Here is a 141579-nt window from a genome sequence, read left to right as displayed (position 1 = left end):
TAACTGCAACATCCCCGAGGGAGCGAGGGAGCGAGGGAGCGAGGGAAGGAGGGAAGGAGGAGCAGCGCGGAGAGGAAACTCTCTTTTTCCTAAGTTTGTGATTGAGATGTTACTTTAACAACTTGACCTGATGACATTAGGAGTTTTAATCTGTAGGATGGTGCAGATGAATAACTGTAAATAAAGAATTCCTCCAATTGTACCAATATCTCCCAGATACGGATGATACCAATTAGCACTACTGACGTCCTTTGGAGACGAGTCTGTGCTGCAGTGATCGGGAGATGGATTATTACTAAAGAGATCACAGTCACACACCTGCTCGTCAGTCTCAGCTGTCAATCATGACGTTTAAACCTGTTCTGACATCATCAAATAACGAATTAAAACCAAACTGATCAGAAACACTTTTCAGGTTCTTGTGTTTCTGCAACTTTCATCTAAAACTGTAAATCTGAGATTCTGGTCTTTTATTCAAACGCTGTGTTTATCTCTAAAACTATTTCCTGTTTTTGAGACAGAACACGGACGCGTGTTGAACATTCGGCCGTCGTCTGTTCTCAGGAAACCTTCCTCTCCTCTCATCTCATCGGAGACTTTACGCAGCCGGTCACATTTTCTCAACGAGGAAAAAAGAGAAACAATAAACCGAAGCGAGAAACGTTACTGCGTCGTTATTGGCTGAACTTTGTGGATCTGGATGAAAGCGACGATGACCGGGATGAAGAGCGAACAGGAGCCCTCCGTCCACTTGCGTCAGCGATACCTCAGGAGAGCCCCCCCCACCCCACCCCACTCTTTCAGTTACAAGCTCTGCAAGTGAAGCGTGACGGGACCAGAGACTCTTCAAACATATGGACTCTTTTAGGAGTCGTCCAAGCCGTTACACGCGCTTTGCTTTTCTCATCAGCCGAGTCAATTTGTAGGAAGTGACTGGCTTTGTCGTTCTCCCCGGCCCAGTATTATTCTTTGCCTTTTTCCAAACAATACCGCAACGTATCCTGATGTAATGTAAAAATGTCTCAAATTGGGCCATTAAAGTGCAGTAACCTCGGCCGAGGAGCCCTGTGTCACTGAGGGTGACGCTCGCGGCCGATCCCCAGCGGTCGCGGTGAGGCAACGTGGACGGCTCCACTTCAAATGGAGCCATCAGCACGGGAAGGAGCCTTTTTATGATTCCCTTTGAAAAATTGATTCCAATTTATAAGAGGTCCAGCAAGGGTGTCATACGCAGTTCCCCCTCTTAATACTAAATCTTTCAGGCAGAAGCTTTTAAAACTTCAAATGCAGCGAGATCTGCTTACACGTGTCATGCTATAGCCCCTTCAGCCCCTTCCTGTCCCGAACCTGTGTTTCATGGGTGTGAGGCGTTTTTTTCCAGTGAGAGAAGAGAGGAGCAGCTCCCAGTAAAACACTGGTGTCTGGGTTTCCCATCAATCAGGCCGACACACAGCTCAGGTGCCTCCCAGTCCTCCGAGGGTTTCCTTATTGTCACGTTTGGTTCTTTACAGCAGGTTCTGACTTCGATACACAGATATTATGTTAAGTTTGGACTTCAGGGTAAAACCTGAAATCACGGGAATGTGCTTAATGTGCAGTGATTCGTACGAGAAATAGAAAGAAAACAGATACGATCAATTAAAATAGACTTTATTTATTAATCCTGAAGGAAATTCTTGCTCCAATATTACAATTTAAATAAAACTAGAGTGACAGTAGAGGTCAAACCTCCGCCAAAGGTCAACAGTCCCTTAAATTCAATCCATCTGCACCAAATTTGCACAAACTCACAGATCTCAGTCCCGAACAAATGGACAAAGGATAAAACATTGGAAACTCTTCTCTATACCTGGATCCGCTGCTTAATCTGCACCCACTTTAAATTCATTTCTCTTTCTTGTCCGGTTCCCACATCATAGAACTCTGCTCTGTAGTTTTTACATAATCCTGCTGACGGAGGAGAAAACACAACCTCCTGGAGTCAGTTGTTGCAGGAGAATAAGAAACGTGTGTTCTCATTGTGTTAATTAATTAAACACAGCGACTGCTGAGAATAAATCTGAGGAGACAATTGCTTCAAACTGATGCACGTGTTCCCAGATGTCTCAGCCCCCCCGACCCCCAGATGTTGCTCCGATCTGGAGAAAGTGAAATATATATTAAGATTAAGTTCTGGGACTTTTTAAAACGGTCTAAACCCAACGGTGCTGTTCTGGGTGACCACAGTACAACATGAGCTACTGGAGAACAACATTAATACCATCACAGCTCATCGCTAATCCCGATAAATCTTTGTGGTTCCACATCGTCTTTAGTGCACTGATGGGGATTTCGCCGGTGGTGGTCGGATCAGATTCTTTTCTCTTTCTCATCGTATATGAAGCCTGCAGCTGTTGAGGCTGTGCAGCCGAGTCGGGACTCACCTGTGCTTCAGCAGCAATGAGGTGACGCTTGTGGAGGAGAAATCAGAGCTCAGCCTCTCAAACACTAAAACTGCTCCTGTGGAGCCGCGATGCCAAAATTATGTTCAACATTTCCAGTCTCATGTAACTTTGGAAACAGGGAAAGTATTAAATAAACACGACAGGTGCAGATGATAAGAAATAAGCCTGCGCTGAAAATACAAGTCAAAGAACTCGAGTAATTCAAGTAGTGAAAATGTTTGATTCTAAACTTCTGCATCGAAACGTTTCATCGTAGAGATTCTACATAATTCTGATTCTGACGTATTCAGATAGTTGTTTGAAAAGTAGATTTAGATTTAAAGGCATCATGACAAATTGTAAAAGCAACAAACAATACAAAAGATAAGTATTTAGAAAGAAGTAAAAAAGAGGTAAAAAACACATTAACATGAATCAATTAGAAAAACCATGGTAACAGTCCAGTGTGAGAAATTGTTTAAATATTTGATTTAATGTAAACATGTGACAAACAGGAAAGAGTTCATCATTGTCTTACAGGAACAGGAAGTTCCAGCAGGCCTGACGTTCTCCGGGAGTCGGTTCCATATGTGGAAAATAAAAAGTGAGCACTGCTTCTTTATGTTTAGTTTGGACTCAGACAGCTGACTTTGTCATTGTGGTAAAGTGGCTGTTAAACGTCTGAGTCCATGACTACACCGAGATCTCTGGCTCTGTTTGTGGTTTTTAACTTCACAGATCTCAGCGCTGACTTTTCTTCTTTGTCTCCAAAAACAATGACTTCAGTTTTATCTTCTTTTTTTCACCAAAGTAAATTCGGACTCATCCAGTTTTGGATTCGTTCAACTCACTTGTTCAGAGTTTGTATGAGATTCTAGTTCCCTGGAGGTGTGGATATATAAACTTGTGTCATCTGCATAACTGTGATAACATATTTAGTTGTTTTTAATTATCTGAGCCAGTGGGAACATGAAGAGGCCCCAGGACGGATCCTTGGGGAACTCCACTTGTTACTATCGTCTGCTTGAATGTGTATTTACCTACAGACAGGAAGTCGTCTCTGTCCTTCCCTGTTAACCGTAATTATGAAAGACAAACTGTTGAAATGTTGATACAAACTCAAGAAGCAAATCAAGTCAGGTGTTAATATTTCTGGTGTTAATTTCTAAAATCAGTTTATAAAATGTACCTTAAGTTCCTGGTGGGTTCACAATTAAAAGTGTGCAACTGGGACTCAGACCTGGTTTAGTGATCTGATGACAAGTGAACGGCCCCGACCCAACATGCACTGGGGGGTAAATCACGCAGATGCTTGTAGAACACAACATCAACACTGACTGTGCCACTGTTTTAAAATCAGTAAAATCCTATTTGATAACTCTCCCACACACAAACACGTTGTCAACACATCTGTATCGTCAATGGGCTAAAATATCAGAAATGACATTCATGTGTATTTGCATATGAGAGCGAGGAAACGAGATCCGATCACAAGAAACACAAATGTATTTTAACAGCAGGTGTGAACCGGGACCGAGTCTCAGGTCAGACTCTGAAATGAACTTTTCCTCAGCAGCAAAAGCAAAGTTGCAGCTCAAACACTTTTCTGAATCAATCTACGTGACGATGAGTTATTGAGCAAATCAACACATGGTCACCTGGAAATTCAAATCACACTTCTCAGCACACCATGAGGACGAACGGGGGGGGGGCTCACATGTGGACTGGGAGCAGCGGTGGAGACTCTAACTGTCGACACGTCGCTCTCAGGCCCAGAGGAAGTGGATATTTTTCCTGCCTGGGTTTGTTCTGCCGCTCGGGTCCTTGGTTCTTTACACATTTACACATCACTCGTGACGGAGGACCAGCAGAGCAGAGCGGCGGCTTTCAGGAAGACGCTAACCGAGAAGGTTTAGGACTTTGGGAAGTTGTTCCACATGCAAACCACAAGAGTCATTAGTATCACAGATATATACTGTTACATCACTGAGTATAATACGTTCCCCTGGATCGGAGCGATAATCCCCCGCTGGGAAATGTGGCTTGGCTGGTGTGTGTTTTTTTTTTTTCGTTCTGTCAGAGTCGGGGCGTAAATCTCTTCTTCCAGCATTGTAACGTGTGCAGGTTTGGTCGGGCTCTATAAGGCGAGCAGCTGAGTAGCACATGTGAAAAGACCTCCTGCCGTCCTCCAAGGAGCCTCTTGATAGATTCCCTACAGGTGGAGCCGTTTACCTCAAACGCACAACTGCTCTCCGTACGGTGTTTTATAGCGAGCGCACATTAACTTGCTGTTCACCTTCACCACTGTTCTTGTTCAACCGTACTTTGGGGAAACAAAGCTTGTGAGTCTTTCTCCTCGTCGGGGGTTTCTTCTCTCGTTCACTAGGATCATGACTGATTGGTTGAAGGTGTCACAACCTTTGTGTTCCCGCAGGTGAGAGGATTTCAAGGCTCAGTGACTCGTAATAACGAGTTCTGCAGTTTAAATCCACGGACAGGAAACTGAAGATCCTGTTTCGGTGTTAATATTCGGCAGCGTGGTGATTATTTAATGCGGCGGTGAGATGGTGCGTCTGTGGAAGTCAGGAGCTCACGTCTCTTTTCTTTATCAGCTGTTTTGTGTGAATTTCCATCAGAATGTGAAGTTAGATATTTAAGATCCACTGCTGCTTGTACTTTATTTGAGTATTTACTCTACTTTGAGATAAATATTTAACTTTACTACATTTATGTCTCCGCTGCAGCTACTTTGCAAAATAAGATTTTACACGAATGTTAAAAACAAAAGCAAAGAATATAAATAAGTTTATGAGTTCGGGTTGATTTTGAATTAATATTAAAGTGCTGCACACATGTTTAAAAGCTCCCGACCACAGACTGTGAATAAACACATCTTCACTTCCTCCCGCTATCAATGACGTCATTTGGAGCTGAGTCTGTGGCGAGCAGGGGGGTGGAGCCACGGTGTCAAGTCCAACCAATCGTGAGTCAGTGTCCGCTGTCAATCATGACGTCTCAGCCCCTTTTTACATTAATTAACTAATTAAAACCAAATTCATCAGAAACCTCAACACTTGAACGAGTGATACCAACGACCTGAAATGACAAAAAACCATCTTCGGTGTATCTGACATGTACTTTGGCTTTTTTGCATCGTCCATGTCCAATCCGCTAACATGGAGGAGGCGGAACAAAAGGAGAAAAACATGTGGACCAGGCTAAAAGAAACGTCCACGTCTCTTTTATGAATCGTTCACTGATGGTCCTGATGTTGTTCTTTGACCTTTTCTCTGAGTAAAGAAGTCGAAGACAATTCCCCAGATTATGAACAACACATTTCTTAATGAAACAAGCCACTCAGACGGTTTCTCTCCCCTCTTCATGTACAGTAAGGTCTCACCTGGACCCACACATGTGACATGTGTGATTTGTATTGGACAGTATGGAATAACCCCCACCCCCTGAAACAGAAGGAGAGCTGTGTGACGGCTGCGTTCAAAGGCCGCTGGGCTGTCGTCCCCTCAGATAGACTTTCAGGTGATGTATAGGATGAGTCCAGTGTCTCAGCTCTAGCTTCAGTGGTCGTATCCCCCTGAGTCTCGCAGGTTCCATAAAACACTTTCATGTAGCTCGCTCACGGGAAAGAAAAAAGAGAGTCCTGTAAAAATGTAAAGCTGGAGTCAAACGCCGGGGTTTTATTTTTCATCCGCAGGCTTCGGATTTCATTTTTCAACCTTGAGTCCGACTTTGCTTTGTTGCTCCTTCTGGGACAAACTTGAGGACAAGAATTCCTAATGTAGGAGTTTGGAGTAAGTATCCAGGAGATCTGCTCTGCGGCTGGATGACATTTCATTTCCCTGTTGTTTCTCTTTGTGTGACACACTTTTTAACAGTTTGAAGTTTGTGGCAGGAGAAGCAACGGGTTGGTCGCAAAAGGGGAAGTTGTTATGCCCCCCCAGCAACAGACAATGGCCAAGGATGATGTTTTCTGGTTGTACGCGGTCTTGTGAACACGATGTCTCAACAACGGCTTGAGGGGAATGTTTTACATTTGTTTCAAAGGTTAATTTGGATCAAAGTCAAAAGTCAAGGTCGTTGTGATCTCACCAAAGACATGTTTTGACTCGTGAACACGATATCTCGAGAACGCCTTTAGCAAATTTGGTACAAATGTTCACTTGGACCCAAAGATGAACTGAAATTGTCCTTATAGACTTTATTTCTTCTAATTTTGACCAGATTTCAATTTGAATCAAGGATGAACTGAACATGTTCCAGTAACCGTGACCTCAGAAGAGACTGTGGAATATATGTATGCAAATTCCACTGGTTGGTGGAGACACACAATCACAAAGCCGTAATTCTAGTTCTGTATTTTAATATTTGGCACAAGTACCTTTAACATTACTTTACAGGTGACATGATAGAACCTGGCACCCTGAAGCCACAAGGCCACACCCTTTACTGTGTCAATACAGATTATTTATGACCTTTACAACAGTTTCATACCCACAAAGTTCATGTTTATGTGCGAGATAGAGATCATGAGAAGAAACAACGTCCTTATCTCTGCCCTGGTGCTCGTAGAAAGTTTTGGGGTAAGCATATTCTTATTTCTTATTCAGGTGTCAGATAAAGCAACAGCTCAACAGAAAGAGAGACAAATAGACCAATCAGGGCGAGAGGATTCCGGCATCGCAGCGGCGACAGAGAAAAACACTGTGCTACATAAAATCCACGAGAGGCGGCGTCAACAGCCACTTCACGCAGATAAGAAATGGAAACCAGTTTCTTCACAGTGTATTGTCGAGGAAACAAAATGTGTTGATGTGAAAACAGGGAGAATAGCACAGGCCGTGTTGACTAAACAGGGACAAAGTGTCACAGTGGCAACAGCTTCTGTCAGAGCAACTCCAAGGTTAAAGCCTCGCCCTGCAGCTTCAGCAGGTTCCCACTCTTCCCCGGCTGCTGACGTGGAAACAGGGAGAAGCTGCTGAATCTGTGCTGATCGGACCGATGGTGTTGGGAAACACGAGGATAGAAGAAGGAAGACGGAGCGACTGATACACTTTACTTGAAGATGGTTTCTGTGATTTCCAGTGGTTCCTATCACATTGCTGTTTGTTCAAGTTTTCATATTTCTGCTAAGTTTGCTTTTAATCAGTTATTAGATGAGACATCATGATTGACAGCTGAGGCTGTGTGTGACCTGAATCTGGATCCAAATGACGTCACGAGTGCACGATGCATCCAGCAAACAACTGGACGCCTGGACATGCAGGCGCACTTGACCTCTGTTGTCATGGTAACAACATGAAACCCAGGGTTAAGGCCGTGGTCACGTTTTGGTTTCAAGTGTTTTGTCTCCTTTCGTCCACCTTGACCTCCTTCTTTGTCCCGTTATACACGTCGTTACCGGACTTCCTCCTTTGACCCCCGTGATATTTACCGCGTTAAAACCTGGTGAGCAAGAACCAGAAGAAGTCCTGTCCTGTGATCTGATGCTCGTGTTTGTGTCTCCGTTGTTTGTGTTGTTATTTTTTGATTTAAAAGACATTAAAAAAGAACTGCAGCGTTAATATCAGTTCACACATGAGCGTCATCAGCTGCTCCAGATGAGTCGACTTTGATGGACCAGTAAAAGTGTCCCGCTCCGTCCATGCAGACACAGGAAGTTACAGTCTGGGCTTTGACTGCCGGTTTGAGGACAGACTATTAAATCCATCTTTCCCAGTGGAAATACACGCGGCACAGACAGCTGCCGCGCGACGAGACGTGTCTGTGCTCAAGGTGCCGTCTCCGGCGCTGGACACAGACCTGATGGAATCTCTGCACAGGAAGCAGAGCTCGGAGGATTCCCACTGTCGCTGGGTCCTCGACCGCAGACGACACTCTGAAAGTACACGGCGAAACTTAACACTCTAAAATGACAACAATCAAAACAAAGTTAATATTAATGACCCATATTCAGGAGAAGTGTCTCTGGAGCTCGACCCCTCAACCAGAGATGAGATGTTTCCAACCAGCAGGACGATGTTAAATACTCATTTGCCAGATTCTCATCCACCAGTTCATCAGCTGGAGGAACCATCTCCACCTGATCACTCACCTCTCGTCATTAGAATAATAAGAACTCGTCCGTATCATCACTTAAGATCATTTGCACGTGAACAGAGAAAGGAAATAAATCATCTGAACGTCTAACTGTGTCACGGGGAAGTTTTCTCACGTATCATCACAGAAACACAGTCAAACATTTACATATTGTAAATAGTGTCTTTTGTGTTTTTTGTTTTTAACTACAACAGATCCACAGTGAAGAGGTTCTGTTTGCCCGGGGGGGAGTACATCAGCACATTTGAATAAACTCATATAGGCCTATGCAAATCAGAGCTTTTAAGTGTTAACCTTGGCACTGGTGCTGTTTGCTGTGGTTAGCGTGAGCCAGGTGTGTCAGCAGAGTTACAGCTGCTCCACCTGCACTGACCCCCCGCACGCCTCCGAGTCCACGGCGCCACGGCCGCAGCTCGTCCTCACGTCCCCGTCCACGCCGTGAGCGACAGGAGAGGGGGACGGCGGCAGAGTCAACAACCCGGACAGAAACAACATCTGTGCGCAGCCGGAGTGACGGCACTCTGCAGACCGGCGTCTTCTTTGGGTGACAATGCAACACAAAGCGTTTTTCCATAGCATTTACATGAATGTTTAGACTGGCAAATCCTCGGCAGGAGCTGAGCAGGTGGAGAAGACGCTTGTCAGAGTTACCAAATAAGAGCGTCTTCGTTCAAAGGTGTTGAAATACAAATGAACTCAAAGGAAAGAAACTCTAATGAGAGCGTTATCGTGTGAGTTATGAGATTTAAAGATTGGATTAGACGCCAAACGATGGTCGAGGGTCACGTTTGTGTTTCTCCGAAGGTCCACGTCTTCAAACTCTGGCTGCTCAAGGATTTACAACCATTTGCATTAACTTGCAAATGTCTCCATCATCTGATCTGGAAGTGGCTGAATTTGACTTTGTGCTTCATCCTCTCGTGAATGTTTCAAAATGACTCCGGGGGAAACAAACTTTCGAAGCAGCTTCAATTTGCATACGGACGTCAGAGCGATTTGTCTTTAAAGAAACTGAACGAAGTGAGAACAGAAGCGGTGGAAAGAGGAAACACATCTCTTTGTCTTGTTTCAGATCCCAGTGGGGAAGGTTCACCGTTGTTTAATGCTCCCAACGTCAGTTTGTGTCACAAAAGAAGCGTCAGTGTTTCCTCACCCGAGCTGGAGGCGACTGGAACAACACAAACAGGAGCAGCAGGTGTCAGACATGTTTGTTCTCAACCCTCAGGAGGCAACTGAACGCAGCACAATGGACAGACTGTGTTGAGTGAATGTGTAAACACGGCAGATTAGAGGGGCAGTTACAGAAACACGGGATTCTAATCGATTACGATTCTAATCATCTTCACTGACGACATTGTGTTTTCAGGATCATGCGAAAAAAAGGACTGAACTTGTTTTCTTCAAACATTAAACTTTGGGACGGATTCGGACAAAAGGTGCAGATCCAGGGATTGTTTGACATATTCAAGGGACTGATATCCGAGGAACGACTGGGCCTTGGTGGAGGGGAACTCTCAGTGTTGGTTCATTTTGATGTGTATTGGTTTGTTTGGTCTGAGTCTGGGAAGAAACAAGCGGATCCGTACATTTCACAGGGTATTTTTCAAACATTTTCATCAGGTTTTCCAGGAATTATGAGCTAGAGGAGCCGAGAAATAGAGGAAACTGTGAATCGCTGTGTGACAACATGCGTCTCCCAACTCCAGCCCTTCACCAGTAAAGGTTTTTAAACATAAATACAAAAAAGAACTAACATAAAGGACATGACGTATAAATTCTGCTGAGGAAAGATCAGTGGTTTTTTTTACAGCTCATCCACACTCATCCCTATAAGCTCTGGAATCTCCTCGTCTTTCCGAGTTGGTGCGTTTGCATTGGTCCAGTTTCGTGTCTGAAACGTCATGAACACGCCCCCTCGCTCGCTCGCTGTGAATCCTTCACACGTGTTTCGCTCCCACATGGCTTCACTCAGACGTTTCACCAGGGGACTGACTCAAACACTTCTCACATTCGAACCCTCTGGAAAACATTCAGGAAAAGATACAGACTTCGGTTCGGTGCAGGTCTGACAAAAAAAAAAACTGTCTTCCTGATTCCTCATTTTTTGAAGCCTGCAAAAAAAAAATGTGGGAACCAGTTCTCTAGACATTCATGCAAATTTACATCAATTGCCTTCATTTGCATGAGGCGGCCTTTGAAAATGTCGCCGTCAGTTTCCAACTTACAAAACGTTTTACAGCAAACTGTCAACTTTCAATATGCTCTCAAAGAAAAACATGGGTCACTGAGAGTTTAACATCTAAATGTGTGTGAATGTGTGAGTGTGTTTTCACGATATTCCCAGACCCCTTCAGCCACCAGCCCATCGGCCCCCATCGGCCCCCATCGGCCCCCATCGGCCCCCATCGGCCCCCGGGCCTGTCAGCCCAGACTACATGGTAATTAAGTGGGAGCTCCTTGTCACAAAGCTGCAGTGCAACACATTTCTTACTGGATTACAAGGTGCTGGGAAGGAATGCAGCGACCGACCAGCCTGCTGCTGCTGCTGCTGCTGCTGCTGCTGCTGCTGGTAGAGACAGAAACAAGTCGGGTGAGAGTGAACACAGAGCCCCCCACCCGGCCCTTCACGCCCGCTGGTCGGCAATGCAAAATACAACATGTGCCATTTACTTCTAGAGTCAAAATAAGCCGGCGTGTTATTTCTCTCCTGTGAACGAGCGTGTTGGGGGTTTGTGGCTCTTAATAGATTCTTAATGTGCAGAGGATTGTAGCGTATCAGACGGGCCGGGAGTCAGTGGCGTGACAACGGCAACAGGGGGACGGATGGCTTGGTCCCACACCTGGAGGAGGGTGTGTGTGCGTGTGTGTGTGTGTGTGTGTGTGTGTGTGTGTGTGTGTGTGTGTGTGTGTGTGTGTGTGTGGAGATGACTCAGGCAGTGATAAAGCAATAAACCGAGCACAGTCACTGGCAGGGCAGCTAAATGTGATATGGGCAGGAGAAGAATGGAGCTGTTGTATCACACAACTGTTCCAACCAGACGGAGGCTACGTGCACTCTGATGGGTTTTCAAAACTTAGACGATCTTCATGCATCTGTTAGTTTCTGTTTCAGAAATAAAATACGTCCTGACAAACCTGAAATCCTCTCTGATGTGATCATCCACGTTCAAGTAAGTGAAAGCAACAGTGAGAAGTGAGGATTTCTTTGTAATGAGGATGAGGAGGAGCTGCGTGAAGCTGCTTTCACACCTGCTCTGAACTCTGGGTAATCTCCTGACATGTTCCTGAGGAGCTGGATGTGAGGATGTAAACGTCCGAGTCAGAAGCTGCGGACGTGGAACTGGGAGACGAGGAAGACGAGAATCTCAACTTGGAAAATGTTCGGACACAAATCGGACGAGTCTGAATCTAAGTCTTCAAACTTAATCGTGTCGAGAAGAAGACGTGAAACTAAACATTTCACTGCAGCAGCGTCTCCTGTGCACGTACGACAACAAAGCTACGAATCTTCAATTAGTTGTTAATGTGATCAAATGTAAAAACAATTGACTGTGATGGTTCGTGAATTGTTAAATAAACTTATAACTGTTAATAAAGTGACTTTTAACATCAGCACATGACAAACTGTGAGTGACCTCTGTTCTGTTGTCTGGAAACCAGAGCTGCTGAAAGACAAATTCCCAGGCCGTGTGTGTGTGTGTGTGTGTGTGTGTGTGTGTGGGGGTGTGTGTGTGTGTGTGTGTGTGTGTGTGTGTGTGTGTGTGTGTGTGTGTGTGTGTGTGTGTGTGTGTGTGTGGTTGCTTTTCCGAGCATCGCAGCATGAAGGAAAGTCACTGAAAGTCTCTAAATGTCAAACGACACCTGTGGACCCCAAACAAAATGCTACTGTGAGAACTAATACTGATGATCAAAGGTGTGTGTGTGTGTGTGTTTTGTGTGTGTTTGTGTGTGTGGGTGTGGGTGTGTGTGTGTGTGTGTGTGTGTCTCTGCTGACATGTAAAATCTCACACATGAGACTGTCAGGATTTCAGCAGATACTTATCAGTGGCAGTTAGTGCAGACAAACACTGTTACCTTCTGCTCAGCAGCCAACTGCTGTTAGAGCACACACACACACACACACACACACACACACACACACACACACACACACACACACACACACACACACACACACACACACACACACACACATTCTCCCACACAAAGACACACACACACATTGTTAAGTCATAGACAAAACAACGTCTTCATTGTGCTCAGGATTTGATACTTTGGGGCAATAAATGTTTACGGCTGAGGGGAAATTTGCCAAAAACAACATATGGACGTGTGCGCGACATTTATTATGATTAAACTTCATCTAATTCAACACTGTGTCATAGTTTCTACTGTTTCCATCATAACGATATGATGTTTACACCGAGCTCAAACTCAGGACTTTCACAGCTGCGTCTCTTCATGAAACCCACGTGTTTTTATACTTATTTCACCGCAGAATTCAGCCTGGAAACTTCTGGATGTTTACACGGATTTAGAATAAAATGTTCAGCTACTTTAATCAGTGTTTGGCGACACATCAGCAGGAATCTGGTCCGTGGGTTAGAAGAGGACGATAATATTCTGTTGAAGTTGCCAGTTCAAAGGATATTTAGTCTCAAACAGCATCACAGGACGTTGAGGTTTTTCTTTTTATCACCTCTGACTAACCAAAGTGAGTCCAGTGACCTCACACACACGTCTTCCTCTTTCTCTACATTCTATAAAAAGTCTGTATCCCCAGTTAATTGGCAGTAAATTTTAAAACATTGATCTTGATAAGTTCATTTTATTTCACATTAAACATGGAACAGAAATGGAAAAAGTTGAAAGGAGAAAAAACCCTCAGAGCCATAATGTGTGAGCGGTCCTCACACAGATAGTAAGACACACGCTCACACACTCTCAAAGTGAAGTCCTCCCTCTGTGGTGACACAACATGTCATCATCAGACACACAAAGTAAGGACAGGACTCATTGAGACGTCCTCACGTCCCCGGGCTTCACGTGGGGGGACAGAGCTCCGGTCACAGACTGAAGTGGTTCGGCTGCAGCTTCACGTCCACGACACGATGCAGCAACAAGAGATCTGTGACTTTTCTTTAACCCTGTTCATTATTCCACGGATCAGTGTTCTGCAGCTCATGTGAAACCCGTGTTTGGAGCATGTCTTTCAGCGAGGACATGCACACACACACACACACACACACACACACACACACACACACACACACAGACACACACACACACAGATGGGCGTCTGTGACTGTAAAGGAACGAGTGGAGAGAGACGATCACAGATTAATGTGACGTCTCATGTTTCAAACCTTGTAAAACTCTGTTGGTTCACGTTCACACTCAGTTTATGTGTTTTGTGTTTGTGTGATTTTTTATTTTTGTGTTATATCATAAAAAATAGTGACAAAAACTTTCACTGTCATTTATAGTTAAAGATAAACTGAGCCTCAAATTAACATGAAATGATTTAGATTTAAAAGTTGAGTTTTGACGTCAAATATTAAGCAAAGAACAAATATTTGAGTTGTTCTGTTTAATAACGATTTTAGACTTTTGTGCACAAGTTGTGAATATTCTCTTGTCAGTTATAACTCAAGTGATAACTAGCACTTTTAAAATGTTTATTTTACCATGCACAAAATTTGTCAAACTTCAAAAATAAATAAGTTAAAGGTATATTACAAATTCCACTATAAGAGGGCTACAACAAAAAGTAACTTAAATGATTTTTTTTAAGTACGTCAAACTTTAAAAGTTGTAAATAAGGAAACTGTTTTCAAAACCTTTGTGATGTGTCGAGACTCAGAGTTTTTATCAGACTCACTTCTGACCCAAACACAAACCTGCTCACAGTTAAACGTGAAAATGAAATACAAGACTTTTTATGGAAAGAGTTGGGTCTTATAAAGTTTATTGACATGAGGAAAACATCGGTATAATGTTTAAATACTCTACACAATAAAGTTATTAAACATGCACATGTAAAATATAATATACTGTACATAAATATTTCCCGCTCGTGTGTTTTCCGACGCAGTGTCTGCAGGTTTCGGTTTGAGAGGAACCTGCTGGTTCTAGTGCAAGAGAAGACACTGGAGTGAAGTCAGTGGAATGCTCGGCTCATGGCAGGTGTGGGTCGTTTCAGTATGGCTTCCACCGAGAAGGACAACGACTCGCTGGACGCCATCTTGGTTCCCACAGGCTTGGACAGAAAGTCTTTGGCGTAGCGGTCTGTGATTTTAACAGCCTGAGCGTCCTTGGCCGATCCCTCCCTGAACTTGCGGGCGGCCTCCTCTAAGAGCTCTTTGCAGTACGGAGGCCTGAGCTCCGGCCCAACGCCGCCGCCGCCGCCGCCGCCACCACCGCCGCTTTTTTCATTCAGCGAGTGCTGGATGAGGGAGTGAAAGGAGTTGAGTTTCATGGACAGCTTAGCACTGTCCTTGCTCAGCTTGTTCAAGACGTGCATGGAGTTCTGGGGCTGAGAGTTGTTGGGGAAGGATTGTCCAAAGCTCCTCTTAGGGGGGGAGAAGGCCGAGCACTCCCTCTGCCCTCCGTGGGCCACGCCGGGAGCTTTGGGATCCGGTTGCGGAGGATTTGATGAGTCCTGCAGCGCAGCCGCTCGGGATCCTTCCAGTTTAGCGGCGAGAGCGGCCGCAGCTTCCTGCTCGGGCAGCTGGCTCTCAGCCGGCATGGCCTTGGGCTCCCACACGGCCCCTGGCTTCATGTTCTGCACCGCTGTGGCGTTGAACAGACACTGCTGGTAGAGCAGGGCGTCCCCCAGGTTGGACGCACTGCGGGGCCACATCATGAAGCTGCCTCGTGACGGCTGCAGCGGGTAGTGGCGGTAGGTGGTGGCCACGCTGACGTTGGAGGAGATGAGCTCGACGTTGGCGGAGCCGCTGGGGTACTGCATGGACAGATCCAGGCAGTTGGGCCCCATGAAGTTGCACAACTCTTTGGGCTGCGGCTCCAGCTGAGCTGCCGGCGAGTAGGCCGTCTTGTAGGAGTTGTACTCGGCGGCGTGGTGGACCATGCTGTTGGGAAAGATGAGCGAGGCCGCCTGGCTGTTCTCCATCAGCTCTCGCTCTTTGTACTCCCGCTCCAGCATGATGGTCTCCAGCTCCTTGTCGGCGAAGGCCCTCCTCTTCCTCATGCGGTCGCTCAGGGGTGGGGGCAGAGCGGAGTTGGCAGCCAGGAACGGATCCGTCTGCACCGGACGATACCCTGTCATCAAAAGAGTCAACATTTACTGCACGGTTCACGAGTTCGATTAGAGTCGATGTTGAATCAAGCAGAAACGTTACCAGATAAAAACATGCAGCACAGAATCAAAGTGAAACAAGTCTTACAGATGTTAGAGGGAGAAAAGAAATCCGAGACAAGACAGGAGGGAAAAGTGGGATTTAGTTAAACGGAGTTAAACGGACGAGACGGAGACAGAACCAAGGGAAGCAGGAGAGGGTCAGAAAGAAGACGAGTGTCTCGCCGTCTGATTGGCTGTTACCTTCCAGGATGCTTTTGGCGAGCATGGTGGACGGTCGGATGTGACGCTGATATATCGTCCTCCTCTCGGTTGGAAGCTGTTTCCCAGATATGCCTTTTTTATCCTGAGAAAAATAAAAAAATTGTTGTAAATACTAGCCGATATGTCACAATAACATTTGAAAATAAGGGAAATTACTAAGAAAATCAACAGTTACACAATGAGAACAAAACAATAGGTTGTAATAAAAGGTAAAATTCAATCACACTGACACAACAGACACACAACAGACACACAACAGACACACAACAGACAAACTTCCAGCTGCATCGTCTTTAAAATACCTTTTTTTAACCAATACCATAAAACACATAATAAAAAATGGATCAGTTTATTTAGTTGTTTATGATTAAAGACTTTTGTTTTTGTATGTGAGGTGAGGAGAGAGACAGGGTTCAGAAGTTAAATTTGTATTTATATTTTCATTAAGCATTTATATTGATTTTTTATAAATACACTGATGAATGATTCCTCACTGTGAACAACTGAGCATTCAGTAAAATAAATAAACTTTTACTGAACCTTAAACTCAATCTGACCAAAGTTAAACTGAACTTAAACCTTCACAATGTGGAAGCTGAAGTTTGGTAGAAAAACAAATCAGTATTTTTCTCTGTGGAAAACCAAAGTGACAAAGATCGTCTCACTGTTAAACTGCAGAATTCATATCTCTGCTCATATAACAGAGCAGATTATTCTACGTGTTAGATTTGACATGGTACAGGCGAAGCTGCAGTAAAGTTCAGTTAAAGACGAGTGGAACATGTATGAAGATATTTACACAGCTACAGACACACACGAGAGAGAGAGTGTGACACAATGAGCCAACAACACACAAACACAGCCTGTAATCTAGTGATGCAGACGATGTAATTCAAGATGAGTTTAACATAAATTTACTTTATGTTTTAAACATGTTTGATTTGATTTTATCAGGAGTTAAATAAAGCAACTGGACACAAGATAGAACTGAATAATAAAACGTATGAGAAGTGAAACCCGGCTTCTGAAGAACACTGAATACTTTAAATCAATTAAATTTAGTTTGTATATTTTCACAAATCACAGTCAGCCTCAGATAGAACTTCACACGGAGCCACGTCCTCTGTACTTGTTTGATTTTAATGAATTTAGAAGTTTTGTGTGTTTTCGCTTTAATAAAGTTTAGTTTTCTTTGAATTGTGTCTGAGTTGTTTTTAAAGCTTGAATCTCTACAAGCTGCTTTTTAAATAAAATTAACTTGAGTTGAAGCTGAAGAAGCTGAATCACTTCACGAGTTGTCGTTTAATTTAAATGTTCATAATATTCAAGCTGCACACACAACTTCTCAGTTTTTATTTAATTTGATTTAAACTTATTGCTGCCTTATTTGTTGGTTTTATACATGTCTCATATTCCCTTCAGTCATTTTATATATAATGTTGTTTTTAATTTAAACTTATTGTTGTTTTTGTTGGTTTGATATTTTTATATATTCCTCATAATTTAGCTGTACATCCCTTCAGTATTATAATGCACATTGTGCATATTATAACACACACTATATATATATATTAGAACACAAATTATATATATTATGAGACATATTAAGTGTACATTGAGTGTATTATAACATTATGTGTATTATAACATGATATATATTATAACATGAAGAGTATTACAACGCATTATAAATATATATTAAAACACCTATTAAGTTTACATTAAGTGTATTATAAAATATAGAGCATTATAACACGAAGTGTATTAAAACACAGTATATATATATATTTAAACACATATTAAGTGTACATTAAGAGTATTATAACATAAGTATTATAACATGACGAGTATTATAACACATTATATATATTATAACACACTGTATATATATATAAACACACATTAAGTGTACATTAAGAGTATTATAACATGAAGAGTATTAAAACACATTATATTTATATTAAAACACACATTAAGGTAAGTGTACATTAAGAGTATTATAACATTATATATATTAAAACACAGTATATATATATATATAGAGTGGTACCTCGGTGGCCTGCTGCCTGCGGAGCGCCACCTGCGCCGCCATGACGCGCTGCCGCTCCACCACCAGCAGACAGTTCGCGCACTGACAGTCTCTCCAGCGGCAGAAGCGCTTGTGGCCCTTGAGGCAGGAGACCACCCCGTGGTTCCGGCAGCGGGCGCACTTCGGGGTCCGGCTCAGCTTCCTCTGCTCCCCCGGGCCCGGGCCGCCGGGCCCCGGCTTGTCGTCGCTCTTGCCTTCGTCCGCGTCGTCCTCCGAGGCGCCGGGGCCGAGCGGCGCGGAGCCGGAGCCGGGACCGGGATCGGGTCCGGGACCGGGTCCGGGGCTGTAGGAGTCCGCCGGGTCGTCGCTCTCCGTCTCCAGACTCTCCACGTCGATCTCAAACTCACACCCGGGGCTGTCCGACATGTCTGCCCGAGTCCTGCGGCCTGTCCGAGCGCCGAGATCCTGTCTGGAGACAAACTGGAGTTAGGATCTGATATTGAAATCTGACAAACTTATAATAAACTTATAAACCAGCCAAACTTCTGATGAACTTCTGATAAACGTATAAACTTAAGACAAACTCATGATAAACTTGTAATAAACTTATCATAAACTTATAATAAACTTGTGAACAGTATTCCCTCCAAACTAACTCACTCCACCTTCAGGGACTGAAACTAAAAAACATTTGTAAATACAGTTTTTCTATCTTCTGTATATTCTCTGTATATTCTCTTATTTCTCATATTTCTCTGCATCTTGCTGAGAGAGAAGTTTCTTATTATCTCATTTTACTTGATGACAACAAAGATCTTTGAATCTTGAAACATGACAATGAAGATAATTAGCCCCATGTTCCTGCTTGTTGATATTCCACATGGATCAAATAAGAATAAACACAGATTATTAAACAGCTTTTTACAATTAACTCTAAGAAACCAAACTAACAGTTCCATAGTTTTTTGCTCCTGAAGACAAACTTACATTTTCTTGCACAAAATCAAAACACTGCAATAAGCAAAGAGATGCAAGTATAAGTCTTATTGAGCATAAATTATATTAACGTGCAAAAAGTGTTTAAAAGTGCAGAGTAAAAAATAAAGTTAAAGATGTATGACTTCTGAAAGTGGCTGAACTAGAAATAAAAAAGAAAAATAGGTCATAATAGAAAAATGCTTCAGTCCAATAATGTGTCTGTCACAACACGTGCACTCGTGCACATTTAATTTAAGTGGCTCCTTCACGCAGAGTTTTCGAGTTTTAGAAGTTTTAGAAGTTTTAGAAGTTTGTAACTTTGTGTTCTCTGATCTGTGGAATAAAGGAAACAAAGAGCTGAGTTTACCTCCAGAGGCTGATTCACGGATCTGGTCCAGGGTTGATCAACAATGTGCAGACAGACACACACACAGACACACACAGACACACACTGACACACACTGAGGGTCCAGGCTGGTTAATTGAAGCAGTTAATTGAGCCCTCTCTCTCTCTCTCTCTCGGTCTCTCTCTCTCTCTGAACTTCTCTCCCTCTTCACCTCGCTCCTATGAACCGCTGCAGTCTGAGCTCTCTCCTCTGATTGGCTGCAGCTCAACACTCACCCACCAATAGGACTGCGAGCAGTTACCCGGGGGAGGAGGAGGAGGAGGAGGAGGGGGTTCAGCTAGTAACGACGAAGAGTAGTGTGATTACTTTTCCTGAGTAACGATCCCCATCATAATAAATAACTTTTATATGTTAACAGCTGTTTTTAGATAGTTGTCTGCTGCACATTTCATACAGACAACAACTGGACAATCGCACAACTACACAACCTATGTGTAACATCGCACACTTTAAAAACAGAGTTGAATATATATACATAATTATTATTTCTACTTTTATCGTATGTAGTATTTTTATTTGTATTCATGTTTTTAAAACTGCATGTTCCCTTTGCATTGATGTGTAGATTGTTAAGTTCTTCACAAGGAGGATCAGGGAAGGTTTAACTTAACTTAACTTAACTTAACTTAACTTAACTTAACTTAACTTAACCTAACTTGTCTTATCCATAGAGCTCTTTACAGCACATGACCACAGCTAGTTGTCCATAAACAGTTCAGTTTCACAGTTGAACTGACGCACAGCAACAGACTCAATAGTCCCTTTGTCTGTTTTCCACAGACACAGAGGACGGAGCTGTGGATGTGTTTTTAAGTTGTCACTGTTATTGTAATGATGGAACAAGCTGGCACATGACTTTCCTTTGGGATTAATAAGGTCTATTGTATAATACTGTATTTTATTAAAATGGTGCATGGTGTTTATTGCAGTTAAAAACAACAAGTGTGTGTCTGGTGAGAAACTCTAATCTCAGATGTCATCTGTGAAAGGTCTGATCCTCCATCTTGAGAAGAACGACTCCACGGACGGATGTAGTTCATGTTCTGGTGGTTTATCTTTAAATAACTTTATTAAATTGCTTCTGTTTTGCATGTGTCACGTTATAAAAACGTTGTATTATTGCATCACAGACATTATCTTTATTATTTATGAGTTGTTTTTAACTTAGAGTCAAAAATGTATATGTGTATGTTGTCATTTAGGTAAATTGTCTTTTTTAATCTCGTTTTAATCTCTTAATTTCCCCCTTAAATCAAATTAAATCTGTTTGAAAGGACTCAGATTGCAGATTACAACACAACAGATGATGTTTAAAGTATTTTTTAAATGTAGTCCCATAAAAGAGAAGCAGACACTTCCAGGGCTCTGGTGTAAGATCCTGTGATGTGTATATTTATCTGTATCTCTGTGGTGAAGCAGGTTCTAATGAGCCTCTGTCAGACGGTGTGTTTACTGAGCCGTCAGTGACCCGGCAGATGGGAAGGTGATAAATGTGTCATGCAGGTTGATACAGTCCGTCGTCCTGGCACAAGAAGCTCAGGAGGATAACACTGTTTTCACAACAATCACACCTCCAACTAAAAAACACAATGTCAGCTTGTCCTGCACCAAACAACCAGAGCCTCACCTGAGATACACCCACAGCCTCTAACACCGCACATCACCAGCTGTGGACAATTATCACTGTAACACTATAATCCCAAATAATAAAAATAATCATCTTTACCCGTAAAAAAACCCCAAACTTTAAGACTATATTTCCAAACCATGATCTCGACCTTGATACTGACCTATGATACACTTTATAGACCAAACGTTACCTCGTCCCTTAGTGCTCAACACAATCTTATATCTTAACTCAAACATTTCAGCATAACTCCAATAACAATGTGTCCAGACTGAAGACATCTCTTGAATAAACACTTTAACCAAACAGTTTATGTTCAACTTTAACTTTGACACGAATCTTCTTCCTTTCTCCCTCAGTGTTTGTGCTTTAAATGTCTTTTTCTTGCTTCCTCCTCCTACGTGAAGACGTCCGTCTCCAAACAGACGCAGCAGAGGGAGCAGATCCAGGTCTGTGTTCTGTGGGTGGGACCCGAGGTGGAAAGAGGAATGTCCACCTTCCTCTTGACGTCCGGCCCTTTGTTCGCAGCGTATTGAGAGAAAAGCCTTCGACTCAGAGGAGTGAAAAAGAGACATTGCAGCGACCAACTGACTTTCATGGGAACCGACGACGACACAATACAGTCGCTGCTGAAAGACGCCTGTTGGACTCGAGGCTTTTGTCTCACGTGTTTACTTGTGATGTGAAATGAATGAACACGTTTGAAGAAGGACATGAATCTCTGTCATGGACGTGGTGAACACGGTCCTTCTGGTTTTACATCTTTAAAACTGGATGATGGCAAAACAAATGACAAATCTTAAGTGGTTAGTCAATCATCTATTAGCTATTTTTTAATATCCAGTTGATTACCTAAAAGTAATAATGTAATATTTGTATTTTATGTCTTATTTTAAAGGATTCAGGTTATTTTAATTGTAAACTTATGACTTTTTGTCTTTTCCAGTATCATAATAATCAGATTTAAAACTTGAGACTTTTAAAAATCTTCTGGAACTGGTTTGTTTTCTGGATTTTTATGGAATCTGTGTATAAGTGTGTTTATTCATAAAGCTTTTATTCATCTGTCATTATGTCTGTACTCTTGAATGGGCGCAGTCTGTTAGCACAGTTAGCTAACACAGATGTTTTAACCCTGATCTTCTACCTCTAACTGAATTAAACTCATTTAAAGTACATTTATAAACAAATTCCATGTTTTACTTGATGGTATTTTTCTTTGTGTAACTTTATATTTCTGAAACAATCATCTATAGAAATGTGCTTTTACGACAGGATGGTTTTATTTTAATACAGATAATATTATCACTTGTACAGTTTATTGTATTGTTTGTGTTTAACACTTTATATTTCAGCTCCTTATGAGCAGAAACACTGCACCAGTACTTTTATTTGTGCAGTTTTATATTGTTCCCCATCGTGTTAGAAACCGATTTGAAGGCTCCGCCCTCGTGTCTGTGATCTTCTTCTTCTTCTGTTACAAGGAGAGAAGCATCATGAGGGGAGTCGTCCCTGGTGTTGTTCTCCAGATGTGGCTCCTCCATGTGCTGGAGGTGAAGACGTTGGACCTGCAGGTGCAGCTTTATTTGCCACTTGGTCTTAATTTATCACAGAGGTTACGACCGCCCCCCCCACACCGGGCGGCCGCTTCCACGCCAGGAATGCTTTGATGTGGTGAGCGAGGCTGGATGGTCGGACAGGACGATCCGCACGGAGCTCGACCCTCCAGGTGAAATGTGTTGTCTGTGTCCGCTGCCTCATTATGGAGCAGCAGTGTGTGTGTGTGTGGGGGTGGGGGGGGGTCTGGAGGTGCTTGAGTGGATTTCCAGGAGTCGTTTAGGACGTTTCAGGGAGTCCTGAAGGAATTCCACACATAACAGGGGTGTGACGGAGGATCTCAGGGAATCTGACGGAGGTTCAAGAGGACTCTGAGAGGGTTGTGGTGCTGGAGGAGGTTCCTCTTCTCTTTGAAGGGAATCCATTCATTCCTGAAGAAGTTCTAGGTCGTGTTGGTTCTGGAAATCCTGGAGAAGTTAGATGCTTAAACTGATTTAAGGGATAAGGGAGGTCTCAAGGAGTTCCTCAAGGTGATTCCAGGGATCCTGGTCTCCCTCTCTCCACTGCTCCCCATTGTTCTCCACTGGTCGAGGGAGATGATGTCCACATTGACTCTGGTTCTGTTTCTTTCTCTCCATAGTCACCAGAGTGCTGCTCATTGTGGGTCTCCACCTTGTTATGTTAGGATTTGATCCTTCAGATTGAATTGAATACCTTTTATTTTGATACCTTGCTTCGATAAGTGCTATACAAATAAAGTTATTATTATCCTGAGTTGTCTCGGATGTTGTTAGTTGTTGGAGTCGTCACAGGAGGTTTTGGTTTGCAGGAGGTCCATGGATCTTCGAGGAGTTTCCTGGATCCTTGAGGAGGTTCTGGATCCTCTGGGTTCCTGAATGGATTCATCTCGTTCTCAGGTCTTTGAATTCTTGGAGTTCCAGGGTTATTAACTGGTTTGGTGATATTGTAGGAGTTGATACTTGAAGAGATCTCGGACATTATGATGCAAACATAAACTAAGAAGTTCTTTATTTCCTTTACACAAAATATTGTGCATTTTTAATACTCAAGGGCATCAGATGAGTGGGATAAAGTAGGAAAGGTCAAAGTTATTCTTAAAAACAAAGCATTTTAGATTGGATGGTGACCTTGTGGTATTTTTGAATCACCATAGGAGCTGTTATAAGATTCTTTCTTGTTTATTTGTATCTAAACTGCAGTATTATCTCTTTAACGTGATGTGTAGGATGTTGTCTGGAACACACAACACAATACTCTGAATACACAGTTTAAGCTACAACACGTCTTAGCGGCTGCTCCCCGGAGAAAGACACAGACCCTGGATGACACTTTCTCACACGCTGTCCAGTTTACTTTTGCTGCTGATTGAAACAACAGCATCTTGTTGGAAGTGTCCCGCTGTGCCGGCCGTAAAGTGTAACAGGAGCCGTGTGTAGACACAGGAGCAGTGTGGGATCACTGGGGACCCTGTTATGTTAATTAGCCTCTGATGGACCGACAACACATGCTGCTGAAGACAAAACCAGGCGGGACGACATTTGTCTCTGTCTGAAGGGTCTGACACCTCGACCCCTGACGGCTAATGTGCAACAAACAGGAGGACGTGTCCCTCAGCTGTGGATCGGACGCAGGCCTCACGCGGATCTGCATGTGGAGGACATCTAACTGTTTGGATTCTATCACATCATCTTCACCTTTGATGGATAATGATCCAGATCAATAAGATTATTACATTTCACATGGAGAAACAAGCTAAACTCTGATTACTCCTGGAATAATCTTATATTCATATTTTATTTAAGTCGTACTTACTTTTCTTTAAATGCAAACAACTGTTGCAGCTGTGCACACGTGTCTCTTGTTCACAGTTTGTCATCTCTTGTATTTAGTCTCGTTTATTCGCTTATTCATTGTTCTATTGTCTTTAGTACTTTACTGTGTATTCTAGTACTTTATTGTGCTTTATTTACTCAGTTTTTAGTACATTTCATGATTATTACATTCAATTTTGAGTTATTTTAATTCTTCGTATGTGTTTGTATTGCTTCTTCATTTCCCAATTTGGGATCAATAAAGTACATCTATCAGTCTATCTATCTATCTATCTCTCTATCTCTCTATCTATCTATCTCTCTATCTATCTATCTATCTATCTCTCTATCTATCTATCTCTCTATCTATCTATCTATCTCTATCTATCTATCTATCTATCCATATATCTGTCTATCTATATCGTAATAAGAAATAATATGAACTTAATGTCTGATATTTAGTTTGCACCTTGTTACTTGTATGCTTAGTACAGCTGTATCTGAGATAAATAAATATAAAATTATTTCTCTTCACTCATCTATAAAGAATATCTAAAGGTTTTAAAGTCTTTAAAAAGCACTAAATTTAAATAGATTGATTTAAAATGTCTTGATCTTCATTTACAAAAGGTCGTAAATATATAATATTTTTCTTGCTGGGCTGTCAGGAGACGTCATCCACCTCTGGACTGAAGTGGAACCTGCTGCAGCAGCTGTTCGATCGTGTCTCAGGACGTAGAAAACAGCTTCACGTGATTCAGTCATTCAATGATTATTGTTTTTAACTTGTTAATCTCTTCTAATGATCTGGGTTCAGGTTGATTCATATAAGGAATCTGTGTTTTTACAGCTGGGAAGAGACATGTCAATTAATTCATGTTCTCAATTGTAATTAAATTAAATTATATTTGATTTTAAGACTTTTAAAAATGTCTTTAATCAAAGATAATGGTATTTTTGCAAACCCTGTGTGCATCAAAATCATATTCCCTCAATTAAAAATTCTCATCACTTTCATATAATTTGCTTTAATTTAAATCAGCAGCTCAGGTGATCCTTCTTCATGTTCCAGCAGCTTCGTGTGTTTTGTATGAAATGATAAAAGGCTGATGTTCACCCTGTTGGCCACTAGGTGTCAGACTAAAGCAGCTAAAACAACATCACACTTTCTTTTAAACACCAAAAGAAAAGGTTTCAGTCTCGGGGTGTTTTACTTATTATTTTTTCAAGATGTTAATTAAAATATAACTGAGATCCTGGGACTGGAAGAGGGAGAGATGATAATTTAGATTTTTCCAAATTAATGAATAAATTGTTTGAAGGGACGTGATCCGATTTATCATATTGTTGAAAGGAACAAAAATCAGTGAAGACGAATTTAACTCTGAATTTAAAATATCCCTCAGAGGATGATTCTACTTTATAACTGACTCACGATTCAAAGATGATGAATATTGTCCTTTATTACTTTTGAGGAGTGAATCCACTGAGCTGAGCTGAAACCCTGGAGATGGTTTGAATCCCTGCGCCGCTAGAGGGCAGCATCGGAAAGGTTTGAGTGGAAGGACTGAAGCTGCAGGTAACTAAGTACATTTACTTCCTGTTACACTGACTCTGAAAATACTCTGAAAATACTTTAACATCTATTAAACTGTATTTACTTTGCAAATTCATAATAATAATAAAAACAATAGCAAACTATATATGAATTATATTTATGAGTTTAAAAGTACCCAGAGGTTTATTAAGTAATTTAAATTAGCTGCACGTTTACCAGTCACACATGAATGCATTGATATATATATATTCTGTTAAAACATATCTGTAGTTTTAACTAATAGAACGTGTCTCTTCTTTTGTTAAATATTTAAAAAGCATAAAATTTAACATTTATAAACTGTATCTATATTTATTGTTTATAAGCAGAATATACATATTAAATAACTTGGCTACAACTCACTATAATTACATCTGTTTATTAATTAATTTGTCAACATGAGTGGTTGTTGCTGTCAAACACATAATAACTGACAAATAAAATAAAACTGATTAAATAACAGGATATAAAGATGATTGTTGACGAATACATTAGATATTAAAATGTGCTTATGTCTACAGAAACAATATTAATGCTATAAACCATTTAACATAATAAATGTTTAGTGCTTTGAAAAGCTTAACGAGTGAAGTGAAATCAGACTAAACAATCACATCTGACTTGTCTCTGTTGTGTTTAATATTCCTGCAGCAGCTTCACTCTCACTCCAGATGTTCTGACCTTTATATTTTAAATAAAAAGTCATATTTAATGTGTAAATGTGGACGATGCGGATGTATTTGTTCTATTTGCTGTGGATTGAGATTTACCTGAATGAACGTGGAGTCCGGAGCAGTGACGACAGGGTTCGGATCCGTTCGGACACCTCGGGTTTATTTGGCTTATCTCAACATGCACTGACGATCTTTACATCTTTACGTCACAGTAACAAACATGCTGACAGGAAACACGTGGCGGGGTTTTCAAAATAATGGTTCGATCACAGTGTTTTTTTACATTCATCCAAATTTTTGGTCGAGTCCAGCTCATAGACTGGTCCAGAGGATGAGGGGGGTGATGTGACGTCAGGGGGTTAAAGAGGGTGATTGTTCACACACACACACACACACACACGCACGCACGCACTCAGACACGCACACACTAATACATTTTGGTTCTCCCCTGCTGCTTCAGTCCATCCTCAGAGTCTCCTTCAGGTGGAGGAGCTGAGGATGCGGGAGTCCGCGGAGTCAGACCGCTCCTCGTACTCCTCCTCGGGGGAGTAGAGGCCTGCTTTGGGCCCCAGCGTGCAGCTCTCCTCCTGGATGCTGATGCGCGGCTCCTCGGGGGCCCTGGACGGGAGGATGGGGGCGCTGCGGAACACGGGGCCCCCGGGTCCTGCGGGGGCTGCGGGGGAGAAGGGGGACACGTACTGCGCGGCCGAGCGGAGCTGGTACTGCTGCTGCAGGGCCATGGTATTCCACAGGGTCACGTCGTTGTGCACGAACGGACCCGCCTGGCTGCGCGTCAGAGAGTTGCGCAGCATGAGCGGGTAGCGCGTGGGCTGCGGGAAGGACGGGTGCTGCAGGGGCACACCCAGCGGGCCCGCGGGCACCACACCCGAGGGGTCGGTCGTGAACCGCAGGGACTCGGGCACGCGGAACGCGGAGCCCACCGACCACTTGGCGGAGGAGGACACCGGGTGGTACGAGCCCAGCGCGTGCTCGAACAGGTGTCCGTTTGAGGGCAGCACCAGGTGCTCGTCAGCGTGCGTGTGCGCGTCCGGACTCCGGCTGGACAGCAGCACCTCGATGGCCCCCACCAGGTCCCCCCCGCAGCCCCGGAGGATGAGCTCCAGCACCGGGGGCTTGTGAGCCGGGAAGATCTTCTTGAGGACGTCCAGCGGGGGCCGGTTGGCCCGGAGGCTGAAGGGCAGGTTGATGGAGCCCGCGAGGCCCTCGATCAGGACGCTCTGCTCCGCGGGGCCCACCGGGTACTTGTGGGGGGGGCTCTCGGTCTTGGCCTCCTTCTCGGCGCCGGCCTTGGGGAGGCTGTAGCGGCTCTCCTCCGGCTGGGTGGGGGTCTCCGGAGGCTCCGGGGTGTAGCAGGAGTTTGGTTTGGAGGCCTCCGGGGAGCTGAGCGGCTCCTGCTCCTTCTCACTGGAGGAGTTCTCTCCTCCTGACGCATCATCAGCTCCGTCCTCCGTCTCTGCAGGAAACACAACACGTGTCAGCAGAGAAACACAAAACTGAGGAAACTAACCTTTCTCCAGTGAAACCAAAGAAAACCTGCTGTAAACTTAATGTAAACCTGCTGTAAACTCTCCTGCAGGAGGAAACTTGTTGTCTCCTCCTCCTCAGATCTCCTTCTCCTCCTCTGAACACAAACTCACTGTCCCATGTGAAGTTGACCCCCTGACTGAAGTAGTGTGATTACATCGGATTGAATGTGTTTGCATCATTTAACACTGATGTGAGTCAGCTGATCTGTTCATGAGTCCAAACAATAGAAAAACACTTTGTGCTACAGAGGAGAAATGTTTATTAATCCAATTCACAGTTATTCGATTTATTAATTTAATTATCAGGTAATTTTGTAACGAAAAATCATCTCTTTACACCAATGAGTGTTGAGCATTACACGTTTTTTAGCCTACTGGTTTAAAATTACACAAATTAATTTATCAAGACAATTAAATCCACGAGTTGTTATTGTGGATTATTGTATATAGTTATATGTATTTATATTATATTTATTATCATGGCCTTGCAGGGGAAAAAAATGAAATATACAAATACAGGGTCATATTCGATAAATACAAAAAGAAAAATAGAACCATGACTAATAATGACCAAACACACTTATTAGTTAATTTCAAATATTAAACTAAGGAATGTTCATCCCTGCAAAAGCCTTCAAATGAATTGGAAAAAAATAAAATCATAAAGTATTTAATCAGGGGGTTTGTTTCTTTTTACATTTGCAATTAAAAATAATTGAAACTTAATTTTTTCCTTCAGATATAAAACAAATTACAATATAATTCTGTATAATTTTATTATTATTAAAATGATAATAAAAGTCTATAAGGATTGTTACTATTTTTTCATTTGCAAAAGTAAAAGTAAACTATTTGAACAATATTTTCTTTTGACATAAAATAAAATGATTCAAATAATATAATATAATAATAAATATTCTTTGGAGGTTTGTGTATTTTTTACGAATCCAAATGAAAAAAGAAATTCCACAAATATCTTATAAAACGTCACAGAACACGAATCATATTTCATCTTTAACACAGTAGAATAATTTATTCCATCATGTTCTGTGATTTCTTTGAAGAAATGATAAATGTTTAGGCTTAATATTTAGTATTTATTAAATCATCTCTTTTTAAACTTAGTTTTGTCCAAACGTGTGAAGTTATTTTATCTCTTAGAGATTTCAGATAATAAAGATCTGAACTGAGTGTTTAAATCTTATTATTCACTTTTAGGAAAATGTCTTTACTTATTGAAATACACACAAAAAATGTAAGAAACAAATGACATCATCTGAAGACATTTAAACATTTAAACATCTTGAAATCAAACCAGAAACTGTTTATAAAGATTAAATTAACAACCACAAATCGTTGGCTCTTTTTTTTTTTACATTTATAATATATCTTCGTTAAAATGTTTTTTAACAACAAATATTTTGGAAAGTTTTATGTTTAAACAAATGTTTAAAACTGTTGGAATCATTTTTAAATTAATAAATTATCTGTATCATTGTTTTTCTGTCTAACAAACAAATATAGCTCTGGACAGAACGTCTCATTTTATTATAACTTTCATTCTCAACTGTGAATAAACACATTTGATAAAGAACATTATTAAACACTTGGATCTTCCTCCTCCACCCTCCTCCTCCTCCTCCTCCTGTACCTGTCTGCGCTGCGGCCTGCACCGGCTCCGAGCTGCTCCACCTCAGCTCCAGCTCGTCGGAGCTCTGCGGGGTGCCCTGGCTCCCCTCGCCGGCCCCGGGCAGCCCGATGCCGGGCAGCACCCTGAGGGACTCCGGGATGAGGCTCTCCAGGCTCTCGTTGGCCTGCTGCCGGCGCAGCGCCACCTGCGCCGCCATGACGCGCTGGCGCTCGATGATGAGGATGCACTTCTCGCAGGTGCAGTCCTTGAAGCGGCAGTAGCGCTTGTGGCCCTTGAGCCAGGACAGGACCCCGTGGTTCCGGCACCGGGCGCACTTGGGGGTCCTCTGCAGCGGGGCCCGGGGCTGGGACACCGGAGCCCCCATGTACAGGTACGGAGAGCCGTATCCATTCATCCTGTCGGCGGGTTCTCCCGGACGCACAAGTGCATGTGCGCAGAGGCGAGGCGGGGACGGGAGTGTTGTTGTCACGCACACGCAGCTGAGGAGGAGACGTGTCGGCTGGAGGATCCACCTTTTCCTCCTCGGACTGATTCGCATCAGCCTGACACGCACTTATGGAGACGAGTAACCAAACGCTGCTACCCGCACGCTCCCGAAACACGTCCACGTGAGGACGAAGAGGAGACACAGAAGCTGCTGAGCATCAGATCCACACCCACTTTCCTCTGAGGTCCAACATCAGATCCACACCCACTTTCCTCTGAGGTCCAACATCAGATCCACACCCACTTTCCTCTGAGGTCCAACATCAGATCCACACCCACTTTCCTCTGAGGTTCAACATCAGATCAACTTCCTCTGAGGTTTAAAATCAAACTACTTCCTCTGAGGTTTAAAACCAGATCCACTTCCTCTGGGGTTTAAAACCAGATCCACTTCCTCTGAGGTTTAAAACCAGATCCACTTCCTCTGAGGTTTAACATCACAAATACTTCCTCTGAGGTTTAAAATCAGATCCACTTCCTCTGAGGTTTAACATCAAACTACTTCCTCTGAGGTTTAAAACCAGATCCACTTCCTCTGAGGATTAAAACCAGATCAACTTCCCCTGAGGTTTAAAATCAAACTACTTCCTCTGAGGTTTAAAACCAGATCTACTTCCTCTGAGGTTTAACATCAAACTACTTCCTCTGAGGTTTAAAACCAGATCCACTTCCTCTGAGGTTTAACATCAGATCAACTTCCTCTGAGGTTTAACATCAAACTACTTCCTCTGGGGTTTAAAACCAGATCCACTTCCTCTGAGGTTTAAAACCAGATTAACTTCCTCTGAGGTTTAAAACCAGATTAACTTCCTCTGAGGTTTAACATCAGACAACTTCCTCTGAGTTAAAATCAGATCCACTTCTCTGAGGTTTAAATCAGACCCACTTCCTCTGGGTTCAACATCAAACTACTCTCAAGATCACTTCGAGGATTAAACCATTACTTCCTCTGGGGTTTAACATCAGATCCACACTCAGCTTAATCTGAGTTATAGACATACAATTCGTAATTTCAACAATTAACATGCAACAAAATGTAAAATTAAAATAGAACAAACTGCATAAATACATTTAAATGTCCTCAGATGTCAACTGAAGGAAACTGAAACTCTCCACATGCAAACAGCAGGTTCCTGCAGATGAACCGTTTAAATATCTATATAGTTTAAAAGTAGTTTAAAACACAAACTGCAGGAGTTTGAGGACATAAATGACTGAACTGTAAGTCCATTAATATCAATATATCAACATCTGAAGTCAATGTCCAACTGGCTCCATAAAGAATGTGACTTAAAATATATATTTTATCAATAAAAAGGTGACAGTTAAACTAAGAATTAAACTTTTTCATAGCTTCATAAATACTGAAAGATGTTAAGTCCTAAATCAACTTAACAGCTTTGTAATTTTATCACTTAAAACATATAAATCCACTATATGGTTCAGTATTTATATGGAATAGAAGACGAACAATGAAAACAAGTTAAAAGCAGGTTGAAGATCAAACGTAGAGCAGAAATAAAACAGGTTTAAGAGGATAAGAAGGAGGAAATGTGTTTAAAGAGAGTAAAGGATGAATATTAGGGAAGAGAATATGATTTAAAGTAAGAAGGAGAATATATTTAAAAGAGGAGCAGAAGGAGGAATATGTGGATTTAAAAGAGGATAAGAAGGAGGAATATGTGGATTTAAAAGAGGATAAGAAGGAGGAATATGGATTTAAAGAGGAAGAAGGAATGGTAAAAAGGAGAATATGTGGATTTAAAGAGGATAAGAAGGAGGAATATGTGGATTTAAAAGAGGATAAGAAGGAGGAATATGTGGATTTAAAAGAGGATAAGAAGGAGGAATATGTGGATTTAAAAGAGGATAAGAAGGAGGAATATGTGGATTTAAAAAGAGGATAAGAAGGAGGAATATGTGGATTTAAAAGAGGAGCAGCTGACAGATTTGAGTTTGACTGATTTGATAAAGTGAGGAAGTTTGTTTCCTCTCTGCAGGTTCACAGGATTTCATCACACTGCTGCTGCTGCTGCTGCTGCTTTTACACACTTGTACATAACTTCCATGATTAGCTCTCTACATGTGTAAAGGCCCTTTGGGAACTATGTCAGGATGCTGATACGTCCCTTCTGCTCCACTAATAGAGGGCATTGAAACATAACACCGGACAAAGCCGGGGCCCATTTCTGACCGTAAAAAAGGTTTATTCAAGCAAATAATGGGATCCGAGGCAGCGCGGCTTGTGCAGAGAATAAGAGGCCGGTAAACTTCCCCACATGGAGCCGCTCTCCAGGGCTGTTAAGCTTTTAATTGGAAAATAGCAGAGGAAATTTCAAGGTGACTAGAGAGGCTCTGCAGTTTGTGCCGGCCGAGTAGATTTGTGAGAGTGGGAGGCAGCGGCTGAACGCGTAATAAATTTATTCATGTTGTTCGTTGATAAAGAGTCAAACACAAACCGGAATAAAAGTTTATACTGCGGCTGCAGGGTAAACGGCACGAGGCCTGATGGTTTGATTCTGACACCAGCTAAATGTCCTCAGCTCACATCTGCATCTCACAACACCAGCACTTAATATGTTCTTCATCAGATACAGGGATTCTGTGATGAGGAGGACAATTCACCTGCATCACGTTTTAACCTGTGAGAAAAAAGAATAAGATTCTAGATAATAAAACGTGATAACATGTATAAACATTCTTATAAATTCTTATCTTATTTTGGCACTTTAAAATTAACCATTATTAACATGAATGTCCCTCATCCTGAGCTAACATTTGTTTATTTGCACTCTGAGCATATAAATAAAAGAAGACATCATTATTTTTATCATTATTTGTTCATAAAATGTAACCTGTGGTGACACTGACTGAAAAGTGAGTTTGTTTTTCAACTCATCATCTGGGGACCATGAGTAGCTGCATTGTTTTAATGTATATTTTCACATAATAATTAGTGGAAATTCAGAAAACAGAAAAACAGCTGAAGTGGAAAAGCTCAAGATTCGATTTGCAAATGAAACTTGTCTAATATAATAACTAGAAGAATAAAGTTTAAAGTCCACTGAAGAGATTAAAACATAAAATGTGTGAATGAACCGACTACAGGCAAATAGTCTCCAGAGATTATTTTCCTTTCAAATTGATAAAACTGCAGTAATATAATAATAATAACAATAATAATATTCCACTTTCTTCCTCTGCAGTGGTTTTAATGACACTAGACAGGATGAGTTAGTCACTATATTTCTGTAAATTTGAAGATTTGAACTGAACTTGACTAATGTTCATCACAGTTCATCCCATAGTTTACTTGAGATGTTCACAGAAGTTAATCTCCTGGTGGTTGCAAATGGAAAAGGTCAAGTTATTATCAAATCAGATTCATCCTCTGGGACCATGAATATTAGTGCAAAGCTTCGTGAATCTGAGATTTTAGTTTGAAGGACACAGTCACTTCTTCAGTGAACCTTGGCTCTCTGGGATGTTTCCAGAGGGAACTCCTGCAGCAGGCCTGCGTCCAGGGGGAGGAGCTGACCTCTGCTGCGCGGGGTTATTATTATCTGCCGCTGATTGGGGGGCGTGGCCGCCACACACAAGCGCTGTCACAGAAACGCTGATTTAGGTCTCCCCGGGGAGGCGGGGCCCCGAGCTGCTCCAGAGGAATTATCCAGACGTGTGGATCAGTGCGACGTTTGTAGAAACACAACATCGCTCAGACGTCCACCGTCACGCACCAGGGCCCAGAGGTCTGTGCTGGCTGCTGGGCTACTGGTCACTTACGTTATGTGGTCATTGTGTGTCCCTCTGTGGTTAGTTTGTATATGTGGTCATTGTGTGTCCCTCTGTGGTTAGTTTGTATATGTGGTTATTTTGTGTCCCTTTGTGGAAACTGTGTGTGTATAATTGTGTTTGTATAAAATGAAACCTTTAAGTAAATAAGCTTTTGTTCTTTAACTGATTTAACAGACTCTGGTTTTCCACATGAAAGTTTTTGTTTCCTCTTCTGCATCCAAACATATTATGATCAATAATTAAACGATTTAGTGCGACTGTCTAAGTCGTAGACTGCAAATAAAGATGGACGACATGACAGCTCACGGAAAAGTAAAGCCAAAACATCTCGGTTGCCTCCTGGTGGCCGGCTGCAGTATTGTCATAAATCTGCCTCCTCCATGTTAGCAGATCGGACTTCAATATAATCAAAGTAGAGGTTAAATAAATGTTTCTCGAAGATGGTTTCTGTCATTTTAGAAAGTTGAAGTTAGTTATTTGAGCAGATAAAAACGCGGAGTAATGTCATGATTGGCAGCTGAGACCGACCTGTGATTGGTCGAGAGCGCGTATTGTGGCTCCACATGACGTCAAAATGACAAGATGGCAGCGCCCGATAGAGGAAGTGGAGACGAGTCATCCATCTTTTTATACAGTCTATGATCTGAGAGTATAATGCGGACGCTTCTTTGAAAAAGTCCAATGCAATTTATTTTTTATTAATTTCAATTTCCATTTCTCAACTTGTAAATATAATCTGAACTCATATTCTCGGGGGAACTTGTGGGGCGGAGCTCCCGGATCCCACCGAGCCGGTGTAAAGACGAACCATGGGTAACATCCTCAGATTAGCTGTGGATGCACTTGGTTTAGTCTCGTCTATTTCAGACGGTTTATTGGTGCTTGGCTCTCGGGGCTGGACGTTTACGACCAGAGCTCCGAGCCCGTCCTTCAAACTGTTCTGTCATCGCACAACACCGGGCTGCAGACACACACGGGGACAGACTATCAACTGCAGACACACACAGGGACAGACTATCAACTGCAGACACACACAGAGAGACAGACTATCAACTGAAAACACACACAGGGACAGACTATCAACTGCAGACACACACAGGGACAGACTATCAGCTGCAACTACACACACAGAGACAGACTATCAACTGCAATACACACACAGGGACAGACTATCAACTGCAAACACACACAGAGACAGACTATCAACTGCAGACACACACAGGGACAGACTATCAGCTGCAAACACACACAGAGACAGACTATCAACTGCAGACACACACAGGGACAGACTATCAACTGCAGACACACACAGGGACAGACTATCAACTGCAGACACACACAGGGACAGACTATCAACTGCAACTACACACACAGAGACAGACTATCAACTGCAAACACACACAGGGACAGACTATCAACTGCAAACACACACAGGGACAGACTATCAACTACAGACACACACAGGGACAGACTATCAACTGAAGACACACACAGGGACAGACTATCAACTGCAAACACATACAGGGACAGACTATCAACTGCAGACACATACAGGGACAGACTATCAACTGCAGACACACACAGGGACAGACTAACAGCTGCAAACACACTTTATAACACTATATAACTTCTTAAATTCATTTAATTACCACCAGTTACCAATTGAAATATGTTTGGGGGGTTGGTAAACATTTATTTTTTGTTGTAGTTGTCTTTTATATAAAAATAAAAATAAATAAAGATCTTTTAAATGCTGAACAACCAAAAAACTAACAAATTAGTCTCAATAACAAAATATCAGATGATCTTGAGTCTCGGTGCAGGAAGTTGGTTCCATTACTGTGGAGGAGAAAATCATTTTAAAGAATGAAATAATTAGATTCTGTTTGTTAATTGTTCTGTTCATAAATGTAAATATTTAATGGTTAAGCCTCAATAATACATAATAAGGAATCCACCTCTTCAAAACTCCCTCTGCCTTTTTGTTTGTCCTCGTCTCTGTTTTGAACGCACGCCGTCGCAGTGAGCTACTCCTTCAAAGTTTGCACTTCTAGTCTTAAGTTTCCACCTCTGAGCTCCCGGCGTCCTCCTCCAGACTTTCTGTCTGTATCGAGCCGCCATCACTCCAGCGGGAGGTGTCACGGAGGGATCCGAGCAGATTTTATCTATTATGGGAGGGCGTGATTCATAGAGGCAGAGGCAGCTCAAGGAAAACCAATCCTGTGACACTTTCTCCCCTGCGCGGTGGGGCAGCAGCTACAGAAGGACAAGGCAGCGGCGGCGGGTCGCCCCTGACAACCGTGATAAAATGGCCTTCCTTAACTAAACTCGTAAAGCACGGGGCAATAAAACTCAATCTTCTGTAAAATCCAATTAAGTCATTATCTGACTGATTGTATCTTTAATTGAAAACAGAAGTGACAGTAAATTTCTGTGATATATCAGGATCAATCGATACTGCTGCACAATCTGGTCTCAAGAGGTGATTTATAATGTCAAAGCCTTATAGGTAACTCCACATTCTTCTCTCTAAAACCACTGGTGGATGAAATTAAGAGTAAGTGCGTTTCATAAAAAAACAAGATGGTCACGTTATTGATTACAACAGATGGGGCAGAATCCAATGAATGTTCCCACGGCGCAGCAGAAAGAAAATACAAGTAATTTTCTTACTCTGTTTTTATATTGTTGTTCCCGGCATCACATTTACACTCCATCACTTAGAGCGACTTTATTCCCCTAAAACTTGTAGCGACATAAACTCACAGGCTCCAAATTACTTTTGTTGCTGTCTCATTCAAACACAAACACTTTCGAAGCCTGCAACTGGGAACGAGTCTCCATAAAACACATGAACACATAAACACTATTCATTACACAGCTTCACAGTGGCAGAAAAAGTTGTCGAGTTGTTTTTTTTAATAAACATTTTAAACACCACAACTCAAAAGTGGCCAAGACGAGATTACTTTCACCTTCTGAGTTTGTTTTCGGGTTATTGCTGTTTATATTGAAAACAAGTCTGTGTCTCGCTTTACTGAAGTCATTCTCAGACACGAGAATATACGAACATTTGGGTCCAGGCATTTTTTGGGACTTTGTTTTTTTACATATGAAGAAGCAGCAGGAGATGGTCCAGGAAATATCGTATTTCTGTTTACGGCACATTGACACCGGCCTCGTCCCTGATCACTCAAATCTCGTCATCTTTCACGATGATTTCACAAAAATATCCAGACTTCAGTGAAGATCTGAAAGCAGCAAAAGACATCTATCGACTAATACAACTTTTCCCGTCCACTAACATGGAGGAGGCAGGGTGTATGACTGCAGCTAGCCACCAGGGGGGGGCGATCAAAAGGATTTAGCTTCAGGTTCTGGAGCTGTCATGTCGTCCATCCAGTCTATGTCTGCAACATGCAATTATTTTTGTTATGAACTCATTAGTCTTCAAATTTCCAAAACCAAATTGACCGAAACCCCAAAATATTTAATTTCCTCTTATTTAAGATAACGACAAATTATCAGATTCTTACATTTGAGAAGCTGAAAACAACAAGTACTTGATAGATAAACTTATAATTATAAGGATTAAATGAGTTGTGTTGTATGAACCGTGTTAATAACTGAACTCTTTGGACCGAAGGGGTTAAATATACAATAGAGATGCAAATTGTCTGGAATAGATGAAGAGGCCGGATCAGCGTCATAAATAAGCAGCCGCTGCTCATCACACGCCAACACGACGCAGGGGAACATGATTCATGTGGAACCCGCCTGTTAGACTGTCTTCCTCCCTGCGAAGCCGCGGGTCGCACTCGTCCTACAGGACAGTCTCTGACGGAGGATCTGTCCCCGAGGTTCTCTGAGCTTTGATTCAGATTCAGAGAAATGTTATCATCTGGATGAGAAACACTCGAACAGACGTGATAAGAACTACGGAAAGAGAGAGGAATCATCTCAACATGTATTTAATGTGTATTTTGACTTTTTAGTTTGGTTCCATGTCCCGTCTGCTAACATGGAAGAGGGGGGTTTTATGACCTATACTGCAGCCGGCCACCAGAGGGCGATATACATGCTCTGGCTTCACTTTTGGAGATCAACTCATGGCGTCCATCTTTATTTACAGACTATGAATCCAACCAACACAGATATTTTGTTTACGATGAAATAAAACAGAGAAAAGCAGCAAATACTCACAATTAAAAAAATGACTAAAACAATTGATTGATTATCAAAATAGTCAATTTATTTATTTATTTGTCAACTGATTGTTGCAACTCATACAACATGTGTCCACTTTTAACATTTAACTTACAAAGCACCAAATCAGTGGTAACCGAGAACGACTGGACCACAGCTGAAGGATAATAGTAATATAGTAATACACAAGTTACTGTATTGTCAAAATTCATTTCTCAAAAACATCCGTCTCAGCAAACACCACGTTCGTCGTCTGATTGTCAAAAACAGTCCAATAATATCTGACTTATGAAACAAATCATTAACTAATGGAAACACTTTGGAAACTACAGTTAATGTAAACTACGAAAGGATTTTAATATTGCATCACTTTCTATATTGAATGATAAAAATCACTTAAGAACTTTAACAGGACAGAAAAACCAGTAAACGACCAGTCAGACGTATTTACTCTACATTTAGTCAACTTTTATAAATTGTCGTAACAAAGTATTCGTCCAAACGGCCTGATTCTGAAGAGATGGCTGTTCTTTGTGAACAATTACAAATATCTCAACACCACCCACATGTACGTGAGTGGTGAGGTCAAAGCATCGGTCCGGTAAGTGCAGTACAGACGTGTTTCTATCGGCTCCGAGCGGCAGCGATGGAACAGAACAACCTGGTGAACTTGCTAATTTGGCGACACAGTGAAGTGAGAGAGCTTCAGCTTTTAGTTTGTGACACTGAACATGATGCAACATGGGAAAAAAAACAGTCACTCTCCGCTACAGGTGATGGGAATCAATCGCTTTTTTATAGCAGGTTTACCCACTTTTAAAAAACCTGTGTATTGCCACTAATTTAGGTGTAAACGTGATATTAGTCAGCCAGGAGAGTTTTGGGAGTTCCCTCATTTGCTGTTGCCTTTTCAAAATAAAATTGGTGGCACAGTCTCCTTATTTCTTCAGAAAAGCACCCAACCACAAGTTTAGTGTTTGTTTGTGTTTTTACAAACCGTAGTGACTTTTCATTGTCAGTTCTGCCCTGTAAGCGAGGCTGTGACTTCTCTCACACATGCACTGAAACCCAGAGCTTCAATCAGCTGAGCGGGACGTTGGACAGATTTCATCCCATCAGCTCCTTGGTCCAGAGTCTGTGTAACGACCAGTTGAGCTATGAACAGGTTAAGGGCTCAAACTGGCACTGAGCAGAATGTGAATATGATGTGACGATGACACGAGAGTTAATTGATATATTTGGGCTCCACATTCATCAACGTCCTCAATTTCACATGTTTGAAAACTTTCCAGCTGATGAACTGAACTCAAGAAACTTGACTTAGAATCACACAAACAACTGTGAACCACGAAACCGTTTCACAGGAACATTAAGTGTAAAAATGCTTTGGTCGTATCCTTAGCTCCTTTAATTGATGCCTTCCACGTCGATGGTGGCGTTGAGGGAGAAGTCGGCCGTCTCGCCGCTGACTTCGCTCTCAGCCTTGATGTCGGAGCTGAGCAGGGCGCTGATGGACCTGCAGGTCAGGGTGGGGTCGTGAGCGGTGCTGATGCTGCTGGGTGAGAACGCTGCAGAGACGAGAGGGAAAACCTGTAACTGATCGGGTTCCGACAGTGATGAGAGCTGAAAGCGTGCTGCTATTTCTAAATTCTATGCTCAACCAAAATATGAGTGCAAATGTTGTTTTCCAGAATAGTTGAAATCAGTTTGCAGAGAGAACACATCTGACATCCAACAACACATCCATACAATCCCAATACAAGGACACAACAAGATGTCAAACTGTTCATCTGAGCGAAGTGAACGAGGATCCAGATCCTGAAAAGTTCAAACGGACCCAAACGTTCACTTTTCTCTACATCAGCTCCACATGAGAACTTCCCTGACCAATTCTGATGGTTGTTTTGTTCATTGAATGCTGAATGCACTCATCTGCAGTGCGATTTATAAAATATAATATAATCTAAAAGATTGTGTATGTTGCATTAATATTTTTGTCCAGTGTAGATATTACAGTACTTATATTATATGTAGCTCAGTGGGCTTTGTGTGTTTGGTTAAAATACCATTCGTGGGATAATGTTTAACCAAAAGAACAAGAAATAATTGTTGTCCCACAGTCCTGACTTATGTTCATGCGTTTGAAAAAACAGATAAAGCTCAAATCTTTCACGGGTCTCGAGCTACAAATCTTTTTTTCTGGATACTCCTCAAAGTCGTTAATATGATGGACTCATATTGGCTCCTGTGGGTCGACAGTACAGCATCACACATAAAATAAAAATGTCTTGGTACAGTAAGGCGAGTAAATAAAAAGCAGAAGAGAAATACTGTAGTGAGAGACAAAACAGCCGAGTGGTATCATCAGCACTGCAGAACAAATGGTCGTCTGTGTTCGTGCTGTTTTCACCTGATATAAAAACGACCGCACAGCGAAATGAGTCTTAGCAAAGCTCAGGATTTATAGCAAATTGAGTCAGTCAGCAAAAAGGGAACAGAGGGAACGCTAAACAAAAGCATTAGATCTTTTACAGTTAACAGGAGAGGTCTGTGCACACACGCACGCGCACACGCACACGCACGCGCACGCGCACACGCACACGCACACACGCACACACACACACACACACACACACACTCACTGAGGCTGGTTTACAACGATCCTGTGTTAGTACAGTCGCTCATGTTACTAACGTTTCACTCTCATTCAAGGTTTTATCCAGATTCATCTCCTCTATCAAACTATACTACACCTCAATGAATACTCTCATGTACTTTGAAGTACTTAACTATAGTTTTGATGATGTGCTGTAATAATCGACTGATTAATTTGCTAACTGACAGTCATTTTGATTTCAATTAAGAAGATGAAAATCTTCATTGTTTAGTATATTTTCGTAAAAATGGATCAGTTATTATTCATGGTCGGTACATGAAATGAACTTATAAATATTTTTTTCGTTAAATAAAAGAAGCAAAAACTTCTTCATGAAGTACTAAAGTTCAATAATTATGGATGATCAGCTCTCATCAAAGTAAAATTAAATTAAAAATACATGTGGGATCGTTAGTTGAGCAGAAACGATTCAATCAAGTTCGAATCAACAATATTAAATATTTACTCATATCAGCGTCTTGAACGTGACTGTGATCTCTGTGATCTCTGTGATCTCTGTGATCTCTGTGATCTTTGAGTCACCTTAAGCTTTGATACCTTCTGATGAACCTTTTCACTGTTTTCTGACCAAACGATTCATTTATCAATCAAGAAAATAATCAACAGATAAATTAATACTAAAATGAATCATCTTCAGACAGATGAATGTACTGTTCTCCAAAGAAATGTAAAAAAAAAACATTTTATATGGTTTATTATCTCACAAAATATAATAGAACTAAGTAATTTTCCTTTGAATAAGATTCTTGACAATCCCCATAATCACATAATATCAAAACCTGATCAGATGTGATCCAAGTAGTTTGGCTGTTGTTAAAAGCCAAACATTATTCCAGTAAACCTGCATTTCTAATTTCTGATTATCAGAAACTATCATTTGTATGTTGAATAATCTCCTGATCGCGGAAACATGCTCATAACAAACGTCCAGGATTTCCCAGAATCCTCGGACTTGATTGGCCTCCTCCCGGCTCCTCTCTCTCTCCTTCCTCCTCAGCAGTGGTGGGAGGAGAAAAGAGGAGTAATTTCTCTCCTCATTAACTTCCTGATTGGTTTCGGACTCCAATTTTTGCCCGTCTGCAGTTTGTCACCAATTCCAAACTGGCAGCCCAATCGTTAATACTAATGTTTGTGTAGCTAAGTGCAACCAGCTCTTTTTTTTTTTTTACCCCTCAGTGATCTACTTGTACAGCAATAACACAGCATGTGTGGGGGTGGAGAGCGGCTGTGAATTAGCCCGTTCACTGTTAATTCTCTGCCCGTTCATCAGCAGGAAATCTATGATGTAATTAAAGGCTGGAGGCAACTGGACGTGTTAGTTTCACTGGGGATGTTAAATCACGACACAGTGTGGTACACATGTTGTCTGCTGCATCCGACTGTCCTCGGCTCTCCTGTTTAATACAGATTAATGTCTGAACCAGCACAAAGCCGTGTTCCCCATTAGCCCCCGGAGCACCACTTAATGACACCGGGGCTGCAACTAATTAAACAATTAGCTGATTAGCTTTAGTTACATTTTTCTATTATTTCTTTCATTTAGCGAATTATTATTTGGTTTAAAAGAGAAGTGCGGAAATTATAATTGATGATAAAACACTTGAATACTGGAGCTAATAGTGAACCAACGAATTAGTTTAAAAGTCAATTCATCACGAGACGTTTCAAAGCAGAAATGCAGCCTCACAATGAGACGATTTTCTTTGTAATTTATCAATTACTTACGGTTGAAGATGTATTGAGCAACAATTTATCATTAAACTGTCTAAAAATGACGAGAGCTGTTATATCTTGTGTTCACTTCTGTACTTAGATGATCCAAAATGTTTCCAATGTTCAAACTCATTGTGGGAACTGTTCAGTTTAAAGGTCTCGACCTTAACAAGTTATGATTTGGTGCTTAAGACTGAATTGAATACCTTTTATTTGTATTCATTCATTATTTTTCTTATTTTGTACAAGTGATATACAGAGACAGTTATTATTATTATTATTATTATTGTTGTTTCAGTCATGAATGTGAAGTGTTCAGTTCCGTGTCATCCACATTTGTACAACAACGTATTTAAATTCCACAATGTATGATTTTGAAAAATATCTTTGACATCCATACAAGAACCTTATTGGATCAACCCCGTACTTACATATTAAGATTAGTCTTTTTGTGTATTTAGTTTGACTTGAGACAAAGGTATGTACCTAATATTAGACCTAAGGTTGCTCAAGTCCTTTATAGCAGACATGTGCCTCAGAGTAAAAACTAACTTCCCCTGTAACAAAACTGAGTTAAACTAAAATCTTGTTTTTTAGAGATACAACAAAACCTCCATTTCCCTTCCTTCCTCAGGTCTGAGATCGATAAGACTTCTGCGACAGCCCAGTGTTGTTGTAATAAGTGAAATCCCCACACGTCCCACCCTGAAAAGAGAGGCCCCCTGTGTTAAACCTAACAATCTACTGGAGCTTCAGGCTGCGGACAAACACAAACCGTTTGTAACGAGCCCGACTTTACCTGCTGGCGATGTTGAAAGAGAGTTTATTCTCCTGACTGAACTTTTGCCCCTTTCCCCAGTCACTCAGAGCTCTATATAAGATTTCCTAACTATTAAACAGTCTTTGTGTGGAATAACAAAAGGAAGCTTTTTTAACCTCCCACTTGTCCTGTTAAGAGAGGGAGGGAGCCAGTGAATGAAGGTGCAATCATTTCTGCTGCTGCCAAAGACGGGAACAAAAGCCCAGATGTGAGAGGAGATGGTAATTCGGTCTGATCCACCGGGGATAAGCTCTCGCTGTGGGTTTCATACTCAACACTCATCCACCGTACACAAGGGTCATGGGGGTAGATAACACTTAAGTAAACACACACACACACTCTCACACACACACACACTCACATAATTCTGCATTAAACTAGAGTTTTGTGACTTTCTGGAATATTTTAACATCAACTAATGCTCGGTAAAAACAGTTATTTAGTGGCATGACAATAACTTACCATTAACTACACGTTGTCACTAATTAACTAATGAATTAATTAGTAGTTTTTATTACCTCCACCAAGGAGGTTATGTATTTGTCTGCATTGGTTTGTTAGTTATCAGGGTTACACAAAAAACTACTGGAGAGATTACAAACCTCAGTGGGAGGCCGTGGGTCAGAGACATTTCTTTACTCATTCTTCAAAATGTTCCTTGATTTCTAAGTGATCATGGATCATGGATCTTGAAAAAAAAATCCATTAACATAGTTCAAACAGCACGGAGCGTTAAGAAATATTTTGTTCATGTTTCTATACTTAGATATCTTTTGTTTTATGTGTTTATTTAGCAAAATTTAATGAAATGTCGAGTTATATATCAGTAGATTTACCTTTAGCTTAGAGATAGAGATAGATGATAGATAGAGATTTGTAGAGATATGAAGCATCAAAGTAAGAAAGCACACTAATGAAGGCACTGGCACTTCAAAGGGTGAGAAGTTTTTATAGCTGCAAGTTTACTACATTTTGCAGTTATTAACTCAGAGTATGAATCTGCAGAAGTCACAGACTGCATGTTGCCTTAAACATGCGTCAGTGGTGTCCAGGGACGGCAGCACTTAGTGGAGGCTTTTATCAAGGGAACTAAAATTCCCTCCCAGGAATGAAGAGTTGCCTGTCACGGGACAAGGTTGGCCTGGGATTAAATTGCTCCCATTAAAATGATACGAGCTGTGTCCAAAAAAATCATCCCTGGCCAGTTTGAGAGGGTCCCATGTGTGTCCAAGTGAGGACGACCCTTGTCGAGATGGACGCTCCCCTCCCCGCGAGCGATATGGGCGTCTACCTCCTCATCATCAGCCCGGCAGCAGGGCTTAATGGCCCAGAAAACTCAGTCAAAGAGCAGACATGAGGCAGGAAGGCTTTAAATACTGAGCAGTGAACGGTGGAGGCTCACGTCACTCAGCTGATGTTCACTCCGCAGACCTTCACCCTCAGTTTTAAATCATTGACTTTATCTCAACCCTTTTCTGGTTGAGTCTTAATTCAGCAAGTCTTCCATGATGGGTCTTCATGTCTACAAGGTGAAATGTTTTGTACAGCAGAGAAATCCAGAGCAGGGACTCAGTGAATAGTGGGTATGAATAGAGAAGGACTTTGATTAGCAAATAATGGAGGTTTTGTTAAAAATATAAAGACGTTCTGAAAGATTCTGGTCGTAAAAAATCATTAATTGGGCCAATAAAAAAATAATTGAGGGGCCACAGGAGAGTTTGTACCAAATTTCTCCGTAATACATAAAGTAGTTGTTATCGAGCTTCAATAAATATCGAAAATACTATCATCATTTTTATTGATAATATATATTATGTCCATATGAAACATTTTAACAAAACCATGATGATACTAATAATAATTTTAATTCTGTTTCACCTCTAATACATGATAAATTCTCTGAGACATGATTTGAAATACTGTAACTTTGAAAATGTAAAATGTCTTTGTTTTCTCATTGTTCCGTCACATCAGAGAAGTTATAATCCCAGTTGATATTTCAAAGCCCAAACCAGACGTTCTATGATAATGAATATTGCTGCTGCTGGTAAGAAGAATACTCCAAGTTCCCAACACTGTACTGGGACCGCTGCTCCTGGTGGTGAAGCCCGAGCTAATTTCAAGCCACATCAAACACCTTCATCAGGGAACCACGTAAAGAGTCAAATAACAGATACTGCATTATCATGAATAAAGACTATTCGTCTTATCGAGTGTTCTGTTAAATCTTCCCCATATTTCTCATTCTCGTCTCTCCAATGGGGAGCCGTTGAGACAATTGTTCAAAGTGATGCAGTCTCTTGCGGCCATTCGGGGGTCAGAAAACACTTCAATGCTCATTATCGGTTTGCCACAGAGCTGAAGAGAGAGGAGGGCCGACGCAGGCTGACAGAAGGCATCAGTGTCGGGGTCAAAGGCTAATTAAGCAGAGAGGACCCTTTGCTCCCGCATTGTTAACCAATCTGTCCCCGGTGAAGACGTCTGCCGGGCGTGACACGGCCCCTCGTCCCTATGCTAAATCTCCGTTTCGGCTACTGTGCACCATCAACTCACAAAATGGCCTGTCAGTCTACCGCTGGGCGTTTTGACTCGATCCGTCGAAAAAGTTATGGATATGCAATAATGAGCTGAGGCGGCCGATCAATATTTGCGGGACTTTTCTATCATTAGGTTTTGAACAAGAGATTCATTGTGAGTCGACAGGGTAAGAAAAATGCCAAAGTAAAGGACACAGGGGAGAGTGAAATATATTGCTATGTAAAGGAGGACGCCTCTCGCGGGTGCTAAAGCTGCCAAATGTGTTTATCCAAGTCGTTCAGCTGTTTCAGAGAGCTGCCAAGGCTACATCATCCGTCAGTGCACGCTGAGCCGCCACGGCTGCTCCGAGCAACGCAGGGAACGTGACTACAAGAGCATGATTAGGTGGGAACGAGCCCGGTTTGTTTAATACGGAGATATCAGCAAAACAACACCCAGTTTATGTACATGTTCGATATATCCGGTGCATGAAGACGTCATTTATGTGCTGATTCTATGAGTTTTGATATTACTTCGAACAGAAATTCATTAAGATGTTTGTTTTGATTTCCTACTTTTTTCCCTTTGTTCACATGTAGACATTTTATCAACATAAAACAAATAATCAAATTAAATATGACAGTATCAGTTAATGACATTTCCCTTGGACGTAAATATGATTTACATGGTTTGTATTATGAATTACTTAAGATCACATCTTGTAAGAATAATGAAGCTCTCTTCTGCTTTTTCTTTGATAGTAATTCTAGCATCTTTTTATGAAAGGATTATAAATACAGGTCACCTAATAATCACAATGTATGAATTCATTCTTTTCCTTTTGAAATACTGAAGAAAAACATCCACTGGTTTCAGCCTGAAATTGTATTTTCATGTCTTAACTGTTGCCCCCAAAAAAAAATTAATAGAAACAGACAAACCGACGTTTGAAGACTCAAATAACTGAGAGTTCCTTCAATGATCACACACTGCTCTGCAAAAACATGGTTTTAGATAAACCAGAAGTCAATTGAAATATTGAATCATTAAATTTCAAGCCACCAAAAGCTGGACAGTGTGTGTGAGTGTGTGTGAGAGACAAATAGAGAGTGAGGGGATGAGGACATAAACTACCCAGCCCAGCCCGTTTAACGTCTCCACAGCCCCAGGCCTCTGCTAATGGTGGTGTTGTACAACACATTACAAAGGTGCTTGTGCCCTGAGCAGACAATTACACTGATATTTAGCTCATCCACAGCCCCACAGGCGATCAGGGCACTTAGCGGCACAGCGGGGTGAGGAGGACTATCTGATGGGCCACACAGGACTGTCCCACTGTAACTAAGAGTCAGGAGAGACACTCAATCAGTCACATATTCAAACAGGCCCCTCCAGGGACTGACGGGCCCCAGCAGGGAAACTTTCTCCAGTGCTGGGGTTCTTAAGGTTGCAACAACTCTTTGGTAAATGTGTTTGTGGTTTTAATTGAGCTTTACTTGACAAAAAGGCGATGTTGCAGGTTCCAGTGGGTTCCTTAGTCATGGATGCACAGTAGGAACACATAGTGGTACCTTATCCCGAATGGTACCACAGCGGCTTCATCCCCCAATCGCTACTGTGCAGACCCTGGCTGCAAATCATGTCAAAAGTGCAAGATGACAGAGTTCGTATCAGGGATATTTGGGCTTCATTTTTGGAAAGTAAGACGAAGTGGAGACACGTTGACCATATAAAGCATTGTCAAAATGGCAAAATCAAAAATTCAAGCAGGCAGTCTCAAAATGGCAATAATTTCATTTAAACATCGATGTTACATATAATCATTGTTTCAGCATCATTCAACTTCAAATGATGTTAAATCAAAAATCTTAATACATGTTTGATTTTAAACTATGCCATCCAAAGTGATATTTAATGTCATATACTAGGTTCTATAACTTAAAGGTTTGCGTAATAAAAATAACATCAAAACGCACGCACCAAACCAACAGTCTCCTTCCAGCCTTTGTTTTTCTCAGGTTCGGTGAAACAACGCTGACTACATGTACTGAGCTGACTGATGTTCTCAGCATGTCAGTGACCAAGGAAATGAACTCTGGCTGCTACATGACATGAAACAGCACTTCCTTTGGAAAGGTCACCTCGTAGGTTGGAAGTACCGATTAGTTTCAGGTTTAATAAATCCTAAAGAGTGAGGGGCCTTTGTGACATCTCCAGAATGAGTGTGGCCCCAGCGTGAGTTCAGGTACATGCAGTGAGTGTGTGTTTGAAGGGACTTCCTCAACTGTGTGTGTGTGAACTGTTGAAGAGTAATCTGATCTGGAAGCAGGTAAAGCCCATTTTGCACACGAAACAAAGAAACTTACTGACACCAATCTCTCTGTCGTTTCTTTCCACCTTTTTTTCCTCCGGAGGAGTCGGAGAACCTGAAGCGACAGACTTTATACGCAGTAACTCACCGTGGTGTACAGTACGGTATAGATTGAAGCCAGTGAAATCAATAGAATATCATCTAGAAAGATAGTAATGGATTTCTAACTTAATGGGCTCACACAGGTCCATCGATTAGCAGGATTAACATCTGCAATACCTCAACAATCTGATTTGCATTTAAATTACTGTACGCTCTGTGCTGACACCAATATAACAAAACAGACAAATGTATAGCCGGCACAGCCGCGCTCGACTGAGATCGGTATGAATCTTGTTTGTTTTTTAAAAAGCACGAAGCACATGAGAGGAAAGTTGCTGTGCAGACAGCTTGCAAACTTTGAGCAGTTTTCCCGACAAGGACGAAAAAGAAAGAACATAAACACGAAGAGACTCGGCCTGAAGCTGTCTCCTGTAAGACTGAAGCAGCCATAAGTCTTCTGGGGCAGCTCATCTGAGCCTCCCCGCTTAGATCCAGCAGAGGAAGCAGTGTGTTTGTGGAGATACAGCACGAGTGTGTGTTTGTGTGTGTGTAGATATGGGGGGTGGGTGGTGGTGGTGGGGCAGAGCGAGGTGAGATGTTGGGAGGGCAGCGAGGTGGGGTGGGAGTTTGATGGACTGCGCTGTCACCTCCCGCTCTGCGATTTACGGCGGCGGGGCTGCTGACGAGCGCGGGGCAGTAAACAGGCCGGCCGGGGGCGTATTTCACAGAGAGCTGGCTTTTATGAAGAACACCAGGACGGCTCTACCCACAGCTCCACCCGGCCCGCCGTGACGGATGGAGAAAGACGCATGACAAGCTTCATCATTGTTTGTAAATCTTAACTGTTCCCGCTCACTAACTCCAGAAGGCAATTTTGCGGAGACAGCGGCTCTGGAGGGGGAGGCGGCGAGCGAGGGGGAAAGGCGGAGGGGGCGGAGGAAAGGACAGCGTGGCACTCCTGAAGGTTATTTGGATCTCTGTATTTGGCCAACTGATTAGCCCTCTCCTGGGAGGGAGATAAATCTGACAGGGTGGTGTTTGGCAGCGAGGCAGGAGGGGAGGGCAGGTACACTCACAGCTCGCAGACATTTCCTCCTCGTGGACTCAAGCGACTCAACATGTTCAGTCAAAGTGAAACAATTCAAGGATTAAACTCAGATTTTAGGGGAGAGTGTTGAAAGTTGGATTTATTTGGACACTTTCACTGTCCCCAGATTTGATCTGTCTCTGATAAGTGGATAAATTTGCTCCCATGTACAGTGAGTGTATATTAATAAAGTAGATAATTAAGTAGTAGTAGCTAGAAACCTTGTTTCCAAAGATAATTAGAAGAATTTGTTTCCATCATGAATTTGTAAAAACGTTGGTATTATAACTTGAACTTAATATGGGAAAGGTCCTGGGAACACATTCTGCAGAAAAATGAGTGTGTTGACTTATGAAACCAGTTCAGAAGAGCAGGACTTGGATGGTTTTGTGTATCACTGGTAACAAAGATGTCTCTTTTTTCATTGTAATTTATACTCACATTTATCCACATATTCAAAAAACTAATTTATAACATACATACATATCCTGAATTCTAAATTCTAAAGGGGAATGTCCCTCTCGGATCTAAAGGGGGCTTGTTTCTCTGGCACCACCGAATGTGGGACCACCCTCTGAGGATGTTGTTGTGTTGTAATGGAGCATGGCGACGCACGGCAGGAGGCCGACATGGGGCCCACAGGAAACGGACAGGTGAAAGTCATAAACAAACACAGGTAGAAGGGGAGATGCGGGGGTCTTTAGGTTTTAAGTGATGCTGGTGGTGTCAGCAGTTTCACTGAAAGAAGGATGTTGTCTTTGTGCTAATGACACTCTTCCCCCATGTCCGATATAAATGAGTAATAATATACAATACCACTTTTGTTAACGGCAAAGCAGCCACTTCATTGTTTGATCCCTACAGAGAAAATGTCCTCTTGACAAATACAGCCGTGATTTCAGCTTTTGTTCATTTGTTAATATTTGAATGAACCATTAGATATTAATTTTAAATCAGATGTATAAAAAAAACCTTATATAACAGGAGCTGCCTTCTTTCAGACATTCAAGACACGCTGGTTAATAAGAAGATAAATAAGATCAGCTTTTATACAGTTACGACTTCTAATATCTGAGGGACATTTCTGTACAGCTGAGTTTGCAACAGGTGCTTCAGAGGAGAGCAGAGATCAAGTTAAAGTGAGGAAACTGAAGATATTTTCTCACATGCAGGTCTGTGAACACTTCTCTTTACAAACATAGATCCTCAAGTGAGCCAGTTAGAGGAGGTGATAAGCTATGGAAGGAAATTGACGTATTTTACTGTATATTGTACTTACTTTGCTCATACTATGTGTTTAATATACGTTATATAACTTCGGCTGAGCCATATCTTTGTGCTGTTGACTCTTAAATCTGCTTAAAGGTGAATGCAGGTGAATCATATTCTTGTAAATAAAAGTTAACATTCTTCCTCCATAAAAAAAAAGCACTGAAACAACATCGATATCCCTCCCTCTCTCTTTTCCTCTTATCTCTCTCTCTCATCGTGTGCTCGTATGAATTATTTCGTAAGCTCCTCAAATACTTTCCTGAAAATATTAAGCAATACACACAATCTGATTTTGAGGCAAACACAGTCAGTAATGCTCAGCGGAGATTCCCAGCTCAGATTGGTGCTGGTGAAGTGAGGCAGAAATCTAGAAATCTGAGATCAGATCTGATTCGTCCCTCAACTTCACGAAAAGATAACAGAAAGGCAAGTACAGAAATCTAACTTTGCTTTTCTTTGATACAACACATGAACTCAATTTTAAGTAAAAATAAAAGGTAAATCTAAAAGTAAAAAAGCTTCACTTGAGACCGATTTCCTCTCATAACTGTGGCACTCTTGACTTGAGCGGTACTAAACCACACTGTTGATAAACTCGGGGTAAAACTTTGCGAGTGTGTGTTTTTTGTGTGCGTGTGTCTTTGTGTGTGACTCACAGGCTGCCGTGGTGTCAGAGTTGTTGTTGTTGTCCTCCAGGTTGAAGAAGGGCGGCACGCAGCTGGAGGAGCCCAGACCCTGGCTCAGGTAGCCGGCTGCTGGGTAGTAGGAGTGCATGCAGTACGGAGAGGACATGTTGTGGCGGCTGTCGCTGTGAGACATCTGCTTCAAGTACACACACAGGCAATTTTACAAACAACGTCATGAATTAAATATAAAGACGTATATTAGGTTTCAATGGTTTCATGTTTGGGTCTTTTAAGAGTGAGAATGATTGTTTTTTTATCAATTATTCTGACAATTATTCTCTCAATCAAGCAACTAAATGTGAAGCTTACAAAATGTTAGAAAATGGTGAAAATGTTTCCTAAAGCCAAAGTTGATAAGTTCAAATGTCTTGTTTTGCCTGAGCAATAGTCAAAAATATAATAAAACAATATCTATAATATATGGTATCGTGTCGAATGGCCATGAGGTGAAGCTCGTGATCACTAGAACCCATAAAAATGATTTCTTGATGACGAAATGCTGGATAAAAAAACGTGGCACATTCTGGCTTTAAAAGGTCTTTGCTGCTCGGGTCATTCATTGTTTGCAGAGGCTACATTATTATTTTCTGCAGGAACAGACTCAAGGTGAAATCATCAACAAAATGATACAAGTTATTACTTCCACTGTCACTACGGTCGTTAAACTAGTTCTTCACGATTTAATCAGGACACAGTTTTAGAAACTGAATTTTTTTTTGTACATGTAAAACTCAGTGGTGTGTTCACATTGGTTATGATATCTGCCCTGTTATTTATCATTCATGCATAAGAATCTATAATTCCACCACTGGATATACATGTGCATTCGCTGATCAATTTTTATCCATATTTCTTTTGTACATTTGATATTTTCAAATACAATATAAACAGAATTGTTCCCCCGTTAACATACAGTTGTACAATCCTCCAAATCAGACATCAGATATCAACAGACTTCACTAAACTGACCAGAAGAAGTACAGACATAAAGGGTGACAGAAAATTAGTAGTGTTTGATTTCACAGGCCCCCTGACTTGTTCTAGAAATGGGCTGCAACACGGCGCTGGCTTTCCCCAGACCTCAGAAAACTTTAAAACGAGCTGTCTACTCAGCAGCAAGGCCGCCTCAGCAAGGGTTTTCAATTTCACTTTTATGGAATTTGATTTCTGTCAGCCTGTAATACGTCACCCGTATTGTCCACACCATCAATTCTCCGACAGCTTTATAAACTGTTATTTAAGCTACACTCAGCTCTTGTATTGGGCTGTGAAAAATACAACAGAGATTGGACTGGAGTCTTGAGCGCACTAAGCTTACGGGTTGTAAGGACACATGCAGCGCCCGGACAAAAGGGCCGCTTGTTCTCAGAGGAAGAAAGAAAACAAGAAAACAGGTTTTTATTTGTATTTATATTGTATTTAAAGCACTTTGAGCTGCATGTCTCGTATGAAAGGTGCCAGGTTTGGTGATGTTTACAGAAAAGGTTTACATCCGGTGGTCATACGCAGATTAGAGGAACCTCAACTGTCAGCGTGACGCCAAATAAATATTTAATAAAATGATGGACGACATGACAGCTCCACTAAAGTGAAGCCAAATCATCTCTCTCGCCCCCTGGTGGCTGGCTGCAGTATCGGTAATAGACCCCAACTCTTCCATGTTAGTAGATGGGACCACAGCCAAATTAGAAAATTAAAGTTCATGTTAATAAATTTTTTCTAAAGATGGTTTCTGTCATTTGAGGGAGTTCTTATCACTCTGATGTTTGTTCAAGCGTCTTCTTCTTCAGATTGTTGAGCCTCCGCTTTTAAGACTCTTGAGTTAAGAGTTTTATTTTTTACAGGAGCAACACATTTGCTGTCAGACGCATTAATGACCTGAAGATGCTGATTGTGAATTGTTAGTTTCATGTAGATATTAATGACAACAAAAAAACACCAGTGACGTCATTTAAAGAAGGAATGACACTACAGGAGCTTTGTGCAATACCCGAGTGAGTTAAAATCTGAAAACATTAACAGGTATTTTCTCTCTGAGAAGGAAGATGCCACATATCGAAGTATAAACTCCCCGACTCCTGGGGGGGCTTCCCTACCTCCCTGAGTGGGCCTATCTCTCCTTATCTGGCACCATCTCCTGTCTGGAAGCTCAACACCACCCTTATACTATTATCATCATCCACCTGCATGACAGCCAAGCACCAGTGAGTGCACAGTGGAGGAGAGAAGCTGGTAGATGATACACTGATAAAGACCACTGTGCTCCTCTGTATTGAGAAGAGCACAGGACCTGCAGATCACTATATAAAGACAATCACTATTAGATTAGCTCGATTCTGTAAAACAAATCGATATTACACTGCACTTTCTGAGCTTATTTCATGAGAGGAGCTCTGCAGGTTTCAAAAAGTTCAATGTAATACTTTTAAAGGCCGTAACAAATGAGATTGCGAGGTAGGCCATTTAAAAGACATTTAAGAAATATTGCAGAGGGATGTGCAGAGTTCTAATATCTATGAACATCTAAGTGCATTGGCGCTGATCCGGAAATTGATCCAGATTTTGTGAATCAGAATTTTATTACTTTACACTTTGGTGACTGGAAACTCCCTCTTTACTGAGATGAAAATAACAGTTGTAGCATTTCTGATCTCAGTTGGTCAGTCAATCCAGAGTTTGTGGCCACGCACTGCAAAAGCACAAAGAGCCGCTCGTCAACAATCGGGCTCTGGGAACCACCAGAACACGACTTATCAGCTGATCCAAGATGGCGTGCAGGCTCAAGATCAGCTGATACACTAAAGGCCTTTGTGCTTTTGCAGAACCAATGTCAGCAGTTTTTAGAAACTTTCTATGTACGTGGTCCATGTATCTGATCTCAAAACGTACTGTATATGCAATATGGTGATAAAGTGGCCAGATGACCTGATAAAAACAAATCATGCACATTATGAAGTCTGTAAAACAACTCACCTCATAAGAAATGTGCATCAGGCATAGCAAAGGCATGAGACCTTATATAACTATTAAAACTAAAAAGTTTGTAGTACTTTACGTAAGTTTTTTTACATGGATATAAAGTGCACTTTCACAGGATGTTATGATGGAGAGAAAAAAAGCACCACCATCAAAAACCAACTGAATGAATGAGAGTCACTGATAAAGCATGTCACAGCCCAAACCTTACTGACAGAGAGACACACAGATAAGGACTTTGGAGACAAAATCACAACTGAGTAAGTGAAGGATTATCCCACTGGAGTAGAGCCCATGAAAGTGGAGGTTCAGGACAGGTAGAGGAGACAAGAATGAAGAGTTTTCAGTGATAATTATTCTAACTCAGGTGATAAACGATGATTAACCGCTCATTTTATTTCCACAGTGATATTCAATCACAATAACAATCAATCTCTAGTTACAAACTACGTATTTGTGGCACCGAAACTCATCTTCAAATAATCAGCTCTTCATGCAAATACAAAAAAAGTGGTCTCTGAATTTGAATAACCATAACACGTAGCCCTCTCAACCTGACATCTCCACTGAAAATACCATAAATCACAAAGGAGGATGGCCAAATTATGCTAAAGAGTGCTAACTGATTAGCATTAATGTGCTCACTTTCTCCTTCAGGCGCTGAGGCATGGCGGTTTGTTCCTCTGCCGACAGACAATACCATTAACCTTTGCAATTCAGGCTCTGCTGTGCACTGGCGGGTTAGCGGAGGCAGTGACCCCAAAACTAGATGTTGCTACTGGGGAGGGAGGGAGCGGGCGGGGGGGTGGTGGACAAACGTTCTTCATAGGAAAAAAAAAAACAACTAAAAAACACCTCCTCTGAGAACACTGGAGAGTTATAGATCTAATTTGCTTCACGCACAAAGGCATCTCATTTGACACAGTAGAGATACATTCAAGCATAAATCAGCGTGAATATACATGTGGGTGTGTGTGTGTGTGTGTGTGTGTGTGTGTGTGTGTGTGTGTGTGTGTGTGTACTATCTCCATGATGTGTCCTACCTATGTTATACCATGAGGCACTAAAACCGACATTCTCATCCATCTCTAACGAAAACAAAGAAATAAGAAGTTCATTGTTTCATGAGATAGTAATTTATATAATTTTTTATGCTCACAAGGTCACACACACACACACACACACACACACACACACACACACACACACACACACACACACACACACACACACACACTTGGAGCATCTGCTGTGTGTTACATCACTGTCTCATCAAAGCAATAATTTCCTCGCCATTATATAATGTACAAAAATTGATTTTATCTGCAAATGATTTCTACTTGTTACCTTTTTTTTCTGCAAGTCTTGTTATTTTCTAAATCAGAACATGAGCCTTTCATTGCTGCTGAAATTGATTCTTATCAAGCAAAACTGCAAAATATTTCTCCACTCCAGCTTCTGATTTTGATTCTAGATTAAACTTCCACTGATTTAATGCTAATTGATTATTAAATTCACTTCAACAATTGATACTTGCAAACCTAAATGTTTTCAAATAATCTTTTCATGGGATTTTTGTCATCATTCAATCATTTGGCTGGTTTGCTTCATGTGTTTGGAGAAGGAAGGTCCTTTATGAAATAATGAAAAGTGAAGTAATGAAAGTTCAACTAAAGACATTTTACAAGTTTGGAAGTATTTTAATAGTTTTTACAGCAACTCCTGTAATAGATGTCAGATTGTGCTCAAAAGTAAATCTAAATAAAAATAAATAATTATCCCGATAAGGTCACATTATTACTTCTTTAAAGTTTAAAGATTAATTTATGCTCCAGAGCAAAGGTCGTGGTTTCAAACTCTTCTTTATCGTCTGAGAAAGACAAACACTTGATAAAACATTTTATAAATCTGAGGTTGATCATATTAAACTCATGTGCTTGAACAATGCATGAGCAACATATCAACATATATTGAACTTTTGTTATGTCGCTACTGATGAAAACTATATTACGATAATTATTGATATTGTTTTATCGCCCAGCCCTACGCTGAATTACATCTTCAACTCAAATCAAATATAATATGAAATATAAATTAAAATTAAACTTATTTGAACATAAGAGGAGATTATAAATATGATTATAAAACTGCAGCATAGCACACACAGCCCATCATTCTCCTGAAGCCAAGTTAAACACACTGCAGGCTACCAACAAGCAGCATCAACAGTTTCCACAACATACCAACACGTTAATCTAATGTTGACGGGGAATATTAATATGTACACTGCAGTAGAACGGCTGCCACAGTATTAACACTAGCTATAACCTCAGTAGCTGATAACCAAGCAGATATGGTTAGTCACCTGGTACTGCTGGTAGTTGTAGAGGTTGCTGTAGTAGGTCGGGTAGCATGACGGCTGGTAGAAGTTGTAATAGGAGGTTTCCATCAGCAGGTCGGACCCCCCCTCACCATGAGCCCTGGCGCCGGCCGACGGGCTGGAGGATGATGCCGAGCGACTCCCTGGACGGATACACACATACAGAGCGGAGACACACAACAAATAAGACAAACGATCAACACAGACGTTAAATTATTTTATGATGTTTTTGTGTTGGTGTTTTCACTGCCGTCGGAGCGGAGGATGAAATGTGAAATAGTTTTTGCTTGTTACAACTCAAGGAAATAAGTGAGGCTGTAAATGTGAGTGTGTTTCTGATTCCATGCATCCAGCAGCAGACCTCAACTAAACTTTGCTGCTGGGCAAATCAATGAATTTCATCTTTAACATTATAATTTATGTTAAAATATGAATCAGATCTGCTGATTAATCTTTTATAAGGAAAATAAAAGACATTTATTGAACTTTACAAGATTCTTCAGGTCATGCCATCCCTCCCTCAAACTACTGTCAACAGCACCATCTGCAGGCGACACCCGAATATACTGAAAAAACCAACTGATACACCAAAGCGTCACAGCAGAGAAATGTGGCTTCACATCAGCACAAATAAGACCATTACATCCTCATTACTTATTATCTGTTGTACTTTCCTTATCAACAAGGCCACATTCTTCTCAGAAGCCGCTCACACAACGAAGACACTGTGCACCGCTGAAGCCAAAGATACTGACATTTGTTGTCCCCGATCAAACTCTTGTCATCAGTGATTCACCGAGTGCTGAACTCCTTTTTCCACCTCAGTATTTTCCCTCTGTTGCCAAGCCAGCCACCAAAGGTTCACGCTTTCACACAAACAAAGTGGAGACAGAGCTGGACAGGAGCAGCCTTGACCACGGTCGTGTTCCACCTCCTGAAATGTATTATCAGGCCGAGCGGGAACTCGGTATCTGCTGTTTCTGCCTCCACACGACAAGAAAGAAGGCAAAGATACCTAATAACGTGGTCACCAAGTCAACTTCATGTTTCACTTGTCTTCCAATGAAAATGGGATCTACAGTGCTTATGAAGAGGTTCTTGCCACGTGGACTGTTTCATTGAACTTGAAAACACAAGTGCAGTGGCTTTTCTAAACCTGCCTGAGTGGAATGGGCTGTTAACTGGGCCTGTGGTGATGCTGGTTGCAGCTTTTCTTTAGGAAACTGTGAAAGTGACCTGCAGTAATTGAGTCCTGCAGCCGTGCCTCGCTTGACGTGGCTCAGTCCACAGCGACGTGAAGCCACCGCTGCTGCACAGAGAGCTGTTCATCTTGTGTATTCAAAGATCAGTGAGGCTCGACTCAGTGCACAGAACCCTGAACTAGAGAATCAGCTCTCGTTGGCATTGTCAACGCTGGTCAACATCCACTATGACAATTTATATCTATATGTATTCATCTATATTAGATTGTTTTAACAGCGTGATATAATGTGAGTAATGTGTTCTTCTTGGCTTTTATTTACCAACCAGGATTATAATTGTACAATACAATGACAATAAAGGCTTCCTATTCTATTCTATCTTTTTGACCCTGATCAAAATAACAGGAAATACTCTTAAATGTCAAAGGGATTCAAATTAAGTATGAATACAATAATCTGTCAAATCTATAGAAATCCAACTGATAAAAACCATCCTGTTAATTTTGAAAGCTGTAATCCCCGTCCTCTAAAGACAAGTTTATTGAGGAGTCAGTTTTATTATATTTAGGTGAATTTGTACTCAGCTGTCGGCTGGGGGGTGCGACACAGGAGAGGGCGGTGGGACTGGTCCATACCTGTGAAAGCCAGAGAAGCAGAGGAGGTGCCGCTGGTCGGTGTCAGGGATCGTCCGTCCACAGAGAACAGGCAGTCGGCTCCGGTCTCGTTCTTTACCATGACCTCGGGTCCCGGCAGAGCCACTGGACTACAAATCCCGAGCTCCTCCTCCTGGAAATGCTGCCTCCTCAAGGCGACCTGCAGGGGAGGAGAGGAAAGAACTGATATGAGGCCGTTTGGCAGAAAACAAGCATTCTGCAGGATCGCCTGAGTTTGGAGAACAGACAGTATCTGCTCGCTACTAAATCATAACTACACAGAATATGAATATGATTACACAGATTGTCGCAAGATAAATTAAAACTATACAATAATACACTCCAGGCTTATTGCAAGTTGCTTTTTCAGTTAACAGGGCGTTATGTTGATGTATATTATGCCTTTATTGTATTGACCAATTATTGATATTGTTTTATTGTCCATCCATACTAACTAAACTACATAAAATAAATAAATAAACACATACAATACTTCAAGCTACAAAATTAAAAAAGTAAATTAGCATAAATTATGACAGTCCCAATTTATGTGCTTTAACCCACATGTTAATTAATTTGTTTATTAATTAACAGCCTTTGAAATATTATAAGTGTAATAAAATACACTTAAAATGTCCATAAACACAAAGTGTTGGTAAAGTTAAGCTAGCTGTGTGTAAACTAAACTACAGCTACATTTTAGTTAGCATGTTTGTACACAAATTAAAGTGAGACAAAACAATAAGTAACATAAACTCAGGTGATGAGTTTACTTTATTCACGTTAATAAACTTGCTTTAAATTTAATAAGTGATCAAATACATAAAAAAAAAAAAAACACACATTAAGTTGTGGTAAAGTTAAGCTAGCTGTGTGTAAACTAAGCTACATTTTAGTTAGCATGTTTGTACACAAATTAAAGTTAGAAAAACAATAAGTAAAGTAAACTCATCTCCACAGATTAAGAAGTAAATGAGTCGTGTTAATTCATATATCTTAATAAACTGTCTTTAAAAATGTATTAAGTAATAAAATAAACATAAAACATTTATAAGCACACATTAAGTTGTGGTAAAGTTAAGCTAGCTGTGTGTAATCTAAGCTACACTTCAGTTAGCATGAAAGTGATAAAAACGTAAAAAAAGTAAACTCATCTCCACAGATTAAAAAGCACATGAACGTGGATTTAAATGATTCTCCACCACAGTTAAAAAGATGTTTTTCCCCGAGTCACACTTTTGAAAACCTCCACCCCTGGCCCCCCGGCTCTGCACACGGAGCTAGCCGCGCTAACAGGTGCGGTGGCCGGGTTACCTGCGCCGCCATGACCCGCTGCCTCTCCGCGATCAGGCTGCACTTCACGCACTCGCAGTCCCTCCAGTTGCAGAAGCGCTTGTGGCCCTTCAGCGGGGACACGAAGCCGTGGTTCCTGCAGCGGGAGCACTTGGGCATCCTGGCGGGCCTCGCGTGGCCCGCGGGCGGGGAGAGGGGCGCGCTGCTCCCCGGGGCCACCTGCTTGCTCCGCTTGTCCGAGTTCATGATGGGAATTTTTTTTTTAAAAAAGCACCGCGGAGCAGGGAGACCTGTAGCTGCTGCGGCTCGGTGTCTGTGCTGGTGTCTGTGCTGGTGCCCGGCTGGAGGCTATAAGGTCACCGGCCCCCCGCCCGCCCGCCGGGAGTCAGTCCTGTTTCTGGGAGGGAACCGACTGGAAGCGGAGGAGAGACGAGGGAGGACAGGGCATCACTCTGCTGCTGCCCTGTGTCCACACTGGATTTATTAATAAAACATTTTTATCTGAAGCTCGTTGTTCCATGTGAGCTCCTGGGTGTTTGTAGCTGAACCCCCCCGGTGACCCACAAACCAACCAGGAGCTGATCTGGAAGAAAATGAACTGTTTTTTATCTCCTGGGAAGTTATTTTTAACAAAAAAACCTCTTTTATTGGTGCAGGATGTCACTCAGTAGAGCACAAACCTCCACCAAGGCCAACATCTAATTTGATTCATATAGCTCATATTCACAAATCACAGTTTCTCTTAACAAGGTGCGTCTGTTCTTAGCCCTCAACAAGAGTAAAAGTACAACAGAATACTCCCAGGACGGACAGAAGTACAACAGATGCTGCGTGTGACTGAACACATCCACAAAATAACAGGTTTTACAACAATGATCAGAAGAAACAGTTTTCTACATAATGGAAAAGAGTGTAAATGTTTAAAATATTCATACATAAGAAATGTCTGATAGAGATGAAGGGAGCAGCAATGATAAATAGATTGAGGAGTTATTGTCAGTAATATGTGAGGAGACATATTGTATATTAAGGAGTCTCCTTAAATTCTATTAAGCTGCACCAAATTTAATCAAATTTCAGTCCCCTAAATATTGTTGTACTATTTCTTTCTTTAAGATCCATGAGTTGTTCCCTGAGGAATAAGTGAAAATGTAAGAAAACACTTTCTAGGTCAATGAAAGTGGAAAATGAAAATCTGGATCAGTTCCTTTGACCATATCAGGGCCAACATTTATAATAAAAATAATACATTTTATTCATATTGTGCTTTAACCACTTATAGGTTAAAAATTGAAAAAACATAACAATAACATACGATGAACATAAATTATTCATTGTTAATGACACATTTGACATGGAACAGTTCTCCAGAGTGGCACTAACAACTGATTATCTTATTCCAAACAGTTGGAGGTGGGTCTAAGTCCTGAAGGTGTGAGGGTCGGTGCAGTCGGTGAGATGTTTGAGGAGAGGGTCCCCGAGGGAGGGAGCAGCTATTGGTCCTGAGTGGAGGTGACAGGAGGTCGGCCTCGGAGGAGCGGAGGCTGCTGGAGGGAGTGGGGAGGTGGAGCATGAAGGAGTAGGGGGCCCTCACCGGGATATGGAGGGATTTGACAGTGAGGAGCACTTTGATTTTGGATCCACTGTGGAACAGAGAATCAGAGGCACGATCAAACACATTCGTTTATGGAAAACTAACCAGCCAACAAACAACGGCCAACATAACCTCCTTGGCTACAGTGGGAAATCAACTCTTGGTTGCAGAGATGGAACAATAGAAGCTTAAAGAAGGTTTTGAGTGTGATAGGAAGCAAAATGATAAAACACAAATAAACTTCAAATGAGCTCAATGTCTATTAAATATCAAGAACAGGCTATGAGCTGGAGAATGGAGGAGCTGACATACCTGTGAATACTTCAAGTGTGCACATTTGAGAAGTTTAAGATTAATTAATAATTCCAAAGTAACTCTAACTATACAGATATGAATGGTCCATTCTAAGCTTAAGAAAACACAACAATTCCTATGGTCAGGTGATTGTACACAAAAGAATACACACAATTGTGAATTCTATATTCAATTTCTGCCAATAGATCCCCACAAAATTGCACACACTGGTCCTTTAAGAGAGACACCAGTGAATCTCACGCGAGTCCAATAACAGATGGAGCTGAATCACATTTCAGTTTAACAGTCACATTTAACAGTTTCCTTCAAACAAACAATATGAAACTGCTTGTAACTGAATATTGTTTGGTTTCATTTGTTTAACTCTTAAACATGCCAGTGCCTCCGTATAGAGCAGAGATTATTGCAGATATTATTGCCAGTGGCATTACTGGGCCATTCCCACTGGGCTTGTAATTTAGCCGTAATATCCGAGTATCAAGCCACTAAAACATATTTACTGTAGCTCTTTTTTTTTCATGGCGGCTCATATGCTGCACGGTGAATTAATTCACCAGGCTTGACTGAGCTGAGACTGAATTAACCTCCACTCCAGTCAGCCCGTCAGGTGAGGGGATTTATGTGCAGGGAGGGAAGCGAGGTGAAACACAAAGGCACCCAATTAAAATCCATGCAACCGCCAAAAGGAAAGGTGGTGGTGGTGGTGGTGGGGGGGGTAACCAATTAAAAAGCAGGCGTCCACACAGCATTCAATCACCCGGTCAAGATAAATAACTGCTACACGTCATTGCCTCTGTAGCATAAGGTAATAATGATGGATTAAAATGGAGTAATAAAGTGTGCAATTTAACACATTTAACATTTCTATTAGTCTGACTCCTCTCTAGAGCCTCGCAGGTCACAGGTTGTAGAGCGGAGCAGCAAACTGTCTTTTTATGAAGAGCTGATATTTAATGACATGACAAAAATATATGGAAACAGGACATTTACACTATGTGAGGAAAACAAGAGCATTTTACTTTACTGCAATACTGACTCCTCCCAATCGAGGGAGCCACTGAGCTGGAAACAATCAGCTGGGTAGAGGAGGCCAGATTTCATAACATCTAATAAACTCTGAGTAATAACAACACACTTTAATTGGTGATAAAATGACAAACAAAATGTTATTTCACAATATAATTTAACACAGTGTAGCAGCAATGGTGGAAGAAGTAATAAAATACAAGCAATAATGTAACGTCAGCAGCAGCAATGAGCAGTGTCAATTTTTAATAGCAACAATGATGATAAAAACATGTTTTAAATAATAAAAAAGATAGTTGAGTGACAGTGACAGACCTGGAACATGCAGATGTGGAGTCATAAACCTGCAGAGTGAGAACAGAGAGGCAGGATGTCATGTTTTTTAATTGAACAAATATTCGTTTTAATCATTTAATCAATTATTTCATCAGCCTGAATAAACATTGATTCATTAATTATCTTAAAGGTCTCAGATTGAATTTTAGTTGATTTTAATAAATCAAAACAAAAACCAGACCTTTTAAAAAGTTAAATTCAAACATTTCCACCGAAAGTAGCCGTAGAATATCTGATATAAAAGCAGAAATATTACAAACTAAACAAAGAGTGAAATACAATCCCAACAATACTTTGCTTGTGGAACATTAGTTAGATTTCTCGTGACTTCATAGAAATTTTATTCACCTTAAATTAGCATCTGTCCAGAAAGTGTAGAATGCATTTACAGATGTTGTGAAATACTTGACTTATATTTAATCCCAATAAAAACAAGGAAATACAAACAAGGATTTTAAAATGTTGGACTCCTGAGTACAGTCAGTAGAAGAACGTGGACATTCTGGTCTTCCAGTTTGTGATTCCTCAGTTGAAACATTAAACTTTTCTTTCCAAGACAAAAAACATCTACCCAACAGATTCACAGCAGATCTCAGATGAGGAAGTAAAGTGAGAAGCTGGACTCATCACCTCTGACATCAGGTCTTCATGTTCTCAGGAGAGAAGAGGGACGTTTCCACAGTTTGTTTGGAGACAGACCTGGAGACAGACCTGGAGACAGACCTGGAACCTGGTGCTGGAACAGGCCTCTCCAGAGGGAGGCGCCATCTTTACTCTCCATGTTTAAACAAAGGAAGGACACAGGCTGCATCTCCTTTCCTAACCACTATGCCTCCTTCCCCCCCGATGGAATACACAAGGTCAAGGAAACATCACAACTTTTCTAGTCTTGTTATTGTTAATCTAATTTCCTTCTTTGTCTCCTTTTAATTGTCTCAACAAAGAGGACTGGAATGTTGGAGGATAAAACCTTTATATAAGTGGAGACATTTCTTTTTTGTGTCCATTCCACAGTCAGAGGATTGAAATAACCTTTGTATTTGTATTTTTGATGATGAGTAGTTCATTATGTCTGTTGTTGTTTACAGATGTTCACTGGACAGATGTGACAGGAGAAATCAGACGATCATGTGAGGAGTCACATCTGGATCTTAAGAATAAAACAGCTGTTGTGTTTTTTTACATTTAGGTGGACAGTACAATAAAGACATGATGGAGATACTGTGAGATATCATTCAACATATAAAGTCTTCAAATGAACACATGAGTTCAGAGCACAGGTTTCCAACGTGTCTCCAGACGGTTTCAGGTCCGGTTCAGAGAAGGGAAGAAGATCCAGTCGCCAGCTGCAGCTGAGGAAGATGTTCCCTCTTTTCTCTTTATGTGACTATAGTAGTATTTCTTCGTTCATATATATTTCTATATTTATAATTGGCTATATTTTCCCACGGTATCATGGCTCGTTGGTCTAGGGGTATGATTCTCGCTTTGGGTGCGAGAGGTCCCGGGTTCAAATCCCGGACGAGCCCTTCCTTTTAAAGATTGAAATAGGGATTTATACTCATTTTGATTCACTAGAAATGAGCTCAAATTCAAAAGAAATGTATGATTTATAATTATTTATTAATTATAGGTAAATGTAGGGCACATAGAGCAAGTCAAGACCATAGACTGTATATATAAGGTCAAGACACAAGTAGAAACAAGACAGAAAACATGGAGGACATCAGTTCAATATCCTCGGACAGTTAAACATCAGTGCAGTTTACCAACATTATAAAGTAAGAGTAGTTTCTGTAAACTGCAAAAGAATGCAGTGAACAATGGCATCGGGATGCGCAGTAAGCAAGGCAGAGTATATTAAATATGTGTGTGTGTATATGACGCATTCCAATCAGAGGTGAGATGAGTTGGGATCATCCTCGTCATCCACGTATTCCTGCCAAAGGGAGCCAGAGGTCACATTAGAATTAATTTCACTGTGAGATGAGAAAAGTAATGGAATCATCTGCAGGAGATTATCTCATCATAATAGCACATTTACACTTGGATCTTATTTTCTTTGTTGTCCTCCTGAATCAAGAGTTATGATTCTCACTTTGGGTGAGAGAAGTTCCAGGTTCATCTGGAATGATTGAGGGCTATTTAAAAAAAAGGATATGTCAGAATTACATGTATATTACTCTGTATGGATACAGTATATATACATACCGTCTGTGTTTATAATACAGGAGTGAAGCCATCCACTGCCGACAAATATTTACATTCCTCTCAGTTTTGAGTGGCTCATTGTTTCCTCTCTGATATGTGGTGCACAATTAAACAAATTAAGAAATAACAAGTAGCATAAACTGTGAGGAACCTGGATTGAAATCCTTCATGATTCTAATCCCAAAACAGAGATTAAAAAGAATAACTACAGCAGAATTGACTGTGAGATCATGAGAAATGTCTCGTGTTCACTGTCTTTCTTATCGGTTCAGTCCTGGAATCACCTGCAGTGGATTTCCTGATCAGATCTAAACATTTCACATGGATCTTATAACAGAGAATCAGGATAAATGACGTGTTTTGGATGTTTTCAATCGTCATTTTCTTTGATTTCATGGCTCGTTGGTCTAGGGGTATGATTCTCGCTTAGGGTGCGAGAGGTCCCGGGTTCAAATCCCGGACGAGCCCTCGTCTTGGATCCATCAGGAAAAATACATCATATACAACTATATGTAACTATGAGCTGTGTTCATGAACTCTGAATATTAATACCTTCTACATCAATCTGCACCTTATACACTGCTCTTAGATATGATACATTATGATTTACATTAGTTATCAAAAGGAGCGAATAAAGAAAGTTCACTGTTTGGAGATTATGTAGTTTTGTTCTTCCATCATATGGATTGAGTCAGCATACAAACCATCATTCAGTGTTTGTCTCATCTCTCATTGGACGACTTTAATCAAATCATTTGTACATTTATACATTATAACTGTATTTATTCCTTATTATTCTCTTTTTTTCTATCCATACTTCTGGGAATAAAATAGCTGCAATTGAATAAAGTAAATTATATACCTTAGAATTAGAACCCCCCCCCAATAATAAATACCGTGTGTATTTTGTGCAGGACCCCCTGTTGACCGGCTGGGGGCGACACCTCCACTTGGTGGCGACCCGAGTCTCCGACGTGTGGACGTCACCAGTGATGACGTCATAACCACACGCTCCACGCTGTCTCTCTCTCTCTCTCTCTCTCTCTCTCTCTTTCTCTGCTCTCTCTCTCTCTCTCTCTCTCTCTCTCTCTCTCTCTCTCTCTCTCTCTCTCTCTCTCTCTCTCTCTCTCTCTCTCTCTGTCTCTCTCTCTCTCTCTCTGTCTCTCTCTGTCTCTCTCTCTCTCTGTCTCTCTCTCTCTCTCTCTCTCTGTCTCTGTCTCTGTCTCTCTCTCTCTCTCTCCTCTCTCTCTCTCTGTCTCTCTCTCTCTCTCTCTCTCTCTCTCTCTGTCTCTCTCTCTCTCTCTCTGTCTCTCTCTCTCTCTCTCTCTGTCTCTGTCTCTGTCTCTCTCTCTCTCTCTCTCTCTCTCCTCTCTCTCTCTCTCTCTGTCTCTCTCTGTCTCTCTCTCTCTCTCTCTCTCTCTCTCTCTCTCTCTCTCTGTCTCTGTCTCTCTCTCTCTCTCTCTCTCTCTCTCTCTCTCTCCCTGTGTGTGCGTGTGAGTGACTCTGAATGGAAGAACGCACCCCCTCTCTCTCTCTCTCTCTCTCTCTCTCTCTCTCCCTGTGTGTGCGTGTGAGTGACCCCCCTCTCTCTCTCTCTCTCTCTCCTCCGCTTCTCTCCTGAATGACGGAAGACGCCGGAGACTTCCTGCCGCCGTCCACGTCTCACATCCCCGCTGCGCCGGAGCCTGAGAGCCGGTGTTTGTCGAGAGAGGTCTGCGGCGAGAGACGCGTCTGTTCCCCGCAGCGGCAGCGGCAGCATCACCGGGTGAGCTAACGGCTAATATACAGGTAGATGTGCCTCTGTGCTAACTAGCCGCTAGCACCGCGATATGATAAATGATGATAATAATAATTTACACATTCACGGACCCCCGCTGCGCTTTAGCTTTATTTTTAATTATAAAGGGATCAAGCTACCGCAGCTAACCCGGAGCAGCTAGCTCAATGAGACTTCATCATATCTGGGTTTAACCATGTGTGCAGCCCACACATTACACAGACTGAGCCACGTTACACCGACATAAACAGCAGAATAATCATATTAATATCCATAAAGCACATTTTAAATGCACCTGGAAGCTCCACTGTCCTCCTGGGATCTGTGCAGTGTTAGCTTATTAGCAGCTAGGTCAACAAGACTTCATTATAAGACTGGTACGTTTAATTTAACCATTGTTTTATTAGTGTTAACGGAAGTCTGGGTTTGAACACGTGTCTTCAGTCACCACACAATGAAACTGAGCCACGTGAGACAAACAGCAGAATAATAATAATAAGAGTTATAATAATAATAATAATAGGAGTTATAATAATAATAATAAGAGTTATAATAATAATAAGAGTTATAATAATAAGAGTTATAATAATATTGATAAATTACCTTTGAATGCACCTGGAAGCTTCACTCTCCTCCTGGGATTCGTCACATGATTTGTACATTTGATTTTATTAGTGTTGAATAGAGTCTGGGTTTAAACATGAGCATCCAGGCATCACACAGGAAAACGTGATTCATGTAAGACTGACACAGGTAGTGTAATAATAATAATAATAAAGATACGTTACCTTTTAAATACATCTAAAAGCCTTACTCTCCCCCTGATCACTCCAAACCCTAAACGCAGACCCTAACCCTAAAAGCCATGGAAATCCATTAAACAAACATTACTCCCAACTTCTCCCGTGTGGCCTGTTCAAATAACACATTTGTCCTTTAAACACAATCTTTTGCTGAGTAACTAAAACTGCAGTTGTGAGAATTATGTAACTGACCTTTTACTTCCTAAAATATTGATGAGCTCCTGTGTTTTTACTTTGGAACGTTTGGCTGTGTGACTTTCTTCCTGTGACCTCTGAGCTGGCCTCAGGTAAAAGTGAGGGCTTGAGCCGGGGAGACCAGGTCATGTCTGCAACCCTTTAATTTTCTGGTGAACGGTCCTCTATGGTACAGTCAGGATGACACCGACAATGTGTTCGGTGAACCGACACTGTGCCCACGGCTATCGCCCTCTCATCTAATGACAGTCTTGGCGGATGATATCAGCCTGAGGGCGAGAGGGAAGTCATAATTAGAGGCCTTGGGTAAAGGTTGATGAGCCGATGTGCAGCTTAACCTGCCCTTTGCTCCGGTTGTATATAAAGTGACCTGGGATGAGGCAGTTGAGTGTGCAGGCGTGAGAGGGAGAAGCGGAGTCTGCTCGGAGCAACAAGCTGTTTGTGTGTCTCTGTTCACCAAAGGTATTGTATGATTTTTTTTGTTTTGGAATCAGCAGAAGAAACTGACAGAGACATTTCAGACGATTTGTGGGAACTTACCTTGTGTAATAACAAAGTTTGGTAGGCGACCATCGACAGTGATTGTGTTTTCATGGTCAAGGAAGAGCCCATCAACAGTTTGGAGAGGATTTGATTAAGAGAGACGATCCAGGAACTTCTTTCACTTTCTTTAACATTTCGAGAGTTTTTAGACATTTGTGTGAGTTTCTGCAGGAATGATGCAGAGCTGAAGTAGACTGCTAATATCTATGAACAGGTGAAATTTGCTTTGGATCCAGATTTATCTGATAGTGGTGATTACGTGGCCAAACAGCCTTGAAGGAGGTATGTGCTCTCTAAGTGCCCTTCTAATATCTTCGTATTTAAAGGTTGTGCGAGTTTGAAGTTGTTGCTTTGTTAGGTTAAATCAAACCTTGCTTATCTTTCTGGATTCTGGTATTGTTTGTTTCCCGTGTGGTGTCTACAGCCTGTTTGGTGAACAGTCGTATCGTGTTTAAAATGCCTCTCTGCCTGCTCTCCTACAACACTGGTGACCAATCCGATTTCTTTTTTCCGCTCCGTCAGCCACTGAAGTTGATGATGACGATGGAAATGTTTCACTCTGCTGTGTTGACTCCTGGGTGTAGGACCCGTGAGCGGTAACCAGTAGCTGCTCTTTCCTAGTGCTCATTAATATATGTGACTATGGTGATCACTGTGAATGTGTTTTGTGGCTTCATCTGGTTGGGCCAATTTATTTAAGAGATTCTCATCTGACAAGAATATCATGACGAGGACATAAAGACCAACCAGGACAAACTCCCTAAGAACGCAGAAAGATCTGAAAGGATGAGCGGAGGAGCCTTGGCTGCATGCCTTTGGGATTTGAGTCCACTAGACTGTGACTAAACTTTTTCCCGTGCTTCCCTTCCCTCCTTTCTCCTCTGCTGCCAGCTCCTTTGTGAACCTCATATTTAACGTTGGGGCAGAGGCCTTCACCGTTGTGTTACTAACGTCTCTGCTGCAGACTGCCTGTCTCTTCCCACCACTCTTTATCTCCCCTGCCACAAATAGGCCTTGGACCCTTCTTCTCCTGCTTCAAAAAAGCAGACGTGGTGACTCTGTGTCTGTTGACATCATTTTAACCTGACATGCTGACATTTTAAAGTAGATTCTGCTTTGTTTTCATTGAACTGCGTCCACACTGAGGCAAAGGTCTGCCAGTGGAGACGGCTCCTGCTCTCTCAGTTTACCCTGCAGAGCAGCACAATGACTAATTCAGGGGCACACGTGTATATTTAGTTACCATACCAGGTTATTATCACAGCCGAGGCAGCGTGTTGACAGGCGGCAGCTATTCTTATTCACATGTTGTTTTTACTACAGCCTCTGAGAGCATGATAATGGATATTTGAAGGCAACAAGTTAAAAAGATTAAATAAATAATATAATGGCTGATATTTGTTCTGAAAACTTTTTGTCATTGAAGAGCTGTAACAAGTTTAACCTCTTGAAGTTAGGGTTGTAAGTATGGCTGCAAACTAATGGTTATTTTCTGTACAGATCAATCTGCAGATTAGTGTTTTAAACATGTGAAACGTTCAGTATTTAGTTCATTTTGAATAATATCTGTGTGGCAGCGGGGACTGGAACTCATCAGTGTAAGTGAAGTCATCGATCATGACAATGTTACGTTCCAGCGCAGATATTTCCCTTGAATAATCTCACTATAAACTATAAAATGACACCATCTTTGAGAAGATATGTATTTGATTTGGAGGAGGCAGGCGTTTATGACCTGTACTGCATCAACACCAGTCTGCAGCCAGTCTTTTCTCGCTGTGGCTCGATTACTCCAGCTCAGTTACCGTCAGCACCACAGGCTCGTTCCACACGAGCATGTACACAACGGGCACTGCACTAATCTAAACAATTCAAGAAGGTGCTTGTTGTCTCAGGGCGTCTTATCGATACGCTGCTGCGTTTTGTTACGCCCGAATAAATCCTGACACGCCTCATGAAAAATAAATGTGGATGTGGAGCGAGATAATGTTTTACCTCTGGCAGCATGTTGGAGAGAATCAAGCAGAGATTATTGTTGTGTGTTAATCCACTTGTGAAACTCTCGACCAGGATACAACAACTACACTACCAGGAAAGAGCTTCTAGTGGGTTTGGTTGATATGAAATTACATTAATTATTAATTAGTTATTAAAGTGAGCTGTAAAGAAAATTTACTTGGCACAGTGTATTTTTCTATACTTATGTAATGTTCAATTGCATTTTAGATATATTATGCACAAGGGCAGTAATATTCAGAACACATTAATGGTTAATTGTTTTGATTAATCAATTAAACAAGCTCTTTTAAACCCTGAAAATAGTATTTATATTTAATAAAGCCCATTTTATTTGCTGTTTTTTTCACACCAACAGTTCAAAGCCCGTAGTAATTAATTTTGCAGTGATATAAAACAGAAAATCCTGCAAGAAGCAGCAGATGTTTATCATTATTGCCTGATAAAGTACTTAAATGATTGATGAATCATCAAAATAGTTGGCGTATCAATTATGGGACAATAGACTCAGCACAATTATCCACTTCTCTCCTCAGCCTGTGTTTCACTAACAATACCAGCCAGCAGGAAGGAGGTCAAGGGTTAAAACCCCTGCAACTTTTAGAAGGATTTCGAAAGAGAGAATGTGGAGAAAGAAATAAAAAACAAGCATAAAGAGGCTTATTAAGTTTTTTTTTTGTTTTGTTTGCTGTAGTGTTTCCCCTTTGTGGGCCTTGTAGACCCTGAAGGTCCCTGAACGTCCCTGAATGTCCCTGAATGTCCCTGAACGTCCCTGAACTGAGACACAGCTATCGACTGAAACTTGATCACTGTGCGTTTGCTGTTTTCTGTCCAGCAGCTGAATTGAATGTTTCCCTGTGCGATTCCCCTGCCAGTCAACTAAATGGCCTTCTCTTAATATAGACACGGGAATGAAGGAGGAGTGCTCATAAAGGAATGATGTGGATTTGGCGTCTCTGAGCAGGACGCTGTGGTCTGAATGTCACATTGAAACTTGAACAAGGCAAATCGATAGAGAGAAAGAAAACACAGTAAAATCTAATCTGGCAGCTGCCATGTCAGGTTTCTTTTCTCCTTCACTGCCTCCTTTCTTTCCTTCCATCCTTCCTTGTTTCTTTCTTTCTCACCGGTGGCTCGTAACCTTAGTTTTATCTGTGTCTCTCTCTCTCTCCTCCACAGTTCACTGCATTCCTGAGGAGCCCTCTGGTCTCCTCAGGCATTTCTTTCCCTCCGCTGGCTATTTCTCCCGACTCTGCTCCCAGGTATCCCGTGGGCATCGCTAGGCGAAGCTCAGAGCCTCGGGGCAGACACACCGCTGCTTTACACACATCTGTCATTAGTGGCTCCGTAGAAAAAGGTTCCTGCAGGCGGGCTCTTGAAATGAATGGTGTGTTTATTCACCTCAGCGTGGCGTGTTGCCCTGCTGGGTGGACTGAAATGAATCGGGGCTCTGTGAGCAGTGGACGTGAGCATTACAGTGCTCCGTATGAGACGTGTGCTCATGGATGCAGAAGAAGCTGACGCCTAAGATTCAAGGTCTTTATTGTCACCACAGTCCTCAGTCACAGTCCTTGGTGTGTTTGGTATGTGCACTCTGCAGTCAGTGGAAGTGTGTGAGACAGTCTGTGGTGTGTTTGGGCATGGGGGGGTGGCTCTGGGATAAAAACTGTTGGTGGAGGATCTTAGTGTTCTGAACCGTCTGGCAGCGGTTCAAACATGTAGTGTCCCGGGGCGGTTTGTGGTCCCGGCCTTCTTCTTCAGTCAGCCAGCGTAGATGATGTCCCGGGTCGGGAGCTCCATACCAGTGATGCACTGGGCCGCTGTCACCACTCGGTGCAGGTCTCTACGCTCGGCGGCTGTGCAGCTAGAATAACATACGGTGGCACAGTTCTCTATCGTGCTCAGGTAGAAACTGGCCCTACGTTTCTGTGGGAGCTGGATCTGCCTCCGATGTGTAAGACAGAGAAAACACTAAATCCCAATTCTACAGTTTGATGAGATCTCACTTTTGAAAAAAAAACAAGCAACTGATGTCCTGGATGCAAGTCTGGTTTGAGTTTACTGGAGTCATTGCATCAGTTTGTGAGTTGATTTATATTTGTCTCGCTGCCAGTGATTGTGTGTTGTCTGATGGGTGTGTGCTTTCCTTGTCTGTAATTGGCAGCAGTGTTTATTCCACTCTGTGCTTTAGGTCTATCAGTGGCAAGTGAGCAGTATTTGTTACATGCAGTGTTTATATAACAGTGCTTATCTCTGTCACAGGTTATAAAACTGTTGTATTCACACCTCCTTCTCCTCCTTTCCCAGATCAACGTCCTCCAGCCAGTGAAGGACTCTTCTGCTGCTGCTCATGTCGTTCCCTCATGGCCGTGTCATGACCACCGTCACCCGCCTCCAGTCACAGCTCGTGTTGGTCCTGACCCTGGCTGTGCTGCTCTGCCCCTTGGGCTTAGTGACGGTTCGGGGGGAAATCCAGACCCAGTCTCCTGCTCAGGTGCTCCAGGACCTGCTGAGCCGCTATGGCGACAACAGCACCATCACGGTGCCCCAGCTGCGCGCCCTGCTGGCCCTCCTCAGCAAGGAACAGGGTGAAGGTCACAGCGAGAGCAGCGGTGTGGCTGAGGCACCAACAAGCCCGCCTCCTAAAGCCAACAGGTCCAAGGTGAGAACAAAATGTCTTATCTTCAGTTGGCACTTTGGGTGGATGTGCTTCCCTGTTGTTGGTTCAACAGGTGCAAACTGAATCAGTGCCAATGCAGCAACAACATTTCACAACAGCATCTTTATAATATTTCAGCCAATGTGAGAAAAATTCACATTTGTAACTGTGCAGCAGAAAGGTTAATCCAGCTCAGTCCTGTCTGGAAGAAACCGGAGCTACTGGTTTCAGATAGTTGACATATTTAGCATTTCTCACATACTTAAGTTCCAACATGGTATTATCATTTATTAACATCATGAGATTTCCATTCACTTGAATTGAGACAGATGCTAAATCCAGGTCTGAACAGGGCCTCAGTGACGTGTGTGGTTGTCTCACTCACTTTCTGATCTGGTTCCCAATAGATTAACTAGAAGTACAAGGTGTTCTTTTGGTTTTCTGGAGGGCAAGAGTGCACATCTGCACATGTAGTCACTGGACACATGACTAGTTACTGTACTGAGGCGTCTCCTTTCTCAGAATCATTTGAGATCATTATCTGTAACGTATGACATCTCCCTGGTTAGTTTTTTTTTTTTCTGTAATCATGAGACGACAAGATGGTTTGTGTGTAATAATGTAAAAATATATATTTGTACTGTATCTCACTTTTACTTGGTTTGGAAACAAATGCTGCAGCGTTTCCTACAGAATTAATTCCAACTGTGGCTGAAACTATGATCTCTGACTGTGTGAAAGGTCAAAACTTACAGATAAATAATGCAGCACATTGTTGTACAATGCAGCAACAGAGCTAGACAACAAGTTAGAGATCTTTATCATCTCTTATGATACCTTTCTTATATTTGTTGTTGACCTGTGGACTTACATTTTCCAAAGATTTGAAAGCACCCTGACATTTCACTGAAACCATCCAGAGGTGTTTCAGTTGTTTAAAGTCAGAACTTCTGTGGGTTCACTGGTTTGTTTTCATTCCCAGTGCCTGCCTGCAGACACGTTGGCCATTTACAACATTAGTGAGCAGACCCAGCTGGATGGGCACCGTTTGACCAAGCTGTGCCCCACCATGCTGCAGCAGCTGGGTGCTGGATCCTGCAAGGTGCAAAAAGAGGAGATGCTGATCAGCGAACCCCCCCCCAGGCCCACAGGAGCTGAAGGTGAGCTCCGACTTGTCACTCTCAGATTCTCTGTTAATTGTACATATGAGCATGTATGTATACATTCTTTGTCGCTTCTTCTACGCGTGTGTCATTGCTTTTCCATCCAGAGGTTTTCTTTTATTAAAATGTTTGCATCTGTAAGAATCGTCAACACGCGCACTCACTCGCTGTAAATCCTGCGGCGGATCTCCTGGTGTGTTTCTCACATCCACTCGGCAGGAGAAAGTCCAGAGGCTCTCACTCTGACATTTGCATTCACACATACAGCTCATCTCTGTATCTCTGCACATTCAATATATAATTTATAGGCTAAAGTTTTATTTTTCTCCTGTTACAGTGAGTACGTGCTGTAACTCCATTACAAGTTTTCCGTGTGCTCTCTCTTGGATCAATGAGACCTTTCAAACTGATTTCAGAGCTCCAACTGTTTGTCTTGTTGCCTGGAGATAGTGATATTATCTTATCCCCCAAAGGAAATCACAGCCAAAATAAGCATTCACAAGGCTGAGCCAAGGCTCGGATTACAATTCTCAGTTTGGTTTAAAAACCAACACGTCCTTTTAATTTTCACAAGCCTTCTTCAGTCAACATGACCAGTGCGTGGCAGACTCCTCCAGGTAAACACGGTATCTCAGCTGCTCCTCTCCCAGTGGCGGCTGACTTCCTGTCCCCAGTCAGATGTCCCTGAGAGCCCTGAAAGCCGTTTTAGCATCTGCATCGAACCTGTAGTCTTGGAAACGGGCAGTTCACTGTAATCTGTTGTTTAACGAGCTTTGGAGTTAGTTTTGAACTGAAATTGGCTTTAAAGTATGAAGCTGGAATAAATAATCGTGTTGATGACGGACATGGAAGAGCCGGTGACCTGAAGTGATCTCAAGCTTCGAAGGCTGCTTCAGTTTCTAGAGAAAAATAACACTTTTTTTTTTTTAATGTAAGTGACGACTTTAGGCAACAATCTTCTTTTGTAAACTCGTGACTGTGTCGTTCTGCGGCCTTGTTACCACGGCCACAGATTTCACTTCGTCCTTTTAACCCAGTTTATCTTATCCTTGGCACTAGAGGAGGAGAGAGGCTTTACTGTCCCAGAGCTCCGGCTCTGTCTTTCTCTCTCTCCACTCACACATTTGTTTCCCCTCAGCTCGTCTGCAGGCGGCTTCTTTTGGCTTGAGGGCTGTTTTTTTCTCTGCCTGGGTTGGTGAGACCTGTCAGCTGCAGGGGAGAAATGTCCCTGAAAATGAATTTCTATTGAAGAGCTCACAACTTGTATATCTGGTTCTTTTTTAACCTGTCCCCCCCGTCACCTGCAACTTGTCATGATTTATGATTTATGATGATGATGATGAGGAGGAGGAGTCTTTCTCCCACGTCTTACTACTTGACCCTTTGACCCTAACAACTCTAAGTTGGTCTTTGACTTCTTTTCAGCAGACCTATTGCACATTATTATCTTTTTCCTGCAGACTCTCTGTTTTCCAGTTGTCATAAAAATGCTTTAGGTTTGAACCCTTCTGGAGAAAAGCATTCTAGATGCCTGTAATCTGTAGAACTTGTGTTCAGACAGTGTAATAATATATAATTGATTCACGTTGTTCACTTCTTGTGCCTTTGGTCACGTTATTAAATGTCTCCCGTCTTCTTTATCTTGTGACTGCTTTCACTGCAAAATTCTCTTAATCCTGTTTTTGGTTTCCTTTCTCAGCTTGAAGACATTGTCTGACACCACAGAACATTTCATTCATCTTCCATCACTTAACCTTATTTCTCCTGAACGTCTCAGGTGCTGCTTGGACAGAAATGACACTTAAACTTTATCTAATAACCACAATCCTTATTTTTTTTTTTCTACAGGTGTCGGGTTTGATCAAATATTGATATTCCCTTCTCCCATTGTGAGAGGCCAGAAGAGTTTGTTCTTCATAAAGAGTGAAATTTAGAGTAAGGTCAGAATAATGGACGTGATTTTTAAGGCAGCAATGATTCTGATTTGCTGACTCATCTCCTGAGGTTTATCTTTGGTCCTTTTTAAAAGGGCTCAGTTATACAAATCAGATTATATGTCAACTGCTAACATGTGGATTTCTTGCATTAAAGCGCAAGTAAAATATTGTTTTACACAATTTGATCATGCCGTGTTCGCAGCCGTATTCTCACACATCATGCACGATGTTTGTTTTAATGCTCCACCTTCCATCACTCCAACCCCCAGTGTGGGGCTTTTCTTTCCTGAGTGTGACGGTGATCAATGCCTTCGCCCTCACCGCAGTCCTCAGCGTGCCTCTGTTGAAGACACGCTTTATGAAACACGCCATCGTCTTTTTCATCGCTCTTGCCATCGGCACGCTGTTCTCCACTGCCATCCTGCAGCTCCTGCCAGAGGTTTGCCAGCTGCCCGCACACCTTTTATCCATTCATCCGATCACATCCCATAAACCGTTAGCTTCTAAAAGACACAAGCACAGCAGCTGAATACCTCTTTAGTTCACTGTAGTGTCACATGGTTGTTCATAAAACCCGTACACCTTTGGCCAAGCGCTCCTTTGCCTTTCCCGTTGTCGTATCTCCTTCCTTCCTGCCTTTGTTCTTTTCTCTGTGGTTGTCACAGGTGCTAATAAGCACCGGGGGAAAGCTCTTTTGGTTTCGCTCTACCTTCACTGTGTCACAGATCATCTGGCTGTGTGTGTGTGTGCATGTGTGTGCTCTTTCCAGGCATTGAGTTGTCGGCCTGCTTTGTCGAGTTTCTTAGAAAGACGGTGCAGTTCCCTCTCCCCGCCCTGCAGCTAGTAGAAACCGCTAAACAGCCTTGATAGCTGTTGTTTCTCTGACCGAGGGATTCATAAATCTTTTGTTCGCGACCGTCCTGGAGAAGTGGAGCGCGGCACCGTTATTACATCCATCAAATTGAAATGTGACCCCTCATTAGCAGCTCTCCTGCTACAGTTGGGCTATTTAAAGTTATTTTGCCCCCCCCTCCTGTGTCTTTTACCCGTAGCGAGTGTTCACCCGGAGGCAATGACAGGCGCACCTGAGTCGACCACGACAAAGGGTGTGTGTGTGTGCGTGTGTGTGTGTGTGTGTGCGTGCGTGCGTGTGTGTGCTTTCAACTGTAATTTCACCTTAATTGCATCCTGTTTCTTAACAAATGAAATGCATGGGACTCGAGCACTGAGACAATCCTCATCTTCACTTGCAAATGAAAGGTGGTGTCACTTCTGTTTTCAACGGATCGAGTGACCCTTTGTTTCCGGAGATCCTCACAGGTTTCTTTTAAAATCTCTTTTCTCAGGTTGATTTAATCCAACAATCTTTTCTTTTCAGGGGAATAACTAACTGGTGTTCTTTATTTCATTTGTTCCTCATCCTGGTATTTACTCATTTCTGAATTAATCGGCCATTTTTTTCTCTCTCACCTTCCCTCCTCTTCTTCCTGCTTCCTCTCTGTCGATCAGTGTGGGGTTATGGGATCCTGAGTGTGACACTCATCTCTCTGTGTTCGCTGCTGGGGGCCTGCGTGGTGCCCTTCATGAAGAAAACCTTTTACAAGCGACTGCTGCTCTACTTCATAGCCCTGGCCATTGGCACGCTCTACTCCAACGCCCTGTTTCAGCTCATCCCAGAGGTAGTGTCGATGCTGCTGTGACTCACTTTGCTGTAGCTCAGTGCAGGGGGGGGGGGCTATTCAGCTGATGATGATATTAGATTGTCATGTCCAGATTCGTATTTCACTATATACTGAGATATAAATATCTCCCCAAGTAGGATGAGTTGGCAACTACGACAATATTCTGACTTTTGACCTAATTCAGAAGATAAAAATAAGACATTATTAGTTGATAACATGTTCCCGTTAACATGCTACGGAGCAGAGTCTGATTATAACTCACTTTATTAGGTCCCCTGCGTCATTATGTCTGACATTATTCCCCCAGTTTTAAAATCCCAACCTTTAAAAAGTTAAATGTACGATGCTACCGATAAAATTTGGGGTGCGTTCTCTCAATTTTTTTATTTTTCCATCTTGTTTACACCGAGGTCATGTGTCATATGTTGATCTCCCAAAATGCTGTGAAAACTCTAATAGGAGGTTTTAAAACGCAACGGAAGTACCCTTAAATAATAAATAACATATTTAAGACCTGTTTTAATTTGAACTTTTAACATGCAGCTGAAATCCTGAATTTATAGAAAGTTTAATAAGTCACGTGCACATGAGCTCACGTGCACATTTACACAGATGAGTAAAAGATGAACACTCCCTTCAGAGCAGCATAACCCACAAATGCAAGCAGTTGCCCAACATGCCTTTTTAAATGCTGACTCGACAGTGTGCACACACCCTTCAGGTTTATAGCAGTGACACCAAACCTGTTGTGTAACTCGCAGCATCACTTTGATTAAGATGAATCATAAGAGAAAAATATTTGCACGCCCTGGAGGTGAAGTGGTTTTGATTTATGGTGCGTGTGTGACGATTACATCCATAACTCAACGTGTCTCTCAGATTAGAGGATGCTGGGAAATATCGCTTCAAGATCTTAAAATATTTGAAGATATTGCTCGTGAAACAATAGGCAAAAGTGAAACTATCCCCCCCCAAAAAACAGCAGAGATAAAGGGTTTTTGTTCCGTGACCCTGACAGTGAATTTAACTATGCAATGATTTGATTTACTCTCGTGCGCAGACAGCTGACAACACAGTCCACATCCTGTTACAGTTCAAAACAAGCAATTTACCGACCACTAAGTGTTTACACCTAAAACCTCTGCAATCATGATCCACACAGATGTTCTAAATAACACCTCACTTCAAAAATATGTGCAGTGAGTGATGTCAGGCAGCTAATATAAATGTTTATCACTAACTCTGTCTTCTGTCCTGCGTGTTAGGCGTTTGGTTTTGACCCCATGGTGGATTTCTACGTGTCCAAGTCGGCCGTCGTGTTTGGAGGATTTTACCTCTTCTTCTTCACGGAGAAGATTCTCAGAGTGCTGCTCAAACAGAAAAATGGGGTGAGTGCAGTGACGCATGAGGTTAAAACTTGTTATGTTCTTCTGAAAAGTGGTGGTTGGAAATATTACACGCTTCCAACAAGTCAACATGAATAGTTTCTGATGCACATGCTCGTCTGGATGGAGACAGTTCTGGTTTCATTAGAGTTTAAACAGTCTTCTTGTGGAAATAACCGTCAGTAGGTTACATACGAAGTGAACATCCTCCTGTTGTAGTCAGAAAGTTCTGCTTCCTGTTTTTTACACAATTAATAAATAATAAATAGATTTTAAAAGAAATGTACATTGATTTGTGAATATTGGAAATTACCTGCAACTTTAACTGGAATCCTCCTAAACATGATTTAACGTTAGTTTGTTTATTTGTTATATTTATTTCCCCTTTATTTATTTTTTATATCTAGCCAGTCTCGGATCCTCTTTTTCATATCGCTCAAGTTCATTAATCTTCAGTTGTGCTTTCTTTCACTGACTCACTTTCCGTCACACTTCAGAGAACTCTTCCAGTTTGACTTGTTTTTGACTCTTGGTCACATCCCTTAGTCTATTTGCCTTCATGCACTAGTTGTGTATCCGCCAGCTACTAAAACAGGTTTATTTATGTAACACACCCATGTGTTGGTCATTTCCACGAAGGTGCAGCAGTGTTTTAACTTTAATACGGGAAACTGTATTGATTTAACATAATGCTGTAGGAATTACCTGGGTCTTGCAGCGCATGCTGGCTTCATTCACAAAGAGCAGCAGTTAGTAATAGAAGTGGAGGATTGTGGGACATTTGCGCCACCTTGTGGTTCCTCTGGTTGTGTCCACATGGATCAGCCAGTTTAATAAACGTCCAACACAACCACCTGCTTGATCCAATTACTGACGCTCTTTGACCCACATTAGCTCTCAACTCACTACACCAGTCAGTCAACTCATTTTAGGACATTTAATCATTCTGCTTTATGATATTAACACTGCTGAATTTGTTGTACTCAAACTGACGCTTATTTCTGTTTGGTGAACTCCAACCTCACGCGTTCACAACCACACACGAAGCTCCGGAGCAGTGACTCTTCTGTTGTTGTAACATCCTGGTATCTGTTTTTCTCCCCGTCTGCCAGAACCACGGCCACAGTCACTACCCCAGTGCAGGTCGCTGCCCGTCACCTGACAAGGATTTGGAGGAGGGGGAGAAGGAGAAGCTGCAGCTGAACGGAGAAGCCAGCAGTCTGGCTGCGGGCAAATTGGACGCAGGGGAGGGCGAGCTCATGCTCAGCCCAGCTCAGACGCCGCAGGTAAGAATAGAGCTGACACGTGGACGAGGATCAATCAGGATTTCTGCAGCAGATTGAAGCAAAGTTGTTACTCAAACAATTTGACATGATAAAACACTTGAGGCACATAAAGCAACTGGCAAAACATCACTGGGGACAATTAAGTTAGATTAAGCTTAATCATTGTGTGATTATTAAAGACAAAATCGGGTCAATAGACGGATGATGTGTTTTCAGGACTCCCAGAGGCCAGAGAGCACCGGGAGATCCGGAGGTGGCGGCGGCTGCTATTGGCTGAAGGGGACGACCTATTCTGACATCGGCACATTGGCGTGGATGATCACGCTGAGTGACGGTCTGCACAACTTCATCGATGGCTTGGCTATCGGAGCGTCCTTCACTTCGTCCGTCTTCCAGGGCGTCAGCACGTCCGTGGCCATCCTGTGTGAGGAGTTCCCCCACGAGCTGGGTGAGTCAGGACAGGAACGTTTACTGCCTTTAATATTTACAAGAGTTTCAACTGATTTGATACAGCTTCTTCTCTTGTTGTTGTTCCACCTTTTGTTCTGTCACCAGGAGACTTTGTGATCCTGCTGAACGCCGGCATGAGCATACAACAGGCTCTGTTCTTCAACTTCCTGTCGGCCTGTTGCTGTTACCTGGGCATGGGCTTCGGCATCCTGGCCGGCAACAGCTTCTCACCCAACTGGATCTTCGCCCTGGCAGGAGGAATGTTCCTCTACATCGCTCTGGCAGACATGGTACGTGTTTCGGGAAAAGGGGATGATTTGCTTCTCTAGAGCCAGAACACACACAGCAGATTTCACAGGCTGTCTGGTGACTAGTAAATTAACTTCTTACGTGTTCAATCGGTGGGAGTTCCTCTTCGATGTGAAGCAACATAACGGTAAAGTTTTAACTCTCTCTCTCTGTCTTTCACTCTTCAGTTCCCAGAGATGAACGAGGTGAGTCGTGAGGAAGAGGACGCCGGCGGCAGCAGCTTCCTCCTCACCTTTGCCATCCAGAACGCCGGCCTGCTGACGGGCTTCTCCATCATGCTCCTCCTCACCACATACTCCGGACAGATACAGCTGGGCTAGCACCAGACCCCTCCGGACCGACACCAGCTCTGGCCCGTGCAACATGAACTGGGGACGTCTGCTGGTTTGTGCCGGTGGAAACTGGCTCGGAGAGGAGTGGGAAGCCGGACCTTCTTTTCCTCTTTATCTCCCTCTCTTCTTAAGCTATAAGGACTCTGGAGTTTGGGGAGTTTGTCTGTGCGGCAGGTACGCACACTCCTCTGTAGTACATATTCGAGAAGCTGTTCATACATGCAGTATATCCCAGGCAGTGGGGGGGGGAGGCTGCTGCTCCCTCTGGAACATCGACTTGTTCAGCCTACAAAGACGACTAAAGATGTGCTGAACGTGCAATACTCGCTCAGACTGCTCATCAGCCATTTTGGCTCCTGCTCTTGTTCTCTCGACCTTCACGGAGCCTCACACCAGAGTCTGTTGAGCCTCATTAGATGTTGAGTGTTTGCGTCACTGATCCTCTGTGGCTGTAACGTTCCCTCAGGAGGTGAGAAAAGCACAATCAGGTAACAGCAGCTGTGTTAGTGACATCTTTGTGTCTTTTTAGACTCCTCCCCCAGACTCCTCCCTTCCCCGTGTTTCACTCCGCACCAAAAACCAATTATTACGGAACTGAAACTGGAATTTGTATCAAGTGTTGACATCAGACAGACTTCCAGCTGGACCTTGTCGTTTGTGCGTTGATGTTATATTTTCTTACGTGTGAAAAATGTGAAAAAAAAGCGATCAGTCTTTTGAAGAATACAGGCAGAGCGCTGAGAAACGATGAAGGGCTACTCGGTGACGTCTGGAGGGGCACTCTTCATCCTCCCGACTCGTCTACATCCTCGACAGGCAGATCAAAACTCCTCCTGAAGCCTCGGCCGTCTCCTGTAAAGTCCAGAGTCTGATTCTAGTGCAGAGCAGACACAACGACCCACTGTCCTCAGCAGCACTTCTCCATAGTTAACCATCTGTGCCCTTCATTCATATCACGTTGAACAGTTGCAGCTTTCTGCCATTCCTTGTGTTTTTGAGATCTGCTCTTTCCACATCTCATAGACAGTTTTTCCCAAAGTATTTTACCGTGCAGTCATAGTTTTAACATGATACTGTAACTGAATCATATACGTATAGGCACACTTTGCCTACTGGTCAGGTCTGTGCGCTTATCTTTATTAATCATCCATAACAATAACATAAAAATGAGATTATATACTTTTATTTAGTTACTGTACTTAACACTGCGTGGCCACAAGTATGGAGACAAACATGTTTTAACCTTTGAAGAAGCAATGAGATCAGTTGAAAACACTCATTCCTGCTCTGACATTATTCAGCCTCTCGGGGCAAAATAAGCTGAAATCGATTTGTTTATTAATCGTTTCATTTTAAATTTATATTTTTATATCATCAAATAACTAATTAAAACCAAACTTGAACAAACATCAGTGAGATAAAAACGACCTAAACCATCTTTCACCACTTTCAGGTCTTTTAAAAAGATGATTTTCTCAGATTTTAAATTGGAAGAACTCGTCACTAATCCTCTTGTGGCTGAACGGGAGCAAAGACCCGCAGCCGATAGAACGGAGGTGGATGTACGAATACGATGTTTAGGTGTCCACATACTTTTGGCCATGTAGTGTAATTTAAACCGGAGGGGATCCAGTGAATGTCGGAGCTGAAACGTCTGATTCCTTCTCTGCAGCATTCAGGGGACGTGTAGCTGGTGTTTGTCATGTTTGTTTAAATGTGACTGGTTCTACTTCAACTAACTCTGACATTAGTTTTGTTAAATATACACATGAAGCAGCTGTTTAAACCGCAGCAGCATCACGGTGTGTGTTAGAGTGTACACTACAAATTTAGTGGATCTCTGTTTGAGTTTCATTTGCTGATATCTTACAGATTCTTCACTGTACAATATTCAAAATTCAAGCAGTCACCAGAAGCTACAATGTGAGTAACGATTAGAGTTGTAGAATATTATTTATTAGAAACCGAGAAGAAGTGATTGGATGTTATGTTTGTATAGTCGCACTAACAAATTAAAAGAGATTTCCGTTATTTCCGGTTGGAAAAGTCAAGCCATTAAAACAACTGGTACCATGTGGTACAGTATTACTGCTGTGTAATAACTAATGTACGGGAGGTTATTTATTATCGCTTGAGCCATAAAATATTTATTTTATGCTTTACAGCCGAGATGAAAAAGTCATTTTAGGTTTACACCACCAGCCGGGAGTGTTGGTCATTTCTTTTGTTGTGATATTTTTAACTGAAGTCAAGAGTCGCTGCCTCACACAAACCTCAGTGTTCAGTTCACACACTGAACAACAAACCACACAACAAACAACCAGGAGCAACCAAACAACAAAAGTGTTTCTGCTGTCAAACAACCAACAAGCTAACGTTTATCTTTATGAAGATTTTAACCGTTATAAAACAATTTATAAATCCTCTTTCATACTTGTAATCTTCTTTAAAAAAAGATGCTGTACCTAATGTAATTCATGTGAATCCTCATCAGCCTTCTGTGTGTCATGGGAGCCCCTTTTTTTATAAACATCATTTTACAAGAAAACGTTGTCAAGTGTCTTCATTGAATGTTTAATGTTAAACTGAGATGTGATTAGATTTTCATTTAGGTACAAACAAGGTATTTATCATTAGGTGCAATATTCATTATTTATACTAATACTGACATTTTAGATTTTAGAAGAAAAGTTCGATTTAAAAGGAGACATTTCTCTGATGTGCACATTAATATTTTCTCTTATGTCATATGAAGTATAATAATACTAACAGATGTCAACAAATTTAAATAACATAACTATTACCAGACTGGTGGAAAGCAAGTACATTTAGTCAAGTACAACTCTGGAATCTTTGTACTTTACTTAAGTGTTTCCTTTTACTGTAACTTAGGCTCAAACTGTACTTTTTACTTCATTTACCTGAAAACTCCAGTTTGCAGATTAATGGTTTAAATTGTAGATGCACTCGAACCCTCTCCACCTTCATCCTCATACAAAGTGGGATTCAGAGTGTGTCTTCAAATCCAGATAAAATAAAATAACCCTTTACTTGCCGCACTACGGGGAAATTTGATTTGCTTAAGTAAAGTAAAAACATTTTTAAATACATTTTACTGTTTAAACATATTTCCAAGCATCTGTCATTCTGTTGTAAAGCACATGGAGCTGTTTTTAGTCTATTAAATGTGTGATAAAGTTATTATGGTTATTATTATTACACAATCAGAAACAGTAATGAATAAGTTATCATGTAAAGATACAATATAAACACAATGTGAAGAAATATAAAGTATTATGTACAATGCAACCAGAAAAAATACGGTATCAAAGCATTGCATATATATGAAATTAAAATTGCATGGATGGAAAAATAATAGTTTAAATAAAAGTTAAATAAGTGGAAAACATGAGAAATGTATAAAATGGTAGATATACTGAAATTTGAATTTTCTACAGAAGTGCAGAAGTGTCCTTTTCTCACTTAAATTATACGAGGTTGTTAATATCGTCATTTTAAATTCATGGCTCATGATTTGTATTGTTATAAATAATTGGAATTACTAAAAAACAATCAAAACCACTTGAGTTTTACTAAAGTGTTTAAACCTAAAGTCTCGATTTTGACCAGAGTTTATTGTGTAACTTTATTTATTTATATCTTTGTTATTTATAAAGTTATAAAAGTTTAATATACAGCTGACCACGCGGGGGGCGGGGAATGCTGCTCTGCCCTCTGGCGCCCACAGGGGGGCAGCAGAGACAGTCACGTGCCCTTCTAATTGCTCCCTGCGTCACTTCCTGCCAGCAACTCAGCTGGTTAGCTTAGCGTTAGCATCTCGAAAGTTCCCAGCGGTGTGTGACGCCATGGCCTGAAGGAGCCGCGGACGACCACAACAAGAGGTGAGGACGCGTCTCCACGTCTCCACCGCACCGCTCCTCCGACACGAGGGACCGGGGAGGGGGACAACGCCCCCCGGGGGGGTAAAGTTAGCCGCTTTATGTCCACGTTAGCCGGGCAGCCATTCATTGACGTGCTGTCACCCGTCGGAGCAGGTTGGACTCAGCTCTTTTAAAACAAGCCAATTAACCCAATTAACCAGATTAACTACCCGTCGTCAGGCTCAACGAGCAGCAGCAGCTGTCACCGCTTAACTAGTCCTGACACGGCTAACCTGAGCAGCTAACTAGCTGTGTAGCTGCGGTTAGCTCCAGCTGAACACACCTCTGCAGGTACCTGGGGGGGTGCAGCTGTTTAAAAGGCCTCGAAGAATTTAGAAAGACTCAAATATAAATAAGATCATAAAGATTTGATAAAGAAGTGAGACGTCATTCAAACCCTGTGTCCGGATTCAGATGCAGTTTCTCAGGTTGTTACAACGTGTGAGTCAAAGTGTTGTTCTTCATATTTAGATAATAATGAGGATGATGAGGTAGAATTATAAAAACTTTCCTAAAGAGAAATGACTGTTAAACGTCTTAAAGTCATTTACTGCTGGTTCCTGGTGTGAGCAGCTGAAATATGAATAAGATCATAAGTTTGAGATTTATTAAAGTGAGACTTCATTCAAACTCAGAGACTGGATTCAGATGCAGTTTCTCATGTGCCAGGATAATGAGGATAATGAGGATAATGAGGTAAAGTGATCAAACTTTCCTCGAGAGAAGTTGCTGTAAAACGTCTTAAAGTCATTTCCTAACTTGTGTTGTAGAGAGTTAGTTGATTGATGGATGAGGTGATTGACAGACATCTAATCAGCATCCATGTGAATCTTCATCTGTTATTTAGTCAATTTTCTTATAAATATCCCCAAGACTCCACGGCTCCTGATTCCACCGACCTGCATTATAACGAGGTACTGAAGCTCGCTGTGTTTCTGATTGAAAATACTTTGCTGATCCAGTTTAAAACTATGTACCTATAACTGAATTACCTGTTTTACAGAGGTTACATGTATTTAGAATTTTGTCAAAATGATTTATTAGATAAAACCCAGAGAAGTGAAGTCATGGCCTGCGCCCGAGTGCCACTGGATGAGCAGCAGGTGACCGTGCCTGGGCCGCTGGGGAGGGAGCGCTCGCTGCCTGCACTGGTGAGTCCGCCCTCCTGGTGCTCCTGGTGCTCCTGGTGCTCCTGAGCTAATATCACAGTTCCCTCCGAGCAACAAGTCAAACCTGCTTCTCCCTGCTCCTCATCAGCACCCGGAGAGGAAGGAGGAGCGCTGCTTTGTGCCTTACAAGCCTCCGCCAGAGGACGGCTCTCCCGCGGTGGTGGAGGAGTTTCTGGAATATGCCAGGTTTATCATAGAGGATCTGGAGTGGCTGCTCGCTCTGCCCCACGACAAGTTCTGGTGCCAGGTAAGAGAAACACATGAGCCTCGTTTTCTGTTGTTTTAATTCAGCCACAACGGGAATGAGAGATCCAGTGAGGATTCAGGGAGCAGGAGACTTCACAAAAGGATGTGCATGAATAATACGTATAGAAAAACATTAGGCAGCACAAAATAACATTCGATAAATCAGTGAAGAAGAAGGAACAGAACAAACAGAATAAAGACAAATCTGACCTTGTGTTGTTGCTGTTTCTAAGTAAATAATCAAAACCAATAAAATACAAAAGAAGAAAGAAGCACAAAGTACAAATATAATATAACTTAATTACTAAATACATGTTCATCATAACAACCGTAGGATTACTTTCAGTTTCATTTTTATAGAATCTGTTCATAGAGATTAGTACAAACAGGCTTCAGCCTCTGACTCTTCTGTCTAACGCCTTCTGTCTATTATATGATTTCTATGTCACTGTTTTCCCTCCCTCCTGTCAGGTGGTGTTCGATGAGTCCCTGCAGTCGTGCTTGGACTCGTACCTGCATCACGCTCCCCGGAGCCTCGACCTCGCCGCCCTGCCCTCCTCCCCGGCGGTGGCCGAGATGCAGCGCTCCGTCCACAAGGTCGTCTTCTTGACCTTCCTGAGGATGGCGACGCACAAAGAGTCTAAGGTAGGACCAACACCTAGATGTGCACTTTTAAAGAGAGAATGGTGAAACTACAGAGAGTTTATTGATCCTGGGGGAGATTTAGAACATCGTAGATCCCAGACAATGAGGTTTGTTTGGGGTTTGTCTGTATTTTAAAAGTATAAATCCTTGATACACAGTTTAACCTGCTGCGTGTGTTGTGTGTGTGTGTGTGTGTGTTAATTTGCTTCTTGTCCCTCAGGAGAGTTTCCTCACCCCGTCAGTGTTTGGAGAAATCATCTATGAAAACTTCCTCTTTGACATTCCCAAAATCTTGGATCTGTGTGTGCTCTTTGGAAAAGGCAACAGCCAGCTTCTGCACAAGATGATCGGTGAGCTGCGTTCAAAGGCTCCTTTGTACACCACGAGTACAATATGAAATAGAATTCATATGAGAAATAATGTTAAATATTAACTTTATATTGAAATATTGAGTTGAGGACTTTTTACTGTTGCTGTTGTGTCCCGTGTCTAATCTTGTTTGTTTTCATATTGATGTCGTGTCAGACAACATCTTCACTCAGCAGCCGTCTTACTACAGTGACCTGGATGAGACCGTTCCCACCGTGTTACAGGTAAAATCACGTTTTAAACATTCAGCCTCACAAACAGAAAGTGTAAGACTGGCTAAAATAATATGTTTGGGTTTATTTAGATTTTCCAAAAAGGGAATTCAAGACACCTCCTACACAAAATAATATAAATCATAATTTCTCCGTCGATCAGGTGTTTGACTCGGTCCTGGAAAAGTGTGGTCTTCACTGTGAAGGAGCCACGGCCATGGAGCCGATGAAGCTGAACGCACACAAGCAGCCCACGGCCATGACCATGAGCCCGCAGGTCAGACGCAAAGAATTAGATCCACTTGGTCGATTGTCTCTGTGGATTTTAAACGTTGACTTTATTCCACACTGCAGCTTCACGTCCTGACATTGATGTTCATGCATGTTTTTTTCTTTTCTTTTTTGTCTTAGGATCTTGTAGATATACTTTTGTACCTGTGTGACTCCACCACCACCATCCATGCCTTCCTGGACATCTTCCCTGCTGCCTGCGCCATCTTCTACTCCAACGGCTTCCTCAGCAGGTAGAACAGAGGGAGGACGTGGCTGTTTATGGTCTAATCTGCATGAAATCTGTTCATGACAATATGTATTTCTCCTCTCGTCAGACTGACCTCGTTTTATGAGACCGTTGTGCCTGATCTGGAGAATGCGGTGAAGAAGAGGAACTTTGATGATAAAGGGTGAGAATCTGCTTCAGAAAAGAGAAGAGACATGTAAATCTAAACACCCACGTGGCTGATGATGGTAAATAAATTCCCCAAACCCTCCTCCAGGCTTCAGGACGACTTGTGGAAGAGGTTGTCCCACTCCTGTCGCAAGATGGTGGAGATGGCTCACCTGCTGCTGCACCACACCTGCCTGCAACCCATCCTGGAGGGGTGAGTCCAAACCCTCAACATGTAGCTCAGCAGAATTATCTCTACACGTATTAATACATGCATTAATTCTGCTTTGTTGTTTTGCAGGAGAGAAAACATGCAAACGTTTGCAGAGGATCTTCTACAACATTTCACGTCTTTTTTACCTGAAAAAAGGTGAGAAGAAGAGTTAAGATCAGTGAGGACAGTGGTTTGTTCAGCAGTAATTTGAAATGTACTGTATGTAATGTTTTCTGAAGGATGAATGTTTGTGTTTCAGGTTCTTGTCGGACTACGATGAGCAGTTTCCCATCTCAGACGACATCAGCCTCCTGCACCAGGCCGTCCCCGTCATGTATCCTCCTCCTTCACAGAAAGAACTTCAATGACACAAACACATTTCTACTGATAGTAACAGTCTGACAGTAGTGGTGCATGTAAACGACCAAACCTGGGTCCTTAAACAGTATTTCCTTTATTTAGTTATAAGTCGTTTCATTCGTTTTTCTTTCCTTAAGCTCTGCTTTTGTTCAGCGATGAGACCAGGACGTCCTACCTGCTCCAGGGGGTGGAAAGTGCCTGGGAGAGCGTCGGGCGGCGGAAACCCCCGAGCCAGATTCAGCCTAAAGCCAATCAGGGAGCTGCTGCCGCCTCCTCAGCCGGTTTTAATCCTCAGAATCAGGTCCGAGAACCAGGAGAGGGGAGTGCGAGGGGAGCAGAGGCCATGTTGGATGCTCCCCGAAAAGAAAACGTGAGTTCTGTGATTTTTACAGTTTCTTATTTATGTTTTAATGGCAGCTCAGTGTCGCGTGTTCATCATCGCTGATTATCAGCTGAGGAAATTAGAAAAGGATTCTCACAGCCCAGTGTGACCTTCAGACGTCTACTGTTGTTTGAACAAGTCCATAAACCAAACATGTTCGATTTAAAGTCATTTATTCTCACATTTCAGAATCTAAAACCCCAAAATGTGAACTTGTTTTCAGGGTGTGGTGTGTCCGCTGAGCGAGGGCGAGCTGGAGTCCCTGCTGTCGTGCATCAGTGACCTGCTGCCGGACTTGGGCGAAGGCTTCCTGCTGGCGTGTCTGGAGGCGTACGACTACAACTCTGAGCTCGTCATCAACAACATCCTGGAGGATCGTTTGACTCCGGGTCTGGACAAACTGGACCGAGCTCTGTCAAGGTGACACAACACACCGCTGTCCATGAAGCAGTAGGATCCATAAAGTGGATACTTATACTGATGTCTCCTGACTGTTTTTAGTTTAAATGTCCGTTCACTCTCAGTATCCACATGAAGGACAAACTACAATCTCTACTTTTCTGTGGCCATGGATTACAAAACTGTACAGATCTCTCCTCTATTGTCTGATAACTTTTAAATATGAAGTAGGTTTTATTTTTCAGAGTTTGTGGTGAATAAAAAGGTAAATGTTGGGAAATTTGCCATTTTCTTCTGTTCGTCTTTTCAGGCCTGTGAAGGAGGAGATTCCAAATGTTCTGAGCGACAGATCCAACGTGTTTGATGACGATGAGTTTGACGTCTTCCGCAGGGACCAGGTGGACATGTCCCGCATCTGGAAGGGCAGGAGGTAAAGAGCAAACAGGACGCGCCCACTAATCAAACACTAACATCCTGGACCCACAGGGGCACAATGAAAAAGTAAACCATCGATATCCTGGTGACAGAGGAGGATATAAAATCCATTTATTAAATTGTTGTATACAGATGTTAGTTATCTTTAAGCCTTGTGTCTCTTTAAAACTCTATTTAAAACCATGTAGGGGCCACAACTCGACCTGTGAATACATTTAAAGGAAACGTCTCCATGTTTTCTGTCTCCTGCAGGAAAGGGGAGGACCCTCGAGAGATGCTGAACGACAAGCGGCACATCGAGGAGCAGCGGGCTCGGTATCAGACCTACGAGACCGTGGTGGACGAGGTCGTCATCGAACCCGGTCAAACCGCCGCCGACTACGGCCTCGACGACTACGATGACGAGTACGACGACACGTACGACATGAACCAGATTGGAGCGAATGACCTGGACAGAGACAGTGTGCTGAACCGAAGGTGAAACACAGGAGATTGAGACGGGAAACTTTCTAAATCTGGATCAATCATCTCGTCCTTGTGATGATAATCACAGAACCTTTTCACTTTGTGTTTCCCTGCAGACCGTTCACAATCCCACAGATTTTGAGAAGAGCAAACAAACCAGAGGAAGAGGAGGAGGGTGAAGATGAAGAGGAGGGAGAGCCTTTACAGGTACGGAAATGATTCACCATTACTAGAGACAACTTTTCTATTTGACCAATGATAAGGTTCTAAGTGTAAAATATAATATTCTATATATATATGCAGCAGCCAATGTCTTTTATAAATTTAACATATTTGCCAAATCAAGTTTTATTGGAGATTAATTGGTTTTCAAACAGGTTTCAGGAAGTTTTTAATATTTTGAAAAAGACATGTTTCGGCTACAGACGCGTGAGCTTCCTGTTTGATGATGTTTTCTGTCGTGACTCCACTTCTTACATGTGAATCCTTTTCAGAACAACGTGAACAGGGACCAGTTTGTGCAGGACCCGGCTCTGCTGAGGGAGAGAGCGGAAGCCAGAAGAGCCGCGATGCACCAAAGACGAGGGTAAAGATTTCACCTCCTCTGTAGATTCACACATTTAACGTGCTTTTCTCTGGAGTTTTTCCAAATCTCTAAATTAAGGATCTATGGTTAGAAAGTATTGTAGTGGTTGTAAAGCCCCCTGCAGCTAATCTATGATTTTGAGTCATAAATTAAACTAATTCGACGTTTATCAGTTTAAAAAAAAACATTGCAATTACTAGATGAATGAAATGAGTAGACTTGGGATGATCTTCCTAAAAATGAAACTTAGTTGTTCCTCAATCAGTTGAGTAGTTATCAGATGAAGATGAAAACACAACATCCTTGTCCCTTCCTCCGTCTCTTCCAGTTTCCGACCGGAGCGAACCAGCAACGTCGTCGGCCAACCCAAAGGCCAAGGACAAAGCACGGACACATTCCTGGACCGACGCAAGAAGGAGGCCAACAAGACCCGCGTGGGCAACCACAACCGACGCAGCATGGCCGACCGCAAGAGGAACAAGGGCATGATCCCGTCCTGACCCGGGTGACGGCTGCTGCTCGACCCGACCGGACCGATGGTGGATGAAAAGGTGTGACAGAGACAAACGGAAATAATCCGGTTCTGGTTCGACGGACTCTCGATGGCGCTCCGGTCCCGAAGTGAAGCTGCTGAAGGTTTTCAGTCGCTGGAGACAAAGTGTAATTATTTGACTTTCTCAGCAGCTCGTTGACTGAGACGCTGATCATCTGCTTTTCTTTTTCTAGCTCATCAATAACCAAAGTTCTGAGGACAAAGAACGAGAGCTTTATTTTTGCCAAGTAACAAATCAGTTTATTATTAAGATCCATAGTGATTTGAGAGAAGTTTCTTTGACATCATCATCATCATCGAGAAGACAACATAGGAAAATAACAAAGGACGAGACATTCGGGGTTTTACAGAGACTGCAGTTGTGTCTGTAGCTGGAAGAACAATCACTGACCTGGTGTTTAAAGTCTGGACATCGACGCCTGTCCCTGTTGTGCAGCCTTCACCCAACGACGCGTCTCTACGAGCGCCTGCTTACGATGCTGCTGTGTTTGTGTTTGGAAGCACGCGCTGCCCGGTGGCGCCTCGTGTCTCACACTCGCTGCCATGCTCAGACTATTTTCTACCACGAGAACGGATCTATCATTTTGCATTTTCTAACAAAGAAAGCACACGTTATTTGCTTTTTGGAGTTGACGTCGCAAAAATAACAAAATACGATAATACTATGTTTTCAACAGACTTCGGACTTTGACTCGTCTTTCGTGAGAAGCAAAAACACTTTTTTGAGTTGTTGCTTTTAGCAGAACATGAGGGGGTTGTTGCAGTTTGGCCTGAAATGATCATCAGTGATTTATCTTCATCCTTCAACCACCTTTGGCAAGTAAACTATTTTGTTGAGCTGCAAAATTGTGAATAAATAGTTTCCATAAATCCTCCAATAGTTCAGCATTTGCTGTTTGTTTCATTTGTAAATGGAAAATAAAATCTGACTTCAGGCTTTTCTTTACACAACAGTACCACGGAGTATTAGGGTTAAAAAAAAAAGTTATGAGATTTCAAGAAAATCAGTCTCCTGTGTTAAAATGTGGAGCATCTTCTACTTTAAAGGTTTCACAAAGAACAAAATACTTGAAGTTTTGTCTCGTCGGCTCCACATGATCATAAGAATCAGGACTTTGAAAAGATTGTGAAGATTTTTCCTTTTATTCTTGTAAAATTACGACTTTATTCTCGCGATAGTTTCTTCTCAATGTCGACTTGATTCTCGAAATCTCATAATATTTCCTTCAACTCGTCGCTAATACTCAGATGTTGTGTTTAAAGTTCAAATTAGAGCCCAACAAATATCAATATTTTCGGGGCTGATGCCGATATTAAGGATTAAAAAAAAAATCTCATACTGATATATATATTTAAAATAATTGGCAATGATTTCTAAGATGTTATCTAACACTGTAATTGAGGCTTAATAGACAAACATAAATAACTATAAAGAAAACTAAAATTCTACCAAATATATAGAACTTGAATTAGGGAACTAAACAAGTTTTCATATCAGCAAACCAACACTGATGTGTCTGTAAAAGGTTCATATTTGTCGGGCTCTGGTCAAAATGATGTTTGTAATTGATCAGATTAGCTTTGCTGACGAGTCACATGACGAGTCACATGACGAGTCAAACAAACCCTCTGAACATAGAAATAATACAAAGAGGTTGACGAAGCGTCGGAGTCGCGGCCTCAGGCTCAAACTACGTGTTCTACGTCTCCACCACTGACGCAGCTGAACGAGCTGCTGGAACAAACATCAAGTTTCTAACAGGTCAGGAGGTGTGTTTGTGCAATAAGGCAAATCAGGGACGAGTGCAAACACTTTCTCACGTCTGCTATCGACCGTTAATTCTGCACGACAACTACAGAACCGCTCCCACTCGTATCTAACTGAAATATGTTCGGACACTAGAGGGCGTCACTTACTCTTAAAATCCGTTAGTCCAGATGATTAAGTTGGTTACTGCCGTTCAGGCACAAACTGACTCGTGAAAACTCGCCGAGCTCATCAACAGAGGAAAGAGGAAAATGTCGTGTGTTTGTTTCAAACTAATATTTCCACAGTTGTACAGTAACATGATCCCAGGGAGACGAACTGTTCGTACACAACAGTACTTCTACAGTCGGGCCGGGCTGTGTGACTTCAAATCAATATCCCTCCCTCCATTGTGATTAATGAACGTTTACTTCATGCCCCCCCCCACCCAGTCGGTTAGAGGTTATAAATAACATTTCCAGTTAATAGCCCAGCCCTGTTCTACAGTACTTCATAGTATTGTGTTTATACTTCCACTGTTTGCCTGTGACCCACTGCTCCACAGTCCCATCAGCCAGGCAGCTGCCGTAAGGATTTGCTCCCGCAATTCATTGCTGGAAGGAGGAAGCGGCGAGGTCAGTAAAAACAAAAACGGCTACAGGTGAGTCACCGAGGACGTGGGGTCGATTCCCTGCTGCTGCTGCTGTGGCGATGCTGGTGGAGGTGAGGCGACCGTTAACTGTCTTTGCAGACGCTGCCTAAGGAGACAGGAGATACACAGATTTAGAGAAACACGGGAAAGTGGAACTGACACAAAATAGAAAAAACATTTATCTGACAGCTTTAGTTATATTTCAGATTAAGATAAAAATCAAAAGACAAAATATGTTCTGACTTTATAAGAAATGAAATTTAAAAAAAGCCTTATTATAGGTTAAATTACCCAAATGAATATAAATTGCCTCGATCATAACAAACTAAAACACTGAGCTAGACTTAATTGTTATTTTTAATAATATTGATCCTGTAACAAATAATTCTGCACTTTAATATTTCTTTATTTAACTGTGTAAATGATTTGAAAATGTCAGCACTCGATATAAAAGTCGTGTTTCAGTCAGAGAGGACAAGACGACAGAGTTGTGTGTCTGTGTGCGACGTTGTGAACTCACTGAGGATGCTGCGTTTGCACAGAGGACACGTGTGTTGCAGCAGCAGCCAGGGGTCCACACACTCTCTGTGGTACTCGTGAGAACACGGCAACACACGCAGACACTGAGAGGACGACAACACAACATGATCGGCACATTTCATGGATCACAAGGTCCTGCAGCAGGTTACACACACTTCATTCTCTGGGTGTTACCATGATGAGGAAACAGGATTTTATCTGAAATCAGCAGAGTCACAGCTGCTATCAACAGGATCTCGTGTTCATCTCGAGCGCAGAACAGTGGGTTGTTCTCAAATATAATCCTTACTCAAAAAGAACGGGAAGTTCTGTGATTAATGTCATTTCTACCTGGTTGTTGTTGAACGGCTCCAGACAGACGGCGCAGTTGTCCGTCTCCACCGGCTGCGACGGGTCACACCAGGGTTTGGGCTGACGGTATGTTTTGGTCTTCAGAGACGACATCCTCTTCAGAACGTCCTGTTTGGGAAACAGCTGAGGAACAGGACGCAGCCGAGCGTCACATAACGTCATCATCCAAAGGTCTGAAGCTCAGTGGGCTGGTTTTATCACATCAATACAAAACACAGACTGCACCTCACAGGACTGAGAGATACGAATCCTCAGAAACTCAGGGTTTCTAGGGTCTTAGAGGTTTTACAGAAGTTCAGGCAGCTGTGTAGCTAATATATACATTTAGAATATTTCCGTGGCGCCATTGGAACCCACAGGGTCTCCATGAGAGGTGAGCTGTTACCTCCAGGTCGTCGTTGAGCTGGGGGTCCTGGTATTGCCACCGGGCATGAACGATGACTCCGGTGCTGAGGATCAGCGCCACCAGGAGGACAGTGTCCCACAGCTGCTGCAGGTATTTCTACAGGCACGGAGCGAGGGAAGAGTCTTTTAACTTCTGCTTCTATCTCTATATTTACCTTTTACTTCATCGATATTATCATTATCATGTAACTTTTTCTTTGATATTAGATTTCAGATTTCTCTTGTGCCAGTTCAATAAAAGAAGATGCTGATGAGTTCATTCTGCTCCCCCCCACCTGGACCTGAGAGTTGGACTCTCCCGTGCAGATGACCCCCTGCCACTCTCCGTAGCGCCCGCCTCTCGATCGACCGCAGCTGGACCACAGCGTGAGCGTGGCGCCCTGCCCGAACACACAGCAGCACGTGCTCACTGTCAGCTCAGCCTGTCATCTGTTCACTCACCACTGGAGGGTGCTAACAACTGAAAAACACACAGTCAGCTGATTGTGACGGCGCTCACCAGGTTGTCCTGCAGGATCGTCTTGTACGTGATTTTCGCCGTCGCCTGAAGGCCCCTGGGAAAACACAGACATTCAGTGTCAAGATAAATCGCCCAGCGCAGGAGATGAAACGATAAATGAATTGTTCTAAATAACTAGATGAAGATTAAAAGATAAACTGAGTTTCCACGAACAGCATGAGAGTGGTGACGATGTTTTACCTGAGCAGAGCTCCGATCAGCTTAGTGACGTTTTCAGACGTCTGGATCACGATGATGGGCTTCGACAGAACCTGAGAAAGATCCATCTGAAACACAAAGAGGCAGAATTTAGTTCAGGAACGTGAGCTGCACCAACACCACACGTTTTCACACCTCGATTTTCTGTCCTAAAACAATGTCTAATGATTACAACTGAAAATATTCTAAATTCTTTCCTTTAAATTCTACATTTAAAAAAATCTTAATTCAAGTTCAATATATTTGATTGTGTAACATGTAATGACGTGAAGCTGCACTGCTAATAACACACGACACACACACACACACACAACTGTTATTATCAGCAACACAAGTTCTCCGGTACGTCTACCTCACTGACGGTGTTCTGGTTGAGAGCCAGAATGATCAGCGCTGAAGCTCCGAGGACCAACGCTCGCTTCATCTTGGACAGAGACGAGACAATCTTACATTTCATTCAACTGAAGCTTCGAACTAAACAACTCAAGAGTACGACCACACTCACTTTATTCACCATTCCATCAGCGAAGGACTCCTGGTTCCCAGTGGAGGCTTTGCTGTCGTCCATCTCCACGGGCACCACCCCGATCCACGGCTCCTGCTCGCTGGCGTCTTCCCCTCCGCTTCCCAGCTGCGTCTCCTCATCTTGAACCTGAGGAGAAACAAACAGAGGAGAAATGCAAATATTGTCAAATCTAACTTTCCTTTAAAAGCTCAAAGTTGCAGAGTAGAGACAGAGGAAGAAGCTGCCTTGCTCAGGGACAGTTTACAGCGACTGTTCATGGAGGAGAGAGTTGTTCATAGAAAGCTGCAAAAGATTATTTTAACTATTAATTAGACAATTATTCAATCAGTCATTTGATCTATAAAGCAAAGGAAAATGCCCAAAACTATTTCCCTACTAAGAATCCCAAAACTATCAGATTCAGGTTTTATTGCCAAGCAGACTTACACACACACACACACAGGGACTTTTCTATGGTGTCTTTGTGCAACTGCAAATATAAAAAATATAAAAACAACTATAAGCACCAGGGGGAGGGATTGTGCAAAATACAGTTAATCTGTTATACAGGAAGTTAATTAAAAACCCAAATTATTCACTTTACTAAAGTTTAACAGGAAATAAGCATCTTTGTGACCTTGATTTGATTGAAATAGAAATTAATAATAACAAGAACAATAAAGTCTGATTCAGAAAAAGTAGTATTTATTTATTTCACACATTTATTAATATTAATGTGTAATATATAATGTATAATTTGTCTCGTTATAAACTAAATGTCAGTAAACAACCACCGTCACTTGCAGTAGATGCTCCACTCACCAGGAGCAGCTCCGCGTCCAGCTCCTCCCGGGGCTCGGGGCTCCTGCTGCGGCCGCTCGGCTCCACCACCTCCCCCTGGAGCACCGCGCTGACCCCGGGCCGCTGCTCCAGGAAAACCTCCACCTGGGCGAGCAGCTCCGCCGCCAGCAGCTGCCCGAGCAGCGGCAGCGTCACCCAGAGGCAGCAGCAGCAGCGGCGGCGGAGGGAAGGAGCCATGGGTCCGAGGAAACGCGGAGGAAACGCGGAGGAAACGGTCAATAAACACACAAACCCAACGTGTCAGCCATTGTTGTTTTTGAGCGGAAGCTGGTGACGTTTCTCTTCTTCCTCTGAGAATGTAAACAAGCCCAGGCGACTTCCGGGTCCCACCGGAAACGACGGGGGGGTTAGGATCTTGTCCTGCATGGTTCAGGTATATCGACATAAATAATGAAATAATGTTCACGATTATTGTATCTTTTTATTGTATAATCACAAAGTAACTAACAATGATTGTCAGTATAATAAGAAAGTTACATCTACACACGGATTATTCTTTAAAATGCATCCACTGTGCTCTTCGAAGTCCGCCATGTTGTTGCGTCATTGTTACTACGGTAGCTCAGAAGGGACACACCAGTCTCTGTCTTTTCGCGTTTCTTCGTAACATGAAGGCCACCGTTATATTTCTGGTTTATAGAGGGATTAAAGGCGACGGGTCTTCACCGCTAGATGGCGCTAACGTTTTTAAAATTAATAATATAATACAAAGACTTTGCTCATTTATTGCAATTCAAGCAGATGTTTTGTTGAAATATTTTTGACTAATTTCAATATTAGTCATTTCAATGTGATGCTGTATAATTAGCTGATGGTAAATGCTAATGCTAGCAGTTACCCATCTTGTTTAAAAATGTGATGTCATGTTTTCATAAAAACATCTTTGAGAAGGGGGCGGGGCTCCTCCTCCTCCTCTGTGGTGCATGTTCTTTCGCTCAGAGTGATCGTCCTGTCATTCTGCTTATCTTCGGCCAAGTCAGCTGGTCGGAGAGAGAGAGAGAGAGAGAGAGAGAGAGAGAGAGAGAGAGAGAGAGAGAGAGAGAGAGAGAGAGAGAGAGAGAGAGAGAGAGAGGGAGAGAGAGAGAGAGGGAGAGAGAGAGAGAGAGAGAGAGAGAGAGAGAGAGAGAGAGAGAGAGAGAGAGAGAGAGAGAGAGAGAGAGAGAGGCGGGGGGAGAGAGAGAGAGAGAGAGAGAGAGAGAGAGAGAGAGGAAGGCTGGTGATTACATGTGTTGTTCCACCTGCAGGCAGCGGTCAGCCGGACAACACGACACCGAGGAGGAGCGCAGCATCCCGGGGAGAAGGAGTCGGAGGAGACGGTGAAGCGGTGGAAACGAGCTGAGTCCGTGGATCTGAGTTTAAATCCGCTCCGTCACGTCCTCTGGTTTCAGACATGAGCGGAAGAGTTGGAGACCTGAGTCCTAAACAGACTGAAGCTCTACAGCAGGTGAGTGCATCATCTTCATCTTCATCTTCATCTTCTTCTTCTTCAACATCATCTTCATCATCATCATCATAATATTCATATTATTAATAATTTGTTAGATGTCATATTCTGCAGTTTCCAGTGTGAATCGTACTGTTTACACTGTCACATTATTTTTACAATAACTATAAAGCACAATATCCTTTTATCTCTTTACCATCATTTACTTCCTCGGTTCCATCGTCATGGTTACATAACATCCAATCAGGCTTTAGGTTATAAGCTGCTTCTTTCCTGATGGTTAATAAAGTTCTTCCATCTTTCATTTTTCTTAACTTCATAAATATTAGTGGGTTAAGTGAGGGATGTTATATTAATATTAATAATAAACTTTATCGACAGCACATTTCAAAACACAGTCAAAAGGTGTTTTACAAGTTAAAAATTGAGGGCGAAGACAAAGAAAGCAAACAACAAGAAACAATAAAATGTATTAAATTTGAAGATCATGCAGCAATAGATCACAGATACAGAAATAATAAATGCTACAGATGACAAAAGAGTGAAACCACGATCAGATAAAACATTAGAAAATGGATGAAACTGTGAGATCAGAAGAGAAAGGAGAAATGAGAAATGACTAATTATATTTATACATCAGTGGGTGAATAATCGATTATTATAACTTTATTCTGTTGTCATGTGAGTTTAGAGCTAAGTTCACTGTGAGTATTAAACCTAAAGTCAGTCTGACTTGAGGGGAAGTTTGTATATTTAGATAAAGTGAATCACACTACATGACCAAAAATATATGGACACAGGAAATGAGTTATTGACATCACCAGATTATTTATAGATTTGTGTAAACTTGATTTGCTGAGTCATGCCTTGTGTTCTCTCCAGATGTTTTCAAAGTTTCAACTCCTCTGGGATGAATTTAAAGTGTTTACCTCACTCATGCTCTTGTTGTGGGAGCAAATCCCTGAAGCCAGTTTCCAACATCTAGTGAAAACCAGAAAGTTACAGCAGCGGAGTGATGCCCCCGGTGTCAGAATTATTCTTCTTATCATTTTTTAAAGCAAATCTGTTTAGTTTTCTTGGTTTTCTTTTGTTATAGTAAAGTTCAGAGTGTTGATGTGTGAAAACATGTTTTTGGCCACTTTTCGTCGTTTATACTTCAAATATGACGACGCTCCCTCGAGTGTTTTTTTACCCAAGCAAACCAAAACCTGTTTACAGGCATCTGTCGCTGAACATTGTCCTGAGTGTGCAAAATAATGAATCACGAGTTTTTGCAGCATTAGTGAATACAAAGGTGAAAATATAAAGGACTGTAATTAGCTTCTGCTTTACCATCAGTGGAACAGTAAATATTTGGTTGAAGCTAAAATCCCTACTTCCTCTTCTTCTGCAGTTTCGAGAGAGGATACAAGACATTCTTCCACAACTTCCTGCACAGCATGACCACTTCCTGTTACGCTGGCTCAGAGGTGAGTTCACTAGCGACACCTGCTCATGTTCCATCCTTTCACTTTCTTTATTTCTTGTCACATTGGCACAAGAAGTGAAACCTTGTGCTGAGGAGATCTGTGGAGTCATCCCACGGCTTCTTAACATCTCCTGTCACATCTAATTTCCTGATATTTTCAAATTAGATAACTATCCAACAATCTAGCCTGAATTTTGCCTGATCTGATCATTCTCATGACCAAAATCTTCTGTCATCATCGGGCTCAGGAGGTAGAAAACAGGAACCCCCTCGTCCCTCTCTGTTTGCTGTAAATGTTCGTTTCTCTTCCCAATCGTCAGTTTGCGTTCACAGTGAAAATCTGCTGCCGTCATTGTGCGGGAAGCAGAAGCTGCAGTTGATCACGTGAGGCGACGTGAAGCAACGCATGTCCACACCGTGGTTGAGAAACTCACGTGGTGCTCGCACACGATGCTGAAACCACAACTGAAAAAAAAAAACCGGAATCTGCTCTGACCCCAGATGTTCCTGCAGCTCCACCGGGGACCAGCGTCTCTTCTACTCGTGACTTGAGGTGGAGGTGGAGGACTCATCAGGCTAATCCCCCGATAATCTCATTAGACGTTGACTACGATGAGCCGCAGCTCGTCCACAGGGACACACTGAGCCGCTGTGCTTCTGTCTGAACAGGCCATTCATTGATTTGAAGAGAATCACCCGAGGCCGCAGACACAGTGAGAACCAATGACCTCATAATAATCAGGATCACACACACACACACACACATCAGGTCTAACGCCATGTTGTTGTGTAACAGAAACGCAGAATTCACTTCGATTGTGGTGACGTCATGTGTTGCCGAACTGCATTGTGGTTCATTCGGCCAATCACATCGCGTGGTAACAAATACTGAAGCGCAGGCACGAGCCAATAAAAGCCCATAAAAGAGAAAGACACTTCCTGTCTGATATCAAATGTGAGAATGAGGCCGGAGGCGGCTGGTGTGTGTTCGTCTGGTTCGTTCATCAACCAAACTTTCTACTGGGAAGGATCGAACATTCAATCTGGTTTCTCAACACTTCTGATGATTTATCAGAGAATAATTCACGGATCTTGATGAAAAACATCATATTTATCAGTGTTTCCAAATAAAAGAATCCGTCGTTTAAATCTGGTTTCATAAGGAGACTGTTGGACCTTGTTGGAGACTTCAGACGACATCACAGGTTTGATTCCTGTGTTCAGAAGTGGCCACACACACACACACAGTATTCTCTTTATTACCAAGTATTTAATATTGTAAGAATTAACTGTATTTATTCAGAGCTCAAGTTACATTCACCCATACACACGCTGTCTGTAGTCAGTGAAGCCGGGGATCGAACCACCGGCCTTGTTGACACCAGACAACCCTCTTGATCTCCCAAAACATCAATCTGAAACCTCCCAGTGAAGCCATGAACCTGATTACATCTTTTAAAACTGCAGCCTGACACTTATTCCTGAGCCACAGCAGCACTCGGCTCGGTCTGCAGGTCCTGTGCGCCGGTCACTGCCGGTCACTCCTCAACTCGAATCCACTGCTGGAGGAAGTAGTGAGTGTGTCTGTGTGTGTGTCTGTGTCTGTGTGTGTGAGCTGCAGAGCTGATCACCGTACACAGTGCAGTGTTAGAAGTGCGTCCACTGTGTCCCCCCCCCCCATCAGTCACACTGTGGTTCTAATACTGTCAGAGAAGAGAGGATCATTATTCTCTGAGGCTTTAAATTGAATTTCCCCCGTTGAGAAGAGATTCTCGTGTGTCGTGGTTCCTGCTGAGAAACTTTTAAAGAACTCTTGTGTAATTGTTGGCGGCTGATCTCTCTCACATGACGGTGATTTGGTAATCGACTTGTTTTTCTCTAATTCTGGTTTTATGAAACAGACGCTAAACGTTGTAGTTGTTGGTACATGGAAGCTCAAACTAAAACAGGATCTGATGATGTTTAGTTGCTGCACTTTTTAAAATCTGTTCCGATAACAGTCTGCACCAGACGGTCTTATCACCTCGGCCAAGAAGGTGTGTGTTTGTTTGCTTGTCAGAACAATTAAACAAAAACTACTTGACGGATTTCCAAGAAACTGGTGGAAGGAAGAGACTTTTATTTTCACTTTCTTTAACATTTTGAGGTCATTTTTCAATATTTTTGTTGATTTCTCAGAGAATAATTCTTGGATCTTGATATATATATATATAGAGAGGACTGATATATGAGTGTGTGATTTGGTGCAGATCCAAATACAAATCTGAATCTAGTGGATTTAAATGTGATTCCATAGAGACTGTTGGGCCGTAACACTCATATCCACATCCATCTGTTTATGATAACTCTAAGAACAGTTTAAAGAGGCTCTGTTATCACACAGTACTCGTCGTTATCTCCCCCTTGCTTATCATTTTAGATATGGTTCAGTTTCGTAACTCGGAACGAGACAGTCAGTCATTTTCAAATCGTACATTTCATAATATCAAGGCCAGTGAGATACAGTGGCCTCCTGTAAAGTCCCAGAGAAGAAGAATCAGTGAACATATTTAAAAATAACTGGAACCTCGGTCAATTTATTGAACTATATTCTTTAGGTTTATATGTTTTATTCTCATTTCCTGCCTCTCGACTGGTTGGGGGGAGCGGAGGGAAATGTGGACCAGAGGAGAGGATGGTGAAAAAGAGATAATAAAACCATTAATACAAATGTACAATAACCAGGTTTAAAATCATGAAGCTGCACCGCTGTGTGTATATATAGAATATATAGAAAATAGCCTAGTATAACAGTAACTGTAGTGTCTTGTCCCCTCTGTGTTCTGGTTAAAGACCGGTTCTCATCACTTCGATCTCTGTTCTTCTCTGTTTCAGCCAGAAACTTCAACCTGCAGAAGTCGGAGGCCATGCTGAGAAAGGTAAACATGGATCCTCCTTTTCCCTCTTTAGCACAGGCTTCCTATAGGAGTGACAGGACAGTGGAGGTGGAACCTCGATGCCCTCTACCTCACTGACTTATCTGTGGAGTGTGAAAGTTCAGCCTCCTCCAGCAGCACAGGCTGTTCAGTCCGTCAGCACGGGAGTGGCAGCAGATTACAGAGGTAACGTTTCTCTGTGGGGAAACTGAGTCATCGCTGCAGCCGGAGGGATCAGATAAAGACGACACGATAAGGTTTACAGCCTCCCGGCTTAAAGCTGCAGGAACAGATTAATAACCACCAGGGGGGGGAACACACCACAACCAACTGACGAGGGGCGCAGCTATCTACTGGTTATTGTTTATTGTCGTCTTCTTCTTCTTCTTCTTCTTCTTCTTCTTCTTCTTCTTCTTCTTCTTCAACGAACAGGAGCAATGTTTCTGTCCACATGATGGAAATTCACTCTTTTAGCTCTGATTTGATCTCCACCGGCCCTGAGAAAAATACATCATCATCATCATCATCATCATCATCATCATCATCATCATCATCATCATCATCATATTCTTTCCACAATAGGCTCCAGTGTATCTGATGGTGTTAGCATGGGAAAGTTCATCATCAGGAGAAACACGCCCAAGAAAGATTATCACCATGTTCCAAGTTTCCACCATGTCCTCCTCTCGCGACACCAGCAGAGTAATAAGCCGAATATTAGCAAAGTAAATTAAGGGTTTATTAATGATAATAAAAGTATGGTGGCCCTGAAAGCTCAACAACGTCCAGAAAACAAATAGACAAATCAGATTGTTGTTTGTTCAGGTTGTTCTTGGAATAATCAGACTGATTCACAATCTGTGTGAACTACATCTACGCTGCCGCTGCACGCGTCACTGACGTTTACAAATCACAACAGACAGTTTGAATCTTTTAATTTCTGTCTGAGTGTTTGTGAACATGTGCTTGCATGCATGTGTGTACTGTTGTGTGTGTGTGTGTGTGTGTGTGTGTGTGTGTGTGTGTGTGTGTGTGTGTGCACAGCGCCACTCGACTGATCCCTGTCCTGCTGACGGAGCAGGTTTCACATCATCTACTGTCTAAAGCCTCCTAAGCCACTTAATTCACTCCACCGTGTTCGGGGCGGATCTGTTGCCGTAGAAACAGAGTCTGTCGTAACTCAACTCATTCATCTTTTTAACTTGACGTCCATCTTGTCTTCCAGCACGTGGAGTTCAGGAGAAACATGAAGGTGGACACGATAATCACTGAGTGGCGTCCACCAGAGGTAAAAACACACAAAACGCACGTGAACGACTGAATGAAGGTTGTGTGTCTGCTGAAGGAACATCTTACTGACTGATGGTCTCATGGTGGAAACGTCTGCCGTGTGCAGGTGATAGAGAAGTACCTGTCCGGGGGGATGTGTGGTCACGACCGCGAGGGAAGCCCCATCTGGTACGACGTGATCGGGCCGGTGGATCCCAAGGGCCTCTTCCTGTCCGCCTCCAAACAGGACTTCATCAAGTCCAAGATCAGAGACTGTGAGATGCTGCAGCAGGAATGTAGCCTCCAGTCACAGAGGGTGAGAGACACAGGAGCCTTTCAGGGGACTTTGGGGGGCCCCAGGCCAAAGGGACCTGGGGGGACCACGGTGTCCTACAGTCTCTTGTCGATAATTTACCTTTGGACAGAATTAGCCTAAAATATTATGTTGAATATAAAAGAAGAGAAAGTTTAAATGTATTTTAAACTTTGTCACTTTCGCATGAAGGCGTTTAAATAATATTAATTTGTCATTGTTTTACTAATGCAGTTAATAAACTAAATTTAACAATAACGTTTTGGCCAAATAACCTTTTAATAATAATTTCTTTCCTTTTGTTTTAATGTGTTTTATTAGGAATCATATGGATTCATCACTTAGAGCTTTTTCTTACTTGATGAAATCAAATTGTGCAAGTTTTATCCAAACGTGACCACAAACCTGTTTAATGCCCAACCTGCTCTTCCACCTTTTTTTATGTAATATTATATTTGTGTGTATCTCTCACCCTGGTATGTTCATCCAGCTGGGGAAGAACGTGGAGGCGATCACGATGATCTACGACGTTGAAGGTCTGGGTCTGAAACACTTATGGAAGCCTGCTATAGAAACATATGGAGAGGTACACACACACACACACACACACACACACACACACACACACACACACACACACACACACACACACACACACACACACACACACACACACACACTGAGACGTGATTCAGAATATGTCGTCTGGATCTTCAAACCTTCTCCACATCACCAGATCCTCCAGATGTTTGAGAACAACTACCCCGAGGGTTTGAAGAGGCTGTTTGTCATTAAAGGTGAATTCCTCCAGAAAAACTAACGATGATAACAAATGATTTTTTGATTATTGTTGGTTGACGTTTGTTTTTTTCTTTATTTTATTAATCAGCCCCCAAACTCTTCCCTGTGGCCTTCAACCTCATCAAGCACTTCTTGAGCGAGAACACGAGACACAAGATCAATATCCTCGGAGGTGAGTCGCCCTCGCGTGGTTGCATCAGACTTCAGAGAACCTTTTCATTCAGACGGATTTTAACGCGTGCGGCTGTTTTCCCGGGTCTGACAGCGAACTGGCAGGAGGTTTTACTGAAGTACATCGACGCAGAGGAGCTGCCGATGATATACGGCGGCAAACTGACGGATCCTGATGGAGATCCTCGCTGTCGCACCAGGGTGAGTCAGCCGCTCGGCGTCCTGTAGCGTGCTTTGTAGAACAGAGGGCTGCCAGGGTGGAGGGGACAAGTAGATGCACGTAGAGGGAAATTACACTGTTTGTAAAGGGAGACACCCACAGTGCAGGAATTCAGTACTTAAACTGTAATTTAAGTTTATCCAAAGGTTTGTTTTTCAGAGTGATGTTGCTCAGCAGATAAAACCGAACTTCACAATAGTTCGGCTCAAATCCACGTCGTCATTTAAACAAGGGTCAGTTCCTGCTCTCCCTTCATTTTTTGGTGTTTTATTGCCAGAATAAAGTGACACAAAAGTAAATTGCTTTGAATGAGGTAACTTTACTTTAAGTCCTGCACAGGACACACGTCTGTTCTGAACCATCAGCCCTCCGCCCACAGCTGGAATAGTCTGTGCACATTATTCTGGACTAGTTTTATATTCGTCGTCTCTTTTCCCTCCTGCTCTGTAGTTTCATTTCGCCGGCCTCCTTCCTGTGTTTAGTTTGGCAGCTACAGCTTCGTTTCATATGTTTACTGCTGAAGTGTTGTGAGTTTACATGAGAAGATTTGACTGGCAAACTATGTTCTCATCCCACCAGTTCTTCCAGGCAGACATTTGCCTAAACAGGAAAGTAGAGTCTGATCCAGGCTGAAACACGTCAGATTAAACTCAGTGGACGAGGACTTCTCCTATAAGACTGGATCGTAGACAGTTCATTTGAATTAAACGTTTCTGTTTCTGCAGACAATCCACAGAAAGCTGCAACTTAAAACACTTCTGCTTCGCTGCGTAGAAACAACAGAGCCTCAGCGTAGTGCTGAGCAACTAGTGAAGAAAACAGCAGCTTGAGGCTTCATCCACTCGTCTACGTTTTCATTTGAAAACTCATCGACTCGGACACGTCCACACGACTCCGGAGCTCTAGAGACACTAAAATGGGGAAGTTTGGAAACGCTGGACGAGCGGATTCGGTCTTTTCTGTCACGACTTCGCTGATTCGTGTTCGTTTGGACGGGAATTAAAACTCAAACTGCTCGTGTGGACAGAGATGGGCTATCAAATGAAAAAGTACGGATGCGGCCTCATAATAGAAAAGACTCTAGATGAGAAAACTGACGTGTGCTTGTCACTGTTTCTGTAGATAAATAATTGGGTCCAGGACAGATGAGGAACACAAGGAAGACAAATTCATTTCCGGCCGCGTTCAGGAGACGAGAAATTAAGACGCAAAAGCCTCAGAGTGTTTTCTGTTTGTTGTTTCCCTGATGTCTTAGTTAGCTAGCTGTGTCACTGACGTTATTCTGTGTGTTGTTTTGTTTTAAATCCAATCCTATCACAGCGGAGACTGGGACCACACTCAGGGGCGTGCACAGACATTTTAGGGGAGCAGGGGCTCAAGTGAGAAAAAGGACACCTCTAATAATTATTTAGAGCCTACAGTCAGAATTAGGCAGTTTAAGGATATTAATTTAGAGATTTGGGTCTATTTTGCTTCATGTCGCCTTTTTCTTTCACGCTAATAGAAAGAAAACTTCATTTAGACAAATTTAGATGTTGTTTGTTTAACCCTCTGTCTGTCTGCTAGCAAGACATGTTATCTATTTGTTTGTTTGTCTTTAGGCTAATTAGCTGTAAACTGGGGGCACTGGTAGCTTAGTCCTTTGAATATCACCACCGACACAAGAGAAGTAAAACCAGTACAACTGGAACATGAGCTGGGAGGTGGGAGGTGGGAGGTGGGAGGTGCTGCCTGTCTGACATACCTGTAACTGTGATAACTGTGTGTTCACTACTGCACCTTCACTAGTCTCACGATTCCTGACTCTGCTCCTCTGACGTTTTCTAATCATCACACTTATACATGAAGAATTATGTTCCTGGATGAACGGGGCGTCGCTTCTGCTGCAACAATGAAGTTAATATTCATATAAACCCAGATGCGCTGACTGTGCGCGTCACGTCTCGTGTTGTGTAGCAGGTTTAATGTGTCTCATAAACTTTAGAGCGAATCAATGACTGGACCTTTAGTGAGCGTTATAAATGAAGCTGAAAGCAGGACGTTTACATGGACATTGATATTCTCATGATAATAAGACGGCTTAAAACAACTATTTCTGGTTCAGAATAAGATCTCACTCAAAAAGGCTCCACAGAAAATACACTGCATGCTCTAACATGGAGTCAAATATTTTAAAACGTGAAAATGATATTAAGCCTGCGTCTGTGTTACTCTCAAAATGGTTCTGTACAAAATTAAATGAAAGTTTCAACTTTTTTGCCTTGCAGTTGCCATCCCTCACCAGTAGGGGTTAGTGCAGTAAACAGTGATTGTCAGAGTTGTTGTCAGACTGTGTTCGTTGTTTCCTTCTGTTTCACTCCTCAACTTTTCTGTTTCACCATTTAAAGTTTTCAAACACGAATAAGTCGAATGGTTTTCTGATGCAGATTGAGTGTCAGCTCTGTGTGTGTGTGTGTGTGGGTGGTTTTATGTCTAATAAACAGGAGAGTGGAAAACAACCCTCGCTGGTTTTTTTCTTGGTCACACTTTTACATGTTTTGTGCTCAGAGTGACACAGAATCACAGTAAGTGAAGCTTTTGTTTTTCTTTCTCCAGCTTCAGTTTCATTCATCAACCCTTTGACTCCTGCTGTCTGAGTCTTTGTCTTTGTCTCTGTCTCAGATACATCACGTCGGCCCAGTTCCTCCGTCGTACTACGTGCGGGACCACGTGAAGCAGGACTACGAGCAGTGTTTGAACGTCAGTCGAGGATCCTCACAGCAGCTGGATTATGAGATCTTGTTCCCGGGCTGCGTCCTCAGGTAAGTCGCAGACGTCGGGGACAAAAGACTCATTTGAGTTGTGCTGCTGCTGAAACAGCTGGAATCTTAGGTGATTAGTTGGTTGATGGAGACGTGAGCAAACTAATTCTCTGGTTCAAGCTCTTTAAGTTATATATTGAAGTACACGGAATTATCTGAGTTTACTTTGATATAAACAGAATATAACTGTTATGGAAGTCTACACAAAGGACAAGAAGCCAATATCACACTTTCACCAATTTACACAATATTTATTTCGTCAAATAAATCAAATTCACAAAAAAAGTTTAAAGAAAACAATTTATTTAGTTAGAACCAGAGCCTGACCGATATGGATTATTGGCGGTCGATGCTGAAAGTGATATCAGGGAGTAATACAATGTTTTCTGATATATGGTCGATATAAACATGTAAAAAAGAAACAAATATTACTAAAATGTCGTCAAACCCATTATGATCGGCTGATATCGGCTGATTTGAATGAAAACATTATTTTTTCCCATCAGGTGGCAGTTTTCCAGCGAGGGGGCGGACATCGGCTTCGGGGTTTTCCTCAAGGCTAAAAGGGGAGAATGGAGGAAGGCGGGTCAGATGCAGGAAGTCGTTCCCAGCCAACGCTACAACGCCCACTTAGTGCCCGAGGACGGATCTCTGACCTGTGAACGCCCCGGAGTCTGTGAGTAACCGCTTCAGTTCACGGTCCAGGGCAACTATCAGCCCTCAGCTTAGCAACACTATGTAGCATTCATTGAGCGACAGCGCCCTCTGCAGCCCCACGTGGCGACTAACTCTTCTTCTTCTCCTTCCACAGACGTACTGAGATTTGACAACACCTACAGCATCTTCCAGAACAAAAGAATCAGCTTCACAGTCGAGCTCCTGCTGCCCGACCACCTACTGCCCCCGCAGGCCAACGGGGGCTCCAGCAGCCGAGCGCAAGCTGAGGACAAACCTGTCGTCCCTGAGGAGACGACTCCACGTGCCTCCGCCATGTTGTCAGATCAGTAATATTCCGCCACATGTAAGCACAGCCTGACGTACTTGATCCGCTGACACACAGTTCGGTCCGACGTGGCCTCAGATGAGTGTGTGCACACTAACAGTGTTAAATCTGAACGTTTGAAGACCCTTTAATAAACCTCCAGGACCTCACTCAGAAAGTTCAAATCTCCACTGAAAAGCATTTATGAAACACACTGAAATATCCAGAACATACACACACACACATATATATTATATATATATATATAGAATCGGGAATCAGGAATTTTTTACTCGCATATGAAACATCGGTATCGGCCCCTCTACATCTACATTGATCTAAAGCAGATTTCAGTTTAATTGTTTATTTGAACCAATAGTTATGTGATTAACTTGAGCTTCAGATCATCTGTACTCTGACTTTAATGCAGCAGGTGTCTTGGTCCAGCTCAGTGATTGGCTGACAGGAATAGCTCGGCTCATACAGTTTGATAAGATCTCAAATATAATCCGGAGCTGATCAAAATCAATCCTAAAAACAAACGCTGAGCCAGTGTGACGTGGCTGAAACGGGTTTTCAAAGCAATGCATTTCAGTGGATTCTGTAATTACTTCACGCAGAGCTTCATGCTTATATTTTGATGATTTATTTATGTATTTATTTTTCACGATTTTCGTTCCACATAAAGGGGAAACGCTGGATCATCCACGGTTTGAGTCAGTTTCTACAGCCCAATGAAAACCACACAGTACAATGTCAGTGACACAGCTAGCTAACTGAAAAGGTATTAGAGTTAACGTGTTTTCAAACAAAGACCTAGTAGTGTTACATGTTCTCACATTTTAAAATGCAATCACATACTTTCCTGTTTGGAACAACTATGAAAACCTGCAGCTTCACAATGACCTAACTTACCAAAGTGAACAGAAGCGATTGGCTGTTGAAAAGAATCAAAGCACTTTGATAACAATGATCCATAATCGTCAACTTTAGGTTTCACTGAACAGCCAGGGGTGGGACATGGAAATACTTTTGTGTTTGACATTTTCAGATCTGTAGGGGGCAAGAAAAAGGTTAATTAGGTTCCAGCACAGGCAACAGAATGCCTTTTGTGAAGCTACTCTCAGATATGCACTGAACTCCAGAGATCCTCCACAGTATCTCTGGAGGAGACGCATGTGTCCGAGTGAGAGCCTCCGGAGTTTCTGCAGACTTTCTCTGGCTGGCCCCCAAGTATAAAGTCAGCGGTCACAACATTGAAAGAACATAAAGACTATAAATATCTCAGGATGAAAAAGCGAAGGCAGTGACGGAGATGTCAGGAGAGTTTGTTGTGATCGTCCTGCCTCCGCCTGCTGCACCCCCCCCCTCCCCCCCGGTCACTCCGGAGGATTTGTTGCTGTCGTGAACGCGTCCGAGCGGAGAATCTCCCGCTGTGTTGTGCATGTGTGAAAGAAAACTTCTGGAGAAAGTCCGGAGTTCCTCAGGAGGTCATGTCTGAAAATGGCTTATGTTATAGGAAGCAAGTGAAAATATGACCTTCAGAGACGCAGCCCTTCACCTTCATATATGCAGCATGTAGATGGTGATCTGATACGAACTTCCAACAGAGACTGTAGAAGATAAAACGATACAGAAGCAATCCGCTGTGTGTTCTCTTTTTTTACAGTTCAATCCTCCATCAATATCATGAACGTGACTCTAAAGCACGACCACAAATGGCATGAAGCATCACTTTTAATAACATTATATCACATTCAATCTGCCTTTCTACAGGAAATGAACCTGGCTGCACAAACAGAACCGATTTCATGTGAAACTTCATCCTTCAACGTGGCCCGGGAAACATTTGTGTTTGCAATGCTCCAGAAACGTGGCCACGTGCGCATCTGAGCGATCGCGTCTGAAAATTGTCTTCATAGCGTCTCCGATGCATCCACATCTGTTTTGAGAGCCGTCCTCTTGGGATCTGTGGTCTTCAATGCCCAACATACCAATTTGTTAGAGATGACATCGTCTTTCTGTGCCTTGATTGTGTCTCCATGTCGCTGAGAGAGAGAGCTCTGACGGGTCTGTGTGGCACAATAAGCCCTGAGACAGTGATAAATACTGTGGTTTCAAACCCCCAACCCTTTTAAATGCTCCTTATGTGTTTACATGTGTTCATGTAAAACGAGTGTCCATCTAATTTAAAATTGACGGCACAGTATTGTTCACTGCCCCCAACCTGCCAGTGTCATCGTTAGGAAGCAGCACCTGCTAACCGCCAGTAGGTGTCAGTGTCGCGATATGAGCAGTGCACGTGGAATGAAGCGTCACAGGGGAAGTCTCGCGTGAGAGAACGAGATCCTCTGCGCGTCAGACGAGAGCAGACAACACTGCGTGGTAATTGTCAACATAAAGTTATACTTCTACATTTTGCAGGTAAGCTGGTGATGTCATTCAGGTACCCTGAGCTAGGACTATATGTTCACTTACTTTTGTCTATGTTCAGCGATGCGAGTGTCAATGAGCGTTGGTATTTGAGCAGATTAGCCAGTTAGCATCAGGAGCTAATGCTAATGAGCCCTCGTGCGAGGGAGACCCCGTCGCTCATGCTATCATTTCATTAATGAGTATTATTAAGAGTGAACGTTAACTTCAACATTACTTTCTCTGCTTTAGCCTCACAACTTTTTTTTAAAGATAGTCGCAAGTACTCGGCTTTCTCCTTCTTCGCTTCTTCCTCGATTCTGCTGGTAGCTTCTCTGTGACCTTGGAGCGAGCTGAATGTCACGTAGAGCATCCTTAACATCACCTTTTAACTTTTTGTTCTCAGAAGCCAATTTGTGATTTCCCAGAGTCAGCAGGTCCAGTTTATATGTGTCCTCATGCTGCTGGGAGATGACAGCCTGATGAGCAAGGTCTTTCCCATGTAGAGCATCCTCATGTTCACCTTGTAGCATCTTCTTCTCAGAAGCCAGTTGGTGAATTGTCCGACACAGGCGGATCACTTTATCTGTTTCCTAGTGATGGCGAGATGAAGCTTCATGAAGCTTTGAAGCTTTGAAGCTTTCCATCCAACTGGTTCACTCATGGGCCGAAGCTTCATGGTGCTTCATTTGCTCTACTGCGCCATCAAGTGGACAATACATGTAAAAACAGGCAGAGTGATTATAATGACACCATGGCTTTGGTGTGTGACGCTTTGAATTGAATAAATGAACGAATGATGTTTGTGATGCCAATACATAAATTATGAACTTATTAATATGGTGTCTGTCTTTATGATACAATGGCGGGATCAAAAGAGAAAGTGGAAACAAATTGGGCGGAGGGTTGTGATGTGACTGTGCTTGTGTTACTTGTAACATGTAACACGTAAAATAGGGACATTTTATTCATTTTTATTTAAAAATTACAACTTTTCCACAGTGCTTGCGAGGCTGTGAACGTCACCACATACGTCATCAACTCAAGCCTCGATACGCGCTTCACAAAAATCTTCCTGGATTACTCAATACACGATTCGAAGCCTCGATCATCACTTGGTTCTTCTCTGGTCTTCTCAACCTTCACTCATGTGTGAATTCCATGTTGGCCCTTTAAACCTGAATGGAGCCAGAGATGAAGTACGAAGAGCCACGTTGTTCCAAATAATGGAATTGAATAAAATAGATGTGATGTTGATTCAGGAAACACACAGTGACGATAAGAATCAGAGTGACTGGAGGAGGTAATGGAAGGGGGGGGTTGGTTTTTTAGTCTCTTAAGCAGAACCAGCTGAGGAGTGGTGCTCCTCTTCTCCAGAGACCTTCTATGTTTGTTTCTTGGGTTAAAGCCAGAGTCGGAACAAAATTTGGATTATACAGTCTGATGAAAAATGACGAAGAGTTTCTGTCTCTGTGGTGTTTCACCAAAGCTGTTTGTACTGTTGTTGAGGGGCAGCTGGTTTTTAACTCTGTTTCTGCAAGACCTTTAAAAACTTTCTATCTCTGTATGATTTGGAAACTGTGTCATGTTTGAGATTGTCGTTATTTGTTAGAAAGTAAATGTGGATTACATTTTTTTTATCAGAGCAAAATAACAATCATTAATTATAAAATGAAGAAGTGTATACAAGTGTTATTTCGTGGCCTTTTATCATCTTACCGTTCTTTGAATGGGAGATTTGGTTTTAGTTTTAATCTGTTAAAAAAACCAACCAACTAAATAAATTAATTAATCTGTGAAACTCAAGATTTTAAATATAAATTAATTCATTGATATAAATGTGATCATACCATATTCAAGCAATGATTAGATGTAAATAAAGAACTTCATGTTCATAGATCAATGTTTATTTTTTTTATTACATCTAATTACAAGGGGAAAACTGAATCACGGTAGAAAGGTCGTTAGGTTTAGAGCTGGGACCTTCTGACTTCTGGTCAGCCATTTTCTTTTTCCAGACCTGAGCCTTCCATAGCTGTTTCCTTTCGAGCGAGCTGACTCTCAAGTAGAGCATCCTCAAGATCACATTTGAGTTTATTGTTCTCAGAAGCCAATTTCTGGTTTTCCTGAGTCAGCTGGTCCAGTTCTTCTCCGTCCATCTGCTGCTGGGAGATGACAGCCCGATGAGCAAGCTCTAGAGCATCTAATGGTCGTAATGTGCGCTGAAGGTTCGACTGCTCTTGTAGCTTCAAGGCGGTTCGGAAGCAAACTCTGCCGCTTCTCCAATATTTTGACTTTCTTGATCATAACTCCCTTAAGCGGAAGACATGCACATCTTGTGGCCCTTTCTTTTTCAAGAGCAGAACCAATTTCAGCAGCTCTCTCCCTTTCTTTTTCAAAGGCAGAGGCAGAGTGTTTGCTTCGCTCCTCCAAGACAGCCCTTTGTATCTTTTCCTGTTTTAGGGCATTTTCAGGTTGGGCCTGTCTTGTCTTGGTCTCTGACTGTTCTGCTTTGAAGTTATCGACCATATATTGGAGCTTAGCAATCGTAGCTTGATTCATAGAGATGAAGGCTTTCTCCTTCTTCAGTTGTTTCTCGAGTCTGCTGCGAGCTTCCCTGTCTTTCTGGCTGTACCTTCGAGTGAGCTGACTCTCACGTAGAGCATCCTGAAGTTCACTTTGTAGCTTCTTCTTCTCAGAAGCCAGTTGGTGAATTTCCTGAGTCAGCTGGTCCAGTTTATTTGTGTCCTTATTGTGCTGGGAGATGACAGCCTGATGAGCACGGTCTTTCTCATGTAGAGCATCCTCATGTTCACTTTGTAGCCTCTTCTTCTCAGAAGCCAATTTGTGAATTTTCTGACACAGGTGGATCACTTTATCTGTTTTCTTATGCTGCTCGGAGAAGGACGCCGGATGAGCGAGGTCTTTGTCACATAGCGCATCCTGAAGTTCACTTCGTAGCTTCTTGATCTCAGAATCCAGTTGGTGATTTTCCAGAGTCAGCTGGTCCAGTTTGTCTGTGTCCTCATGGTGCTGGGAGATGACAGCCTGATGAGCAATGTCGTTCTCGCGTAGAGTCTCCTGAAGTTCACCTTGTAGCTTCTTGTTCTTAGAAGCCAGTTGGTGATTTTCCTGAGTCAGCTGGTCCAGTCTATCTGTGTCTTTATGCTTCTGGGAGATGACAGCCTGATGAGCAATGTCGTTCTCGCGTAGAGTCTCCTGAAGTTCACCTTGTAGCTTCTTCTTCTCAGAAGCCAGTTGGTGAATTTCCTGAGTCAGCTGGTCCAGTTTATTTGTGTCCTTATTGTGCTGGGAGATGACAGCCTGATGAGCAAGGTCTTTCTCATGTAGAGCATCCTCATGTTCACCTTGTAGCCTCTTCTTCTCAGAAGCCAATTTGTGAATTGTCCGACACAGGCGGATCATTTTATCTTTTTCCTTATGCTGCTTGGAGGACGCCGGATGAGCGAGGTCTTTGTCACGTAGAGCATCCTCAAATTCACCTTGTAGCTCCTTGTTTTCAGAAGCCAGTTGGTGAATTTTCCGACACAGGCGGATCACTTCATCTGTTTCCTTATGCTGCTTGGAGATGGCAGCCTGATGAGCAAGGACTATCTCACGTAGAGCATCCTGAAGTTCATCTTGTAGCTCCTTGTTCTCAGAAGCCAGTTGGTGATTTTCCAGAGTCAGCTGGTCCAGTTTATCTGTGTCCTTATGGTCCAGGGAGATGACAGCCTCTTCAGCAAGCTCTAGAGCATCCTCAAGGTTATCTTGTAGCCTCTTGTTCTCAGAAGCCAATTGGTGAATTTTTTCTGTCTTCTGATTCATGACGATGATAGTGTCTTCACCAAACTCTAGAGCATCCTCAAGTTCATCTTGCAGCTTCTTGTTCTCAGAAGCCAGACGTTGGTTTTCCTGAGTTAGACGGATCAGTTCTTCTCCGTCCATCTGCTGCTGGGAGACTCCAGCCTCATCGCCCCTCTGGAGTTTGCAGTTCTTTGCCTGCTCCCTTTGTGCCTTCATGTGCTGAATCTGAATTTGAGCTTGTTCTTGCTTCAGGTCCAACTCCACTGCAGCTCTGGCTTCTCTTTCTCTCTGTAGAGCTTCTAGGAGACCACCTGCACTCGCCTGCTCTGATTCACTTTCCTGTGAAACAAAACAATTATTACTCTTGTGCTTTTGTAGCTGAACCAATTTAACAAAATTGGGGGTGAATTATCTTATACATTTTGCACAGAATTATGGAAATAGTCAATTATTGAAATGGAGTCAATCATACTTCAAGCTCTATAATCGTCTCCATTTTGTCCTCTTTGTCTCCAGTCTCGTCAACTTCCTCTCTAGTGTCGTCCTCAAATTCCTCCTCACTCTCCTCGATAATAACTTCCAGTAAATCGATCTTCCAATGAGTGGCCATTGGGACAGCTTCTATTTTCTATCTTACTTCTTCTTCCTCTTTTATATGGTTTATGACAAGTGGCAACCAACATCATAGGAGATAGATCCACATCATGCTTTAAGATCCTTAGTTCTATGATGTTTATTGACAAGGGGCAACCAACATCATAGGAGATAGATCAAAATCATGCTTTAAGACCTTTAGTTCTATGATCCTTTTGAAGTGGACATATTCTCTCTCTCTGTCTCTGTCTCTGTCTCTCTCTCTGTCTCTGTCTCTCTCTGTCTCTGTCTCTCTCTCTCTCTCTCTCTCTCTCTCTCTCTCTCTCTCTCTCTCTCTCTCTCTCTCTCTCTCTCTCTCTCTCTCTCTCTCTCTCTCTCTCTCTCCGTGGAGTGTGTGAGCGACTTCTTGAACTTTTCTTTCTTTCTCTCTTTATTTGTTTTTCTCATGCTGAATCTCACACGTGAATCTATCGGTGTGATGGTGTTCGGTAGTGGGGCTACCGGCTTGGAGGTGGGGCAGCGTGGAGGTGGGTGAAGCAGTTTGTGAAGCTCACTCGCCGTCATGCAGTCAAGCTGGTGCCGGCAGTGAGCCGCTCGGTGGAGGAGGCAGGGTACGCGGTCACGTGGTACGGCCGGCTTGCGAGGCTTTGAACGTCACCACATACGTCATCAACTCAAGCCTCGATACAAGCTTCACAAAAATCTTCCTGGATTACTCGATACACGATTCGAAGCCTCGACACGGAAGGACACATCACTAGCTAATGGGTCTTTGAGTGTGGACAAATCATAATTGGCATATTTTAGGATATGGTCTAGTAATTAGTTTCAATGATTTAATATGCTGCAGTTATCAGTTCCGAGTTCTACACAGTTTTGATTCATTTAGAACAACAAGGCTACAGGTAGAGTGCACTCACTGTGGAGGATTTCAATTTGAACATGCAGGGTTGTTTCCCTGAAACCAATCGACTGGTTTAAGAGCAGGTACGACTTCAGACTTTCTTTGGTCGACTGAAGCTCAACAGGTTTCCTCTGTCTGTCTTTTGAACAAGCAGACACTCCAATATACACTGTGTTTTATAGACGGCCTAATTCAACCTGAAGCCAAATGAACGTGACATGTCCACACAAGACGATGACACAGATTACAAGGATCTATTACAACAGATCTGAAACACTCTTCTACTCTGCATTCAGGGAAACTGAAACTGAGATCAAAGATTTATTACAACATGTAATGAGATTTTTAGAAGCCGAAGTTTAATACATTGAGGAGGGAAACATTTGAGCTGAACAATGTTTAAATGTGATGAGGAAACATTAACTCAGTATCAGCCTCTGTTACAGGTTGAAATAGTTTAATGTTTGTCATGGCAATAGAGGCTTTTAGAATCTGTTTACTCTGGAAGACCTTGGCTCTCTGTTCTGTTGCCAAATACTTTGTCTCTTCACACACACACACACACACACGGGAATGTAGAATATGTCAACTTCAAAGGAATAAAATATCTTAAAGCATGATGCTGATCCGTCTCCTATGATGTTGGTTGCCACTCGTCTATAAACCATATAAAGAGGAAGAAGAAGTAAGATAGAAAATAGAAGCTGTATGTTCCAATTGTAACTCATTGGAGGATCGATTTACTTGAAGTTATTAAGGAGGAAAAGGAAACCAGAGGGGAACTAAAATGGAGACTGGAGACAAAAAGGAGAAAATGGAGACGAATATAGAGATTGAAGTATTATTGACTCCATTTTGATAATTGACTATTTCCATAATTCTGTGCAAAATGTATAAGATAATTCCCCCCCAGTTTTGTTAAATTGGTTCAGCTACAAAAGCACAAGAGTAATAATTGTTTTGTTTCACAGGAAAGTGAATCAGAGCAGGCGAGTGCAGGTGGTCTCCTAGAAGCTCTACAGAGAGAAAGAGAAGCCAGAGCTGCAGTGGAGTTGGACCTGAAGCAAGAACAAGCTCAAACAACTAGTCTGCGACAGGAGATTCAGCACATGAAGGCACAAAGGGAGCAGGCAAAGAACTGCAAACTCCAGAGGTGTGATGAGGCTGGAGTCTCCCAGCAGCAGATGGACGGAGAAGAACTGATCCGTCTAACTCAGGAAAACCAACGTCTGGCTTCTGAGAACAAGAAGCTACAAGATGAACTCGAGGATGCTCTAGAGTTTGGTGAAGACACTATCGTCGTCCTGAATCAGAAGACAGAAAAAAATCACAAACTAGCTTCTGAGGTGAAGAGGCTACAAGATAACCTTGAGGATGCTCTAGAGCTTGCTGAAGAGGCTGTCATCTCCCTGGACCAGCTGACTCAGGAAAATCTCCAACTGGCTTCTGAGAACAAGGAGCTACAAGATGAACTTCAGGATGCTCTACATGAGATAGTCCTTGCTCATCAGGCTGCCATCTCCAAGCAGCATAAGGAAACAGATGAAGTGATCCGCCTGTGTCGGAAAATTCACCAACTGGCTTCTGAAAACAAGAAGCTACAAAGTGAACTTCAGGATGCTCTACGTGACAAAGACCTCGCTCATCCGGCGTCCTTCTCCAAGCAGCATAAGGAAACAGTAGTGATGTGTCCTTGCGTGTCGAGGCTTTGAATCGTGTATCGAGTAATCCAGGAAGATTTTTGTGAAGCGCGTATCGAGGCTTGTGTTGATGACGTATGTGGTGACGTTCAAAGCCTCACAAGCCGGCCGTACCACGTGACTGAGTCAGGAAATGGTTCGCGGGTTGGGCGTGCGAATCGAAACATAAGGGATCCCCTGCCCCCTCACATTTTGAGGACTGGGGACTTTATTGCGCGTTTGTTTGCAAAAAAAAAGAAACCGCCTGAAACCGAGCACTGTGGAAAAGTTGTAATTTTTAAATAAAAATGAATACAATGTTGTCCCTAATAAATCTTTGATCTCAGTTTCAGTTTCCCTGAATGCAGAGTAGAAGAGTGTTTCAGATCTGTTGTAATAGATCCTTGTAATCTGTGTCATGGTCTTGTGTGGACATGTCACGTTCATTTGGCTTCAGGTTGAATTAGGCCGTCTATAAAACACAGTGTATATTGGAGTGTGTGCTTGTTCAGAAGACAGACAGAGGAAACCTGTTGAGCTTCAGTCGACCAAAGAAAGTCTGAAGTCGTACCTGCTCTTAAACCAGTCGATTGGTTTCAGGGAAACAACCCTGCATGTTCAAATTGAAATCCTCCACAGTGAGTGCACTCTACCTGTAGCCTTGTTGTTCTAAATGAATCAAAACTGTGTATAACTCGGAACTGATAACTGCAGCATATTAAATCATTGAAACTTATTACTAGACCATATCCTAAAATATGGCAATTATGATTTGTTCACACTCAAAGACCCGTTAGCGCTAAACACAAAGTTATGCTACTTTTAGATGTAAGTTGTTTGAACAAAATCTAGACATAACGACGACTTGTTTGACAAGAGTCGATTAGTTTGGAGCTGACGCTGAATAAATGTTCAGTAAACATTAAATTAGACCGAGCAGCCTCCAGCACGTGGCAGGAGTCCAAAGTGGTGAAAACAATAGATTAATCCTAGAAGTCTGTGTTTTTGAATTTCACGTCTCACCTTCCCTGATGTAATGTCAAATGAAAAGTGAGTTTGTGATCAGTAGGAAGAGAATCGATAAGAACTTCTTCTTCTTCTTGTTCTTTGTCACGTTTATTGGCGACTGCCGCTTCTTTTTAAGCCACATGAGACAAACTGTTGGACAAATAAAATCTAATTGATTAAGTTAGAAGTTGGCGTGTGTCCTCGCCACCCGCCTAAACTTTAGAGCTAAAGACTTATTTAAAGGACACACACACACAGAGGACAGCACCCGTGGCCTTGATTCATAAATATTTTATGTACAAAATAAGTATATTCAACATATGTCACATTAGAATAAGGATGAGTACTTTACATACATTTGATCATTCTTCATATTTCACAGTACAGACATGAAAAAGATCACAATTTTAGTTAAGTTTTATACAATAAATACATGCTCTGCTCACAGGCATTTTCCTTTTATTTATTTTTTTTACAAACTTACAGTTGGTTTTAAACCGAGTGCAAGAGCTCAGTCGTCGCTGCAGCTGTGGCCACTGTGAAAAATCCCACTCATACTCGACTGTGGACGCACGTTTTTGTGTTTTAATACAACAGAAGCAAAAGACAAAACTCTAAACTAGTCTCCAAACTATCTTGTCTCGACCAAACATCCGTTTGAGTTCGGAGCCAAAGTGCAGCTAGTTTTTGGCAAACGTGCAGCGGAAAGCGGGACGTTCACCGTGGCCACGTCTGCGTCCGACCGACCAACCCAGAATTCCAACAGGGAGCTCGTTGAACCCTCGAGTTCCTTGGCACGTGGTAAACAGAGAAGAGTGTGGATCAGCTATACGTTAAACCTGCATGTGTTATCCTTTTCCATCAGATCGTGGTAGAAAATCAGATACTCGGAATCGTATGATCCGTACAGGCTGTGCATGCACGGCAAGGCTGTGGCGTCGGAAACACTTAATCTTAAAACTGTAAAAAGGGGATAACATTGAATTGTTAGCAGAACCATTCCAGGTTCTCTCCGTAAAGGTGTTCGCACTTTTGAACCGTTAAAAAACAGGCGTCGTCTTTTTGGTTTTCTATTCAGAGCAGGTCGACAGGTCAACAGTCGTCACAGTCACAGTTTGATTTACACCTGGTTAACACAGAAGAGCTAAATTCAAAACCTCTGACGTCACATTTTCTTCTCACGAGGCAGAGAAGCTGCATTTTGTTCGTCTCACTCTTTTAACTACGATGCCCAGAATTCTTTGCTTCAGGGAAAAAATTATTTTTACTTAAATGTCAATGGTGACGAACCCACTCATGCTTTAGGTAGGAGTACAGTGAGCTAGCTGTGTTAGCCAGCTGGCTTCTTTTAAGGCTACGTTATTGTTAACATTAACAATGCGCAAATCCGACCGCAGTGCGTCTTGTTTTTCTTTCTTTTCAAGGTTTTATATTTTCACTCTGGGAAAAATATGACGAAGCGTTTCGTCGTTACAAAGCAACACGCGTTAGCAGCATCCGGACAGAATCCGTCCCCGTCTGAAGTCGACCCTCCAGAAAAGCTCTGGATCGGCGGCTGTGTCCCGACCACCTCCAGGAACCTGGTGCTACAGACGTCAGTCGCTTTGTGTGTGTTGCACTTCTTCTCTCTTGAGCCGTTTTACTTTTATTTTGCAGCCCTGGTGCAGTTCTCATTGGCTAACTGCTGAAAATAAGGTTTTACGCGTTCTTTGCAACAACTCACGCTAAGTAAGTCGTTCACGTTACTGTGTTTTTTTATTAGTTAGCTGTTTGATGGTATCTAGTGACGTCTTCTGGGAAGTTGTGTCTGTTAGTGTCTAAATGTATCTCAGTGCTTCCATGAGCACGAGCCTGAGACGAGCGTGAACTTCGCCCTTCTCTACTCGCAGCTGCTCGACAGACAGTCGCTGGATGAACCGCCGCATGAATCTGGTGCTGATGTTTGATGCACTTCTTCTATCATGAGCTGTTTTTATTGTTGTTTCTACTTTGTTATTTCTGACATCACTTCGCTGGTTGACAGCAGGTTTCTGATGATGTCTTTTGGGAAACAGTGATGCCGATGTCACTGAACATATTCATTTGGCCTCACACGGTTTTAATAATGTGGGATTACGGCTCCATTCAGCTGATGTAAGATACGTTTGCATCTTATCGTTCTGTCAGGCAGACAGAACCCGAGATTGGTCGACAGGTGACAGACACCGGATGTAACTGACGACTTGAATAGTCCGTCCGTGGAACTTAAATGATCTCTGAAAATCATTTTTCTTTTTTGACATTGTAGAGAACATCTTTTGTTCACTTCTATCTCCTGCGTCCTTCTCCCCCATGTTGAATATTATCACTCAGACACTTTAATGGCCTCTGTTTGCTGAGGACGACAGAACTAAAACGCAGCCCTGACTCTGAACCCAGATCTCGATTTATGATCCAGTTCCCAGCGCCGGCGTCCGTGCCTCTGCTCATCTTCCCTCCTCCACAGGACGAATCTCAGATTTCAGCTTGACAAACTCCTTGGCCACCTCATCAGCCGGTCGCTGGGACAGGATGCGCATCACCGTCATGCCCGTCTCGTCCGTCTGGATGCGCGGCCCCAGGGGACACCAGCACACGCAGCTCTTGCGGTCGGCGACGTCGCGCAGCTGCACCACGGCCATGCCGACCACCCGGTCCGCCCGGCCGAAGCAGTAATCCTTCACCGTCACCTGGAGCTCGTAGCAGTCTGGAGACTCCTTACCCAGGATGCTGTGGGGCAGAGGGACAACTTGAAAATCTGCCTCTTATTTACCATTTCCAGGTGCACGCGTCTGGATTTTGAAACTCACAACTGGAAAGCCTCATTGAACTTCGCCGTCCAGCTGTTGTTCTTGGATTTCGTGGTGAGCTTGCGCTTCTTGTCGGCCAGGAAGGGACCGACCACGGAGACGTCGACGAACGGCCGGAACATCCCTGACGTCTGCCACTTCATGTCGTTCACTGCGATGACTGGATGGACAAAGATCCATTGTGAATTTTCTTTTTCTTGTCGTGGATTTAGTTGCAGTTTTAATTTAAACATTATGACTGTATTCACCTCTGACGTTGACCTTACGTTCTTTCCCGAGCATCATATCAATCTGCAGAACGGCTTCTCCGATCGGCCTCTGGACCCCTGAACCTGCACCAGTCAACACAATATCACAGTCAACACATTTAGACTTTAATCTGATCGCGTGTCAGCTTTGGACAAAGACATTCAAATTTCTATAATTTCTCCAGAGGCTCATGATGAAAAGTCTTTTTAACTATATTTAGTTTTTGATAAAGTGGTAATTATTAATTAAAAGAATAATACAAACCAGTTTAATAAAAAGCTGAATAGTTTAACCCCATTACAGATTCATAACTGCTTTCATGGGCAAGGAAGAGATTTCTCTGAGGTGGATTTTTCTATAAGGAACCTCCACAAAGAAACACGATATTTCCCTGTGGAACCCGAGGAACCACACGTGTGTGTATGAGTGTCGTGAACTTACCCCGATCGGGTCGAATCTTTTCATTGCCGGTGATTCTGATGCCCATCCCATCATGAACTGAGACAACAGGAAGAGACATTTAGAAATATTTCATCGGTTAGAAACACACAGGGGGCGACTGACCAAGTCATATCTCTGTGTGTGTGTGTGTGTGTGTGTGTGTGTGTGTGATCACCCTGCGAGTGTTGCGTGGTGACAAAGGTCTTGATGAGGGCGTCGGTGCTCTGGGAGTAAAGGGAGAGGGCGTAACGCAGCGACGCCAGTTCAGGACTTTTCTCCACAAACGCCTTCTTCAGCCCGTTTCCTCCAGCGTGGAAGTATTGCTGAAAGAAGAAAGCATCAGGTTGAAGGTGGGGACCGATGGATGAACAGTAAAAACCAGATATACGATACAATAAGAACATCAAATAGTACAAATAATTAAATAAATAAATAAGATATCAGAAAATAGAGAAATTCAAAATACAGTGGGTTTTTTTAAGCAAAATCCTAACATTTGGGATATCACCTCCAAAAAGTCATTTTTATTCATCTCAAAATGTTGGATTGGCCAAAATACGATAAGATAAACTTTCAAAGAATAAAATAGGCAATAAAATACAAAAAACATAGAGATATGATCATAACATACAAATGACTACATATTAAATATAAATGATAGTATTCTTAACATTGTTAGAGCCGATCTAGTGTGCAGTATACTGTATATTGCTGTGTAATTATATGACAATACAAACAGTAATGTGTGATATGTGTAATATTTGGTAACACTACAAAGTTTTATTGTTTCTTGATCACGAAGAAGTAGCAGAATCTCTTTCTCCTATTGCTAAATATTCATAGATTAAATATTCACATAGGAAAACTTTGTTCACTTACCTGCTGCATAACTAAATAAATACACAAGTGTAAATTGACAAAACTGTTTTAAGGAGTTTTAATTTGTCTTGGCTAATGTTTGGTTTGGCTTAAATATGTTTATGATTATTGTCTTATACATCTAAAATAAAGAATCTTATCTCTCGAGAGTGATGAGAACATTGTCAGATATGTGAGTATACGCAGGTGTCCACTCACCTTGATGGTCTCCAGCCCTGCGTCCATAATGATGCACTGTTTGGGCGTCAGGGTTTTGGCTTCACTTCCTCCCTGCAGAGTTCACACACTCACATCAGACAAGCGTCACTTACAGGCAGTGGTGAGATGTAACTACATTTACAAATGCAAATTTAGTGTATTTTTCATAAATCTTCTTAATTTTGGTCTTTGCTTCCTCTAACGTGTCGTGAATCAGTTTCTGTTTCACTATTAAAGTTTTCAGGCTTTTAACGAGATGTTGGTTGATTGACCCGACTGCCTTTGCCCCCGACAACAATCACAGTAAGGTGATGAATGCTGAACCAATCAGGATCTGCAGCTGCACGTGTGCGTCACCTTGAGATTCGAGAGTCCTTTAGCTGCCGTGAGGAGTTGAGCTCCCTGCAGAGAGAAACAGAGACACATCACAGTTTCCCTTAGAGGAATAAAAACATCATCACGTCAAACTGGAACAAGCAGCAAAGGAAACACACGTTACACCACTAGATGGCAGCAGAGCACTGCCTCTGGTTTTAATCTTTTTACACAGAGAGGTCGTGAGAGATGACAACGAGGAAGAAGAATATGCAGAATAAAAAGGATAAAAGAACTCAACACTGAGGTTCCAGAAGTAAAAATCCCTTTTACAGATTTGGATTATTAAGCTATAATATTTTAACCATCCGAGGTCGACCCACCACAAGCTACGAGATTGTGAAACGATGTTATGATCTCCTGTCGAAGCCACAAATCTGCATGATATCGACTGTGTTTTAAGAAACACGTGTTTCATTAGCGATGTTAAGAAGTACTACACTACCCACAATCCTCAGGTGTAATATCGACATGTCTGATCGACGGAGATGGCTGTTACCATGGAAATGTTTACCACAACCACGAGAATCCTGTTGCCTCAGATTGATCTAATGTAATATACAAGAAACAAACTATATTACAACACTTTATTAACGACCAGGTTCAACTCAAGAAGACGCAGGATTTCGTTGTTGAGGGATCATTTGCAATGGTTCAAGAAAATTCACGAGGAATTTACTTTCTAAAACCGGAGGCGATCGTTGTGACGCTCTGAATCTGTGACCTCGCTGAATCCAGTCTGATACATCGGTAAATCAGTGTGGTGTTTCTCTCTCGTGGTCAGAATCGGGGGGGAGTTAAAGGTGTAGGGTTGTGAAGGGTCGGGGGTGTGGTGTTGACGTGGTTACCAGGCTGTCGTTGCTCTGCGGCAGGACGATGGACTTCTCCAGGCTGCTCAGGACGATCTTCCACAGATCCTTCAAGATCCTCTTCAGCACCGTCTTCTCACAGATGTCAGCAAAGATACTGAGGCTGGGTGACACACAAACACACACACACACACATTATTCTTTTTTTATTGTTTAAAAAGGCCATTTTTGTGTTTTTGTTTTGGAGGCGGCTCTCCTGAGGTTCAGCGTCGTCCATTAAAAGAATCATTACACAGTATTTGTGGGACCCACTTGTGCAGTCATCTACATGCAGAGTACAACAGAACAGTGTGCGACTCACTTCCCATCCAGGAACTCCATGAGGGGCCTCAGCATGGCGTCGGCATCTGCCTCGGCGGTGTCGTGCTTGGGAGGCCCCTTGATCTGGTAGAGGATCTCCGCCATCTGACGCATGCAGCCGGTGATACGAGTCTGGAAACTGGAGGGAGAGGAGGCAGAGGTGAACTCCTGCAAGAAAACCCTCCGAGAGGCCCGTTCCTCAGGTGTGTGTGTGGGTGTGTGTGTGTGTGTTACCTCTTGGCAAACACGATGCTGAAGTTGTCCAGGACGGTGCTCAGCCTCACCTGCAGCTCATTCAGGATGTTAGCTGCCTCTGTATCCATCTGCAACACACACACACACACACACACACACACAGACACACACACACACACACACACACACACAGGAGGAGGCAGGTTATTTCCAGCCTTCACAGTCAGTTGTGCAGAACAGCAAACGACTCTGTGCCAAAACCTAGAAATCTGAGATGTCACATCTGAGCTGCGGCTCCAGCGTCTGTTGCCTCCTGCTCCTCTGAAGCCAGATTCACTTTTTCTCTTTTCTCAGTCAAAAACTTTCCCCCCCAAAAAAAAAAATGCGCTCACAATGCGGAGCCACGATGGATTCGAACCTCTCAACTGTTTCACACAGCAAAACCATCACGCACAAACCAGATTGTGATGGTTTTTGATGCGTTAAATATTGCACACGTAGCGCAGGAATACTTTGTGATGGCGTAGACGAGATGAGTAAGAGCGTGTAACACCTGCAGACTCATTTCTCACAGAGTAAGAGCACGAGTCAGGGATCCACACGGTGGCCTGCAGCGCGTGTGATGCTGCTGCTGCTGCTGGAAGACCAACGTGTGCAGATCAGTAAACAGCGAAGAAATGCTGACTGAAGCTGGGAGTGCAAAGATCGTGACTGAGCGTCTGTGGAAGTATCGGTGAGAAACACGAGGAGTCATTCACGCCTCTTCACACCTGTTCAGCAGCGTCTCTAAAGAGCAGACCACTTCCTGGTCTTCAGAAAAGAAAACACTCAAGTGTGAAGTAAAGGTCGTCTGCAGCTGGAGGCCGTCACCTCCTTCTCCTCGACGCTTCCTCTGAGCTCACTTCACGTCTCAGTGGTTGAAAGATGAATTTGAATCTGTTGACATTTAGTGAATGTAAAGAAAAGACTTTTAAACGAGAGATAGAGAGGAAGCAGCTGAAGACGTGATCACAAAGGATGTTACAGATAACTTCTATATTTATTTATCTATGTTGGTCGTCAGAGTCAGAGTCAGAGTCACCGCTCCACTTAGATCCAGCGGACGTTCGACTGCAAACTTCTCTCCTGACATTTCCTCAGCCACGTACAGTAAAGTGAAGCCGATGAGGAAGTGCCTGAAACCTGCATTCTCTCCAATGACCAGCAGAGGGCGACTCCACCCGTTTTTAAACAAGTCGTGACTATACTTCTCATCTGATTTATAATGTCACTTTATATCTTACTAAGGAGTTTATGTCTCAGTCTCTAGTTTCAAGTCTTCTTCAATAAAACATGTTAATTTTTTTAAATTATGAGTCAAATAGACCATAAAGGTCTGTATGCATTGGGGGCGGGGATACAGAGTGATTGACAGCTAGCAGGGCGTGCAGTATCCCCAAGCTTTCATTCGGGTTTTTAATTATCTACTTTTAGAGTTTAGAAGAAAACACAGAAAGGTAAATGTTCTGCTTTTTTCTTACACATCTCGGCACCGTGACAGCTCAACACAGATCGAGCCACATGATCTGGACGTCTCTGCTGGACTGTGTGGGCGTGAACACACCCGGTTCGAACACGTCTCTCTACTAATGAGACTTTTACGACAACCTAAACATTTATCCTCCTTATGGGAGCGTTTGGATCTTGTGTACTCGTCCGGTCGCCGTGCCAACTGCAAACTAAGCAAATGTCTAATCAGTCCGAACAACTGGTGCACGTGGCTTTTAAAACTGAATTCTTAGCGACGAGCAGCAGTCAACCATCTTCTCCATTTGCCGGACGTGCAGCTTTGTGTGAGTCAAGCAGGGTGAAGGGAGGAGCCTGCCGTCAGACCTTGAATAAACCTGTGAGACGCCTCATCAGTATGCTGGATCTGAAGTGTGCTCCACATGTTCCACCAGCCAAGAGGCCAGGCCACTGCAGGACAAGACAGCGCAGAGGGAAAGTGTGCCGTCGATAAATGTGGGACTGAGTTATTAGATAGAGGACGGTGGGCAAAGCGCCACAGGCTTTAATTGGACTAACGGAGGCCTGTGACTTTCAAGCGACAGCGTTTTAGTATCTTGCATTTTAATTGAAAAATGTTGCACTGAGTAAAGTGAAGGGTTGGACCATCCACTCAGCGTCTTCAGCACAAGTGTGTTCTTGGTCTGAGTCCAAAAAAAATGAAAAAGCACAGTTGTGTTTATGTGAGTGTGGAGCAGTCAAACATCTTTATAGGTGTTTGAAGGTGACTGCGCACGTGACTGTGCACGTGATGTCTCCTTGGAAGACTGATGAAAGTACAGGGCAACAATCCTTTCCTCTACATGAAGACACACACACACACACACACACACACCGGAAGAGTCGATAAATACAGTGAATTCAGAGCTTAGAATTCTGTGTTTGGCAAAATAAAACTATGAAATATGGCCCTGCAGTCGTAAACAGGTGACCTTTGACCTCTGAAATCAGTTCATCTGAGTCAAAGTCAAAATGTGACTTGAGATTTGTACGTTTTGTGAAACCACCATGATCTTGACAAGTGAAGACTTGTTGCAGGTTCAACATCCTTTAAAACGGAAACTTCAGATCTGTTTGAAATCCTCTTTGCACTTGGTTCCGACTCCTCAAGACGTTGGGAAGAGAATGAAAGTGAATGACTGAGAAAAAGAGCTTCAGGAAGAAAAGGAGACACACACACACACACACACACATATATATATAATCGCTCTAACAGCCAGAAGTACCTTGTTGGTGGCAGCTGTGGCTTCGGTCTTCCCGGAAAGACAGAAAGGAAAAAACAGGAGAAAAGACAGAAAAGTAAAAAGAAAAGGAGAAGACACTGCGCAGGACATCGATGATTTAACGCAAACAAAGACTATGACGAGGGTTAAATGTAATTTAAGGGAGCGCAGCAGGTGAGAGCAGCACGAGTCTTATTGTTGTTATTTCGGGGGTGTTTCTGGATATTGTCTGGTGGGTTGGGTCGTGGTGAGTGGGCGATTTTAATAAAAGCTTTTTGTTTATTGCCTCTGGTTTATTGGGATTCTTCAGGACGAAAGGGAACGCTGACTCCATGAGTCTGCGTTCCCGCTGCACGCTGACCTCATCCCAAACTGGAATTATGTGGAGGAACCGATTGAATAAATAATCGGATGCATGTGTGGCGGGTCGCACGAGAACGTCAGCGGTTTGATCCCCGGTGCGGATCGTGTGGGACAGACAGTGCTGTATGTGTGTGTGAGTGAATGTAAAGTGCTGTGAGTCGTCGATTATTAAAGAAATGTGTTTAAATTCAGTCCATTTTTAATACCTGGCTTTTTGAGAAACCACTTCCTGGTTTTAATATTCTGGTTTTAACACTTATAGAAAACAGTGATGATGGTTTAAGAATTTAAGTGCTGAACAATATCCCACCTTTCTAAAGTTTCTAAACTTGACCATAAAATCTGGTCAAGTTTCAACAACACCTGTTCGGTGCAAATATAAAAATAGATTAGATGTTAGAAAATTAGATTTAAAAATATACAGCGGCTGCTTTTTTTTGTAGCTCTCCTAAATAAATGTCACCCTCCAAAATGTGTCCGTTTGATTAATCTCAAAAGACGTGATAAGATGTATATACAATATTTATGTTTTATATGTGTGAAATATGTGAGTGAACAACAACGGGCTGTTTACGTCTCATAAATGCAGATTTCTATTGAGCAGCACGTCCATGAGTTTCAGATCGATAACTGGTTTAGTTTGCTCAGGTTTTTATATAATATTGTATTTTCTACGTGAGGACGTGAGACGAGGACGTGAGACGGGGACGTGAGACGAGGACGTGAGACGGGGACGTCTGCAGCTGACAGGAGATCAAAGTCAGGAGCTGAGGGAGAAACTACAGAGGAAGAAAAGGTCAAACTAACCTTGTTTACTTCCTCCTTCAACTGGTGAGAAAGAAAACAACAGAATAAAAACCTCACACAAGCGATTTCACCTTTTTCAGTACGTTCCCCACATCGATATAACGTGAGGGCGATGACGAGCAAACAGTTTGACCATGAAGGAGTTTAAATCAGACGGAAAAACAAAAACCTCATCCTTGGAAAACAAGAAATATATAAATGTTCTGTAAATTGAATCAAGCTCCGCTGCCTCTGCCAGGGGCCGAGTGTTTTTTGGCAAATGGGAACGATTCTTAGAAGAGGATTCTGGGAAATGTCTGAGTCATCGACAAGTCAGCTGTGGCTATAACGAGGGCGGCAGACCGAGCGTGCAGCGAATCACGAGGTCGGATCGCTCGCTTCTCTGGACCCGTGCTCATCGCAAAACACACAAACACACGTTGCGCACAATAAGTATCTTATCGTATCTTATGCAAAAACTACGTCTGATGTGACTGAGACCGAAGAAAACAAACTACAGTTCTGCAGATGTGCAAAACCTCATTTTACTCATTTCGTTAACTTTTCATGTCTTTTTTCTTCTTTTCTTTTGGTGCGATGTCGAACTTTCTTCACGTTCAACGGGAGAATTAGTCCAAAACTACCTAGAGGCCTTTAGTCAAAGAGGACATCAATATAAAGTAAGAAGACAGGACTAACCTTTAAACAGCTGGATGGTGTCGGACCTTTCGCTACAGCTACAACTGAAGCTAATATTCCTTTATAACCACTCACCTCTTTGCTTTTAGTTTCCTCCTTTGGGCGGAAAGGAGAAGGAGAATAGTTGAAAAGAAAGTAAACACTGTCATTTTCTCTTTGGGATTCAAAATAAAGTTCATAACTCTCTTGTGCAGTGACAGAAATAAAAACCAGTGCCTTTCAAGTTAAATAAATACCAAAATCAGAGTTTCAGGGGAAGGAGAGCGACGGATTTAGAGAAAGTAGAACGACTGAAGCTTTGGAGCAGAAAGGAGGTGAAGGGCAGAAGAAGCATCAACAAACCAACCTGCTTCTCTTTGTCTTTCTTTTCAGCCTGCAAGGACACACACACACACACACACACACACACTTGTGAGCGATGATGCCACACCTGAACACACTCTTGGTTCTTTGGGATCTCTTAGTAGGTTCTCCTCCTGCTTCAGCCTCTCTCCTCCAGGCAGTGACTCACAGATACATAAAGCTTATTGTTGCTTTTAGCTGAAACCCTCACAGACCCAGTTGTGCTGATTCAGAGGTTTTCACATCCCTCCTCTGTGGGGCGATCAGAAATCTTGGCTTCCTGGGATTATAATACACTTAAGTATCTCTGAGGAGTCTGCAGTCCATCTTTCCAATCACCAAATCATTCCACTAATGACTCGCTCCCTCTGCGGTGGAAGGTTTGGTTATTGGAAACCTTCTTATGGCAACACAACACATTCAAAACAACCTATAGATGAAAGTAGAGTTCGGCCTCATGTTAACAAAGGGAAACGAATCTCTCCGTTCGTCCTCTTATCTCTCAGACGCCCTAGTGGTCATTTCAGGAGCAGCACAACTCTTTTTAACTTGGTTTTTACTTTCTCCTGTGAACCGTCAGTCCTCTTCCTATTGGGGCTCTTGTCCTTATTCATCATCCTCCTCCTCCATGTCCAACTCAGTCTCATCTAACTGTGGCTTATCGTTTAAAACCAATGTACAGTTGGTAAAAGCCATTAAATCCAGTTCACACACACAGACACACACACACGCCTCTAAATGCCTGAATATCATTTTGTAACACAAATGAGTTGCCAACGCACCTTTTCCTTCCTCGTCTCAGACTGAAGGTGTAAAAACAGGAAAGAAAAACACAAATGAAGAACAAATGAGAAAACGATAATAAAATAAAATGCTCCATCGTGGAGTATTAGAGGTTTCATGAGGGTCCTCACCTTTTCCTTGTCGGTCTTATTAAGAAAGAAACAAATAAAACAGCGAGACATTAAAAACAGAAAAAGACAGAGGACAACAGATAGGAGACATGATTAAAGCGACACTATGTGACTTCACTGAGCAACAGCGCCCCCTGCAGGCACACATGGGGATTCATTCATCAGCTCTAAGGCTCATTTATGCTTAACGTTAAATATTGAAACGGACGCGCTCTGTTAATACGAACGTGAATCATTTAACGTTCGACAGTACGACACTGGAATAAGTTCAAGGGATTTCTACACATACAAAATACATAATTTACTGTTTCTACTTAATAAGGATCAGGTTTGATATTCTACTGATATTCTACTGCACTTTGTGATGCTATAACACATACAAATACACAAACAAACACCACAACACACAAAACAAACGTCCTGTTTGAATGACTGAGGCCTGACCGACCTTTTTGTCCTTGTCCTTGTTGTCGATCTGAGGACGAACAGGACGAGAGACGACAACGTGTGTTTGGTTCATTCAGAGCATTTAAACAAGAGAAATTAAAATCTCATTCACTTTCACATCATTTCAACGTTAAGTTAACGACAGAAGGAAAATCTGTCTCCAGGTGAAATCATTTTATTGGTTTATTCCTCGAGTTCGTAGAGAAAACAAGCAGAGCGATGCTGAGATAAAGATGGACGACATCACGGCTCCCAAAAGTGAAGCCAAAACGTATTGATCGCCCCCTGGTGGCTGGCTGCAGCATAGGTCATAAATCCTGGTAAAGTTATTGGAGTACAAATATTTTCCGTTACAGATTAATGTCAATACTAAAGTACAAATACCTCAAAGGTACTTGAGTAAACTGCTTTCTCCTGACAGTAACAGCTCTCAAGCGCAGACACCAAATAAAGATCCAACCTGACTTTCCATCACTAATAATCTGCTCACGGAGCAAATTGAATACAGATTAATATAATTTCCACGCCGCAGTCGGATAAATCCTCAATAAACATGAGGTTCTGCTGCATAAATAAAACCCTTTTAATTGCGAAAAAAACAATATCTGATTCCGATTTATATTTTAAGCTGCGATGCAACAACAGCATCAATTAACCACCAAAGTGAGTCAACAGGCCGAGTTGCTTTATGCACGTTAATAAAACCGGAGGAGATGATTTCACAAATCGATGTCAGGGCAGTTTTTTGTCGGAGTTGTTCGGCAGATAAACACGATTTGTTCCCTCAGACACAAAATAAAAGCTCCAACTCGAGCAAAACCGCCGACGACAGTGTTTATCTTCTCTCTCACTTCCCCTAACATCTGTTGACGAGGAGGAACTTTACTCGTTAAGCGGCGCAGCCCAGACTTTATCTCCCCCCCCACCCCGACATGTCGGAGACCCCCCACGGTCCTCTGACACACAGTCGCCATTCAGTTGAAGCTAAATACGAGATCAAATTCAATTATCTGGCCGCCCACTGTGGCGTCTATTAAACGCTCCGTCTCAGGGCTCCAGCTGCAGATGTGTTCAGATCTCTGCTGACACATGGAACCAGAGGCTCTTTGGCTCTTTGACTCATTAGCACAGGGGGAGGCAGACGACGAGCTCACACGAGTCAAAGTCACTTGATAACAGGGGAAAAAAATCGTAAATATTTATTTTGGATTTGAGAAAAAGCTCCTAAAGCAGAAAATCAAGGATTTTCAAATCCATGTCTCGGGTCTCCAGGTTTTTTTCACGTAAACGTACGATATGTGACTTTGGCCACTAGGGGTCTCTGTCAAAACAACAACTGAAGGCCTAGTCTGATGATGTCGTAATCATGTCTACGGATGAGGCAATAAAATAATAAAGTTTGATTCTATTTTTCCTTCTCACAGTCTCTTACCTCAGATCCTTCAGAGTCTGAGCAGCCAGACTGTTTGAAACGGACAAAACAATAAGAACAGAAAATAAGAAAAAGTGACATTTGAGGAAATAATAAAGACTGAAGACTCAGGGGCTGTGACCTCGACTCCTTCCCTCACCTTGGATTCCTCTGACTGGCGGCCATGAAGAATATCCCACAGCCCCCAAAGGAAGAGACAGTTATTGTAATAAAACATAAAGACAGTATGAATTTAAATGAAAATAAAAGTGATGTCCAGTCTTTTTTCTGCTGACGATGCAGTTTACCCACCATGTCATCCTCCCCTTCATTGTCAGAGAAGGCCTGATGCAGGTGAGGCAAGGAAATAAAACCAAGTTATACTAAATAGAAACTAAAAACAGAAATCTGCTGAGTTTTCAGACAGTCACTCAGCTGTTGTCCACTAAAACCATGAACTATGAAAATAATATGACTGCTTGTGAACTTCTGGAAACTAAACCTGACTCCACGTGTTAGTTATTGTAGATTCATTTGATGACAAACACTCTTGAAACTATAAGAAATCACGATTTTGGGGCTAAAACAAGTGGAACACAGACCAAGAAGCATCTACTATTCAATTTATCTGTATTCATATTCAAATATCTCTTGATAGACATGAGTCAAAATATCGTCTGGACCAAACCCAACACTGGAAACTAAGTATGATCTCGCTAGTTGTGAAAAACATCCAGTTGTAGACGTCGTCTCTCGACTCTAACTCCGTTCTCCCGTCTCACTGTGTTCAGCAAACAGAAGAATGAGTCTCAGCCCCAATGTCTCACGTCTACAACAACATGTTTGTCTTCCTGTTCTCCCGCAGTGAATCTGTAATGCTACGTCAAATCTACAAGATCCGTCTGGGATTAACGTGGGATAACATAATCACATGTCACAAGTCACCTCATACAAATCTAACCCTGAGGTTGTGACAGAGAAACAAGTCGACCCACCTCCTCATCACACTCGTCACGTTCCTCCTCATTCTCCAACTTTCAGGAAGAAACGGCAAAGTAAAAACAGTGTTTCTGACATAAAGGTGACATCAGGAGAGAGAGAGGAGGTGAGGAGCGAGGAAGAGGAGGGAGGAAGAGGAGGAGAGGGAGGAGGAGGGAGGAGAGAGGATTCTATTTGATATCTCATTTATGAGTAAATTGGGATCAACCTCAAAATAGACACAACTCTACTGTGGATAAGAGGTTTGACAGCTGGAGGAGGTTCAGGGAGAGTTGGTGCTGTAATGAGGAGGTTGTTTATTTGGAATATGTTGAAGGAGCAACAGGGAGAGAGGGAGCAAGGACACAAAATAAAAATATAAACCTCGACATACCCTCTCCTCCTCAGCAGTAAGCTGTAGAGGGAAACACACACACACACACACACACACACACACACACAACAAACACACTATCAATCTCCCGTTTACGTTCAAAATAATTCAAGGCCGCACATCTTTTTGTTCCTGAACATCTGCTGCACATCCTCAGAAAAAAGCCTTTTTAAGAGGTTACTCCTCTATTTAAGAAACGTAGAAGCAAAGTTATTTCTATACGAGTTCAAACTGAAAAGTCAAGTGAACGAAGAACAAGATGAAGAACGTCTGTGTGACTCTGACTTCCTGTTCATGTTGTTGATCTGAACATGAAGTCATTTCAAATCTGGGATTTTACACATGAAGGAAAAGTTACGAATCACTTCTTCAGTTTAATTTGTGGTGCAGCGGTTTCCACAGCGGCTTCACAGCCAGAAGGTTTTGGGTTCAATTCCCAGTTCTACCAGCGTCCTTCCATGTGGAGTTTGAATGAGTTTACATAAATGGAGCGTAGGTGTGAATGCTTGTCTCTGTACGTTGACCCTCAAGTCCTCGGTTTGGATGAAATATGTCGACTATATCGATGAAGCTTAAAGTTCCATCACTTTAAAATAATGCCGCTTCGCCACCACGCCGCTCCACTGGCCCGACACCACATCACCAGTGCTGTCATGGTCCCATGAGGATCTCTCCCAAGCACACATCACAGGAATGAGGTCACAGCTCGAGGACGCTGAGGCGACCCAGATACTGGACATGTACATGGGCTGTGTACATGTCCACATACTGGACATGTACATGGACCGTATGTTCTGAGACTCTAACGCGACACGTAGCCTCGAGTTATGACCGTTTATTATTGACTTTATTCTCGTGATCTCAGATTAGATAAGTGGCCATAAAACTCTGTTGTAAGTTACAATCACAAACTTTGAAGGAATAACTTTGTGTTGGATTTCAGCTGCACATCTGTCCCCAGCACTTTACAGCTGAAAACCTCTGAAAAAATAAAATGTTAAAAAACGAAATTCAGGCCTTTAAATAATAAACGAGTGGACTACAGGGATTATGGTTTTGAGTTATTGACATTTCTTCTCTCACTCAGGCTGCTTCACTGCTGCTCCCGGGTTCGTAAAGATAAATAAGATAAATGTGCATTGTCACACTTCAATTATTTCTGGCTCCGCTGGATTAAAACGTATTTAACCGTCGTCATGTCGGATTGTTTCGTTGATGACTTGTATTCAGTGAAATCAGCGTCTGAGGTTTGAACTGAAAACCTCTCCGCAGGAAGTCTTCAATAAACCTTTCACTCACCTGCTTCGCTCCCATCGACTCGAACATCTTCTCCAGGAGGACCCTCATCTGCTGGATGTTGTTCATCAGCACGCACGGCTGCAGGAGGTCGGGCGACAAAAACAAGCAAACGAGACAATGAGTTAAGGAAGTTCCAGAGTCAGTGAAGTGGGCAGCAGCAGCTAGAAGATTCCTCCACTCCACAGCGAGGAGGAGTGAGGGTGTTTGGAGACGCAGCAGCTACTCACGATCTTCTCCTTCTCACAGTAGGAGGGGAAGCTCTTGGCCAGCAGGGCGCTGTACTGCAGCAGCACTTTGGTGATCGTCTGCAGGGGAAACACAAAACAAACACTCGGGACATGTTCGATTCTCAGGGGAACATCTGGAGAAGTGAATCTGAACCCTGGTGCTTCCTCCATCAGGTCCAAACCAGCTCTGTTCGAACCCTGATGACTGAGAAGATGCTCTGCTCTCATTCCTTTGGTCTTTTGGGGAATTTCAAATCAGTCCACATCAAGTTTTTTACATTTAAATCTATTATTTATATCCTGTGTTTCAACCTTTTCATCCATCAGGAAGAAAAATTAGTCGTAAAGTTTCGTCATCAATTTCTCACTAGTCCTTCGAATCAAATCAGAAAACGTTTCACCCACGAAAGACAGAGATCAAATGATGCAGCTTTTAAAACATGAAGATAAAGTATTACAACTGTAAAATGAGGAAGGACACGTTAGTCCAGGTTGGTGAGAAACGACTTTCGGGCTGTTTACATTAAACTTTGAAACAAATCAGCGAGTTCATTTATCAGCCGTGATGTGAAAAAGAAGTTTCTGTTGCTCTGTTATATCCACTTCTTTGTGCTGAGTCAGCCAGACGGCCCTCTAACACTCATGCATTAAACATGTGGCCTGTCCGCTGCCTGCACTGCGTCGTACGGTTTCCTCTCTTCGTTCGACTCATTGTCCTCTTTCACTTCTTTACTCTCATTTCACACTTTTACAAAACAAACTATTTAAAGAAGAGAGACGTGTGTAGAGAAGAGAGAAATAAAGAAATGACAAGATGGAGGCGGCGGCGGCTCCGACTGGGACGAGATGAAAAGGCAGAGGGGGATTAACATGAAAAAGAAAATGGAGTCACGGGTCGCGGACATGGAGACATGGCGGCTGAGAGCGATGTCTTACATTAGCTATTCTTTATTTAATGAGTCCCCCATCGATCGAGCCATCGCACCACAAACAACACACACACACACACACACACACAGACACACAAACCTCTGTGCACACAATTCTTCTGCAGAGAAACGTCTGTTAGATTTAATGTCTTTGACTAAAAGCAACTGCCTTCAATTTAAAAAAATAAATAAAGTCTAAGGCTCAGTTACGACAAAAGCACTGAATTCAAGTGCCTGAAAGCCGGAGGTCAGTATCTCAGAGGAATAAAGGATTCAAGAGATTTAAAAGTCGCAATTTAAAGCTGCAACACAAAGAAACTTTAAGGTAAAATAATAAAATAGTACAGTTGTTCCTTTGCCACATATTTATACCACATTAGGTACGAGAGCGGTCGTGGACGTGAAGGTCCGAAGAGAACGATGAATCGAACACTTTGTTTATAACTTGACTCCAGTTCCACTCACGACCCTCAAAGGTTGAGCAGTAAAGACAATGGAGGGATTTTCTTATATTTTTCGTAAAAAATTGTGTAAACTGAGTATTAAACTGAACTTTTTTGGAGAACGGGAGTTTTTAAATGTGTTTTTAAACGTGTATCAGTGACAAGACTTTCATTCACACTTGTTCCGTGTGCATGTAGGTACATTATGTGACGACGTGTAAACCTGGTGTCGTTAAGGTTTGTTCACGTGGTGCGTCTCACCTTGGCGAAGCGTCTGTTGTAATGAGCCACCACGGTCGGGTCGGGACAGTCCAGCTTCCTGATGATCTCAAAGCTCTGGTTGAGCTGAGTGAAGATGTCGACCACGGAGCTGGAGAACAGAGCGTGCTCGGACGTCTGCTGGAACTGCAGGAGGAGGGAGGAGCACATTTCTGTATTCAAGACCAGAGCTGATGTTTCCTACTACTGCTCCTTCTCTCCTTCTCTCCTTCTCTCCTTCTCTCCTTCCCCTGTAATCAAACCCAAACCCTGACCATTCTTATTTCTAGCTGCTGCACTAATCACAGATCATATTTGATCATCAGTCAAATGGCTCAGATGGACGTGTGCTCGGTGCCCAGAGGAGCTGCTGAGCCGACCTGCGATGCCACAGCTTCTTGAACAAGAACCAGTAAAACAGTTGAGTCAGTACAAGTTCAGTCGAACTGCTCAGTTCTGTTCTGCAGACGTTTCTGCTCGAAGAGAAAGCGCAGCTCGGGGGACGTCCAGGAGGGCGAGAGACAAACATGTCCATCACTCTGTCCAAAAGCAGAAGTCTGCTGCACCTGAGTGAACTGAAGCTTCCTGCAGAGAAAAGGGTCGAGGGACTGAAGCCGTCTCTCACTCTGCGCTGGATGGAAGTGCTCTCTCCTTCCTCAGGCTGTTTCTGGTCCAGGAGGGAAAATATAACTGGAAACCGTCAGAAAGCAGCTGATCTGGTTCTGAGCAGGTTTTATGTAAAAATAAACCAGATATATCAGTTTATAATCAAACGGAGTAATTGCATTTTGCATGTTAGCATTCAGCAGCGTTCATTAGTAGCAGTGACTTTTATAGGATCTTCATTAGGATTTTCAAACTTAATATTTTCATTTGTTTACTGATGTTTTCCAGACGTGAGTCTCCTTCCGTTGCTCTAATATCCCCTCATGAGTGCGTTTATAATTAAAAACAAAGATTTGTTTGTTGCTCGCAAACGTTTCAGCTCCGCTCATCGAAGAAGACGACAGATTGTTCCTGTTTGACTTCATTAAATCTCTGTCCTCGGGAAACAAGATTCAAACTTCAGAGTAAATTACTACATTTGATTCAAGTGGAGAAACGGCTGATGACAAAGTAACGAGAGCTCATCGGTAAACAAACACGTCACCAGGTTTTATCCAGTTCTTTAAACCGTCTGAGCCACAAGCCACCGACTGTATATTCAGTGTGAGTCACACCTTCAGGGATAATATTATTTATAAACTGCATTTCCACTGCAAATAAACATCAACCAGTGGTTTGAACTGTGGCTGTCATAATGTATAAATAAATACATGCTGCCAAAGCGAGATCCAAGTGACAGCGTATACTTAATTTACGTCCTGTTTACATCCACAGAACAGGAACTGCAGATCCAACTCTATAATCTGTGCGTTTCATCCATTTGTCTGTAATTACTGTGTCTCTGCCTGATGACAGCAGCTGCCGACGGTCTGGTGAACCACAGGTAAGTAACGGACGCGTTGCCTAGAAACACCAGAACAAATAAACCAATAAATAAGGGTCAGAGCTGCAGGACGAA

At 42.4% G+C, this 141579-nt stretch overlaps 8 protein-coding genes and 2 non-coding genes across 25 annotated transcripts in view; 5 read left to right on the top strand and 5 right to left on the bottom strand.

Moving 5' to 3' along the window:
* Positions 1–14473: 14473 nt before the first annotated feature.
* dmrt2a (doublesex and mab-3 related transcription factor 2a) lies at positions 14474–19658 on the bottom strand. Its single transcript, XM_035167035.2, has 4 exons — positions 19494–19658; positions 18170–18617; positions 16099–16201; positions 14474–15818 (listed from the first exon to the last, which is right to left on the bottom strand). The coding sequence occupies exons 2-4, from the start codon at positions 18572–18574 to the stop codon at positions 14698–14700; spliced, it is 1629 nt and encodes a 542-aa protein (XP_035022926.2). The 5' UTR covers positions 18575–18617; positions 19494–19658; the 3' UTR covers positions 14474–14697.
* Positions 19659–26946: 7288 nt separating this feature from the next.
* On the bottom strand, positions 26947–30784 carry dmrt3a (doublesex and mab-3 related transcription factor 3a). Its single transcript, XM_035166373.2, has 2 exons — positions 30019–30784; positions 26947–28294 (listed from the first exon to the last, which is right to left on the bottom strand). Exons 1-2 carry the CDS (start codon positions 30554–30556, stop codon positions 27300–27302), a joined length of 1533 nt encoding a protein of 510 aa, XP_035022264.1. The 5' UTR covers positions 30557–30784; the 3' UTR covers positions 26947–27299.
* An 8033-nt stretch (positions 30785–38817) lies between these two features.
* Positions 38818–60642, bottom strand: dmrt1 (doublesex and mab-3 related transcription factor 1). 2 transcript variants are annotated; one of them, XM_035166300.2, is made up of 5 exons: positions 60216–60642; positions 58884–59061; positions 57032–57189; positions 51661–51823; positions 38818–40073 (listed from the first exon to the last, which is right to left on the bottom strand). In XM_035166300.2, the coding sequence occupies exons 1-5, from the start codon at positions 60438–60440 to the stop codon at positions 39913–39915; spliced, it is 885 nt and encodes a 294-aa protein (XP_035022191.2). In that variant the 5' UTR covers positions 60441–60642; the 3' UTR covers positions 38818–39912. The 2 variants fall into 2 exon arrangements, with proteins under 2 accessions (XP_035022191.2, XP_035022190.2); XM_035166299.2 differs by having other exon boundaries at positions 51661–51826; positions 60216–60641.
* Positions 60643–64922: 4280 nt separating this feature from the next.
* trnap-ugg lies at positions 64923–64994 on the top strand. The gene has a single exon. It is a non-coding gene; the product is annotated as a tRNA-Pro (tRNA).
* A 1078-nt stretch (positions 64995–66072) lies between these two features.
* On the top strand, positions 66073–66144 carry trnap-agg. Its single transcript has one exon. It is a non-coding gene; the product is annotated as a tRNA-Pro (tRNA).
* A 1119-nt stretch (positions 66145–67263) lies between these two features.
* slc39a14 (solute carrier family 39 member 14) lies at positions 67264–84761 on the top strand. 3 transcript variants are annotated; one of them, XM_035166290.2, is made up of 9 exons: positions 67264–67441; positions 73318–73672; positions 74652–74829; positions 78279–78448; positions 79717–79839; positions 80949–81122; positions 81339–81570; positions 81678–81862; positions 82049–84761. In XM_035166290.2, the coding sequence occupies exons 2-9, from the start codon at positions 73361–73363 to the stop codon at positions 82199–82201; spliced, it is 1527 nt and encodes a 508-aa protein (XP_035022181.2). In that variant the 5' UTR covers positions 67264–67441; positions 73318–73360; the 3' UTR covers positions 82202–84761. The 3 variants fall into 3 exon arrangements, with proteins under 3 accessions (XP_035022181.2, XP_035022183.2, XP_035022182.2); XM_035166292.2 differs by lacking the exon at positions 78279–78448 and adding an exon at positions 77039–77208; XM_035166291.2 differs by having other exon boundaries at positions 67264–67464.
* A 1233-nt stretch (positions 84762–85994) lies between these two features.
* Positions 85995–93734, top strand: ascc2 (activating signal cointegrator 1 complex subunit 2). Of its 4 annotated transcripts, none has more exons than XM_035166265.2 (19): positions 85995–86115; positions 87199–87305; positions 87412–87570; positions 88041–88214; positions 88435–88564; positions 88740–88807; positions 88959–89072; positions 89207–89319; positions 89404–89478; positions 89572–89676; positions 89764–89832; positions 89936–90010; positions 90190–90406; positions 90642–90838; positions 91128–91247; positions 91505–91729; positions 91834–91924; positions 92212–92303; positions 92632–93734. In XM_035166265.2, the coding sequence occupies exons 2-19, from the start codon at positions 87222–87224 to the stop codon at positions 92801–92803; spliced, it is 2280 nt and encodes a 759-aa protein (XP_035022156.2). In that variant the 5' UTR covers positions 85995–86115; positions 87199–87221; the 3' UTR covers positions 92804–93734. The 4 variants fall into 4 exon arrangements, with proteins under 4 accessions (XP_035022156.2, XP_047197262.1, XP_035022151.2 ...); XM_047341306.1 differs by having other exon boundaries at positions 87028–87305; XM_047341307.1 differs by having other exon boundaries at positions 86009–86115; positions 87002–87305.
* On the bottom strand, positions 93054–99151 carry rnf215 (ring finger protein 215). Of its 4 annotated transcripts, none has more exons than XM_035166295.2 (10): positions 98597–99151; positions 97784–97921; positions 97622–97693; positions 97252–97337; positions 97051–97105; positions 96827–96931; positions 96532–96648; positions 96126–96269; positions 95776–95878; positions 93054–95361 (listed from the first exon to the last, which is right to left on the bottom strand). In XM_035166295.2, the coding sequence occupies exons 1-10, from the start codon at positions 98810–98812 to the stop codon at positions 95339–95341; spliced, it is 1059 nt and encodes a 352-aa protein (XP_035022186.2). In that variant the 5' UTR covers positions 98813–99151; the 3' UTR covers positions 93054–95338. The 4 variants fall into 4 exon arrangements, with proteins under 4 accessions (XP_035022186.2, XP_035022185.2, XP_035022187.2 ...); XM_035166294.2 differs by having other exon boundaries at positions 97775–97921; positions 98597–99143; XM_035166296.2 differs by lacking the exon at positions 97622–97693 and having other exon boundaries at positions 97775–97921.
* A 622-nt stretch (positions 99152–99773) lies between these two features.
* LOC118115238 (SEC14-like protein 2) lies at positions 99774–112661 on the top strand. Its single transcript, XM_035166293.2, has 12 exons — positions 99774–100079; positions 101473–101548; positions 104422–104465; positions 105688–105750; positions 105859–106047; positions 106535–106630; positions 106781–106841; positions 106934–107017; positions 107111–107217; positions 109898–110037; positions 110544–110713; positions 110849–112661. The coding sequence occupies exons 1-12, from the start codon at positions 100026–100028 to the stop codon at positions 111043–111045; spliced, it is 1281 nt and encodes a 426-aa protein (XP_035022184.1). The 5' UTR covers positions 99774–100025; the 3' UTR covers positions 111046–112661.
* A 9037-nt stretch (positions 112662–121698) lies between these two features.
* LOC118115244 (protein unc-13 homolog B) overlaps positions 121699–141579 on the bottom strand; it is a 117877-nt gene continuing 97996 nt past the window's right edge. For 5 of the 7 annotated variants that reach the window (XM_047341379.1, XM_047341380.1, XM_047341374.1 and 2 more), the window contains 25 exons: positions 140019–140162; positions 138386–138463; positions 138159–138236; positions 136860–136880; positions 136483–136521; positions 135800–135832; positions 135648–135662; positions 135509–135538; positions 134078–134104; positions 133630–133644; positions 133498–133518; positions 132720–132746; positions 132449–132469; positions 131696–131716; positions 130529–130555; positions 127797–127885; positions 127564–127701; positions 127242–127365; positions 126376–126420; positions 126019–126090; positions 125117–125264; positions 124942–124998; positions 124500–124583; positions 124252–124411; positions 121699–124171 (listed from right to left, as the gene is read on the bottom strand). In XM_047341379.1, coding sequence (XP_047197335.1) covers positions 123889–124171; positions 124252–124411; positions 124500–124583; positions 124942–124998; positions 125117–125264; positions 126019–126090; positions 126376–126420; positions 127242–127365; positions 127564–127701; positions 127797–127885; positions 130529–130555; positions 131696–131716; positions 132449–132469; positions 132720–132746; positions 133498–133518; positions 133630–133644; positions 134078–134104; positions 135509–135538; positions 135648–135662; positions 135800–135832; positions 136483–136521; positions 136860–136880; positions 138159–138236; positions 138386–138463; positions 140019–140162 — 1797 coding nt within the window. In that variant the 3' untranslated portion in view covers positions 121699–123888. The remainder of the gene's footprint in view (positions 124172–124251; positions 124412–124499; positions 124584–124941; positions 124999–125116; positions 125265–126018; positions 126091–126375; positions 126421–127241; positions 127366–127563; positions 127702–127796; positions 127886–130528; positions 130556–131695; positions 131717–132448; positions 132470–132719; positions 132747–133497; positions 133519–133629; positions 133645–134077; positions 134105–135508; positions 135539–135647; positions 135663–135799; positions 135833–136482; positions 136522–136859; positions 136881–138158; positions 138237–138385; positions 138464–140018; positions 140163–141579) is intronic. The other 2 variants (XM_047341375.1, XM_047341377.1) reach the window with 2 other exon arrangements.

This window comes from Hippoglossus stenolepis, chromosome 9 (assembly GCF_022539355.2).
Source record: "Hippoglossus stenolepis isolate QCI-W04-F060 chromosome 9, HSTE1.2, whole genome shotgun sequence".
Taxonomy (NCBI): domain Eukaryota; kingdom Metazoa; phylum Chordata; class Actinopteri; order Pleuronectiformes; family Pleuronectidae; genus Hippoglossus; species Hippoglossus stenolepis.
This window is presented reverse-complemented; position numbering and strand designations above follow the sequence as displayed.

Excerpts from the sequence above, each read along its gene's own strand:
- rnf215 (XM_035166294.2), bottom strand. The coding sequence starts at position 98,812 with ATGGCTCCTTCCCTCCGCCGCCGCTGCTGCTGCTGCCTCTGGGTGACG. Across the intron at positions 97,922-98,596 it reads TGGACGCGGAGCTGCTCCTG|GTTCAAGATGAGGAGACGCA; the intron begins GTGAGTGGAGCA and ends GTTTCTCCTCAG. Across the intron at positions 97,106-97,251 it reads CTGATCGGAGCTCTGCTCAG|GGGCCTTCAGGCGACGGCGA; the intron begins GTAAAACATCGT and ends GTGTTTTCCCAG.
- dmrt1 (XM_035166299.2), bottom strand. The coding sequence starts at position 60,440 with ATGAACTCGGACAAGCGGAGCAAGCAGGTGGCCCCGGGGAGCAGCGCG. Across the intron at positions 59,062-60,215 it reads AGCGGGTCATGGCGGCGCAG|GTCGCCTTGAGGAGGCAGCA; the intron begins GTAACCCGGCCA and ends CCTCCCCTGCAG. Across the intron at positions 51,827-57,031 it reads ACAACTACCAGCAGTACCAG|CAGATGTCTCACAGCGACAG; the intron begins GTGACTAACCAT and ends GTGTACTTGAAG.
- dmrt2a (XM_035167035.2), bottom strand. The coding sequence starts at position 18,574 with ATGTCGGACAGCCCCGGGTGTGAGTTTGAGATCGACGTGGAGAGTCTG. Across the intron at positions 16,202-18,169 it reads GCAGGCAGCAGGCCACCGAG|GATAAAAAAGGCATATCTGG; the intron begins GTACCACTCTAT and ends TATTTTTCTCAG. Across the intron at positions 15,819-16,098 it reads CGCCAAAAGCATCCTGGAAG|GGTATCGTCCGGTGCAGACG; the intron begins GTAACAGCCAAT and ends TTTTGATGACAG.
- dmrt3a (XM_035166373.2), bottom strand. The coding sequence starts at position 30,556 with ATGCGAATCAGTCCGAGGAGGAAAAGGTGGATCCTCCAGCCGACACGT. Across the intron at positions 28,295-30,018 it reads GCAGGCCGCAGCGCAGACAG|AGACGGAGGACGGAGCTGAT; the intron begins GTACAGGAGGAG and ends TGTTTCCTGCAG.
- ascc2 (XM_047341306.1), top strand. The coding sequence starts at position 87,165 with ATGTATTTAGAATTTTGTCAAAATGATTTATTAGATAAAACCCAGAGA. Across the intron at positions 88,215-88,434 it reads CGACGCACAAAGAGTCTAAG|GAGAGTTTCCTCACCCCGTC; the intron begins GTAGGACCAACA and ends CTTGTCCCTCAG. Across the intron at positions 91,248-91,504 it reads CGCATCTGGAAGGGCAGGAG|GAAAGGGGAGGACCCTCGAG; the intron begins GTAAAGAGCAAA and ends TGTCTCCTGCAG.
- LOC118115238 (XM_035166293.2), top strand. The coding sequence starts at position 100,026 with ATGAGCGGAAGAGTTGGAGACCTGAGTCCTAAACAGACTGAAGCTCTA. Across the intron at positions 100,080-101,472 it reads AGACTGAAGCTCTACAGCAG|TTTCGAGAGAGGATACAAGA; the intron begins GTGAGTGCATCA and ends CTTCTTCTGCAG. Across the intron at positions 105,751-105,858 it reads CTGAGTGGCGTCCACCAGAG|GTGATAGAGAAGTACCTGTC; the intron begins GTAAAAACACAC and ends TGCCGTGTGCAG.
- slc39a14 (XM_035166290.2), top strand. The coding sequence starts at position 73,361 with ATGTCGTTCCCTCATGGCCGTGTCATGACCACCGTCACCCGCCTCCAG. Across the intron at positions 73,673-74,651 it reads CTAAAGCCAACAGGTCCAAG|TGCCTGCCTGCAGACACGTT; the intron begins GTGAGAACAAAA and ends TTTCATTCCCAG. Across the intron at positions 79,840-80,948 it reads TGCTCAAACAGAAAAATGGG|AACCACGGCCACAGTCACTA; the intron begins GTGAGTGCAGTG and ends CCCGTCTGCCAG.